The 105342-nt window shown below is 38.4% G+C and overlaps 2 protein-coding genes across 2 annotated transcripts; one reads left to right on the top strand and one right to left on the bottom strand.

Moving 5' to 3' along the window:
• Positions 1 to 8688: 8688 nt before the first annotated feature.
• Positions 8689 to 20063, bottom strand: LOC139735857 (zinc finger MYND domain-containing protein 12-like). The gene is made up of 7 exons (XM_071646603.1): positions 19893 to 20063; positions 15257 to 15401; positions 13006 to 13177; positions 11892 to 12061; positions 11028 to 11274; positions 10125 to 10270; positions 8689 to 8838 (listed from the first exon to the last, which is right to left on the bottom strand). The coding sequence occupies exons 1-7, from the start codon at positions 19997 to 19999 to the stop codon at positions 8689 to 8691; spliced, it is 1137 nt and encodes a 378-aa protein (XP_071502704.1). The 5' UTR covers positions 20000 to 20063.
• A 15190-nt stretch (positions 20064 to 35253) lies between these two features.
• On the top strand, positions 35254 to 100515 carry LOC139735880 (guanine nucleotide-binding protein subunit beta). The gene is made up of 10 exons (XM_071646629.1): positions 35254 to 35384; positions 57595 to 57650; positions 70587 to 70670; positions 85682 to 85827; positions 88857 to 88920; positions 89961 to 90123; positions 91071 to 91137; positions 91571 to 91772; positions 95953 to 96169; positions 96929 to 100515. Exons 3-10 carry the CDS (start codon positions 70611 to 70613, stop codon positions 97033 to 97035), a joined length of 1026 nt encoding a protein of 341 aa, XP_071502730.1. The 5' UTR covers positions 35254 to 35384; positions 57595 to 57650; positions 70587 to 70610; the 3' UTR covers positions 97036 to 100515.
• The last annotated feature ends 4827 nt before the right edge of the window (positions 100516 to 105342 follow it).

Here is a 105342-nt window from a genome sequence, read left to right as displayed (position 1 = left end):
TATATACATATATATGCCTGTGTGTGTTACCCATCCATGGTGTTAGGTAGAGTTATGATGAGTTCAGTGATGACACATGTTCTTCGAGAATTGTATGAATATTGCATAGATGAAATACTAAAAGATAGTATAAGTCATGGGGTAAAGGTGTGATATTACAGTTAGGCAACTCAACAGTACACAAAATCAATCTTTTGTTGCTCTTAGGAATGAAAGGTTATTAGTCATATATCGAGAAATAATCCCATCTGATAATTTTTGGTACATATTAAAGAAAAAAAACACTTTTTGACATTGATTATTGCTGATTATGAAGATATTTACTAATGTAGGGATTCTGAGCAATTTAAAATAAATCATCCAATTGGATGTATTTTGGGAGACGATCAGCCGTCAGTTTGTTGGCAGAGAAAAGTAACAGTCAAATCTGGATTTTTGTTATTTTGAAATCAAGTGTGACGTTCTACTAGAAATCGTTTTGTTTTAGTTAAGAACCAATTTCCATCACAATGTCAATGGGAATCTTCCCGCTTTACACTCTGTACTTCATATAACTTACTATTTTAACATGTGTATATATGCTCTTATATGTAGCTGCTTGAAATTTTCCACTCAGCTGATGGCTCATGCTTCCTAAGTCTTTCACTTGCTTCACCTTATCCCTTGACCTTTGGTCTTCAGAGATGACAATCTCAAAATCCAATCTGTGGTCGTTCATGTGTCGCACCTCCTAAGAGATAGTAAGTCTAGTCCTTGTTTCTGGCAGTTTCTTATGAATCACGTAACTTTCAAATTTAATGTTGGCCTTTGATCCTGACCATATCAAGCTCAAAATCAAGAGATATCTGCCACGTCATATGAAGTCTTATTGAATATCCATGTTGAATATCCCTAAAAGTTGGTATAAGTCATGGGGTAAAGGTATAATATTACAGCTAGGCAGCTCAACAATACACCAAGTCAATAATTTCCCATCAACTTGCTCTCAGGAATGGAAGGTTATCATCTATATATCTAGAAATAATCTCATCTAATAATCTTTGGTACATATTACTGGGGAAAAAAATTTTTGACATTGATTATCGCTGATTATGAAGATATATACTAGTGTACTGATTCTGAACAATTTGAAATAAATCATCAAATTGGATGCATTATGGGAGATGATGTGGTTGTCAGTTTGCCGGGGAGAAAAATAACTGTCAAATCTGGAGTTTTGTTGATTTGAGTCTTATTGAATATCCATGGTGATTACATATATTCAAGGATCACCACGTAAAAGGGTAAATTTCATTGACTTCTCTCTCTCTCTTCAACTTGGTATGATCATAGTGATCTTTACAAAGTGTTATTCAGCTGCTTCAAGTCATTGTAAAGTTGTGATGGTAGCAAGAAATACTCCGCATTTATATAAAAAAGTAAACGCTAAATATCTTCAACATTACTGTGTGGAAAAGGCATAAATATAATACATCCATCTCATTCCTTTTTCCTTTTTTTTTTTGCATGCAGTATGGAAGATAAAGGTCAATATAAGTAGATGGAAGTACTAGTGTAATATGTATGTTACTTTTGTCATGGGAATTATTTTTGCAGAATTTGTTTTTGATTTTCAAAATGCTTTCCAGAGACAACCAAAACAAGAATGAAGAATGCTTTAAAGTGCCTTGTGTCACATGTGAATGTGTATTAATCTGCAGGTAAGGTAGTGATCTGAGGTGCTTTAGAGCACAAGGGCATTGTTTGTGCATGAGGCGCAGCAAGGTGTAATAGGTTGGCAGATAAGCTTAGTGGTCAATTCATTTTCATGGATAGATTTTTCTTTGAAAATGTGAAAAAAAAAATCAATGTTATATGGTGGTTCCTTCTCATCCAGCTCACATATTAATTTTTATGCTGGAAAAGCATGTGTTCTTGCTTTATTTAGCAGTTGGTTTATTTTATATAATGCCTTAATAGACAGCCAACATAGACATAATTTTGTAGCTTCATCCTTTGGATGTACAAATCCAAAGTACCTGTACATGTTTGTGTAGCATATTTGTTTTACAGAAGAGTTGTACATATGAAGATTCTTTCCTATGACATTCAGTCCATGTCTTGCAAAGACCTTGTAGTCGTAAAGTGATAAATTTAGTAGAGATTTTGATGTGTTCTTTATTGTAAATAGCAAAATAATTGAAATCTTTTATCAAAATAAAAAGAAGGAACTACAACTGTACTATGCAAGCAGAGGTGCAGTTGCACCCATTCCCTGCTTCGCAAGGAATGTCTAGCATTCGATCAATTTAGAAATACATGTACTATGGCAACAACATGCCTTCTACAGCTGCCACAAAATTTACCATTTACAGTCAGTATTAAAGTCATCATGCAGAGAGAGAATGTATTTTGTAGAATCAAACTTGGAATAAGCTGCCTCAACATGACAGACACACACAGGGCATTCAGACGCAAAAAATAAAAAATTATACTAGAATGGTATAGCTATACCAAAACGGTATAGCTATACGATGAATTTATACGTCTGAATGCTGACTAACGAAACGACGTATAACGAAACGACGTATAGCAAAACGATGGTTAGAGCATCGTTTCGAACTAGAATTCGATAACGAATCAGCATTCCAACGTGTCCATTGTGCGTCTGAACGTATGGTGAGCATAGAACGGTATAAATGGGCGGGGCTAAATGGGAGCGAGAACGAAAGGTGACCTTGTACCTGTCACTCATGACCATAACAACATGCGCCGTGAGAAACTGCACATCTATACGACGTTTTTCCGGAATGGTCGAAATTAGCGTCTGAATGGTCTGTCGGCTATACGATGATTCTTTATACGTCGTTTCTTTATTGAGTTTTGGTATAAACTGGCTTGCGTCTGAACAGGGGGACACTCTCTCTGCATAACTATCGCAGACAACACTGAACATCTGGTAAATGTGGCAGTAGAAAATTAGAAATCTCAATACATTGTACTGAGTTTTGTGCAATTATAATGGCAAAAGTATTTTTGTAATTGAGTTAAATGTATTTTTTTTTTCCAATGTAAGACTCCATTATCTACCTCTCTGATGATCTTGATTGTCAAAGAATTTTGGGAAAAGGTCAATGCTTTGTTCACTGCATTTCCCATTTAATTACATTATTGTGCATTTATGTCCCATTCCAATTTTATTTAAATCATGATAATACTTCATTGCTTCAAGCTCATAGCATATGTTAATGTCTATGCATGTCAATACCTAAAGGTAGGTGTAAATGATATGAGGTATTATGTATACCTAGTTTAGCAGATAACATCACATTACAAGTGGAGAAACTGACTGGGTTTTGTTTGTTTGGGTTTTTTTTCTCTCTCTCATGGTTAACACAAAGTTCTCATGTCCCTCTTTCATGATGTAGATCAAGTGCTTTAAAAAAATGCTACAAAGGTTCACCAACATGATCTTAGGAAATGCTTGATTGATTACAGGTATTTTTCATTAACATATGAATGTGTTCGTACCTTGATTGTCAAAATTCGGGTCTCAGTTTTTTCACGTCAAGACTGTACTTGCACACATTGCATTGTACATTTCTTCACATGACCAAGGAGACCATTATTGTGCCAAACATTCCTGGCTGTTTGCCAAAACAATATTCGACTTAGTAGGTCTTGATCACTTTCTTTTACTGTTGATTTTCTTTTTATTCTATTGTTGTTTTTGTTTTGGCTTCAGTTCCTTCTTTTTGTGTAGCTGTTGTGCAGAAGGCATGACACTTTCGTAGGACCAAAAATGCATTACTGACAGAATGCCGATGTTTTTGGTTTATCAATCCACGCATGGGTTCATTTGCCATAGTTCTCGTTATACAGTGGAAACTCAGTATAACAAGAGCCTTGGGACCAAGACAATTTGTTCTTTATATTAGATATTTTGTTATATCAGTAGTCAATAAACAATACAAAACAAAGGAAATAGGAATTCATTGGAACTGGAGAATTTAGTTTGTTATATCAGGCATTTTGTTAAATCAGATCTCTTTATATCGAGTTTCCATTGTAAATAATGTTCTCATGGTACTTGAGGTGCTCGTCGTACTGGGGGGGGGGGGGGGGGGGATGAAATCCCTCGTGGTGAAGGTCCAAGCTCACTGAACATTTAAATAAGAATGTCAATTTCCAGCCATAACTTCAGCTATGGATATCCACTGATAGGGTAATTTGCTGGAATGGATGAAATTAATGAATTGACAATAATGGTAGAGTGAAATATTCAAGGTCACAAGTTACTGTACTTTCCCCTTTCCAGGCATAACCTCACGTAGGAACATTCAGTTATGGTGTAATTACAGTGCACTCCTGTCATAACAAACATGGTTATGGCGGAATTCTTATCACAACTAAGTCATAATTCATGTCATTATATTATCATCTCCAAATATATCTTTTAATGCTTTATTGTTTGGCTATGTAGTGAAATTACTTTGTGACGAAAGAAAACTGCCAATCCTGAGGACTTTGTTTTCATGGGAGTCCCCTTTATGTTGTTAGCAAGGACAAAAATAAATGGACATTAAATAATTTATGGAGTTAAAGATTGCGCCATTACGGCTAAGAATGCCATTTTCAGCCATAGTGTCAGCCAGGAGAGTCAAGTTAAAAGAACCAGATTGGAAGATATATCCAAGTGTGCCAAGGGGTGAAAGTGTCATTCTGCAGGTCAATGGTCAAGATCATCGAGTTTTATCTGAATGTAAATGAAGAGAAACACTTGTAATGGAATCTAGTGATCATGTGTGAAGATGGAGGCATCCCAATCCACTGCTTGCTGCTACCAAAATGCTCTTATTCATTTATTGCTATACGCATTCCATTTAACTTGTAGGTGTTGGCGGTTGTATTCAGAAATATACGAGGATATGAAGATACAGTGTACATCATCGTATTACCAAAATGAATTGTTGATAATATGCATAATGTCCAGTATGTGTGGTCTGTTATATTTTGTACAGCATCTTATCTACCTACAGAAATTTGGTGTGTATGGAGAAAGGGCAGCACAGTCTGGCTTATGCCGACAAGAGCTTCGTTTTAAAAAGTCTGATAATTGACAAGCAAGTTTGATCTATATTCTGTCACAAAAAAGAACACACACACACACACACACACACACACACATCACAGTACATGTATCTGAGACCAGGGAAGGATGATATCTTGTCCAAACTATGATTTCGTACCTATTCATAACTTCCAAGAGAAAATGGTGCATTATGTGATTCAATCAAGAAAGACTGTTGAGAGAATACTTATGTTACTTCTCTGGGCTTTTGTCATGCTATTAGTGCAATCAATAAAAGTAACAACACAAACACACTCTCAATGTCTAATAAATTATATATTTTTTTCTTTATTGGGCTATAGGGTTTTGCTAAATTTACAATTGTTATTTTGCTTTTAGCAACGTTAAGAAAAGTATATTTACATATGTGCAAAATTGATTTATAACTCATGTTACATACAAATATTTGTGTACAATAAAGACTAACAAGTAAAGAAAAAAACATGTCTTGTGATTTTATTGGTCTATTTCTTCATTTTGCCTCCTTAAAAAGCATCCATGTTTGTGTAGAATATGATAGCACTATTGCAAATGAATACATGTATTTTCAAATTTGATTTGAAAATCACACAATGAATTCAGTGATGATATCCTGTCTAGTTATACACTGTCCAATCCCGTAAGAGTTTGTGACATGATAAATGCTCCTCAATATAATATTCATTCTAATTACCAGGTAACCACCTTTTCAGATATTTCATATAGGCACTGTCGCTTAAACCATGTACTAGTTTTAGTTTACTTAGTGTTTTGTTTAACACATTTGTGAAAGGAAAACTGCCGCTGAAGAACCACCCATTTTGAAATTTTCTAATTTTTGCATCTTAAATCCTTATCCTGGTGTCATATTTTTTCCTCAGATCAACAAGAATCTCTTTTTGCCTTGAATAGCTCATTAGTAGTCATACACTAAAAACCAAGATTGCTAGATTTATAATGTAGACATCAAATACATAAGCAGTGCATGAAAGTACAGTTACAGTGGACTCCCGTTATAACGAAGTCCTCGGGACCGGCAGTTTACTTTCGTTATATCAAAATTTCGTTATAACCGAACAAATAAACAATAAGAAGACATAGAGTGGATAATGTTGCGACCTGAATTTTTACTTCGTTGTAACCGTAATATCGTTATAACCGTGTTCATTATAATGGGAGTGCACTGTACTTTTACCACATTTACAACCAATGTTACCAGAAAAGTTAATCACAGCTTTTTAATGAGGTGCATTTAATTAATTTTTGTACTGGTTATGTAACCTTGTTTCCATTGTGTGTCAGTTTTTTTTTTCTTTCTTTTGCAATGAAAGCTTCATATCTTAGGTTGCAATTTTGAAATTTTTAGTTGCATTGGTACATGGGTCTGTAACATCTGTACTATCTGTAGAAAACTGTTTACCATCACAAATAAGGTTGGTTGATCATCTTCATTGACAAACCAGACTCTAAGATAAAGATAAATCATATTCAAGTATCATGCTCTGTGAAAACACATTGATATGTGTAAAGATTCCTGGCAAAAGCCCTGGGCAGAGCAATAGACAATGCCTAATCCTCCCCCACACTTGCATAAAACCAGGAAGCTAACAGTGATGAATACTGGTGTGTGCACTATTGTGCACACCGGTATGCCCAAACAATACAATAGTAGGAAACATTGTGTGTGTCTGTGTCTGTATGAGCCTGTGTTTTGTGCTCACATGAGAGAGCAATGTGTGTTGTTCTTCTGTCTGATAGAGTTACCATTGATGACTGTGTGTTTTCTTTTTTGCTTGTTTGGGTTTGTCTGGCTTCTTTGTCCCACCTAAGTGATTGGACTTAATTATTAAAGTACATAGGTTTGCCATTGAAATGGCCATTAAGTGATAAAAGAACACTGTACATGTATGTCCCCCAAAAAAATTACAACGGGGCCCTCTGCAATGATATCTTTAAAAATAGTGAATCAATCTAAATACAAATTCAGGGTATGAAACTATAACTCATTGCCCACATCTTACAGAAAACCCCATTCAATTTGCTTCAGTGGTCAAAGAGAAATGCAGAATTTTGTAGAGGATGCCAGGAATCTCTTCTGTCCAAATTCTGTCTATTATTCATACACAAGAGCATTGAATTACTAAAATTGGAAGAATCAGACTCATGACATGCTTTACAACAATCCACATTTCTCTGTGACCGCTTAACCAAATTGAATGGGGTTTTCTGCAAAATAGAGCTAAGATGTTATATTTTAAGACCCTGAAGTAGCACTTAGACAGGTTGATCATATGAGATGTTATCAATTCGAAAATCTGGTTGTGATTTTTGGGGCGACTTACTGCAGTATATCCAAAAAAAAATTACAATCAGATTTTCGCATTGATAATGCCCAATATGATTAAATTTTTTTAATGCTACTTCAGGGTCTTAAAATATAAAATTTTAGCTCTATTTTGCAGAAATCCCCATTCGATTTGGTTAAGCGGTCACAGAGAAATGTGGATTATTGTAAAGCATATCATGAATCGGATTCTTCCGAGTTTAGCATTTTGATGATCTTGTGTATGAATAATAGACAGAACTTGGACAGAAGAGATTCCCGACATCCTCTACAAAATTACGTATTTCTCTATGACCACTGAAGCAAATCGAGTGGGGTTTTCTGTAGGATGTGGGCAATGAGTTATAGTTTCATACCCTGAATTTGTATTTAGATTGATTCACTATCTTTAAAGATATCATTGCGGAGGGCCCCGTTGTAATTTTTGGGGGGACATATTTATATGCATTTATAGGTTGGAACTACTTTAAAGGCTCACTTACAAGCCCATACACTGATGCATGTGATTCAAATTTTTGCACATTCACATTTGTTGGTAATTGTTTCATGCATGCAGGGACTTTCTTGGTATAATATTCCAGATATCCAGAAAATATGGAAAGTATTGTTCCATCACTCACAAGTAGCACACTGAAAATACGTTTTCACACTATTTCTGTGAAGAAAAAAAAAATGTGCTGTTTTAAGAGCACAAAGTTAGACTGATACACAGGTCACTTTTGTGAATTCCAAAAATGATACTGCTTAGCCACCTTGAGTCATGGGAGCATTCATACAACTATCAAACAATTTTTTTTTTATCATAATTTTTTTTTATAGAACCAGACCCCCCCCCCCAAAAAAAAAAAAAAAGTCAAAACTGATAGACAGGCTCCCAAATCTCAACAAAATTCAGCAACATCATCTCTGCTTTATACAAAAACCATTGAATGGATTTTGCCATTACTTTTTCATTATTCATAACATAGTGCCTTTATGAACATAAGAGGCTGCAGAATTTGTGCTGAAAGGCTAAAACATGAAATGATGTTGTATTTTGAAGTAGAAATGACAAAAGATGTCAATGTGTCCTTCCCAAACAGCACCCAGCAAACAAGTGTGAGTCTTCAATTCTTTTATCCTTTATTCATATGGCGATGAAAATTTCAAATATGGATTACGCGCTTTTGACTTCACACAGCCAGTGTAAGTGCCAACAAGACTTCCGTTGCGAACACTAGTCCAAACGAACAGACATCTTTGGGCTGTAGTTTGTCTAGTAGGCACTACCCAGAATGCTGCGGTCCTTCTTGCTGGGAAGGGTGTCAAGTGCGTTGCTGAAGTCAGCAATTTGTCCATTCAGCTCACTCTCCTCGTCTCCAGAAGATGACATGAGTGACTGACACTTGTCGGTGAGATCCCTGGCCTATCAGAGAGAAGGGAAAATAGAAATCAAGATCCATGTTTGAAGATGGCAATCATGATTCACAGAGAAGAGATCTTTTCAGCACATACTGCACAGGTCGGCATGTTTGTATCATAGGCATGCTGTGATAAGTCAACCCAATGGACTGTCACTCCAAGCTACAACAACAATTCTGTTCAATGCTTATGACCTCCCAAGTGATGTACTCTTACGAAAGCTACTTTATGTTCGCTTCACTCTTGAACACAAAATACTGCAGATTACAAATACTCCATTGGGCCCTCAAGGTGATGTAAGACAGAAAAGTGTATGAGGTCTCCTAATTGATGAAATCTCAAGGTTTTGATTGTTTATACCACAACATAGTTTTTGTGTTGTCTGAAAGTTTGCATAGTGATGTAAATGAGGAAGAGGGGTTTGGGATAACACCACGTGTATGTAGTCCTTGACAAGATTTTTGTTTGGCAAAAGAAGACCTGAGAAAGAGGAGAATGGAGGAGGGAAGGGACACAGGGAGAATGTGAGGAAAGCAAATAGTGACTGTCAATGGGCAGCAGTGAGCTGAAAGTGGAGGTTGTACTGATGCATCATAAAACCAACAAAAAGTCGCACACCTTGATTTTACGTGATGACTCAAAAAAGGTGAAATGGGTCATCCGAGTCAATCTGGAGTTATTCATGCTTTCTAAAAGAGCTATCCTTATTCTACATTATTCTTCAGCTTGGGATCATAACATGAATGGGAAAGTGTGTTTTCAGCAGTTTTTCTGCAACGCTTTTTAGGGGGAGAGTAGAATGATCAGGTATGTCTTAGAGGCACCTTTTCATTTCTTGAAATACACTCTTCACTTTCAAGTCTAATAACTTTTGAAAGGATAACGCCACTGCTTTGAAAGTTGGCATTAATCATGGACAGAATGTGTTAATAGAACATGCTCAATTTCAGCTAAATCTGATAATCCCTTCATTGTTGTTGCTCCGGTGGTTTACATCCTGTGTTTTGTCACATTCATCGCACAGCTAGCATGGCTTGGTAAAGATTAAGTGCTTGAATAAGCCCTGTACTTCAGAGCCTCTTTTCTCAGTTCACACTTTTCCAGAGTGTGTGCTTTCTTTCTAGTATTTAGATAGGTTAGGGGAGTCCATTTGAATTGATTTATACATCATTTTAAAGCTTAGAGTCTGTCCTTTCAGAATCTGACCTCGATTAAAAATCCACGTCTGGTGACTTTTTGTTGGTTTTGTGCTGCAGGGTCACAAATATAGATACCATCATCTTCTCTCACCTTTGTGATGTCCTCCAGGAGAAAGTGAAGCATGCCTAGGGCATGGCAGACGAGTGCTGTGGTCACAGGATTCTGGCTGCTGGACTGCTCTCTAATGTCATGGATGGAATGCAACACTTGTTTGGCCTCGGCTTCCTGTGCTTCATCTAAAGGGAGACAGCAACAAACACATACTAGTAGTAAATGAGGGTTCAAAGTAGCAGCCATCCTCTCCCCTGCCAAATCTCTGGTGAAACACTTCAAGTTGCCAAACGATACCCTAATACCACAATATAAACTTTACGGGGGGGGGGGGGGGGGGGGGGGGGGGGGGGGGGGGGGGGGGGGGGGAGGGGTGCCAATACGCTATAAACAAACTTGAAAGAGAAATTTCCAATGTATTTACTCACAACACTAACTTAGCTCTATCATTTTTGGTACTCGAGAAAAAGATTTTCGAAGATTCTTATTATTAAACCCGTTGAGGACAAGTCCCAAGTATACTTCAGGCAAGTATCTACTGAAAATGCGTATTGTAGCAAAATCAGTCCGTCCTCAACAGGTTATCAGGGGGCTTTGGGGTCCCCTGGGGGTCCCTCCAGGGTTGCAAGGTGCCCATTTGAACAAATTGAGATCCTATCCCTCTAGGGATGCTACCTGCCTAGTTTGGTGAAATCCATCACAGGGTTATCAAAATCACGGGTTGTCAAAAAGCTGAAAATGTGAAAAGTCAACACAAGATGCACAACTGACACTGGACGACGCATGATTGCAATTGCTCACTTGAGCCTTTGGTTCAGGCAAGCTAAAAACAACTTCAAAGACTCATCTATAGCATTGTTTACATCTGGCAACATAGCAAGGAAGCAGAAGACAAGAATTGAATGGTTTCTCTCATCTGTCAGAGCCAGGTTAAATACAAACCTAGAGATTCTGGTTTCTCCTTTTTCAGTTCCACAGCAACAGCTCCCACACCAGCAGGTGTCTCCGCCCGATGGGTGCGGGCGGAGACCAGCCGCAGGAGGTGCTTGTGCCAGATATCTGTCACTCGTGCATAGAGTGAGTCGGCAACATCCATCTGGTTCTGGCGGAAGAAGACATTGGCCATATGGAAGTAGCCACCTGCTGTGCTGATGTCATCGGTGCCATACTGCTCTGATGCATGGAAAATCTACAATTACCAAGCACACAAAGAGACACATAATGCATAAGAGAATATTTTCAAAATTTATAATAAATCACAGTGAACAAGGCCGATGACACAGCAGCTTCACATAAGAATGCATAATTGGGTGCTCACGGAAGCAAAACAAAAGAAGAAAGTATGCACAAATTCTACACAGCTGACTCTGTTAAGCAAGTGGTATGGTAATGGAATTTCATTGCTACAGTACTGGAATATGTGGACCTTCCATGTCACCCTTGTTCAGTGTAACCTGTTTTGGGTTTTTAAGAGTATTGGTTTATCTGCTTAAAAAACATAATTCCACAAATCTATACATAGCACTAACAATTTATTTACATGATGTGAAATTATGATAATCATCTGGAATTCCCCTTTAATAATGTGTCAGTTAAACTTAGGAAGTAATAGTTTGGTTGAAATTCTTGTGCTGTGAAGTTAGTATTAAACTCTAGATAGATCAGATTTGGGATGTACAAACTAGGGTGAGTGCACAGGTAAAGCGCTGCTTTGGGCCAACCTGACACAATGATACAACATGCATTTAAAAAGAAGATAGTCACGGCAATCACTCAGGGAGATAGGTCCATGGAATCAAGTCTTACGTCATCTGCTAAGTTTCGCAGCGCCTCATCAAAGTTGCCCTCGGCAGCATAGAGCAGACCCCAGTTCCTGTACAGCTTTGACTTAATGGCATGGCTGGAGTCTGGTGTCTTTAGGACAGTCCACTGGGCTTGGGCCAGGTACTCTTCTGCCTGCTGCAACTTGTGAAGGCCTGAGGATATAGTTTTAATCAAACATGTATATCATGTCTGGGGAACATTCTGCAAATGATGCATCAGTAACATACTCTCAACAGCACACTTAACTGGACACAGGGCTGAAACTTTTGGTATAAGTCTGTCCATAAAACTTTTCACACATGTAGGCCAAGCCTTATCCCAATGATGTTCATTAAACCTCGGTTGCCTATTTCAGGGGTTCATTAGACATACAACCTTTAGAACTTGGTAAACAGTAGTTTGTGCCTCACGCTACTTAGTACTCATACGATGCTGGAGGGAAATGAACATTCACAACTGCTTTGTCGCATAATCACTTAATTTCTGTAAAGATGCTTTGAGACTTCACAGTATACATGGATTTACTCATTCCATCCTTTGCATTTATGATAGTAGTCAGCGCAAGAAGAAAAGGATTAAAATTAGCTGTCTTTCTTTTCATGTGAAAATAAAACAGATAATTAGAATTAATCAAAGTTTTGATCAGCATATCTGCACCTCATGTAGCATACCTGGGCCATGCTCAAGGAAAATACATTTATGCAGTTTTTCTTAAATTGTGAAAATGAGATGTGGAATGTACAGATAGACAGACAATCGTAACAAACAGCATGCCTCAAGCACCCTTTGGGGCCGAGGCATGAAAGCTACATTCACTTCCACTAATGCTTGCAAAGATCAGATTTACATGGAAAGCTAATTCCTTCAGAAAACACCAAAAACTAAAAGAATCAAAACACATCGTTGACTCAAATAACATGTACATTTACATTGTATCTACTACCAAACTTTGAATTGTAGGACTTGTGAGTTTCTGATGCAGTCACATATATACACGAAAAAAAAAAATCATACATATTCAAAAGTTATTATGTATGGAAATTGTATCAGATGCATGTAACATCAATTGATGGATAGTTATTTTAACAGAACTTACCAATACTAGCTTCAGCTAGGATGAGGTAGGATGGTACAAGCTCTATGCTGTCTAGCCCATGTACATCAATGCTGAACCTAAGTGTCTGCATTGCTGCTGGCACAGCCTGCTCATGCTTGCCTTCAAAGAGGAGTTTCTGTCCAGTGGTCCTCGTTAGCTCAATCATGTTTATCTAGTACGTGACAAAGACCATTGAATGGAAATCAGAGATATAAATAGATCACTATATGCTACAGTCAAGAACACTTTTCTCCTCAAAAGAAGCCATTTTCTTTACATAAGAACCTTTTTTCTTACTGTTCTCCACAAGAGTTTATTTCATGAGTCAAGGAATGATTGCATACATATAATTTCTCAGAACTTGTTCATACTGTAAGACTGTTTTATCACAAATTATCAAAAGTGCAACTTTTACTGTTTAAAAGGCCAGATGAATGAAGTTCTACAGTATGTTTTGCTGAAGTTTTTGAATTCGGTGAAAGTGCAAAACTACCCTGGTAAGACAATGCCTATTACAAAAGTGTTCTCTTCTTTCTATCTTCATTTACTGGAGAACTATCATACACAGTGTATTCAACAAAGTTCAAAATGTTCCCATATGAATACATACACATCTTATACTTACTTACATACTTATCTTATGAAAGCTTAATAAAATCAACTATTGGACCACTCTTGGATCACTTTCAACCACATAATAAAAACAATTGAGCAATTCCCTTTTGGCATGGAGTGAGGGAAAAGTATTAGGAGCTTGCAGCATTTACAAGTGATTTTACAATGAATTCCACAGCTGTGTTTGGAGTATTGTGGCCTTTCTTGTCTTCTCCATCTAAATATACATTTTCATTTTTTTGTTAACAGCCATGTATAAATCCATACATGTTCCCTCTTTTCTTTCTGAGAGTTGCAAATCCTGTTCTATAGGGCATTTTGAAGGAACTAATCTCAGAAATAATGAACCATCAATTGATAAAAAAATATATATATTTTCTGTCATTTCATTTATAATGGCATGGGAAACCCATTACACATTGTTCATTACCTCCGCCAAGGGAGGAGGTTATGTTTTTGTTACCGTTTGTTTGTTTGTTTGTTTGTTAGTTAGTTAGTTAGTTTGTCCGTGTGCAAAATAACTTAAAAAGTAGTTTTCAAAAACAGATTTGGATGAAACTTGCAGGAAAGGTTTAGATACCTTACATACTTACATACTTACATACTTACATACTTACGTAGTGATCCGAGAATTTTGGGGAAATTTATGAAGGATTTGTGATATTTTGGCAGGTAGGGTCAATGAACTTGGGAGTTCAGGCTGCGCATATTTGAGGTTTGCATGTGCGCACTAAAGTGCATGCTCTAGTTTCTGCTAGGGCGAGGCGCGTCGTGCAGCTGAGGGTTTATGACATATTATAAAATGGGTTCAAGAATGTAGCCAATTGGAAGCGCTGAAATGAGTCACGTGTGCGTGTATTAATTTCTCACTAACATGCATGGCCTGACGTCACAATGTTTACACTAGCAGTGCGCACTCAATCAGTTGTTACAAGTGCGTCGCGCGCTACTATACGCGCTGTCAATCCTGTAAACAACTTCTAGTTCGGGCTGCCTGCCGGCCTTTCTTATGTGCATTACATGTACGTATACCCTTATACGTACAGTAATTATATGTGCGGGATTTCCGAGTGCGACGTGCGTAAATGTTTGGGACGAACATCTTCGGACATCTTGACTCTTGAGCGAGTGCTACATGTAGCTGACTGGTATTGACCCACAATGGTACATGAAAAATGCTGTTAGTTTTCGACCCATTTTATAAAACAAATGATGCACAGGATTATTTCATGGCGTTATTGGAGATGTAGCGCACTCGAGGGTATTTACAATTGTGAAACATGCACAACGCACTCTATCCTGTGCATCATTTGTATAACAAAGGCTTTCAGCACACAATGCTATAAGTACGTGGGTGGAAATCACTGATATCTCTACGGAAGAACAAGATCAGTGGTGGAAATGAGCTGCATGCTTGGCGGAGGTCTGCGCTCTCAGAGTGCTTTTCTAGTTATTAATTATTTTGGTATTGCTCTTTTTTTGAAAAGTACTTTGGCATCTGTACAGTGATTACAAGTAAGATTACAAGTAAACTGTTCATTATTGATTATTTTGGTAATGCTCTTTTTTTTCTTTCTTTTTTTGAAAAGTACTGTGGCATCTGTACAGTGATTACAAGTAAGGCAAATACGCTTACCCTCCTCTCCAGCATATCTGCCTCCTGCTTCCGGCGCTGCTCTTCTGAAGACAGAAAGGAGACTTGTGTGGTTCTAAGTGGGATCAACAGCTGGCAGATCTTCTCATGGATGCCAACCCAGTCAGCCTGCTGGTGTTCCACCCCACTGCCGACAAACACATACATATCACATAAAACAAAACAAAAAAGAAATATAATCATGTGCCACAACAAAAATTATGAAAAAAAAAAGAATTTTTAATACCCTTCCAATTTAAAGCAAAGAGAAAATCACAGATTCTTCATGACAAGCTGTATGTTGGTAAATTAGTCAATGTTGATGTAGAAGATAACCAGATCGTCCATGTGGTTTTAAACACGTACACTCCTCGAGCAGTTTATACACATATAAAAGACTTGATGGGAATGACTTCCTCTGTGACTTGCTTTGAGGACATATGGTCATCAAGGACATGTTGCTAATCTATGACTTGACCCAGGCCAGGATAATGAAGAAAATGACAAAACATTGCTTCTTGTCACATCTCCAACAAATGTTAACAAAGGGAAACTAACCATAAAGATATATTTATATTATAGATAGTTTAACATGTCCAACCAGGCGAGAAATTGGTAAATTTGCTTATTGCAAAGGGAAAGAACCTAAAGTACTAAAAAACTAATTCTATGTCTCATTGTATCACTGCAATCAGCAAATTTATCAAGTTGTCAATTAATTTGACATACAAGTGTTGAAATTACTCAGACTGTTTGACATGTAGTTGCAAAAACAGTAGACAACCCTACAGCAGTAAATTTAGTAGTTTTGTGTTTGTTTTGTGTGTGCTTTTTTTTTTTTTTTTGGTCATAGTCTCTACAGATAGGTTTTTCTACTTGCGACTGTGTTCAACTCAGATTTAGAAATTCACCCTCTAGTCAGTAAGTCTAATATTACTTATGTAGAAGGTTCTAATCACTACAGTAGTAAGCAGACCTCGGAACCTAGCCCTATATACATACGGACATATTAACAGAAATTGCATCGCAAGAACGTACAGACTATGTACATATAACTAAAACTAAATTTCTCAATCAACGGGGAAAAAAAGAATTGTTGCTATGTGACTGGCATGCCTGCGCCATATTGCATGGTTCTCCCAACAGGTCAAGACTACACCTTGACAATGTGAAATGGTAGTTTCACATAACGGGTAAAAAATCTAAATGACAAGTGTTGCCACAGGCACAAATGTCTTGAGTGTTTATTTTCCTTGAATAAGTTTCAATTGGATCAATGAATTTGTAATTGTTTAAGAGAGCAAGTATTCAGGAATATGAGCATATTCACTTGCCCTTTGACCCTTAACCTTTGACCCCATGACCCCCAAATTCCTCAGAGAATCACTGTCAGGCAGTACTAGCGTATGTACCAAGTTTCACAAAGATACCTAGAACCATTTCCAAGATATGATGACATAAATGGTATCCCGGGGTACCAAATAAAAATCAGCCATTTTGTTGAATTATTTATCGTTTTAAAAAGGTTGTACCCTGGGTTGCCAAAAAGTGGAAATTATTTTAGTGCTGGAGCTAGCGCACGTTAGCCACTGCACTGCATTGCACTGAAGCACACGCTATTGCTAGCACAGCGTGCCATGCATGCATAGTATAACATGCAGCGGCATGGGAATGACTATGTACCGGTACATGCACACACAGCTAGTGCATGCATTTCTCTGCGGCTGTCCTCGAGTGGACGTGAGGTGGCGCTACACAACGTGGTATTCCGGGGTACTACGGTACCCCGGGGTAACGCGTGACGCATTATATGAAGAAAAAAGTGAAATTTCAGCATTTTTACTTAACCTTTGACCTTTGGCCCCACAGCCCAAAACTTTCACTGGAGAGTCTTTATCTCATAATACATGTATACACTCCGTTTCAAGAAAATGTAGAAATATCGTGGGGAAATAAAGAAGTTTAAAACTTTAACTTTGACCTTTGAGCATGTGCCTGTACACAGGTATCACTTCTCACGGCATCTGGTCTGGCTAATAGTTCCTAGACCTAGGTCCAGGTGTCTATGCCAAGTTTCATTCACATTAATTTTTTAGGCAGGGCTGGCTGCACACTAACCCATTTCTTTTACTGGTCCAACCTGTCAGTCCAGTAGGTACCCAGATTTTCCATTTTTCACTGGTAAATTCCTGAAAAAGTTACTGGTCCGACAGTGATTTTTACTGGTCAGGGACCGTCGGACCAGTGCTAATGGGCAACCTTGCATTAGGAATAGGATAACTCAAATGTTATAGGTGCTGTCCACAAAATTGATTATGGATGGACGGAAGGATGGACGGATCATCCAAAAGCATAATGCCTCCAGCGCGTCGGCACTTCGTGGTGGAGGCATAAAAAGAAACAAATCACATGCAGTGTGGTTGCAGTATTTATTGTTTCTTTACTTATAGAGTCTAGACATTAACAATGTATACACTGTAAAGTCTACTACCGGTACTCATTGACCACCTACTTTTATCATCAGGGGCCCCGTTTCATAGAACTTGTCATCAGTGACAAGTTGTTATAGATGTGACAAGCTACTGAAATCCTTGCATCTGATTGGCTGAGAGCAGATTTGTCATAGAAATGTGGCAGTTGTCACTGATGACAAGTTTTATGAAACGGAACCCAGCTAACCACCTTCGCAATACCCTTCTTGCATCACAGTGGACTCCCGTTATAACGAAGTTCTCCGGACCGGCTGTTTTCTTTCAATATATTGAAAATTCATTATTTATAACTGAACAAATACACAATAAAAAACAAAGAGCCGGTAACGTTGCAGCCTTTATTTTTATTTCGTCGTAACCGGAATTTCATTATAACCGTGTTTGTTATAACGGGAGTGCATTGTATTATAAAATCAAAAGCATGCATGGGACAGGGCGCAATACGCTAGAATATTCAAATGGAATCAAACCCCACGGGGGAGTACGGCTAACACAATTCAAGAGAAATGAGAAAGGAATAGGTAAATAACCTGAGGAAACATGAGGAAAAAGAATTGAAGAAAATCCTCATTAGTTATACACATAACTGACATTAACACATCTTTGCCATTCATTGGGGCTTTCTAATGTTAGATTTTTTTTTTTTAAGTCTACATCACGCTGACATGCTTTAAATATCAATGGAGAACAGGCGGTCGGTCGAAATGATCAGCTTGCACCGGTGCACAGTAAAAACATGTCATTTGCATTTGTCACCCAGTATACTTGGGTGACCCGCACCTCGTCATAGTTAATGTGTGCGCATACTTGAATCACATTTCGCCACTGAAATTCTTTTGAAATCCAACTCACATACAGGAAAAATGCTGAAAATTCCAATGGAATCACAAGTTCACTGATTGATATCGAAAATTTGCTGCTACCATCGTCAAACGCGAATGATGCGAAAAAGTTGCGCGCTAAGGAAGGGGCCCGCAACTCGTCACCCGCACTCCCATAGACAAAGCACGTAAAAGACGTGTGCGGGTGACCGTGATGCTCCCATAGACATACACGTAAAAGATGCGTGCGGGGACAGTGGTGATACTTATAACACGTATTCTGATTAAATTTCAGATTTTCGTGAAAAACTGTTCGGTTTTCGCCACAATTTGCTTGGTTGTGGTAGCCCTGCCAAGTTTCAAGCGTACTGAACACAGTCCCGGGCATAAATTTTTGTTTAGGGCGCTTAAAACAATTTTAAGCGGGGTGACGGTATTCGGGCCCCTGACGAGGTGCGGGCACCTCACTGCACTATACACCATGACTTCTGAGCCGACCATCGTGGCCAAGAGAGTCTGGCCAACTGCTAATTTGGACACCATGTCGTTACCGCGCATATTACGCGGCACAGGATTAGCGTGTACGCTCAGACGTAACAAAATAACCAAGCCAAATAAGGGGCAGTTAACAATGGGCATTGCGTATGAGCGCACTTCAGTAACGACATGGCGCCTGTAGATCACGGACCGGCTTTTGACCAATCACAGGCTTCAAAACACATAAGCCAAAAACCAAGTTGGCCAGACTATCTTAATATACGGCACTGATCGTGGCCATCTGAGCCCGGGGTATGAATCTGCAGTATTTTCTACCATGTTGAAATGAAATTAAGGTGAAACTGAGCAATACTTTCTAAGATACAAGGTGTTTAATGAAAAAGTGGTTGATGAGTCGTAGCCAGGTACCGGTACTGTAACGTTAACTGTTTAGATCTAACATTACTGATCATTTCTCCTTCTTGCTACAAGTAAATTTTACATGTGTTGTTGTTGTTTCTTCTTCTTCTTCTTCTTCTTCTTCTTCTTCATCATCATCATCTACCTCCTTCACTCTTGAAGGTTCTACTCTAGACTATGTCTACTCTCTAACGTTAGTCGTGATCTCAACTCGCAAGTCGACGACATCAACGCAACGTCTCATGACAATGAAGTGACACACGTGTAAACATGCTGTGTGTCTGAATATGGGACTAGCAGTAGCGGTCCGCAGTAGCATACCACAGCACGATTGTGCAGCGGCGTCAATCTGTAAACTGTAAACTACGTGCAACTAGTATGACCGCTATGTTACTACGACTCTCTACTACAAGTTCTTGTTTAACTCACCAGTAATATGTAACTCTGCACCTTGTACATTGTACAAATGCTGGTTTCTGACACAATTCACACAGTAATTTAACACCCTTTGGGTTTGCCAGAGGATTTAGAGTCATCTTGCTGTATATTTCTGAAAATGTGAAGTGTTTACTTCGCCTTTCAGATGTTCGGCGGTGGCGGCTTAGCGTAGTCCGTTGCTAGCCACTGAAGTTGCCAATTTAGCAAACACAAGCGCAAGGTGTGTACGTACCCCCACTGTACCTTCCCCCCCCCCCCCCCCCCCCCCCCCCCCCGTCACACACACTATGCACTGACGACGTCAGACACCAGCGAAGCACTCGCGATCGCGGATCACATCGTGAACAGCAGGCCTATGATACCACTGACACTGTACAACTTACTGCCCCTTATTATCCCATATTCTCTGCTGCTGTCAGAGAATGAAATTCGAAGTACCGGTATATTTTCCTCTATATTATAGATCTAGTCTCTATGAAATAGTAATATGCTTTTCGTATACAGTTTATTATACACGGTATCTAATGTATTTTCTTTTCATCAAATCAATCGTACTCTCCTGATGGTGGATTCCCTCAAAACACGTCCCCTCCCCCTCAATGTCCCTTCTCCTCCCCTCCCTATCTTCCTCTCTCCATCTATCTATCATAATACTAGTATCTCATGGGCCATAGAACTACATTGACATGACTGACACTGACATTTTGAAACCAATCTTTTGCTTTAGATCGGGATAAAAGAAAACGGAATAAAAAATCACGCATGCAGACATAAAAAAAGTGATAAGTTATTCTATTTCCTGTGTTTGTTCATTACATTCCTCGTCATCCTAGTGTGACACACGGCATCGTCGTGATATCTGTCACCAATCTATTTACTGCCGTTTTACTTTATAGACTTAGTACACAGTGAAGATACAAACGCGGAACAAGACGTGACAGATTCCACGATTTTATAGCAAAACAATTTTTTCTCAGTATTTTTTTTTTACTTCACTGACTGAAAACTTTCTTAAAATTCCACCGACAGTTCCAGCATTTTCGTATACTTTCCAGCATTTCCGTATTGTTCCAGCATTTTCACCATTTCGAGTATTTCCGTATACTTGTAATATTCTGTACAATATTCTGTAAACCTATCCTTTATCAAGTATTGTGATGAAATTTATGTATTCAACTTCTGTAAATATTCATATGTTTCTGTTGGAAATGGAAAATTAAATGAATGAATGAATGAATGAATGAATGAATGAATGAATGAATGAATTAATTAATTAATTAATTAATTAATTGATTAATTAATTAATTGATTAATTAATTAATGAATGAAAAGTGTTCACCAGATCGTTGAATTTCAATTCTGAAAATGCAAAAACCCTTGTCTGGGAGGGGGAACTTCTGTCCATCTTCGTAGACTTACCAGTATTTAATACGCCTACACGGTGAAGACGCATCCAGACACGGAAAAAGAGGTGATAGATTCGACATAAGCTAGTTTATACATTGTTCCGAAATCAACTTTTCTTACTTTATGATTGACAATATTCCAAATTCTTATACCAAAGAATGTGCACCAGATTGTTGGATTTCACATCTAGAATTGTAAAATCTCCCTATTGTGTGCCACACCCTCACCCTTTGGTCAATCTACCCCATCAAAACTCTATGCAGGTACATCATAGACTTGGTACACACTCATACTAGCTATAGAGTGAAAACTATATACGCGGGGAAAAAAGAGGTCGACAGATATTCAGTGTACATAGTACCACAATCATTAGCCAGTCACAAAATGCCGTAAGTATTATTGTGTGTGTGGTTTTTTTTTTTCATTTCCATCTGAGAAGATGGCTATATAGCCCATATTCAGCTGCAATACAGCTGGTCTTCCATGGGGTCCAGTTGGATGTACTGTAAGGCGGGACCACTTCACCGGGTTAAACCAGCACCCTGCTCTTTAATTTACGATGAATAAATGAAGCGGGATTTTTTTTACGTGCATGAGTTGTGACTCTCTCATTTTATGTCCTATCCGAGGGACAGTATTTTTGCCGCTCACTATGGAGAGGACGGTATGATTACACACAACATTGCTCATACAATGGGACCCGGAAATCGACCGGGGTCCTTTGGATTGTAAGACATACACGGAAAAAGAGGTGATGGACTCCACATTAGCTATTTACATTGTCCTTGGACATTATTTTTTTTCTGATACACTTAATTAACAATATTTCAAATATTCCACCAAAAGTGTGCTCTGGATTATTGAATATCCCTCGTGTGTGTGTGTGTGGGGGGGGGGGGGGTCCCTTCAAACATTTAACATATAGGGCCTACTCTTGCCCCTAAAGAATCCAGTTTGCATGCCTCACATGTTGCAATCGTTATAATGTGTGAAATTCCTTTAATAAGCAGTCATTCTGAATATTAAGGATTATATACAGTATATGAATGCATGAATGTGAATATTTTGATTATCACTACTGGTCCATTCAGACCGCTATTTTCAAATTCAAACGAGGCAATTAACATTCAAGGAAAGCAAAGTTAGGATTAGGACATACACTGTATTATATCAGGCATACAAGTGTAAAGCACTTTCAGATTGGTTCCTGACCTAATCTTACCGATTTGCGTGTCCTTCATTCAATATTGATAATTCACAATGTAAGAGAATAATAACAGCTTGATGATTTTTGTGGAAGCAATATGAAATCATGAATGGTCCCACTCATTCTTAATGGGCCGGTTTACCAATTATTCAATTTTAAGGATGGTGAATTTCCCTGAATACAATCTAGATGCCAGCAGCTTTTCACAATACATGCATCTGTTTCAGTTTTATACGTTTCACTATCTGAATCCAGGTGTGCCTGTAAGAGTCGTTGCTACGTCGAGCAATCCCTGCTCAATCTTTGAGTAAGCCTTGAGTAAACTTTCAAGTTGACAATGAAAACGAAACTTGTTTTTTCATATAGAAATAAATGAATTGATATGCCAGTAAATCGCTCTATCTAGTGTGTGAGGCATGTCCGCTATATTGATCATTTATACATGATTAGTAATGAGTTTTAGGAAAAACATCCTGACATCTTCGATTTAACTTTTCTGACCAGGGGGATGGTTCATAAAGCTGAAAGTTACGAACGACTTACGAACGACTGGTGATCAGTTCTGATGTGCTATACTTATCAGAATTTCAATGATTCAGCACAAGAACTGATCACCAGTCGTTCTTAAGTCGTTCGTAACTTTAACAGCTTATAAGAACAGCTTTATGAAACACCCGCCAGGACATTAAAGTTGAGCGGTTACTATGAGGTTTCCTGTATCTTTCTCACGGGGCTTCCAGCAATCGCACGAAATTCTAACTTCTTGTCATTTTACATTATGGCGGTTATACTGTCATAATCCATTCAGAATCAAGTTTCACGGTATCTTTTCCACACTCTGAAAATACGCATAAGGTTTTCGGCAACTATATACAATTAAACGAATTTCTGAAATTATACATGGAACGTGAACGGCAGATGATAGCTTTTACGTCATTTTCAATATTTTTGAAAACTATGCAAACACCGTAATATTTTATCTGGAGTCTTTCAAAACTTGGGAGCAATACTAGTAATGTTCCCTTCCCATGCTGTCGCCGTTGATGGCAGCAAGCATCTATCACTCTCGAGATCGGAATTCTCAGTAGAAAGGCGATTCAGCCTCGCATCAGACCAATTTGACTACACAGTGGACCTCTACACGGAGAGACTGCCTCCTGTTTGAAGCATGATTTTAATTATTCATGAGCAGAAGGGATTACATGCAACCCGTGTATGACGTCAATATAGCGACAACGCCTCGCCCAGATATGCACTTTTGTCAAGGCGTTTCTGGTGGAGAATAAGAGCGTGCTTTATTTTTTTTTTTAAATCTGCCCCACTTTCGACGTCATGCCTCCGTCTTCTCTTTGTCTACTCGCCTCTCTCTCTCTCTCTCCCTCTTCCTCAACCCCCTTTTTTCTGTCTTTGCCATCATGTCCACCTCTCTCCATCTCGCGCAGGCCCCACCCCCTCCACCGTCTCCCATTTCCCGCTCTCCAATATTTTCATACCTTCACTATATTTCTCTCATGTTAGAAAACATGTATCATAAGTTATTTTGTCGGTTCATGGGGAAAGAAACAACATTGACAATAATGACTAAAGGATTATGATACTGATTCTAATGATAACGATAACGATGATGATGATTATGATGATGGCTACTATTCTTCTGATAATGGCAAGTTATTTTCTTCCATTTCATCGTTTTTATGATTACATCATTATTATGAATTGTTAAGATTTGTTATATTATTATCATTATCATCATCACCATGATTATTATTATCATTAGACGAAGTATTGGTAATACTTTACTGATTGATCATCATTATTATTATTATCGCAGTCATTGATTGATCATCATTATTATTATCATCGCTGTCATTATTGTTATTGCTATTATTGCTATTTTAATCATTATTTTTATTAACAAGAAAGTTAAGAGAAATTAAGGAGATAACCATATCCCATCCACATTGAAGGAGGACAGACCATAGAGGCAGCGTCCCTCGCCATCAAACCCGCTCATCATCATACGTGGCCCAGATGCAAGGTCAAATGAGAAAGGAAATCCACCAGGAGGACTAGATTTTAAATCCAGCTGTTTCGTTATGATTTAAGTACATCTGAAACTGGTCGAGACAGCTGTACGTTTTCTGACTCGTCTGGAAGGGAGATTCATAAGAGAAAGCGGTATGTGGGAATCATCGGTAGATAGAGGTTCCTTGATTTTTATATCGTTTCCAGATCTAATAGAAAAGTGATGGGTTGGTAGCAAGTTAGGACCAAGTCGGCAGTAAGGATAGGGGAGCTATATATGCATATTTCCTCGTAGTTGTAACCTCTAACAACAATTACAACAACAACAACAACAAAACCAACAACAACAACGGAGGAATACCACAACGTGGATTTACTATACATGCATTATGCACTGTTAACCCATTCTGTGCCAGGACTTGGGACAAAGTGAACAATGTTATGGGTTTTGTTTTGTTTGTTTTGTTTTGTTTTGTTTTGTTTTTACCAAACGTCACTCAAAGCACACAAAGAGTTATTATGAGGTACAGGAATTGTTTTTGCCCCGTGAAATTTGGGTGCACAATGTGTATGCCTATCATATGCATATATAATAGGCATACACAACTGCGCTGGTTGGAACTCATCGAGTATACTAAAAAATAAATGGTGGGGTTCTTCAAAAGTCGATATCTCTCTTATTCTATCTACCTTGTGTCCACGACATGTCAATCGTTTTTAGCATATCACTCTTGTGATATATTTCCATGCAATTCACTGCACATGAATGTATTTTCGCTTCCCATGTAAAAGTGCGACCATTAAAGGTCATATTTACCTTTGGGAACAGTGATTTAAAGAATATTCAAGATATCACATTTGATCAGTGCATATGTGTAGGTCTGTTGTTGTATCACAAAACATCCTACCATATATATATATATATTTTTTTTTTTTGCAATAAGGCCTAAAATATAAGGAGATATCAGTATTTTCCTCATTATATATAACTGTAGACGGTTTAGTCTGGCAACATTTTTATCATAACTATTGTTCATATTTTGTGTATTTTAACAATACTTAACATTGATGATACGGATTCAAATTTCTACAGTGGTTGTTTTTATCCGAAACTCACATTTTGGAACTATTTTAAAGCACTAATGCTGGGTTTTTGTTTCATCTGCAAATGGTAAATTATGCCTTTGAGACTGCATGGATCATGAGCTAGATAGCGTATTTACACATTTCAAACTCTCTGTCCAATAATTCATAAACGTACAAAGATAGCCAAACAGTTATTATAATTATTATACAAACTCTCCATTTTGTGATATGGCAGGTTATTAAAGGAGCTCTGCACACCACGAGTGAAAAAAAAAATCAAAATCATGACTCTACTTTCTCAAGGCTGTGTACAACGTTGCAATTATAAAATAATCCTGTTTCATAGAGGCATTTTGATAACTATGAGTTTACATAAAAATTGCTACTACCATTAAAAAAAAACCTGAAATACTCACAGCTGATTGTTTGTTGCAGCGCTGGTGCCATAGTAGTGATATTACTGTGTTGCCATAAGAGCTTGATAACACGAGGTTCGAGAGGATGTGGTCTGTATTCAGCAACCCACCAGCTGTGCGCGCGCAGTTTGTTGCCATGGCAGCTGCAATTATCGAGATGTGTGTGCATTCATTGTTAAGGCTCTGTGTTGAATGAAGTCCAATATTTTATCATCATGTCGGCTTGTCTCCATTTCCTTTAAGTGCTGAAATAAACACATTAGATGTATCCAGTCAAAATATGGAAGACCTTCCTTTTCCGCTCGGATAACCGAATGTGACAGCTTGTTTTACTGTATTGTCCGTTTGATGTACTCTGATGTTATGCTATATCTTACGACGAAACATAACAGGCACATATAATGCCTTCATGAGCTTGGACAGAGCTAATGTTGTCATCAAGCTCAAATCATTGCTGGTAACCTTCCTTACACTTTTGTCATCTTCGCCGGCGGAGTAGTGTTTTGTCGGCATTTCCTTGTTTGTCTGTGTATGTCATCGATATCACCTTTAAAGCTATGAACAGATTTCTATTAAATTTTCATTAGGTTCCATGTATAGTGAAAGGAATGAGAGTAGTTAAATAGTTTATTTTTTGATATTGATTTTAATTATACTACCCTGAATCAATATTCTAAAGAACTTCTCACTACAACGGGATAAGGGCATTTTCAGGATTTGTGCATGTCGTAACAGCAAACTGCGATGAAATGCATAGGATCATGCAGTATAGCCATCGGCAAGTTCACGGTTGCAACATCCCCACAGCCACAGTCATTAATAAATTGCAAGAACAATGTGATGTTCGTTGCTGTTGCCGAGATTTGTGCATGGTCATACTCACAGGTCTCTCTTTGTTAAGCTGAAGTCTTTGTTCCCAGTCACTTTTAAACAAAACTACTCCGAAGACACAGGAGGTGAAACAACCAGGAAACTATAGAATGAGTAAAAAAAGACGAATCGACATTGTGATAATTGCCTGTACATGTAGGCCTACTTAAGACATTAAGGTCCAAAGATCCTGTAAGATAAGGTCCTAAGATCTTGCTACAGTTTATTAATCTGAAGGTTCGTTATTCCGAAGGTTTGCTAATCCGAAAACTGAATAAGGTTCGTTATTCCGAATTTTCGTCAATCCGAAGGCCGAAATCCGAGCAAGGTTCATTCAATTCCGACGGTTCGTCACAAATACGTTTTTGTTTTTGTTTTGTTTTGTTTTGTTTTTCATTTTCGGAGTACTTATATATCACGAAATTACGAACTTTATTTCATTTTGGAATTACGAACAATCGGATTAACGAACCTTTGGAATAACGTCACAAATGTTCGGATTAACGAACCCATTTTCATTTTCGGATTAACGAACATCTGTAGGTATACGGAATTTATGTGTTTTGGAATAAAGAACCTTCGGAATAACGAACATCACCTGTTTTAGACTATATGTTGACGGAAAAAACTCTGAAAGTTTGTGTTTACAAAAATAGTTCAAGTATCCGCAAAGGGGAATCCCTTGATCGTTTGTATTTTGTGTTTGTGTGCATGTGTGTGTGTTATGTGTGAGTGTGTATGTAAGCTGTGAAAGTGTGTCAAATGGGTGGATCTACGAATTCCGTAAAGGGGGGTGGGCTCAAAGCAGTTTATATTTCTGGTTCCACTTCCGGGTTCAATCAGCTGACAAGCAAAAAAAAAACAACAAAAAACAAAACAAAACAACAACAATAACAAATAAACAAACAAACCAACAAACAAAAAAGGCCTTAAAGGGACATTCCAGACGATTTTCATAATTTCACGTCTAGTACATAAATCGACAACTCCCTGTATAGATTTGTGGAATTTATTGTGGTTCTTGAGCAGAGAAACAATACTTTGAAAAACCTTAAACAAATTACACTGAACAAGGATGATGACATAGAAGGTTCACATAATTATTTTAGAAATGATAGCAGTGTAATTCCATAACAATACCGCTTGCTTGCGAGTTCACCTGTCTATAATCTATGCATGCCTTCTTCTTTTGTTCTGCTTCCTTGAGCCCCAACTCATGCATTCTTATGGTGACTCTGCCATGTCATCATCCTTGTTCATTGCAATTTGTTCTATTTTTTGAAAATATTCTTATTCTTCATCCCAATTATCACAAATTCTGAAACTCTGTCCTCAGTATAACTGATTTATAGTTGTACAAAATGTAAAAATCTGAGAATCACCCGGAGGTCTCCTTTAACAGGAATTTTTTCGTACCACTTCCGGGGTTAATCGGCCGATAAGCAAAGACTGGAACAGATAGATCTAGCTGTTGGTATCGAAGCTTTTCGAAGGCTATAGGCTTTGACATTATAGGCCAACTTCCCAAGCCTGGAGAGTTCTTCATGATCTTGCTCGTGAGGGGTTTATCATAGGCCATTGCCATCTGTATTTTGTATTAAGTATAATCGTTGAAATCTTATACATTTTCTTAGTTTGTCAAAACAATACACAATATATTGATAGATTATACTAATTTCAATCGTTTTGTCATTTTGTGCGATTCCTTCTGGTCTGAAGTGTGCATGTCGTAACAATAAAACACAGTTTTTATTTGTTGAATCAAGCGTTACCTTTCCAAGTAGCGAGAAGATGACAAAGGACGGGAAGGATGATGTAGTGCATGATATTTAATATGATAGCTCAGAGGTTAATGAACAGCCAAAAAATGTGTGTGTGTGTGTGTGTGTGTGTGTGTGTGTGTGTAAATGCGCTCTACCTTACAAGAGATAAATTGTGCAATAACTTGTATACAATATTGTATGCTTGTCGAAAATATAAAGTGATTTTGTAGAAGATTATAAGCTCAAAAATGGTGTCTGACATTTTAAACGTTAGAATCACTGGAAATTTGGTATGGTACACATTGCTTTGAGAGAAATTGAATGACAGGAGAGAGAGAGGGGGGGTAGGATCGGATGATGTGGTAAAAATAGACAATGAAAATGAATATAGATATACGGTGGGAAAATATATACTTAGTAGAGTTTTTGCATAGATAAATATGCACTTTACAAAAAAAAAGAGAACATCATAAAACATGACACATTCACAGGCGTAACCCACAACCATCAATGCTATTATACAAATATACTTTGCCGTGAGAGCTTCTGGTTAAAACTGTGGGTACAGGTGAATCCAAAATAGTACACTATTCACTGAGGGCGCAGCCCTGAAGTAATCAAATAGTATTTTTGGAGGTATCGAGACCTATAGTTTTAACCAGAATCTCGAAATTAGGCAGAGTAAATTTGTTTAAATTTCAAATAAAAAAAAATTGGATAAAAAAATGTAGACAAAAGAATGCGTGTGGTGGCGTGGATGCGACGTTGTGGAGGGATCTTATACACTGACCGTGGCGAAGCAGCGCACGATGTCAGAATTGCATTGTGATGCTTTGTTAGAAATATTGTTGCATTCTACAGAGTGACGGTACGAAGCAGTGCGCAATGTCAGAATTGCTTTATGATGTCACAATTGTTTTGATAGAAATTGTTACATTCCACAGAGTGACGGTACGAAGCAGTGCGCGATGTCAGAATTGCTTTATGATGTCACAATTGTTCTGTTAGTATTGTTACATTTCACGGAGTGACGGTACGAAGCAGTGCGCGATGTCAGATTTGCTTTATGATGTCACAATTGTTCTGTTAGAAATTGTTACATTTTACAGAGTGACCGTACGAAGCAGTGCGCGATGTGAGAATTGCTTTATGATGTCACAATTATTCTGTTAGAAATTATTAGATTTCACAGAGTGACGGTAAGAAGCAGTGCGCGATGTCAGAATTGCTTTATGATGTCACAATTGTTCTGTTTGAAATTGTTACATTTCACGAAGTGACGACGACGGTAAGAAACAGTGCGCGATTTCATATAAAATTCCTTGGTATCACAGTGGACGATAAACTTTCGTGGAGGCCGCATATTACAAACATTTGTACAATAATTTCACGCAATATTGGTGTTATTAATAGACTAAAGTTTCATATTCCATTGTCTTCTTTGTTGACGTTGTATTTTTCTCTAATTTTACCTTATCTTAATTACGGACTCCTAGCATGGGGAAGTGCCCATCAAACTTTACTAGATAAACTACTGTTATGGCTCTTCGTATCATTTGTGGCGTCCCGCCACGACCCCGTACAGAGCCATTATTTACCAAATATAAGATTTTGAAAATCAAAGATTTATATTTTTTTCAACTTGGTCAGTTTATGTTTACATACAATGTAAATGCAATTCCCAGTATTTTTAATTCAATGTTCCCACGGAACCAGTCTTTTCATAATTATCCTACTAGACAATCTAATGAGTTTCATTTACCCCTCCTGAGAACTTTATTGGCTCAGAATACATTTATATACATCGGTCCTAGATTTTGGAACTCACTAAGCTGTGACTTAAAAAAATTCCCCATCTTTGCTTTTAAGCGCAAGTTGAATTTTTTTTCTATTAAATCCTCTCTGATATGCTTTTTTTTTGTCAACCTCAGGGTTCATCATCCATCCACCAATATTTCAATCACTGATTTCATTATTACGTAATGAAGTAGTCATCACAATCCTTACACAGCTGCATGCAGCGCCAACTATAGGCGTTTTCACATCAGCCCGATAAAATCCAAGCTCGAGATATTTTTCGCAGAAAATAGTCAGCAAAATAGCGCGCTATTTTCTGACTTGGGAAATTAACCCGATCACGAAATAGCGCGCTATTTGATAATGTGAACAAAAATTAGCGCGCTAATTGTATCGCTCTGATCGAGAAAATGTCTCGAGTCCAACTCGGGAAATTTCTGAAATAGCGGGATAATTGGCGAACTAGCGCTCTATTTGATAATGTGAAAACGACTCAAGAAATTAGCGCGATGCATCCCATCATGCCTAGCGTGTATGACCCGATCGATCGAGGAAAAATGCACACAAATCACGAGGAATTTTTGAAAGTGCACACATTACTGATGCTGTTTGCACATGCTCAGCTGTCGAATTAGCTCGAAAAAATTTCGGGCTATGTGAATAGGAAATGAAATAGCGCGCTAATTCGCAATCGCGAAAAATATTTCGAGCTTGGATTTTTATCGGGCTGATGTGAAAACGCCTAAAATGAAGCACACATTCTCTACCATCCCCTGTTCCATTTCCCTTGTTCAGTGTGTAGGCATTCTCTCATTCTCTCTTTTTCTTTCTTTCCCTCCATTTTTTTCATCTATTCTGGCAAGTTGTGTCATGTTGTTGTGTTTCCCCTGTTTTGTCCGTCCTGTCGTATATCATATTTGTAACAAGTGTTCGTAAATAAGTAATTCATATGAGTGGTTCACATTATACAAGCTTTGCTTTTTAGTGGACCTCTCAATTCTTCTTTTTTTTTTCAACTGAAGCATGACTTTGTATTATTTTTTTGCCAGTATGCGCTCATATGTTCATCGGTGTCATTTATCTATTGCAAAGGCAATCCAATATATCTATATATTCAATATTAATCCAATATATATATATATATATATATATATATATATAACTCTATATTTTGCCTTAAGGGTTTTTGGTTAAAACTATGGGCAGAAGTGACTCCAAACAGTACTACTGAGTATTCACTGAGGAGCCCAGCCCCGATGTGAATAGTACATTTGAAGGAACCGAGGCCCATAGTTTTAACCAGAAACTCGAAATAAAGGAGAGCATATCTATTTCATATTGGGGGGGGGGGGGATAACATATAAGAAGGGGAAATGTGAGTAGAAAGTTGTGTGGTGGATGCGATGTTGTGGGGGATCCTACACAGAGACCGTTCGGAACAGGGCGCTATGTTAACAATTGTTTTTATTTGTGCTATTTCACAAAGTAATCGTACGAAGCAGCGCGCGATGCCAGGATCGCTTTGTGATGTCACAGTTCCACAGTTGCTTTGCTAGAAAATTGTTACATTTTACAGAGTGACCGTACGAAGTAGGATAAGATGTCAGAATTCCTTTGTGATGTCACAATCTCTTCGTGACATCATTTCACAAATAGCATGCCATGATGTGTCAAACAGGACAACATTCTGAAATAGTTAAATATACATGAATATCAAAATATTCCAAAATATAAATATTGATATACGCACATGCATTCGAGCGCCCATCTTTTAAAGACCAATTTTAATGTTGTCGCTATTATCGTTATTCTTTGTTCCGATTTCGACCTAAAGTTGTGTGAAATGAATAGACATATATATTATGATCTTTACACCTTGAAATGAACACTGAATAATACCACATGCTTGTCAACCTAGATAAACAAGATAAACAATTGAAATTAAGCAGATACAGAATTACAGAATATTGATTGAATCAAAAATTGTATAAAAATATAGCTACGGATATTCTGTCAATTTGAAGACAAACAGTGCATTTAGTCTTCTTTTCACCTCGATTCCTGGTTATCTTCAGCATAATCGACTGCAGATCTAGCTGGGTGTTTTATTAGTGTTATCGTTACGTGGAATCGTGAATACTACAAACACTATCACTCGCCTGTTGCACGGACGCTACCAAAAGAAACACGCAGCATGATGAAAAGCATTTTTGTTATACCAAAAGCAAAATGAGAAAAGCGGGGGAGTGGTATTTAACATTCGTCATGGAATTGCACAAAACGCATGACAAGTACTAGTATGCGTCGAGGTTCCGACCGTAAGACACTGAAGCAAAATTAGTCTGTGAGAACATGCGTCTATTCGGCAATCGATGTAGAAATGCGCAGTCCCATTCTGTTTATATAGCAAACCGTTATTAGCTCACCTATAAACCATATACACGGGCCTTGGAAATCTGATGACATTTTGCCAAAGCTAAAATACGACTTTTCTTCTCAATCATAGACCATGACTTCTTATGGGTTACAGTGTGAGCAAGGCAACTTGGATGAGATTCTGTGTGAAGACGTAAATGTGACAAAATATAGTCTGCCATGTCAGACTATCAGCCGGGAGTCGGGGACAACGTAAGGCGAGCGTTCCACTGAGCGCTATCCTCTGGGTATGGGATTCCTTGTTTAGGGGCAATTCAAAGTCTTTGCCTTTATCTTCATCATCACATATTTGATGATAACCGTGCGAGAGCTACAGATACACTTCACTATCATTGAAGAACAAGTAAATTAATCTATACCAAACTGAGAAATTCTATGGCATTTTCTGAGGAAAAACTTTTAAAGTGACGAAACTTCGATGATTGTCATTCACGGGTTGTGCGTTACGGCGATTACTGTGGTGATCATAATTATTCATTTATTTATTTACTTTTTGAGGGTATTTGGGGGATTTTTTTTTTCTTCAACGAAGATCATATTTTGATTGTTGTGAACTGAAGACGGACTCTTGGGATACATTATTACCTTCGTTCCTCCTACATCTACCATGCCTTATGATAATTCCAAGGTAAACAGTGACCTCAGATATACATCGTTTACTTCCTGGAGCATCTTCTAGACTCTCTTTAACCCTCGACCTCGTTTGTATATGCTGGAATAAGTCAAAGCTTCATTTCAGACTAATATACTTCGTAGTATCATGAAGCATTCCCTTACCTTCCCAGGACACATGCGGTCTCCTCAGGAGCCCCAATCAAGCTAAACCCATCATCAGAGGACATATGCGAGGACAGCACAAGATGCAGTAGTCATATGATAGGAACTCATCTGACGTCTTGGACCTTGATTGACTGGTGTGCGTGTGTGTGTATGTGGACATGTGTGTAGTGCGAGTGCTCCAGCAGGAGGCATAAGTTTCCAGGGATAAACTGCTTTTCAGGGTATTGTTATTGCCCCTCCCCGCCCGAGGGATCTCAACTCCATGCTACTATGCTTAGATTATGACCCGAGGAGCTTCCTCCGAGGGCGGTAACACACGATTTAGATCCCGAGGAGCAATGATAGCTATCAACAAATCCCCGAATAAAAACGAAGCCTATTTGTTTTATACACCAAATAAAATGAAAAGAAATCTTAGTATAAGTCGATCGCCATCGCATGTAGGGTCATTTCACCAGTCGCGCTATGAAAGTCAAGTGTTCGCGTACCAAGCCTACGTACCTGTGTACTTAAAGGGCAGTTTAGTGCTATGGGGCTGTTACATACTATGTGGGGCAGTTTTGGAGAGACTAAGGGCTGCATGCAATTGTTAGATTTATGTCCCATATCAACCCAATCATAATTGACCGTTCATCAAATGAGGTATATGAAATAATGCATAGTCAGACACACACTCAAAAAAGGGAGAAAAAACAAGAGCATAGATGTGAAATAATGCAGAAAGTGGGAGAGCAAACGATAGGACTGGATATCACGAATATTCGTAATGCTTATAACATTTCAAATAAAATAGTGTTATTTTTTAATCTTGATTGCTGTAACAAAGTCCTTTTTGTTCCTGTTGTTACCATCATAATCAACAAATGATAAAATGTCGTGTTTCGTCAAATCGATAGGGCCTAGTGTTAAGTGGGAAATAACATGCGCTAAAACGGAAAATAGGTGTAGTACATGGTATTTGGAGTAAGCTTCGATTTACTTTTCAATCATGCATATACTGTAACCATGTAAGTGAAGATTTACGTGTAGAAGATATAGGCTCCTATCTATCACTATTTCCTGCATGTGCACTCAAGAAATCATCAATCATAACAAGGCAAAGCCAGCAGAACTACATACTAGTTATCTTTCTATTCTTTACATATTTAAAGAGTTGTCTGATACTTAGAATGTGTGTTAGGCATTCCAAATGGCAGCATACTGTAATAATGCTATCAATTGTGGTCAAAAACAGCGCATCCCGGCCAAGCAGTTCTCGTTATGGCTTTGGGAAGTAGTGCGGGCGTGTTACAAAGCGACAAATAAGATTGTCATAGGCAGTAGTTACTGCACTGTTCGTGAAAGACAATCATGTAATTCGTTATTTGGAGGTGCTTTCTGTTTGTATTGTTTTGTGCGAAATATTCGGCAGATATATATCTTTCTCGCTCATTTCACGGAAAGTTACACAAACTATATAGGGTAGTACTTTTACATCGGCTTGTACGCATGCGCAAACTGCATTACATTCGAGGGTATACGGATCCTGACGGGTTTCACGCGATAGACGACAAGGGCGTAGATGTACCACTCCCTATGTTTCGGCCTTATAACCAAAATTTGGATTACATTTTCGTGGAGAAATCTTCGATTATTCGCATGAATTCGGCCGGTATAGCACTAGGGAAGCTACGGTGTATATAACAACTATATACAGGTAAGTGCCATCCTTTCAATTTTCATTTAGTTCCTCATAACATGAATTTTTAGGGTATCTTTTGAGCTATAGACAATGTCAATTGATACACACATTATCCTGTGGGAAGTGTATATTGAGTATGTGAAGGTGCACTGTCACTATGCTGTGCGATGTACACTCGCCGCATAGCCCGCCAGCTAACCGTAGTCTCGTAGACAAGGAAAGGGAGGGTAGCGGTGAGCCCGTGTTTTGGAAGTCATCGGCTTGCTGTGGGTGCTGTTAACCGACTTCCGTACATATCTAAAGGTGGTAAGAGCTCCAATTTGATGCTCAGCTTAGCTGTTTGATGACTCTACGGATATTTTCAACGTATATGTCAATATTCAGGTAAAATCCAAGGCGAATGATTCAATACATGCGTAGCCGTACATTGTAGGTGCATGAAGATCGTTGAATGTTGCTGTGAGTAGGCCTACTGCAGTGGGTAGTGTGCATACCGACTGCAATGACATTATACTGGGTTGCAGCTACAGCACCAGTGCACTCGTCGCAAGCAAACGAGAGTATGAATGTGAATCTTCATGCATTGCTGACTCAGACCACTGGCCATAGGTGTATAAAGTACCCCATTTGGAGTGTTAAATATGTAGTTGCACTAGTATGCATGCATAATTCTGTGGCTATAATGTACATGTAGAAATGTATACGCCATGCAATATCTGAATTGTCCTGGGCTGTGCAAACCACATGAAATGGATGTGCTGTAGTTGACATCTACACTACCATTGCAGGCACACACAGCAGCAGGTCAGGGTCCAAAATGGCTGCCATCCATGAACAAAACATTGAGTTGATGTGGTAATTATGATATGGATGTGTTTATATCATCTGTTTATGGGTTTTTTAGGAAAAGAATGACTGAGTATTGATTATTGATGATTCATTGCAACATCAATTGAGTCCCGGCTTGTAGCCAGACCTGCTTTGTGCCTTGTGCCTTATCTGCGGTCCAATAATGGATGATACTGTGATAATGGAGTCATGGCAATGGGTGTATTTCATAGACTTACCAGTAATGCAGTATTGGGAGCATTAGTTAAACATGCATGCTGTCCCTTATTATTCAGCTCTGCCCATCATCCCTTCTTTCGTGGGAATAAAAGAACAAACCCCACACAGATTCAATGTAGGTTCTACCTAGTCTTTACTCTTAGTACTAGAAACAGTTGTAAATAGAGTTCTGTGCACTACACTGTAAAATAAGACAGAGTAAGTGGCCCGGTTTGCGGCCGCATAAGGGTTTTTCCACTCTGAAACGCAAACTTGCGAATTGCTTTAACTCGGGGTTATATCATAGAGGTTGACCACTTCAAATTCACGTTATTGTCACCATCGCAAGACCAATGTCCATCGCGATAGTAAAAAAAAAACACGGCCGCGACCTAGTACAGCGTCCGCCGGTTCGCGGCCTGATGTACAATTCCTATGCGATACGCACGTGCTCCGAGATCTTCTGCTGAACACCTTCATTTGGCTCGCGTTACGTTGCGTAAGCGCCAAGTCGGATTGCAAAAGCACGTGAAAAGGGCTGGCACGCGTGGACTGACCACGAACAGGGATTGCAGTTGTGGCGGTGTTACTGTTGTCTTTCTCATGTTTTTTGTATTTTTTCGATCGTAACATCCACTTCCTGAAAAAATGGCGGCCCACATCGACTGGCGAAAGTTCTATTTCTTTGTGAGGTCATGTATTCAAAATCCATGAACATCGGGAAAATGACCAAAAAAAGTCCAGTTTCTTAGACACCTTGTTCCTTAACTGTGATGTTAAAAAGTACCGAAAATGAAATTTTGGATGCGAGATGTCGTCATTTACTGTCGGTGAGAATATTTCACTTTGGTTGGAGATTTTGCCCATGTCATCGGTTATTTTTTGTAGATTAGCAGTGTGTTAGTGAATGTGTGGTATACATGTACGGAGTGTGTCACTGTGTTCAGCGTTATTTTACCAAATATGCTGTAATGGCTGCGAACAGGCGCCTGGCCGCGAACTGGGACATTTACTCTATAGTGGTACGCATTACTCATTAGGCATAGTAAAAAAAAAATAATGCAGTTTCTAGCAATTTCTCCTTGTCGCGCGCATCTGATTTTGGAGCCGTATCTTTTTTTTTTTCACTATTTACTGTTTTTTTAAATGCAGATGAAAATATCAAGAATTGGTGTGTCAAGTCCTTGTTCACATCTTTTTTGAGTTGACACATCAATTCTTTTGATATTTAGGCCTACTACTGTACTTTCGGGTGGTCGAAAAACACATCGGAAATTCACCTACCGATCATGATGTCATGCATGCATTGCACTAAAATCTCTGATAGTGCGTACTCACTGTAGTGCCGCATACTGCAAGCCAAGAATCCTACAAACCTTCCAGCCGTTATGTAATACTGCAAGCTTGTATCGTTTGATGGTGCACTGTTGAGAATATCATGTACAATGTACGTTGTGACTGGGCAAGTTTTTAGCACATCACACACTGACAGGGTGCTACATAACTTTTTTTTTCAACCACTTGTTGCAAAACACTTCCCTGAACATGAACTTTAATTGCCCGTAAATGCAAAACAAAAAAGATTTTAAAAATATAAAAAATGAGAAAATGATGTTGAAAATCACTTGTAAGTCAAGGCCTTAATAAAACACAATCGGTTGAATAAACAGCACATGTTGATTTGCAGGCTTAAATACATTGGAATGACAGACTTGGTGTGATCATGTGTTGGTGTTGCATTGCATTGGGGTTTTTTCACATGACTGTAAAGTTGCTGAAATGAAATTCATGTGGTTGCATCACTAAACTACAGTTATCATATTCATAGGGCTTTTGTATGGTTGATTTTGTAGGTTTTGGGGAGGAAATGTGAAAAAAAAAAAGTTTTTAAATGGTGGCTTCAAAACCTGTTGCTTGCCCAATTCGGTCAAGCATTTTTTCTTGTTTCAAAATACTCTGGGTAAAAGTGGATATTTTCGCGTGAGGAATTTTTTGTGTCCTCGACTGAGTAAGATGAATTTCGTGTGTTTTTTATTCCAATCCATGGAATTATTACATTAACTTCTGGAACATACAGCATCCAAAAATATTTGCGTGCTATAAATTTTGCGCTAGCTTCAGATTGCACGAAATGTGCAAAAATTTCCTCGTTTACAGTATTGTAAAAGTGGAAATTTTCTCAACCAGAAACTAGCGCAAAAATAAATGCATGCAAATATTTTTGCTAACAATACATGCTCCAATAGTTGATGTCTTGATTCCGCGGAATTAAAAACACGCGAAACTCATCTTACCCTTCCGAGCGAGAAAAACTAGTCGTGCGAAAATATCCACTTTTACAGTAACTGATTTTAATGTTCACTTGCCCCAGGCAATCTGGCTAGTGCCTATGTTGCACCTTGCACAGTATTTCATGAGCCTGGTTTCAGGGGCTACAAACTTATGTACCCTGGTTTGGTTTCATACATGTGTAGGTTATGTACCCTGGGCTATGTACTCTTGCGCTGTTATCGGATGCTAGGAGAAGCTAGGATGTTAGTGCTGTTGGCACCACAAATGACTTTAATTTAAAACATGTACAAACTCACCCTGATTATTTCACAATCTAAACACACTTGCATTTGAGTCTCCAATGTCTGGTAGAAGACACTCCAGACACCTTTACACATCAGGACGTAACTCCATCCCTTGATTGAAGCTCTGTGCTGGACTCAAGCAGTCAGTAGTCAGTCGCGGTAATACGATACCTTTTATATAGGAGTGCAGCTGTCAGTATGATACATACACGCATACAGCAGAATTATGACGTAATTCCGAAATGTGTAGAAAGTGTCAAAATCCATTAATGGTAAATATTCAACTTTTACCTGATTTTGGAGACTGAGATGCAAGTACTATAGGTTGTGAAATGTTTAGGGTTAGTTTGTGCTTGTCTAAAAATCATTATACGAGACCCTTGCGCTAACTTGCAATTGCCAACGTGTGCAGCAGCTTGAGATTGAAATAATAGTAAGATTTATTAAAGGACAAGTTCACCTTCATAAACATAAGGATTGAGAGAATGTAGCAATATTAGTAGAACACATCATTGAAAGTTTGAGGAAAATCAGACAATCCGTTCAAAAGTTATGAATTTTTGAAGTTTTTGTGCAGTACCCGCTGGATGAGAAGACTACTGCAGTGTATGAATAACTTAGATGTCACATGCGTACAACAATATAAGGAAAATATAAAGAGAATTTCATAAAATTCCATCTTTTGAAAAAAGTACACATTCCCCTGACTCGTTACCGACAAATGTTATGGGTAATATTATTCCCCCTGCCTTTAGAAAGAGGCAAGTCAAGTGCTCTTTTATTATGCGAAAAAAAGTGAAAATATGTTGAATTTTCTTTTACATTTTCTTTATACTGTTGTACGCATATGACTCACAAGCTGTAGTAGTCTCCTCATCCAGCGGTTCCAACACAAAAATTTTAAAAATTCATAACTTCTGCATCAATTGTCCAATTTTCCTCAAACTTTCACTGATGTGTTCTACTAATATTGTTGCATTTTCTCAATCCTTATGTTTATGAAGGTGAACTTGTCCTTTAAGTACAATGTAGTAATAGAGGTGGGCTATAGAGGGTCAATTTTAGGTCATATTTTCAGAACATGCTCATCACACCTTAGTTTGATGACTTTTTGCCTACTGACACCATTTTTGAAAAAAAGAACGAAAAAAATGCAAAATCCGGGGTGCCCCGGCCGAAATCGTAAAAAATCCAAGATGGACGCCGTTTTGGCTTTAAAAAGACATTTTTGGCCATAACTCGGCTATTTTTTGGTCTATTGTGATGGTTTTGGTGTCTAACCCCATGTTTTAGGGGTCAAGGAAATGGATTATCATGATAATTTTAGTGGAAAACCTAAGCTTCTACATGAAACTAACCTTTTTCCCATATTTCGGGTTGAATTTCCTTCTCCTTTACCCCTACCCCAACCGCCATTTTTTTTTGCCTTTTTTTCCGCATTTTTTTTTCAAGTCATGTTCACTATCATACTTTTGATAACAAGTTCTAGCAATCTGTTCTTTTTTTTTCTACCAACAATACAGCAAGAAATAATATATACAAATAACTTACGGTATACATGTATGTGTCATGCCAATACTGGTATGTGGCTGGTGCATTCAGAATGCATGGTAACTGTGGAACCAGTATTGTACTGTATCTGCTTTATAGTGTCCATTAACATTTTGGTCCTAAGACCTTTAACAATATAAATAAATAAACATAATAATGAATAATAACAAATAACTTACATTATACATGGTTTACCATGCACATATCGGTACAGTGTGGCTTGTGCATTCAGGATGTATGGTACATTGTAACAGAAGCCAGGAGTGCTTATACTGTATCTGCTTTGTAGTGCTGATAAACATTTGGTATTCAGATCTGTAGTGCATGACACATATGTAAACCATGTACATGTATAATGTAAGTTATTTGTATATTTCTTGCTGTATTGTTGCAAGAAAACACCACACTGATAGCTAAAACTTGTTATTAAAAGTATGGTACAATGTAGTTAATATGACTTGAAAAAAATACGGAAAAAAGTGCAAAAATTAGCGGTTGGGGTAGGGGTAAAGTAGAAGGAATATTTATTATTTATTTATATTGTTAAAGGTCTTAGGACCAAAATGTTAATGGACACTATAAAGCAAATACAGTACAATACCGGTTCCACAGTTACCATGCATTCTGAATGCACCAGCCACATACCAGTATTGGCATGACACATGTATACCGTAAGTTATTTTGTATATTTCTTGCTGTATTGTCGGTAGTAAAAAAAAGACCAGATTGCTAGAACTTGTTATTTAGAGTATGGTAGTTAACATGACTTGAAAAATATACAGAAAAAAATGAAAAAAATGGCGGCTGGGGTAGGGGTAAAGGAGAAGGAAATTTAACCCTAAATACGGGGAAAAGGTTAGTTTCATGTAGAAGCTTAGGTTTTACACTAAAATTATCATGATAATCCATTTCCTTGACCCCTAAAACATGGGGTTAGACACCAAAATCATCACAATAGACCAAAAAATAGCCGAGTTATGGCTAAAAATATCTTTTTAAAGCCAAAACGGCGGCCATCTTGGATTTTTTACGATTTCGGCCGGGGCACCCCGGATTTTGCATTTTTTTCGCTCTTTTTTTCAAAAATGGTGTCAGTAGGCAAAAAGTCATCAAACTAAGGTGTGATGAGCATGTTCTGAAAATGTCACCCTCTATAGCCCACCTCTAGTAGTAAGGACCTCCTGCATCACATCTCTCCAAGAATCCAGACAAGAAAATACTTGCTTTTTTTATAGTTGGCCTTATCTGGCAAGCATGATGAAGAGATTGTATCGATTGACAGTAGTTTCAGTGTGAATGCTAAGTGTTGCACTAAATACGCAAAAGATTGTATTTGATTTATTGCTTATGTCCTGTTTAACCCTTTGAACCCGAATGGCTGGTTTTCCGGCCTCACCGAGAAAGTAAAATAACCCGAAAGGCCAGTTTACCGGCCTCAAGTCTGTGACTTCATTTCAGCTTGATATGACCTCCTGCATCACCCCATTTTTGATAGGTGATCAGTTACGGCATTGTACGGGACTAGTGATGTTGCAAGCTTAGTTTTTTTTTTGCATTTTGATCAGAGAAAAAGTGAATAAATGCAGGGAAAATGGCAAGAAAAACATACACAGCCGAGGAGGCTCTTGCAAGGGAATACTGGGAGAATCCATGTAAGATTTAGATTCCAGAATGCAGTGCAGAGCAAAGATCCCAACAAATGGGATAATTTCTCAACTATTCCTGATTGCAGTGTAGAATTGTATATACTTTTTGGAATATCCCAAAAAAGTGTGCTAATTTCAGTGTAGAGAGACAAGTGGTAAAGAGTTAGGGTACAACTGTACATGTATATCTATTGTCTCAATAATTGCATTCGCATGGACCATTAATGAAGGTGGTTTAAATTTAGACCACTGTTCATGCAAATTTCTTCTGCGTAAATATGATTGACAGATTATGTACGTCGACATACGTCCAGTTACAAACACATGTTGAAGTGAAAACATAGTTCTGGTAAGGGTTTGAGAACCTGTCTGGCACCATTTCATATAATTTGCTTGCAATATATCGAAAGAGTCTACCAAGAAACTTACCTGGCTGACGCGATTTGCCGGGATGAGGAGTTGTTTTGGAGTATTTTGAGATCAAAAATAAGAGTCGGTATACCAACTTTTATTCCAGAAGGATCCAGACTAGCTCGGTCTCAGGGAAAACTCGGCCCCATTTCAGACAATTTACACGCAGTTCGTGATCGCCATACTGAAAAGACAATCAAAGACGCTTGATAAACAACAAAACAACTTCAAAGACAGTGTGTCTCAGGTGATGTGTGTAATACGCTTGAGGACCGCGCGCTGTCCATTTGTTTTGTTCAGGATTAGCGCGCACTTTCCTGTCTTTTCAGTGAACCGTCTTTGATATCGACTCGAACCATAACTGTGACCAGCCAGAACGCAAAGCGCTACAGGCCCTCCCATAGTACAACGTTGTACAATCCAGAGGGACAACTCGTCCCGCCGTCAAAGCGAGGCCGATTTGTCCTCGAGTCCGAGTTTAGCCTGACCTCGATCGGGTAAGTTCTGAGACTGCGACTCCGGCGAACCTTTTTGGTTATTTCGCATTTTCATCGTTTGCCATCGAATATCGTGTTATTACAGCGTTATTCCACACATTTCTTAGGCATACGTGCACATTTGGGAGTGAAATTTGACAACTTTTGCAGGCGTACCAGAACTATGTTTTGGCTTTAATACTACATGTAGCACATGTCAAAGGTACACATATGTCAGGGAATAATTTTCCTGGTATCGCATCACAGTTTGCTATGCATTTTTACACCACTGCCACACAAACTAACTTTTGTGTACGCCTGTGGCAACTCAGAAAAGATGCGGACAAGGGCGAGGAACACAAATTTGTGACAGTTTTATCGCCATTTTGAAAAATCATAGTTTAAAAAAAAAAATTGATGTGGCATCAAAGGCTGCAGTTATCATCTTTTCCCTGTTAAAACGGCTTTCAAAAGCCGTTTCCAAAGCCCTTTAGAAATGGCTTCCAAAATAGTTGCGTTTATCAACTCTTCGCGAACATGATAACTGGCCTGTCACTGCACAGCTGCATTGCGCAATTCAACCTGAGGAGAAGAGGTCTTAAGGCGTGCATGGTTCGTAACTGCAGTACAAAGCCGTTTCAAAACAGCTTTGCGTTTGCGTTTATCATCTCGTAAAAATTCCCTGAAAGCCGTTTGGAAAACCTGTTTCTGCCGAGAAAAAGAGTTGATAAACGCACCCAAAATTGGATATGCGCAAGGATGAGAGACTACTGTTAATTTTTTACTTGGCCTAAAATCATGGAAGTTTGATGGAAAACTGTATTTGGCTCCCATTTTATATACACTAATTGTCCCTCTAGTGTCTGCAGATCCTAACGCATGCTGGCTCTGGCAATTTTCAGTTCATTATTCAGTTGTACCAGCAGAATATGAAGAATAAATATCTGGTTCTATTCATGCATTGTTGTCTTGCCCATTACATTTTGCTGCTGAATGTCTTATGCTGCGTTTATTTAACTTGAGAGAGAATCATGTTTCAAAATGCTTTTCAAATGGCATTTACGAACGTGGTTTTGAACACGATTCTTGGGGTACCGTTTTTATCTAACCATCATAATTGCTATTCAAGTGTTGTCACTTTGCAGCTGCTTTGCAGCGTTTAACCCGGGAGGTAGAGGTCAACTGCGTAGCCACCAAATATGCCTTCATCATTCACGCACAAATAACGAGTAGAACACATAAATGGGGCCCGTCTTTCTCCGCAACAGCTGGAAGTTGACCATGGCAGCTCAGAGATATAAATGTGTTTCATGATGACATTTCATTTATCTACTGGCAGAAAGGTGATCATGGTCTGAAATTTTTCAAATCACCCTCTGAGTGGCATTTCAAATCAGCATTTCGAAACGTGTGAAAACACGGTTGCATTTTATCTATCACCTGAAAATGCGTCAAACACGTTAAGGATGGTGATTATGCCTCAGAAAATTTTTCGATATATTATGCACCCTTACATAGATGTGGAAAGTGTCATGAATTGCATACGGCTGAGATGTGCATTTGGTAGTTTTAATTCCTCTGCTGTGCATCGTCATGGGTAGTAGAATTGATATAAATACTTAAAAAATGAAAGAGAGTAAAAAAAATTGTGGATCCTGATTACTAAGCATCTGTTCCTTTTGTCATTATCAGCTTTCCCTGTAAGTTTCATCCAAAGCTGTACACAGCTTTGTGAGTTATTTTGCAAATAGACAAACAAATAATCAAATGCTGACAAAAACATAACTTCCTTTGGCAGATGTAATAAAAACAACTTGAGTTACAGGGTGGTCCACAACTTGAAATTTAGCATGTTGCAGGGGGAAAAAGTGATCTTGCGCGTGAAAGTATGTGCGCGAAGCGCACATCACGAGCGCGAAGCGCGAAGTCCCTTGCGGCCGGGGTCCAGGGCCCGCTTAAGGGCCCTGGAAGCTCTGGGGTTCTAGATGCTCTCTGGTGCTATCTTAGCCTTATTTTGAACACTTTGATCACCATGATCACTCTGCAATGCCAGGATAAAAATCATTAATATTTGAAAAATTATGTTAATTGTTTGATTATGACATAAGATTTAAAATTGTTCTTGAAATGTTAATATATCGTCCTACTCCTTACTTATAAGACCTTTTGAATATATTTTAAATAGATATACTCCTCAATGGGGATGCTATGATAAATGACAAGGACATCTTGAACTTGTACTACAGTACAGCACACTGACTTTTTTAATATTATTTACTTTCAGTTTCACATTGAAATGCCAAGATAACTGTGTAGATGAGATGAGTGTAGAAAAGTGAGAACTGCACTTTTGCAGCCTACTGGTAAACAGACGTTTAGTTAACTTGAATGACATTTAACAAAAACTCAGATCTGGGTAATTCTATCCACAATAAGCCTTTCATCAATATTTCACTTAATTTTCTTTCTTGAAAGGTGTACATTGTGTCAGAGAGAAATTGAATTTCCTAAGTACAGAGCTGCCAACCTTTGGAAGCACAAAATAGTACTCAGTAGCTCCAAAATTCGTATTTTTCCATCAGAATTCGTATTTTTTCAATCTTCCTTTTTTTTTTTTTTTTTTGCTATTTTGAATTAAACTCGTCGACTTAGGAGGCTGTTACGACCAAAATCACTCTGAGAATGATCGCACAAAAGAAACAATCAACTGATGTTCAGGCGGTTTATTAACAGTGATATTGTGGGTACAGACTGGTAATCGGCGTCACATCAATACAACAATGATCAATAGAAACAGTTATAAATCGATAGTGGAATCACTTACACGTATTAAATAATCCTTTGAAAGTGTCCAAATACGATGTTCGATGCACAGACGAATGATCCGTGACGCACCGATGAATGATTCCTCCGACGTAACTCCAGAGGCGCAGGTTACGACAGTCCACGGTATAGATCCGGGGTAAAATCCACGAAATATGTCCACGGCGAAACGTGCAGAGTCCAAACGTTGTGACGACCACGTCCAGTTGATGCGTTGAATGATGATTCACTTAATAATGTTCAGCTAAGAATCCAGCCCATCACAGCTTTGCCATAGCAATGTCCATTGACATAAAAACATGGAGTCTATCTCCAATGAAGGCAAATTCATTCTCTGCAGGCAAAATGTCTCCCCGGCCTTATCTCCACAAACATAACAGGTCAGCAGGTAACACAGGACTGACTATAACAAGTCGCTTCAGAGCCAGAAGTGACGTAACTCTCAGAGCAGAGGTGTTGGGTACTCTGCCTACTGCAGAATTTCTCTAGCTTATATACTATCTATTCACCCCTTCTAGCACATTCTATAACTCTCTCCAACCTACTAGCCAGTCCAAGTTCCAGGAATCCTGGATGACTCACTGCCTATCTATGTACAAAACATCATTGCCAAGAATAACTACCAATCACATTGGGCTACAGGGACAGTGCCTCACTCAGCCAAATATGTAAGCACTTCCCAGAAAATTCTGGAAAGGGTGAAATCATTCTAGATTGAGTGAGTTATAATGTATTTCCTCTTACATGCATGTACTGTGTAGTTACATTGTATACCACCTAGAAAATTCTCCACTGATCTGGTCAGCCTGTATGTACTATATCTATACCACATAGAATGTTCTCCATTAATCTGGTCCACCTGTGTACATACACATTAAAACAGCCCGGCATACAGTACATCATACATGTACGTGTACATAACTACTAGTGTGTACATTTGTGACACCATCCCCCATGGGAAAAAGAAAGCCTTGCTGTAGCAAGGGTTTCTTTTACCTTCACAATTTCTCATTGTTATTTGCAACGAATGTGAGGTAAAGTCCAAGTCAAGCAACAATAATCACATACTATCACATGCCTTTTGGATAGCTGTATTAATTCCATGTTCTCTTTTCATGGATACTATTTACAATGATATTGCTTAGATTCTCGGAGCTTATACAATCATATCAAACTGTTTTGCACACATTAATGAATATGCTAAACACATACACTGGAAATGATACGCGGTGAAAACTTTTCACCTTTGATACTCTCTTCAAGTTACACTCTTGACAGAGCGTCGGCAATTACATTGTTTTTGCCTGCCACATGTTTGATTTTGAGTGCATATGGCTGCGTCATCATGCTCCATCTGAACAACCTGTTGTTCTTCATTTTGAACCGGTCTAAAAAGACCAAGGGGTTGTGGTCAGTATAGACCGTGATCTCCCCTTTGCTATTTGTCAAGTACACTTCGTATTGCTGGAGGGCAAGGATGAGACTGAGAGCCTCCTTCTCAATTGTGGAGTACTTCTTCTGGTATGTGTTCAATTTTTTGGAGAAGTAGCTAACTGGTCGTTCAGTGCCTTCTTCATCTTCTTGGAGCAAAACCGCTCCCACTCCTACATCGCTAGCATCTATTGCCACCTTGAATGGCTTTGCGAAGTCAGGAGCTGCCAAAACAGGCTCATTAGCAAGGACTGCCTTTAGTTTCTCGAAGGCTCTTTGACACTCATCAGTCCACGTGTACTTCGCCTTGCCCTTCAGCAGGTTTGTTAGGGGGGTGACTACAGTGCTGAAATTCGGTACAAATTTCCTGTAGAAACCAGCCATGCCCAGAAATCTGAGCAACTCCTTCTTGGATTGGGGGATGGGAAAGCCTAGTATAGCCTCTACCTTGGCTTCTCTTGGCAATACTTGTCCCTGACCGACTACATGCCCGAGATACACCACTTTGGCCTTTGCAAATTCACTCTTTGCCAGATTAATCACCAATCCGGCCTCCTTGAGTCGATCAAAAAGTTGCCGCAAGTGTGTAATGTGCTCCTCCCACGTGTCACTATACACCAGGATGTCATCAATGTATACTACACAATTGTCAAGTCCGGCAATGATTTGGTTTGTCAGCCGTTGGAAGGTGGCTGGAGCATTTTTCATGCCGAATGGCATTACTTTGCATTGGAACAAGCCATCTGGTGTAGCAAAGGCAGAAATCTCTCTGGCTTTGTCGGTCAAGGGCACCTGCCAGTATCCCTTTAGAAGGTCTATTTTACTGACATATGCAGAATTTCCGACCCTGTCAATGCAGTCTTCTAGTCTGGGAATGGGGAAAGAGTCTGTTTTCGTCACGGCATTCACCTTTCTGTAATCTATACAGAATCTTTGAGACCCATCCGGTTTGGGCACCATGACGATTGGGGAGCTCCAACTGCTTTTGCTCGGTTCTATTATGTCATTGTCTAGCATGTATTGAACCTCTTCCCTTACTTTTTGCAATTTGCTCGGGTTTAACCTGTAAGGGTTCTGCTTGATAGGGTCAACATCTCCTACATCAACATCATGTACAGCCAGAGGGGTGCAGCCTGGTTTGTCTTTACACAATTCTTTGTACTCATGTAACAGACTAGTCACATCTTTCCTCTGATTATCAGGTAGGTAGTTCAGTGCCTCATCTACTTTCCCTAACATCTCTGAGTTAGACAACCTGGCACTAGAGGGCTCACTTCCATTCTCATCTTGAGCTTGATCTCCCCCTTCATCTACTTCTTCTTCTACCACCTGAGCTACGCCTACCGGCTGACTAGCCTTTCTCTCATAGTACTCTTTCAGCATGTTTACATGACACACCCTCTGATCTTTGCGTCTGTCTGGCGTACTGATCACATAGTTCACATCATTGAGTTTCTTTTTGACAGAGTACGGGCCACTGAACTTGGCTTTCAGTGGTTCACCTTGTATGGGCAGCAGTACAAGAACTTTGTCACCTGGGTTGAAAGTTCGGGCTTTGGCATTTTTGTCTGCCTTTCTCTTCATAGAGTCTTGTGACACTTTCAAGTGTTCCCTAGCTACCTCACAAGCCTTTGAAAGCCTTTCACGAAACTTTGACACATAGTCAAGTAGGTGGACCTCATCATCCTCAGTCATGAATTTCTCTTTGATGAGCTTCAGTGGGCCCCTAACTTCATGACCGTACACCAACTCAAATGGGCTGAAACCCGTCGACTCATTTGGGGAGTCTCTCGTTGCAAACAGCAGGAAAGGGATGCCCTTATCCCAATCCTCGGGATACTCCTCACAAAATGCCCTAATCATTGTCTTTAGGGTCTGGTGGTAGCGCTCCAACGCACCTTGGGATTGGGGATGATAAGCTGACGACTTCAGCTGCTTCACACCCAAACGATACATCACCTCTTGAAATATGCCTGACATGAAATTTGACCCTTGGTCAGACTGCACTTCCTTGGGCAACCCATACCTAGTGAAAAACTGCACTAGAGCATCTACCACAGTCTTAGCAGTGATATTTCTCAATGGGATAGCCTCTGGAAACCGTGTAGACATATCCATGATTGTCAAGAGGTACTTGTGACCCGACCTAGTCCTAGGCAAAGGTCCAACACAGTCAACTAGAACCCGACTGAATGGTTCTTCAAACGCAGGTATCGGAATCAATGGCGCCGGCTTCACCGAATGCTGTGGTTTACCAGCCACCTGACATGTGTGACAAGTTTTGCAAAACTCAGCCACATCCACATTCAACCCCGGCCAATAAAAATGCCTCATGATCCGATCCTTTGTCTTTCTGACGCCTAAATGGCCGCCAACAGGTAACTCGTGAGCAATCCTCAAGATCTCACCGCGGTAACTGGGAGGGACAACAACTTGACGGACCACCGTCCAATCCTCATCAGCTGGCCTATGGGGAGGTCTCCACTTCCTCATCAAAATGCCATCTTTGACATAATAGCACTCAGGGACCTTTTCAGCCTCAGCCTCAGAACACGCCGTCTGAGACAAGCCTTTCAACTCAGAGTCTGCCTGCTGTGCTTCAACCAAGGAAGACTTGCTAAACAGCCCATCACTGTTAGCCTCGGAGCCTAATACAGCAACCCCATCATTCAAATCCTTGAAAAAGGTTTCTGCCAACCAAACACCGGAATTTTCCTCCACATCAACAGAATCCGCATCATCTTGAATAGCTCTACGAGCCTGAGACCTAGTCACAACACAATCTGGGAAAATCCCAGGAAACTCCTCCTGCAACTGCTCAGTTTCAGCAACCACCACTGGTTTCTCCGAAACAACTGGAGACGCAACCACCTTGTCCCCAGCCAAGTCATTCCCCAACAAAAAGTCAATGCCTACCATGGGCAACTCAGGAACAACTCCAACAGTAACAGGACCAGAAACTAGGTCACACTTCAAGTCCACTCTATACAGTGGCACTGACATATAACTGCCATCAACAGTCTGAATCAAGACTTTTGCATTAACTGCACTATCTGGTGGAAAAGTCATACCACCATCCACCATCAATGACTGAGAGGCCCCCGTATCCCGCAGGATGACCACTGGCTTACCTGCCTCACCAGAAGTACATGGGGTCACCTCACCATCAAACAAAAAGCTACGATAGCTCTCATCCACCTGCTTCAGCCTATCTTTGAATTTGGGAGATTGATTTTCAATGGCCTGTGTTTCACTGAACGGGACACTGTTTTCGGGTAGGACACTTTTTGACATAACAAATCCCAAATCCTTCTTTGTTTTGTTTTGCAACTTCCAACACTGTGACTTTACATGCCCTGTCTTGTTACAGTGAAAACATTTGATGACATTTCCACTTGTACTGGACCCTTTGTCAGATTGAGGCTTTGGTGCCGATGAAGTTTCAGAACTCGTGCCTTTTTCAGAACCAGCATTCTTTGGACTGCTCGACTGATTTTTGTCTCTCTTATTTCCAGAGAAATTCCTGAAAGGTGGTCTGTTGTCATTTCTGTGGGTCAGCTCATACTCATCAGCCATCAAGGCTGCTTTATGCAAACTTGTCACTTTGTGATCATCCAAATGTGACCTCACACTGAAAGCAACACTCTTTTTGAATTCTTCCAAGAGAACAACCTCACGTAGGTTATCAAAGTCCTGATCCACTTTCAGGGATCTGTACCACCTATCAAACATCATTTCTTTTTCACGAGCAAACTCAACATGTGTCTGGCCTGGTTTGCGGTACGAATTTCTGAACTTGTGTCTGTACGCCTCTGGCACCAACTCATAAGCATTCAACACTGCTTTCTTGACTGTAGCATAGTCACGTGATTGCTCTTCAGAGAGAGATGAGTACACATCAGCTGCTTTGCCGACAAACACACTTTGAAGGAGCAAGGGCCAAAATTCCTGTGGCCAGTTCAAACTGTTAGCCACCTTCTCAAATGACACAAAATATGCATCAACTCTGTTTTCTTCAAACTTTGGCACCAATCGAATGTTCTTGGCCAAATCAAATTCAGAGGGAGCCCTTTCCTGAGTTCTTACAGTCTGTGCATGAGCCAATTCCATCTCACGCAATTTCAATTGTTGCTCAAGTTTCTTCATTTCAATTTCTCTTTCAATTTCTAATCTCATCTTCTCTTTCTCCATTTCCAATTTAGCAAGCTCAAGCCTCGTTTGATCTGAAATTTGAGCTCGATCTTGAGTGTCAATTTCTTCTTTGAGCTCCATGTGACCAGCCACTAAGTCAAGAATTTCTGCTTTTCTTACACCTTGTGGAACATCAACATTTAAATGCTGTGCAACAGCGGTCAAATCACATTTGCGTAACCTTTGCAAATCTTTGAGGGACAAATCTGTCCTCTGAACAAATGCCTGAACATCCATTGTACTGATTGACATTGTCACACTGTATTACACACAATATACAATTGAACAATCAACTCAACTCGTATTTTGTCTGTACCAATGTTCTGGATTCCGGAACGTTCCAAATTCTAAGTTTTGGCTTAAATTCACTTCTCGGACACAAGCCCCCAATTTTGTTACGACCAAAATCACTCTGAGAATGATCGCACAAAAGAAACAATCAACTGATGTTCAGGCGGTTTATTAACAGTGATATTGTGGGTACAGACTGGTAATCGGCGTCACATCAATACAACAATGATCAATAGAAACAGTTATAAATCGATAGTGGAATCACTTACACGTATTAAATAATCCTTTGAAAGTGTCCAAATACGATGTTCGATGCACAGACGAATGATCCGTGACGCACCGATGAATGATTCCTCCGACGTAACTCCAGAGGCGCAGGTTACGACAGTCCACGGTATAGATCCGGGGTAAAATCCACGAAATATGTCCACGGCGAAACGTGCAGAGTCCAAACGTTGTGACGACCACGTCCAGTTGATGCGTTGAATGATGATTCACTTAATAATGTTCAGCTAAGAATCCAGCCCATCACAGCTTTGCCATAGCAATGTCCATTGACATAAAAACATGGAGTCTATCTCCAATGAAGGCAAATTCATTCTCTGCAGGCAAAATGTCTCCCCGGCCTTATCTCCACAAACATAACAGGTCAGCAGGTAACACAGGACTGACTATAACAAGTCGCTTCAGAGCCAGAAGTGACGTAACTCTCAGAGCAGAGGTGTTGGGTACTCTGCCTACTGCAGAATTTCTCTAGCTTATATACTATCTATTCACCCCTTCTAGCACATTCTATAACTCTCTCCAACCTACTAGCCAGTCCAAGTTCCAGGAATCCTGGATGACTCACTGCCTATCTATGTACAAAACATCATTGCCAAGAATAACTACCAATCACATTGGGCTACAGGGACAGTGCCTCACTCAGCCAAATATGTAAGCACTTCCCAGAAAATTCTGGAAAGGGTGAAATCATTCTAGATTGAGTGAGTTATAATGTATTTCCTCTTACATGCATGTACTGTGTAGTTACATTGTATACCACCTAGAAAATTCTCCACTGATCTGGTCAGCCTGTATGTACTATATCTATACCACATAGAATGTTCTCCATTAATCTGGTCCACCTGTGTACATACACATTAAAACAGCCCGGCATACAGTACATCATACATGTACGTGTACATAACTACTAGTGTGTACATTTGTGACAAGGCCTACAGGCTCTAAACATAACGTTATGACACATGCCGAAGCATCGAGCTGGTCACCAGCACGATAAAGATGCCAAACTACGCAATGTTCAGCGTTGATTGATTGCTTTCTCGCAATGAATGTGTACAAGTGCAAGTATGTACCTCCAAAAACTTGCTGGGCTGATTATGGAAGCTTCCACTATCTAGCAGGGGACGGGGAATGCTTTCATCTTCTCAAGAGAGCTTCTGTGTGAGCGGATGCAAAACTTTGTTCTGTGTTTCCAATTATTGTTTACTATTTAAACATAATCATGCGTTGTTTTCCGGCTTTTTTTATTTTATTGGATTTTAAATATCAGTATTTTCCGAAGTATTCCAATTCCTTTTCCCCTGACTGGAATCGGAAATTCTGCTATAACGATGATCGCAAAATGCCGCGCTGTGTGTGGAAGCGCCGATGCAAACACGTGGCTTCACTTTCAAGTATAAAGGAATGCGCCATGTGCTCGATCCTGCCTGTAAGAGGTTACTGCAAGTTTGATGGATCGAATGCGCCATAGCTGAGCTGAGCTGAATGGCTTGTTTACGGTAAACATGCAGTTTACGTTCGATACGAAAAAATCATTACGCCTTTCATAAGGGAACAACACACAAAACAAACAAACAAACAAAATACACCCAGGAACGAATGTTGATAGCCAAAACTTTGAAAAGTAATAAGCAGTTTTGATGAGCGTGAACTGGAATTAATTGTCATTACACGTTGTATTTTACTGTCTAACCAGGTGGTGACTGCATCTCATTGGACCTACTCGTAGTGAATTTGTCTGGGCATACGAGACCTTTAATTCATGTATTTCTGTGATTGCATTTTTAATTGACTGAATAATCAATCCATTTTTTATTGTTCAGGGAACATTAGATATTCGATCAAGTACACTCTAATCGACTGTTCGATGTTTCCTACTATGCGCCAAAAGAAAGGCTATAGAAATGGAATCATGATATCTTTGCAATGATTCCTTTAATTCAACTAATGAGCTGGTTCTTCGATCGATATTTCCAGGATATAAAAACACGCTGTTTATTCCAGTGCGCGCATTCTTTCGTCTGGCACGCACCTGGGTGTGGCACCTGCTTTTGTGGAAATTTCCACAAGGGAGAGGGGTGGGGTGTCAAGTTTCTTGGAGCCGAAGAGACTGCATACACGATCTCTTCGCTTTTATTTATTGTCATTCGTGCTTTCCCCTTATTCTTTGCTGATATTGAACATTTAGATTTAACTTTACGAAGGTTGCTATAGCACGTGGTTCTTTTTGTTGTGAGGTGTATGTAATTTCTTTTTTTTATCATTCTTGAGAGGGCAAAGAAGAGTAAGGGGGAAAGAAGAGTAAGAGGGAAAGGGAAATAAACAAACGTCACGTAAGCTCAGCATTCACAGGAAGCCGTCTTTTTACACCAGTCACCAGCATAGTTATCATCATCACCATCAGACATCACTCAAGATCATTTTAGCCTTTTCCTATCAACATTAAGAAACACGCATAATCCCTCGAGATAGATACCGGTACCTAGGAAAATAAATAACAAATACAAAGTATGAACACCTCCCAACAACACAAACATTTAGAAAAGACAACAGAACTCAAGCAGAACCAGAACCAGAAAATGCAACAAACAGCACATCGAAGCGGCTGCTGGGATCAAACTCCGAGCTCCGTCGCTTCGATTCGAAGAAGTATTGCAGCGAAGCGGAGAGATCGCCGTTACAAAAATAACAGTGCGAGACACTTAAGAGAATTACGTTTAAATACTTCAAAGTATAAAGGGAACGGATAAAGTGATATAAAATGGAAGAAATCGTACCAAACGAGGTGTGAGAACGACAGAATCAGTTTAGTAGTAAGCTTAGGCCCTAGCAAAATTTTGCAGCACCGAAAGCTACGCGAAAATAAATACACATTGGAAACTCGGTATTGCGACGAGATCCTTGGGATAAATTGAACTTCGGCGCTCGAGTAAAATCTAACTTACTAAAGGTTCAAATGGAACGCATGGCTTTTTAGATAAAAAATAACCCGCTGAATCTACAAAAAAAAAAAAAAAGATTAAACAATTTGCATTTGCTTACTCCATCGTTCGTTTTGTTTTTGATTTTTTTTTGAACGAAAGAAGGAGGTAATTTTCTCTCTGCGGCAATGCTTTGAACGCATCTAATTTTGCGTAATTGCTATTGCCGATGGCAAGCTTCCTAAAGAATTGATACGAATCCTCTCAAATATACGAAACAAAGTCTAAGAAAAAATCCTGGATATCCTGACGGTGAATTCCAGTGGTATCATAAATCCTTCTCACTACCAAAATTTAATCATCTGTTCCTTGCGCCATTTTACCAACCAACTCTTCCTGAAATTTCATCTTAATCTGTTCCCAACTTTTGACTTATTTTGCGAATAGAGAGACAGACAGGCAGACAAACGAACAAACAAACAAACAAACCAAAGCAGCAAAAAAAAAAAAAAAAAAATAATAATAATATATATATATATATATATATATATATATATATATATATACACAACCTTTGGCGGAGGGGGCGTGCATTTCATATCGTTTGTTTTTGCGTAACCCGACAACAAGCGTGACAACAAGCGAGCACGTGTCAGCCTTCCTCAGCCTCCCTCGGCCTCCGACCCTCTCTTTCCGTCCTCTCTCTCCCTCTCACATGCATACAGGCGGCTGTCTGTGCCGCTGCACCGGCTAGGTGTTACTTCACACAAATTGCTGTGTGTGTGGATCCCGAATCAGAGTGCAATCCCATGGCATGTACATGTGAGCAGGGAGGTGAGACATGAGTGAGCAAGTGTGTGATGTGGTGTTGTGCGAGTACTGTAGCTTGTTGTTGAGCCGTGTTGTGTCGTGATCGGTGCGGTGACTGTGGATAAACTTTTGGCGCATGTAAACTGCTGCTCCTTTCAACAAGGAGCACCCTATAAGTCATTTGCGAGTTAGTTACTTTTAGCATGTCGCAGTTTTTTTGGCATGGCGCTTAGAATGTCGCACGTTTTGAAGGATGTCGCGCAAAAATTTTAGCATGTCGCAGCGACATGCTAAAACCCCTCGTGGACCTCACTGAGTTAGTATGATTATGTCTAAATAAACTTACAGACTAAGCATTGTATGATATGTAATGGAATTTTGAATAATTAGTGACATACTATGTTATCATTTAGAAAGGTGGTACCATAGACTACTGTGCTTTCATGATAGTACTAGTAGTACTAGGTGTTTCAAAAAACATTTCCCACTTTTGATTCTTAATAATTCAAAAACTATATATCAGATAACACTGTAATTGATATGAATGATAGCTGAATAGTGTACAATTTGGTTGAAGGTAGTTTAAATATGAAAGCATAAATGAGTTTCATGAAATCCATGATTAATTTCACAGTTAGGTTCCAGACTTTGCTCTATTTTCAACCCTCTGTACAAAATTTCACTTTGCACAGGGGTCAATGGGTGTGTATGGGAGTGTGTGGTTAACACCCTGACAATGGTCCTGAACAATGGCCAAGGTTTGAATGCTTCATTATTAATTCATGAGAAATTCCACTATCACAGCTAGTCTTTATTCAGCCTCTGGCAGTATCTGTGTAAAGTCAAACGCCTGTCGATACTGTCGTTGAGTCGCGTCAGTGCTCTCCCTACTTCTGAAAAACAAAATTACAATGAATACCTTCTGTTCTATTGTAAACGTGGTGACAGGAAGTAAAGAAAATTAGAGTATACACTTGTGTATATGGAGCTTTGAATAAATCTACTCTGAAACAAATCGCCCCAATGATAAATGCTGCTGAACTCTTTACCAAAAATGATCTCTTTTTATTGAAAAAGCGACAAATTTGTCAGACTATTTAATTATTAGACAGTTGTATTAAAATGAGGAATTTTAGATCATTTATGCTTATTTATATCCCAAATTTAGTGATATGTCAGAAGCAAAATTTGAAAATGATTTCCAGCTGGAATGAAATGTGGTGTTTGCAAGCACTTTACCGTGCATGAATTCAGACTAGCAGTGCCCAGGGTAATCCACATGAATTATTGATTAAGCATTCATGTGCCAGGGAGTGCCAGACTGACGCCTAGTCAACAGGTGGTTCAGGCATGTTCATTGTTCAGGACCATTGTCAGCACACACTCACATACACATCATTGGTTCCTGTGCGAAGTTCAATTTTTGTACAGAGGGTTAAAATTTGACCAAAATGTGAAACCTTGCTTCAAAATCAATCTTAGATTTAATGAAACTGATTTATGTTTTCACGTGCAAATCACCTTCAACCAAATTGTACACTATCCAGCTATTACTCATATCAATGACAATTTTATCGAATGAATAGTTTTTGAAATATTTATGATCAAAAGTGGGAAATGTTTTTTGAAACACCTAGTATACTGAACTGAATATCTGATATCAGCTTTTGTACTAGGCTGTCACACTGTAAATGTTATTTCACATAATGTCATCAATGTTTACTTTTGATAAAAAAATGTATATTTTTTTTCTCCCTTTGCTCCAGGTCCGGGTTGGTTTTGTGCCAAGGCCATCCTGTTGATCATTTCTTTTTTTTATTAGGTAAGTAGTGAAAGGGTAAAACCCCAAGTGATCCTGAATTGATGTGCACACATTTTATTATGTATGGCGTACGTTATTTATGCATCTGGTTACAAGGTTATTGTGATTGAGTACAAACCAAATCATGTCATTTTAGCACAAACTGATAATGTAATGTATGTAAAATGCTCTTTAACCTATAGGCGCACAAATCCCATGTTATTGGATTCATTTTGTATGTGAAAACCACATCAAGGATATCCCAAGGCCTCAGACTCCCCAAGAGCTGTAGAAATAATCAAAGAACTCTTGTACCTTCATGTAAAGGTCGCTTGACATCCAGTGATGAGCGTGCAGTGTTGTGCACTGATCATGATATTGTTTGTCTGCTCCCTGTGCTTGACTCTGTGTGTAACGAAAGTGTTACTTTGGGTGCGTTCGAGCGCTCTAAAGTAAACCAAAGCGAACTAACTAAAGCGTGCCGTACTGTACTAAGCCAGATTTGGAGCGTTCGAGCGCTCTGATGAAAAAGCGTACCTGGTGAGTTATTTTGAGAGGGGCTCATGCATTTTGTAGCAAAAGGGTCATTCACCTGGCGCACTTGAACTACTTACAGCTGTCCCAAACAAAGAAAATGAACTCTTTGCATTATGACGTGTGTGCATGATACCGCTCATTCTCATATATGAGAACTGTTGGTACGCTTTTGGTGCACATCGCGAAGTGATCCACTTTTTGCTTGGTACAGTACAGTACGGTACACTTTAGGAGCGTTTGAACGCTCCTCTGGTGCGGGTACGGTACCGTACGGTACAGTTTGCTTTAGGAGAGCTCTCGAACGCACCCTTTGAGTTGGCACACATAGTGTCCCATCATCCAATTTTGCGGGGGGGGGGGGGGGGTTCTGTCCGTTGCTTCTGTATCATCTTCCTCTTTTGCTTTACCAGGTATGAGTATACTTGTGAGAGTGTTGGTATTTTTAGGCCTCTGCCATGAAGTGTTGCCGGAGGCATTATGTTTTCAGATTGTCCGTCCGTCCGTCCATCCTTCCGTCTGTAATCAGTTTTGTGGATTGCTTAACTAAAAAACTGTTTGAGGTATCCTTATGAAATTTGGCATGTATACGTATGAGTGGGTGAAGTTGTGCCTGTCAACTTTTGGGTGCACATGCTCAAGGTCGAAAGGTCATGGTCAAATGCTCAAAATTTCACTAATTCATCCATATCTATGCAATGCCTGAAGGTATTTTCTTGAAACTTAGTGTATACATGAGCTACCATTGAATAAAGATTCTCCAGAGAGAGTTTTGGGTCATGAGGTCAAAGGTCAAGTGAAAATTGTTAAAATTTCTCTTTTTTTCCGTATCTCACAAATGGTTAAAGGTATCTTCATGGAGCTTAGTATATGTGCATGTACTGACTGACTAGTGATCATCTAGGGAATTTAGCGGTCATGGGTCAAAGGTCAAGGTCAACTCCTCAAAATGTCACTATTTCCCTCTTATCTATGCAATGCCTGCAGGATTTTTTTTTTTAAACTTAGTGTATGCATGTATTACCCAATACATTATTCTCTTGGAAGTTTCTTGCAAAAAGGTCATAGGTCAGAAGGTCAGAGGTCAAGTGAAAGTGCTAAATTTCACTTCTTCCTTAAACTTATAAAAGGGTCAAAAGTCAGTAAAAATCCTCAAATCCCCCAAACCCTGCACCCTTAGACAATATAGCCATTCATCCAATTAAACCTAGTTCAAGGAAAGTGAACATTCAACACATTTGTGACAAACCTGTCATGTTAATGTGAAACTGTCATCACACATTGTCAAGACATTGTACTATAGACCTATTAGGAGAACCATGCATTATGGTGGAGGCATACCAGTCGCCATAGCAACATTTCTAGTTTTATTTTTGTTTTTTTTACGAGACTGCGTAATTTTGCTTGAATTGAGAGATAAGTTTCTGTGCATGTATTGCATGATTTGTGTGACAATTTGTATATATGTGAAAAACATTCAAACCATGTTTCCAATGCATTTGTTTTTGCACTAGAGTTCGCTGCGAACTTTGTTTACTCTCTTTGCGAACTTTTGGTATGAATTTTCTCTTTTCATGTCACTTTGTTTCCCTTTTCATATTAAAGGTGAAGTAGTTCTTTCAAGTGTGTTGTGTTTATTTTCATATTGGTAATTTGTCCAATTTGCTGCATTACCTAAGCTCTTATCGCTTCAAGCTATTTATAGTTATGTCTTTGTCTTGCAGCCTTCAGATAATGTTGGCACTGTACTTGATTTGTATGCTGAGGTATTTAGCTGGAATGATGGTGATGGTAGTGTTTCTGAGTGTGCAGCAAAGGGCCAAGTGATTTGATTAGTGATGGTGGTGATAATTAATAGTGCTGGTGTAAAACACTGCTTGCTGAGCAGATGTTTCCTTCTTTTGATTTCCCTTTTTGCCTGTCACTCCTCCCCCATCCCCTACCCATCAATAATGAACAAAAAGACCCTTATATCTGTACTTCTTGCAAATGAGGAACATGTGCTAACAACCAATGTCTCGTGAAACAAAATGTTTGTCATGACAAATTAGAAAAAAAACCAAACATTTATCACTAGAAAGTAAACCCTCGCTTGACAAAAATTTCCACATCAGACAACAACAGACTTTAGGGAGAGGGGGAAAGACCTTCGAACAAAAGAATGCTGCACACCCACATTACTTGATGCAATCATGGACCTAATATACATGGACTGTTCATGACAGTCTTTCTTTGATGTAATCATCGTCGCCGACACATGATTATGTGCATCTTAATGAGTACATTCAGGTGTCTGGACAATAACGTTTGTGTGATCATGTATCGTCGCTAACAAAAGAATCGTTTCCCTCATTTCAATCTTGTTTCGCTGATGTGCCTTTTTCAGACGGAAATGTCTTTGAATAAATACAGATGATGAGGAGCAGCAAAGCTGAGATCATGACAAATTTTGTGTCAAAAGATGGGTAATTGCTGATTCGCACATTTTGGCATTTACACATAAGACCTTGCCTAATGGCAAGATATACATGTACCTGTTCTCTACCATTACCGTCCCTTTTTGCTCTGGAATAAGCTGCGGAAAAGTGAAATATTGAGATCTCAAATGACAATCATTCTGCCAAAATGTTATCTTTCTTTTAATTACTGCCTGCTTCTCCCAAGCGGCATTGTTTGAGGCATGATTTCCTAGCATACAACTGCACATTCACTTTACTTGATTTTGTGAGTCATTTTCTTCTGCGCATAAAGTTTTAGATTTCTCGAATCTCCGTCTTGTTCTTCTCCTGGTTTGCTGGCGGTTACGATCATGGGATCAAGGCAGTGAAACATGCTAAAAATGTCTTTGTGGCGCTTTCGAGATGTACAGGTGCATGAATTAATTAACCATATGATGAATGTCCTTGTATATTAGGTCCATGATGCAATAAACCAGAAAGGAACAGTGAGAAATGTCTACAAATCTCAAGGCAGCTCAACCATATAGGCGTTATTGCAATTGTTATTCTATTTTTAGCTCCTCTGAGCCGAAGGCTCAAGTGAGCTATTGCGATCGCTCTTCGTCCGGCGTCCGTCGTGCGTCGTCCGTAAACTTTTTACATTTTCATCTTCTTCTTGAGAAACCCATGACCGATTTTCACCAAACTTGGCAGGTAGCATCCCTAGGGGGGATAGGATCTCAATTTGTTCAAATGGGCACCATGGCCCACCTGGGGGGCCCCAGGGGGGGGGGGCCCAAACCCCCTAAAATTAAGGAATCTTTAAAAATCTTCTTCTCTAGAACCAGAAGTGATAGGGCTTAGTTAATACTAGGTGTTTCAAAAAACATTTTCCACTTTTGATCATTAATAGATCAAAAAATATTCATTCGATAAAACTGTCATTGATATGAGGAATAGCTGAATAGTGTACAATTTTGTTGGGGGTGATTTGAATGTGAAAGCATAAATCAGTTTTATTAAATTTAACATTGATTTTGAAGTAAGGTTACAGATTTTGGCCAAATTTTAACCCTCTGACATACAAAAATTGAACTTTGCACAGGAACCAATGATGTGTATGTGAGTTTGTGCTGACAATGACCCTAAACAATGGACATGCCTGAACCACCTGTTGACTAGGCGTCAGTCTCGCACTCCCAGGCACATGAATGCTTAATCAATAATTAATGTGGATTGCCCTGGGCACTGCTAGTCTGAATTCATGCACGGTAAAGAGTAAAATGCATGCACATGGAAAAAGTACGCACATTGTCTCAGTGAAGTGACTTTACACAGATACTGCCAGAGGCTGAATAAAGACTAGTTGTGATAGTGGAATTTCTCATTAATAAACAATGAAGCATTCAAACCCTGGCCATTGTTCAGGACCATTGTCAGGGTGTTAACCACACACTCCCATACACACCCATTGACCCCTGTGCAAAGTGAAAGTTTTGTACAGAGGGTTGAAAATAGAGCAATATCTGGAACCTAACTGTGAAATTAATCATGGATTTAATGAAACTGATTTATGCTTTCATATTTAAACCACCTACAACAAAATTGTACACTATTCAGCTATCACTCATATCAATGACAGTGTTATCTGATATATAGTTTTTGAATTATCAAGAATCAAAAGTGGTAAATGATTTTTGAAACACCTAGTACTATGAGTTAATACATTGATGACTGTAGTTTCAAGTTTGTTCATGGGGGAATCAGACGTGCCCCCCTTGAGACCCAGGGGAGGGGGTGGGGAGGGGGATGGGGGAGGGGTCCTAATGGGGCCTATATTGTAAATTTTCATCTTTACTTTGAGATCCCCATGTCTGATTTTCACCAAACTTGGTAGCTAGCATCCTGAGGGGGATAGGATCTCAATTTGTTCAAGTGGGCACCATGGCCCACCTAAGATTGAGGAATCTTTAAAAAATCTTCTCTAGAACCAGAAGTGATAGAACTAAGATAATACTATGAGTTAGTACATTGATGAATGTAGTTTCAAGTTTGTTCATGGGATTGGCGGAATCAGGGGTGCCCCCCCCCCCCCCCCCCCCCCCCCCCGGGACCCAGGAGAGGGGATGGGGATGGGTCCTAATGGGGCCTGAATTGTACATGTTCATCTTCTTTTTGAAAACCTCATGATGAATTTTGACCAAACTTAGCAGGTAGCATCCCTAGGGGGATAGAATCTCCATTCCTTCAAATGGGCACCATGTCCCTCTTGGGGGCCCCAAGGGGCCCACCCCCCCCCCCCCCCCCCCCATGAAGGAATATTTAAAATCTTCTACTCTAGAACCAGAAATGATAAAGCAAAGTTGATACCATGAGTTTGTACATTGATGACTTTAGTTCCAAGTTTGTTCATTGCAGATCCAGGGCTGCCCCCTCCACCCTGGAGTTGAGGGGGGGGGGGGATCCATATATATGCAGACCTGAGTTTCCAATGTTCTCAGGTAAGCGTGTGCAAGAATGCATGGAAGGTGAAATTGCGATATTGTGAAATTGCGATACTCAGGTGAGCGCGTGACCCCCGGGTCTCTTGTTCTTTCTTTTGGCCTAAAATAAATGCAGTGAACTGTCAATTTTTTTTTTAATCTGAAAGGTTCATTTTACGCTGCAAAGTGATTGATTTATCACTGTGAGAAATGAAATCACATGTCCAGAGAAAAATATGAAGTGTATGCCTAGCCATGACAGATATTGCTAAGCGGCGCTGCATTCTTGAGCAGCTAGTAATGTCAGAGCTACCTATTTGCACAGCAAGATCATGACAATAAAACTCCTAGCAATCTTATGCTTAGCGAAACTAACAGTGTAATGCTCAAAATTTGAAGGGACTTAGCTCTGAAATCTAAAGTTCCTCTGAACATTACCTTTGAAGATTCAGTGATGAACAGTTATTCTTTTTCTGCTTATAAATGGCATGTGAGGATTTCATCATCAAATGTACATTATTTACTGTGACCATGCCAGAAACACATGACACATCATGTTGTACTTGAAAGTGCAGTGTGTGTTGCGCCCATTGGCCTTCAGCAGTTACCATTGTGCAGACTTCTTGATTTTGGTAAAAGGCAGTGGAAACTAGAGTTTGTACAAATCTGTGGAAAATGACAAAGTTCCAGTACAACACAGGACTAAATAGTGTATTTTGGTCAGAAATAATTCAAATACCTACATGTAACAAAGTTCATCATTCACTTAAATACACAAGCATTTTACAGAAGATGAAAGTAGTCCCCGTAAGGTATGAAGATTCCATAGCCATCCCAACAGACTTTAGACACATTTATTTGCTCATAAACGTGTAATGACATCTCAAATGATGAGGCAACGCTATACATTACATATTTACAGTATCATGCCAGTGGCCAGCCTTACATATACAGGATGTTGCAATGATTGTTTAGTACCCCCGAACATTGATGAGTTATGCTAAGGTGAAGTAGCTTTTCAACTGAAATGCTAAATCTGAAATATTTCATATGCACTCTGTTTTAAATTGTTGAATACACAGTGATGAGTATTTTATAGCATTGCTGAGCTCTTGTCTTTATTTGTTTGTCATGTACATGTATAGTGGTCCTGGTATATATATACAGATACTACAAATGATATTCCTCCCATTTGTGCTTTACACTCCTTGATGGGCAGTACAAATTCATTGTACTTGGACAATGAGAGTTGATTTGCTAGCAAACAACCAGGTATGCAGACAAGTGGGTTTGTGGCAACTGTGATTAATTATTTGAAATGCATACAGCCATGGCACTGTGTGCTGGCTGTGTGCTGGCTGAAGCAGCCAGGGAGCTGTCAGTTGCTATACAACTACACAACTACACGTAGTAATCATTTAGACCCTGTTTACAACAGACAAAAGGCCGTCCTTCATTTTGGTGTACAGGTAAACACATGAAAATCGAAATGCGGTACTGAAAGTGAGGGCGGCCCAAGGCCCACCTTTTGTTGATGTAAAGGCAAGTAGACCCAAATGTGCAGCCAGACCCACTCAATTGAATCGTCTGTACTGAAGAGATTGCTGAAAAAAAAAAGAATACATGTGTGAGGAGCGCCACAATAACACCAAAAAAAAAAAGAAAAAGGGGGGGGGGGGAGGAAAATTCACTTGCTGGGTGTAGCTCGACGAGGCAGTGTAAATGCACAAAAATGCAAAGCCCAGTACCACAACATAGGCAGGCCTTGGGCCAGCCAGCCACTGTAAATGGGGTCATAGGTTTGTTTGTTTGTTTGTTTGTTTGTTTGTTTGTTTGTTTGTTTGTCCCATTGGAGTTGCTTACTTGGTACAGGTAGGTATACCACCTACCTATACATGTTGATGACATTGAATGTCATGGGGACAATGATACACAATACTTACTGAAGGTACAACGTGTTAACGAGAAAATGAATTTTCAGCGCATCGAATGAGACAACAGAATTGATTTGTGTTATATGTCCTTGTTAGGGTGTTGGTCATTGACTTGCGTAGTACTACAGTACATGTACTTAATACACTGTAAGGTATTGTTTGTGAAGCTGGGAATGGTGATAGGAAGACAGGTACAGTACAAAAGAATGAGTCATAATACACTATTTTGATTATGTTTGTAGGCCAAATAATGCATGGCAAATATAGAGCTGATAATGTGAAGTTGGTTCTTCAAGGTTTAGTAATGATGTGCTTCTAAGTTTCAGTTTTCAGAATTTCTACCTCATATTATCCAATGTACAAGCAATTTGCATTCTGCTCTACAAATGTATGTTTGCTTGTGTGAAATATGTTTGCATGTATGAAATATAACAATTATGAAATTTTATTGAAAGCCAGAAGAGCTTTGCATTATTTTATTTTTTTTCTTTTGTTTTTGAATCCTGAGTCCTATGACTTCATTTCAATTTTCAGCAGTCGTATAACGGGTATCAGGGCAATTACCCCCCCCCCCCCCCCCCCCCCCTCCCCGGCTAAATACTGGTTAGTGGTAAGGTTAGAGTAAAGATTAGGGTTAGGGTTAGAGTTTGGAGTTTTGGTTAGGATTAGGTTCAGGGTTAGGATTAGGATAAGGGCCAGGGGAAGGGTCTGGGGTAATTGCCCTAGACCCCACATATAACATTTGTAGCTATTGATGTATGAATTGTGACATTTTACAAAGAATATTGAAATTTTATGTTACTACTTACTGGGAACTTAGTTGGATTGACATGATTTCTTTATTGCATTTCAGCGGAAATAGAAAACAAGCATTCTTTCCCCCTGGAATGATATGTGATCGTTTTAGAGAAATTTCCCCAAAGTCACTTCATTCTTCCTGCAAAAGGATAATCTTACATACTGTCCTGAAACTCTACAGGTCCTTATAAAGAATTCAAGCAATATTTACACTTTTGTACACAGTTTACAACAAAGGTACAGTGTATGGCAGGGTGTCCATTTCATCTACACGTAGCCTTGATATTCATTGTGTATTGTCACCAATTGAACCCTTGATTTACCTCATAGGCAGATGTTGTCAGTGAAATCTATGTGAAAAGTTAAAGGCCATTTGTTATCAAAGCAATATGTATGCTGTGTTTATTAATAATCTAATTGTGGCAATGTATTTGCTTCAATGTTGGTGCACTGTGAAACATGTTTAATAAAGTGGTTATAGATATCATCATGCAGGAGTTAGGTCAGTCATTCCTTAGGGATGGAATTCTGTGATGTTTTGTTGTTGTTGTTGGTAGTTTCTGTCTTTTTTTTCTGTCTTTTTTTTTTATTATTGACTGCCAAGCAGTCTTCTCAAGGTTTCATCATTTTGTATGTTCATTGAATGATTGAAAATCCAAAAATATATCACAGAAAACATAATATTGAAAGATTGTCATTTGTGTATTTCATCAGAGTTGTCTAGTATTTCTTTTTTTTTTAAAGCTTCGAATAAGCTAATTTGTAATAAGCTTATTATGTGTACATTGGTACAAATGACCTTTTTTCTTAGTTCTAGGCACTTCACTTTTTCTGGAAGTGTAATGCTTGAGCTTGCCTGACGTAACAATGGATGTCATGATCAAACAAAGAATAGATTTGCACAGAGCAGGTGACCAGAATAATCTGTCGGTTAACACTTCAGAAGCATGTATATTTCATTGTTTTGCCCTGAATGTATGAAGATTTTTTTTTTTTTTTTTTCTGTTAGTGCTGCCAAATACCAGGCTTACTGTCTGGTGGATTTTGCTGGAAAGCATTATTTGTAAGGAGCACATGAATAATCATCACATCACAGATGCTTTAATATTTCAGTGAAATTACAAACCAACATGCCTGTTGGTGCAAATGACCTTTTTCTGTTCATTATACGCAAAGTGGAATTAGGAACTAGTCTATTTGTGACTGTCGAATAGAGGTAATACATATGTGGTACATGTTGTATGCCAAGCTATTCTAGACAAAGTACTAGGGTAACAAGTGATAACAAGTGTTCTACTAATGGTCAGCTGATGCTGAAAGTTGAGCTATTACTGCCATGTCTTCCTCTTTTCAGACAAGATGGGTATTTTCCTTGTGCAAAGCCACAAAATTAGGCTGGCAGGCTGTTGTTACAGTACTTACAGGACACCCATTTGATGTTGACAAGGAATGATACATTTTGTGTGGATCATGGATCTTTGAAGAGACAAACTGATCTGTTCAATATTCAATATTCAATATATCAAATTACATGGCAACAGTTTTAATGCACCTTCAAACCCTGAGATAACAGTAGTAGACAAATTATACCAAATGTTTCGAGGTCCGTTAGGTCATGTGGTAGGCGTGTGTGTATCTTTTTTTTTTAATGAATTGCAACATATTTTCTTTATTAACAGCAACTGCCTTCCAGGGCAGTAAAAGGAAAGGCATGGCTTTAATGTTGTTCAGTCTATGGTGTGTATTGATTTGTTATAAAATTATAAAAGCAAAGATATGAAAAAACAATAGTTTGCCATATGAACAGTGCGGTCAGTCAGATCAGAGGTAACAAGTGAAAGCCAAAGTCTAAACTTTCTTACATTGTAATCTGAAGAAAAGTTCAAGGAGTAACATATTTTATACAGTGGTGTTTTGACCGAGCATTTATAGTATTTGGTTGGGTAGTTGTGAAAATGTTGTTGAGGTACATGCTTACATGTGTACATGTACATAGGTGGGCCGCGAGTCTTAATTTTATCACTGAGAAAATATAACTGGGATTTCAGGCTATCAAAGACAGCATGAACAGGAGAGTTACAGGTATTTTAGATAAAATCAAAATATGTTCAAATTATTAAAGTAAACAAAAGGCTTCTTACAATGTTACATTTCTTTTTTAGCACAACATTGCCGAGACAAAGTTGAAATGATATAAAAGTAAAAATTACCGGATTACATGATTAGTAGAAATTTCCCCAGTTACTCAAAATCATTGTGACCTGCAGTATTTCCTGATGTCAATCTTCTGTCTCTCCTGCGTAGCAGAGGCAAGACATACGCATACACATACAATGTACACGTAGGTGTCACTTTTCCATCATCATCTGCATCATCATCAATTTGGTGTACTCTCAGATTAAAGGCATTGTTTACCATTTGCAGATGAAACAAAAACCCAGCTTTAGCGCTTCAAAATAGTTCTAAAATGGGAGTTAGGGATAGAAAGAACCAGGGTAAAAAAGTTAATCAGTATGATCAATGCTAAGTATTGTTAAATACAAAAAATGCGAACAATAGTTATAATAGAATTGTTTCTAGACTAAACTTTCTACAGTTATGATTTAGTGAGAAAATTAGTAAAATCTCCCTATATTCTGGGCTTTATTGCAAAATTTTTATATGGTAGGATGTTTTGTAATACAACTGACCTACACATACATGTATGCATCAGTGTGATATTTTTAAATCACTGCTCTCAGTCGTAAACAGTACATTTAACTTTCTACAGCTTTGAGCTACTTGTATGACCACCAAACTCTCACCACAGGTACATTTATAACCTAAAAATGCTGGTCCAGTTCGAATATGGGTGAAGTTAAAGAAGTTCAAAGGTCACATTGAGGGTCAATGAACTTTCACTGATTTACAGTAGTAAGCACTGTACTCACAGTATTGTGGTGTGTTCTCAATAACTTTTCACAGCTTTGAGCTATGACCATGAAACTCACACCACGGGTGCATCGCCTAGCGAAGCCAGTCAAGTTTGAATATTGGTGAAGTCTTAACAAGTTCAAAGGTCAAATAGTCAATGAACTTTACCTGATAAGCATTCTACTCCAGTATTGTTGCATACTCTCAGTAACTCTCCACAGCTTTGAGCTACATTGTATGACTACCAAATTCACACTACATGTACATCATCTGAAGGTGCCAGTTACATGTAAGTTTGAATATTGGTCAAGCTCGACGAGGTCAAAGGTAAAAAGGTCTTATGCCACCTGATTATGTGCATCTTGATGAGCACATTCAGGACAATGGACAATTGTTGAATCGTTCATCGTCACTGACAAAAGAACTGTTTGCCTCATTTCAGTTTTATTTCGCTGATGTGCCTTTTCAGACATAGACCCCGTTTACAGTGCGAGGCTTGGCCGTGGTTCGGCCGCCTTCATTTCAGTGTAAACGCGCAAAAGTGCCTCACATATTTCTGTATTTACTGTGTCATTTATTGATTTATCTTTAAATACTATTCTCTGTTGATGGAAGAAAGATAAACTCATAATGTACATTTGTATATACTTACGCAGAAACAAGTGAAATCAAATTAAAGGAAGCAATTTCTCATATGTTAGAGGGAGCAGAGGAAACTTGTCATTCTTTGTGATCTGTTGTGAGTGTTATAGAACATGTTTGAAAAGATGGATATCAATGTGATAATACAAGATAAAGATGAATACAGCTCAAAACACTCTTCAATAGTGTGACCAAGATGGTTGTATTTTGTAGAAATTATCCATAGACTGCTGACTTCACTAAAAATAAAAAATAAAAAACTTTTAAGGAAAATCTAAAACTCCACTAATTGTCACTATACCCCTCCCCATTTCACTTTTTTTTTTCAGTATTTGGATGGAGGTTGAGGACACTTTCATCTCATTTAGAATACACCATGCTTATTTTAACCTTGGTTCTACATGACAAATTTATTGTGTTGTAGACGGCATACTGAATCTTGCATACATTGTATGTGTCAGATGTGTGCTGTGTGCGTATGTCTGAATGAAGTGGAGCGTCTGCTGGGCTGTGTACAGAGTACAGTATGCATGAAGTACATTATAGTGTATTTGCCTTGTAGGCAGCTAAGCTCATCTGTGCATTGCTCTGCATTATTTTGTGTGCAATTTGGTGGCAGTGAGTGTAATACATGCATCTTTTGTCAAGTAGTTCAGGATGATAGCAGAAGGCAAGTACAGAAACTGTATACCAGCCAGAGCAAACTGAAGTGGTGTGTACTTGTACATGTTAGCTGTTCACGCAGCACTGTGAATATTCATTGTACAAATTGATCTTTCAGAATATTTGATACTTTTCTTCTTTTTCTTCTCTTTACGTTTTGCGTACATGTCATATAAAATATATAGTTGCTCTGTGTATTTGCATGAAATACAATTTGGAAATGATCTTCTGCAATTGATAGAGCTCTGAAGGAAATGTTTTTTTTTTGGAAAGCTGATCGAAATGTAGTTAAACCGAATATTATTACTGAACTTGCATTTTCCTCACATTGAGAACTTTTCCTCTTACTGTCTATATATATTTGGCTGTTCAACATTGCACTTCATTCAGTGTAGTAGAAAGTGTTAACTGCAATCTGGATTATATACATGTTGTATATTTATTTACTGATTTTTATTCATTTATTTATTTATTTTTTATTTTTATTTTTGGCTGCTCATGTTCGAAACTAATTAGTCTTTCATTTTCTCTGTGTTCTCTTTGCTGATACAGGTTTGTGTTTTAATTAGGTAAACAATGGCAAGTGAATTAGACTCTCTACGGCAAGAAGCCGAAACCTTAAAAAATCACATCAGGGTGAGTATATGCATTTTTACTTTATTTTTGTAAGCATGTGAATATATGTGTTTCTGTTTTGTACAACATGTCTTGTATGCTTAACCTTTAAAATAAAAAGTGAATGGGATGTCATAAAACCATGAAAATATTGAATCTGTAATGTGCTCTAAGACTGATATTTATGAGAGCATTCTTTTGTTTGGTAAGTTTGCCCCATCGTAACCCCAATCCACTTTCAACATACGTACTTTTAATATTTTGGCTTAATGCATTAAATGCAGATATTAGAATATAGCATTTTATTTTATTTTTTATATCAACAGGGTTTTTCTTTTAGCTCACCTGGCTCAAATGAGCTATTGCGATCACTCATTGTCCAGCATGTGTCGTGCATAAACTTTTTACATTTTCTTCATCTTCTTGAAAACCCCATTACAGATTTTCACCAAACATGGCAGGTAGCATCCCTAGGGGGATAGGATCTCAGTTTGTTAGAATGGGCATCATGCCCTGCAAGGAGGGGGGGGGGGGGGGGGGGGCAAAAAAAAAAGAATCTTTAAAAATCTTCTTCTGTAGAACCAGAAGTGATGGAGCTAAATTAATACTATGAGTTAGTTTCACATTTATTCATGGCGGATCCAGGGATGTAAAGCCCCCAAATTGAAGAAACCCTTTTATGAATCTTCTATCGAGAACCAGAAGAGATAAGCTAAGTTAGTGCCTCGATTGGCTACTGTCAAGATTGGTTACTAGTTTCTACTTTGGTCATGGCAGATCTAGTGATTTTCTTTTTTTTTTTTTTTGGGGGGGGGGGGGGAGTAGACAAACACATGGTCAAATTTGTCACCAAACCCAGTGCCTTGTCACAAGGGTGACAATTTATGTTCTTAACACATTGATCCCACAACCCCCTATTTAAAAAAACAAAAACAAAAACAAAAAAAATGTTGTTTCAAAGTTTTTCCTGGTAGCGTCATGGGTTGGGCAGGATTGAATGGGGGGGGGGGGGGGAGCAGTTTTTTACATTTAAGTCTGAAAAAAAAAAATGCATAGTCAAACTGTCTAAGTACGGTGTACTTGGCAGGTATTTTTTACCAGTGCGATGGAATATGCAAATGGATACCATTCCCCCACAGAAGCAATCAAAGCTGTCCCCCACCCAAAAGTTTGCAATGATCTCAGGTAAGAGTCTGCAAGGATGCGTGAAAGGTGAACATGCGATACTCAGTGCGAGACCTCTGGGTCTTATGTTTACATCGTTTCTGTGAAGGGATTCATTTCAAGAGAGAACCAATAGTCACATTCAGACAATGATCCTTAACTTTGAGGATAAGCTCATAGTTACAGGACAAGTTCACCTTCATAAACATAAGGATTGAGAAAATGCAACAATATTAGTAGAACACATCAGTGAAAGTTTGAGGAAAATTGCACAATCGATGCAAAAGTTATGAATTTTTTAAAATTTTTGTGTTGGAACCGCTGGATGAGGAGACTACTACAGCTTGTGAGTCATATGCGTACAACAGTATAAAGAAAATGTAAAAGAAAATTCAACATATTTTCACTTTTTTCGCATAATAAAAGTGAACTTGACTTGCCTCTTTCTAAATGCAGGGGGAATAATATTACCCATAACATTTGTCAGTAACAACTCAGGGGAATGTGTACTTTTTTCAAAAGATGGAATTTTGTGAAATTCTCTTTATATTTTCCTTATATTGTTGTACGCATGTGACATCTAAGTTATTCATACACTGCAGTAGTCTTCTCATCCAGCGGGTACTGCACAAAAACTTCAAAAATTCATAACTTTTGAACGGATTGTCTGATTTTCCTCAAATTTTCAATGATGTGTTCTACTAATATTGCTACATTCTCTCAATCCTTATGTTTATGAAGGTGAACTTGTCCTTTAAGTATGGGGTGTCAAGTGTCGCATGGTCTCTTTAAAAAAAAAAGAAAATGTCTTCTGTTGATAAGTGACAATGTCAATTTCCTTGATGAAATTACAATTTCGTCATTATGTGACAATTTTGTAAACAAAATACCAATTTCATCATGAAATTGTAATTTTGTTTACAAAATCGACGTCACTTGTCAACAAGACAAATTCATCACGAAATTATCATTTCACGCATCCTTGCAGACTCTTACCTGAGATCATTGCAAACTTTTGGGTGGGGGACAGCTTTGATTGCTTCTGTGGGGGCATGGTACCGTTTGCACGTAAATATAGTTGGCGGATTAAAGGAAAACATTTCTTGCTTCCACTTATATGATTCCTGGACAATGAACATGAATATTTAAAGCAAAATGAATACAACTTGCCTTTCGAGTAGGGCAGTATTTCTATTGAGCTCAGCTGTACTACTTGCTATTTTATTAAAATGTTAGTATGAATTCTTCCATAACTGTCTAATCTCCATTTTGTGTTGTCCCCCACAAAGTTATGTACTGGCTTCCAAACATGCTACGTTTATTTTGCAAAGCATGCACGCTACACTTGTACAACTGAAGCTCCACTGCCAGGCCTCTATATGCAACAGTTGGTCAAAGATACTTGTGGGGGGCGACTTTCATCAGAATCTGTGTAGTGTGCGCTTTGTTTGGTATAAAACTTGCATGAAGATGTACATAGCGATCAAAGCTGAGCTCAGTAGATTTTTGCTTTCGCTGACCCCATTCAGGTGCCTCGTTTGTGTATTACAAATTAGTTTGTGAGCCCATCAGCGCTCACTTTATTCATACCTCGCGCCCGATCGATATTTTCTTTGTTCGATGGCACATGTATGTAGTTGACCTTGGAAAGGGAATACATGTATTGCTTGACTGCTTTTGCACAGGTTGATTACCAACTTGTCTGTTCTCTGTGGACCTGTAAAAATAATCTTGTGAAGGGGCATTATAGGCTCTCGGAGAATTGTGGGGGAAACAGGTTAATATGGTTTATATAATTTCGCAAGTAAATGTGAGAACCTCTGTTGAAAATATCATTTACTAAAATACTTGGCGGTTAGACCAGCGGGCTAGAATTATGTAGCAGGCGTAAGTATTATACCCAATCAGCAATTACAAGTCACTGATGATTATCTTTGCATTTCAACTTAAATGAGAGGATTTATCTACCATTTCAGCTTCTAATATTTGTATAATAAGTTTGAATTTCCAACAAAGTGCATAACTGATGATACATTTTTATACTTCAAAATTGATGACTTCTAAAATGATTTTAAAAGCGTAGGAGAGCAACCTTTAGTACAGGGAACAGTACTTACTGTGACCAGTGGTGGAACAATTTGACAGTGTTCAGGGAGATGAAATGGGAATATGGATAGAGATCTCCTCAGTAAACTTTTTGAATTGAATCAGGAAATGGATCTAAGCAATACCCAGTACTCTCTTGACCACAAACAAACAAACAAACAAACAAACAAACAAACAAACAAAATATATATATGTTCTATGGCAATTTGATGTTAATAAACTAAGGGCAAGTCCAAGATAATGCGCGCGTTACGTATGGGACATTCAGAGACTTTTATGACCTGAAAAATAGTGTTAATGGCCTTTGATCATATTGAACTTCATCATGGTGATTGATATCTAGGAGAAGTATAAACATGTAAAAAATTGAGAAAAATGACCATGACAATTATATCCTAGAAGAGAAAATATGTGCCGTTACGTATGGGACCAGAAAACTTTTGTTTTTTTGAACATTTTTTTCAACCTCAAAACTCTCTGAAAGTATTTCATTCTACAACTTGTAACTCACTGTGATGAAAGTCACAACACTCAAGATTATCACAGGTGAGTTTCATGTCATTAGGCAAAAAGCTCTAATTACAGGTTCTAATTAAAGACAGACATGACGTGTTACGTATGGGACAGTTACGTATGGGACAGTTTGTCCCCCATTCATTTAGTGTGTGAAGAACCATGTTTATGGGTATTTTGCATAATTATTGTAGTAAAATCAGTTGAAACTACTCAAATACTGATCCAGATTGTCAAGGAAACATTATTCCCCGAATATTCACCATCATTTAATCATATTCAATCATATTTTTATATATTTATGACCAACCTGAGTATACATGCCCTTTGTCCCCCATTCGTTTAGTGTGTAGAGAACCAAGTTTATATGGGTATTTTGCAAAATAATATATAAACAAATTTTTGCATAATCATTGAGTTAGAATCAGTTGAAATTACTCAAATGCTGTTCCAGATTGACAAGGGAACAATATTCCCCATACCATCATAATCATATCTAATCATATTCTGTATTTTGTATGACCAACCTGAGTATGTATGCCCTATTTTTATCAGGATAGTTACTACTGAAAAATTGAAAAGTTCAAAGTGTTTACTTCCATTGATGAAGGGCAGTTGCCATTTAGTTTCAATAAAAAATGACTTGACACAAGAAATATTAATTTCAATAAATAAGCAATACCTGCTGCATGGAACCCCAGTGATCGAGTAGATGATGTCTGTCTAGCAGTCAGGTCATTGATTCGAGTCACACCTCAGTATGTATACCCATGAATTTTGTCGTGGCTAACTATTGAAACTGAATAAGGACAATTTGTGTATCACTTGCAATAAAAAGGAATCATTTTACTTTATATATTTTTTGTATATATCACAACCATTTCAAATTGGATCTCCGTCACATAAACTTTGAATTCCTCTAGTCTTAGGATTGTATGCTCTTTAGTAATTCATATAATTTGTTTCCAATCATCTCATTAAATGTTGAAAACTGAATCCCCATATCTACAAAAACCATACCATCCCTTTAATGCTGATTTTTCATTGTGTATTTTGCCATTTTCCCCTCCCCCTTTCTGAAAATTGTTCAGTCAAGTACATGCATTGTTTCAAGTGTCTAAAACTCAAAAAGTAGCTACAATGTTGGGATGCTTTCTTCAGGATGATTGACCATTTGTGTACTGAGAGACCGTCCCAGCTAGCTACATGCATTCACATGCAATATGTATGAGGATGTCCCATACGTAACGCATTTGTCCCATACGTAACATTATTTCAATGCCTAATAGAATATATTTCTTTTACTGTTTTTTCTTTTTTCTATGGTATTTAATTTCTCTAAACAATAAATTAGAACTTTCCAAAAGGGCATTAAAATATCCTTAGCAATTTCAGAAAAAACCTAAAAAAATGACCTCAATTTGTTACGTATGGGACATCTCATGATAGGACATGAGCTAATTCGCATAATCATTTGCATAATCCCTAAATTTTTATACCAAGTTAAACTATTTGATGAACTTCTTATGTCCACATATTAATCAAATATCATTTGCTTTCCTTTGAATTAATATGAATTTTTATAAATGTCCCATACGTAACGCTGTGTTTCACATTTATGCAAATGAGCCCTTGAAATTTGCATAAACTTACATAATATCATTTTTTCCTCCATGGAAATCAAAACTTCAACTCATAAGCTTCAAAATGATACCAAACATGTCAATATTGAGCAAAGATGAAATTTTGCCTTCTGAGGGGACCTTATCTTGGACTTGCCCCTAATTGATGTAATTATGTTGTTTTTACCACACACAAAAAATAGTTAGTTTACCACAAATGCATATAATGCATAGTTTGTTTAGAAAGCACACATCAACCTGATGGGCTGTGAAAAATTCACTATACAATATGTTTAGTTTTGATATTGTTTTGAAGGTTCAACTTTGTCCGTACTGTGGACTGGGTCTGTTGTAGTCAGCCCTTCTGTTAATCTCGTGAAATAAGTTTTTACTGTTCCAGCTAACATGTGCCAGAGCACATGCAGAGAAGCTTAGGTTAGTCATGCCACTTTATTTTAATATGTTTGAAATAAACTTTATAAGGAAAAAGTTCATTTCTACCGTTTGATCAATGTTAACCATTCAAGGCATGCTGAATTAGGGCTAGTTTCAGCTAGTTTTATTCCATGACATTTATGTTTCATGTGTTTGGTAATCCTGCTCAGATATCTTTAAATAACTGCAGACACATGTGAAAAGTACATGCTTGTGTACATTGTAATGGAAGCCTTCCAATTTTTAATTCCCATGTACTGTTGCAATGCTGTTCCCAAAGTCGTCTGCTACATTGTGTGGATTGTGGCATGCATGAACCTAAGCACTGTCAATGAAGGTTAAAAACTTTGTGTGATGATGGCTCACTTTGAGACCGTGCTATTTGGGCAATTGGTTGACTGAAGCCATGTTTTAACAGACCTTGCTGCTGCAACATCATGACAACATCTGCAGAACAAAATTCCTCTGAAATTCCAATAAAACCACAGGAGAGAGCGAGGAGTAGTACCGTTTGAACAGACACGCTCTGAAAACCTAACCCAGGTAGGTTTCTGTGAAGGGGGTGTGTCCACCAATGTGACTACTCCGCCAACTGGCCAGCGTCACATGTCTGTAAACAAAACATGTTCACAATCACTGACCTCAACTACATAGTCCCCCTGTTCAGACGCAAGCCAGTTTATGCCAAAACTTCATAAAGAAACGATGTATAAACAATCATCGTTTAGCGGACAGACTGTTCAGACGCTAATCTCAACCATTCTGGAAAACGTATCGTATAGATGTGCAGTTTCCCACTGCGCATACTGTTATGGTCATGAGTGACAGCTATGGGGTCACCTTTCGTGCGCACTCCCATTAAGCCCCGCCCAGTTATACCGTTCTATGGTCGCCATACGTTCAGAAGCACAATGGACATGATGGAATGCTGATTCGTTATTGAGTTCTAGTTCAAAACGATGCTCTGACCGTCGTTTCGTTATATGTCGTTTCATTAGCGTTCAAACGTATAAATACATTGTATAGCTATACTGTCTAGTATAATTTTTTTGCGTCTGAACACCCTGAGAGATCAGTGGTCACAATCCATGTATGTGATCAGTGTGCGGTGTGTCAGTCATTCTCTGTCTTCACTATTGCGCATGCGTGTTGAGTGTATCAAAGGACGCGTTTACTGCAGTTGCGTTCTAGTAGGAGAGATGCCAGGGTGTCGCATTAACGTCAGGGTAGTGTCGTAGCAATTACCCTGCTGGCTAGGATAGAATGTAGCATAAGTTACTGCAGCTATGTCCGAGCAACATTTTGCGGGAATTGTTCTAACAGGCAGTGTAAAAAGATTATCATGGTATTACCTGGATGTTGCTGCAGTAACTCTACGTTTGAAAGGCTCTGTTAGAACGGGGATTGACATAGATTTTCAAGTGCGCTGGACAAATACGTATTGGGGGAAGGCTGATACATAGATTTCTGATGTATAGAGATTGGCAAAAGAAATACAGAAGACAGAAGCTGACCTCTTAATTTTCCATTCAGAAAAGCTGAATAAAGCATGGGGGAAGTATCAGTCCAGTAATGCTGCTAGTGAGGGTGCTGGAGCCAACCAAAATAGCTCTTAGAATATCAACATGCCTTTACTCAGGCAGAGACAAGCTATTTCAAGCGCTACATTACCAGCGTGGTAACTTGTGCAGTGATGATGTATGTATCCATGCATCACTGAGGCCCTCGAGAAGGGGTTGTTTGAGCAGACATGAATCAATTGCTCTATCATTGCTATTCATTTGGTGTGTATGGTAGTGCATATTTTATTATGGTGTTGATAAGGGGATTGCCTTTTGCATGCATGCACAGTTGCAGCAAGGAGTTTCAAGAATTGGAGTTCCAACTTGCTTAAATTGTTCAGAGAGCTGCCAGTTTTCTATGGATGGACTAAAGAATTTCACAGGTGCATGTGTGCCTTTGAGGATCAAGGTTTGAAGCCGCTGTCTTTTGGAGCAGTCTGAAGATATATTTTGAACTCTTTACATATTGTTAGGTGGACTGAACACATGTTTTCATTAAGCACTGACATGAAATTTAACTAGTGATAAAACATAAGACAAAAGTCATATCATCGAAAATATGTGCAAAATAATAAATCAGAGCTGTGTCATGTGAAAGTGTTTAAAGCTATACCCTCCTGGAAAGCTGGTTTTATCACTTTTCCACTTAATATTCTCGCAAATCAAACTGGTACGGGATATTCTTCAAGTATACTGGTAGTTCATTATTAATTGATATATCAGATTAGTTCCACTGCATGCCCAGTCAAGTAATTTTCCTTTTTATTTCATCATTTTTTGCACAATTTCTATTTGTGTATCCCTGTGTCTTTACCATTATATATCACCTATCTTTTATAAGTAGGGATGGCAAAAAGTAATTACCATCACAGAGACATATCTTCCTTAGAAAGTGGCTGGTGATTTTGCAATTAGACACAAGTCAGTTGTCTTCCTATCTATGCAGCAGATCTATTTTTTTACATACTTCAAATATATGAGTGCCGGCTTCGAACATGGGTTCAAAGGAAGTAAGACAGTTGTGACACCATTCTCCTGAACCTCCTTGATTAAATCTGTGCAGGTGGAATTGTTTATGACAAGTGCATGTAGTATGCAGGCATAGATGTTTTCAGTTATATAATCAGTGAAATTAGATGGGCCAAGTATTATGCATTGCGATTGTTTAGATTGCATCACGTCATTGTGCAAAAATTTCGGTATAGTGCACAGTCGTGCCGAAACCAAAATACTTATAGAGCATGCTTACACTTACAATTTCTATGCAACGATACGCAGCAGGTAGGTTGAACGTTGTACTTTGCGGGCATGAAATCAGTAAAAAAAAATTAAGATCCAGTAGGGCCTAGACCTACTGTAAAAGTGGTTTCTTTCGCGGTGGTTTTATTTTCGCGCTTTTCACGCTTTGAGGTTGAACCGCGAATTTAACATCACGAGAAAATGTTTTGAAAGGTCGCGTGAAATTAACCACGCAAGGAAATGTTTTGAACTCGCCGCTTGTAATTGCGCACATGCACACACGAAGATTCCGCACATTGAGTGTATTGATGATCAACACACACACACAGCGATACCACGCAATGTAGGTCAACTCCTGTGTGCGTGCCCCACGCGTGCGGTCCGTATATTATAAAGTACTCAAGAGACGGGATTTCAGGTAAGCCTGCATTTAATTTTAATTTCTATGTAATGAATAAAAGAATAATTGGATTATAGTTTGGGTTTTCATGTGCAAAATAAAACAGTTTTTGCCGACTGTGAATTCACAGATTTTGCTGACCGCGAATTTAAACACACGCGAAAAGGTCGGCACCGATGGAAACCGCGAAAGTATCTGTACGCGAAAGAAACCACTTTTACAGTACGCAAAATGCATAACGTAGATCGAGGGGTCTATTAACCAAAACAATTCAGTGCATGTTCTATTGATACACCATTACTGGACTGTAGAACACCAAATACTAATTTATCCCTCGTGCAGTTCATTTCACTTCAGCCTGCAGTCTCAGTGAAACAAAACGGCACTCAGGGTAATTTATTGTTTGTCGTTCTATAATCTAGTATGGTGCATGATAGAGCATGCACTATTTGTATAATGTTCTTAGGAAGTTATTGGCAACAAGATAAATCAAAGATTCACCTAATGAACTGTAAAACCAGAAATATTCACGGCATGAAATTTTCGGAAATTGGAGCCGATAACCCTTTTCGTTGCATGAAATTTCTGTGTATTGCTACTGGCATTCAGTGGATGAAGTGTACTATATGAACTTTTGCATACATTTCTATTTTGCGAATCTTGGCTTCTCGCAAAATGTTCAAAAAATTCATGCATGCAAAAATTTCTGCTTTTACAGCATATAATAGACTATACCATACATGCCTTCACAGATGTGGCCAACAGTTGACCATTGGTTCACAATTTTACATTTGTGCTTTTGATTCCATTTTGAAAGAAAAAAAGTAATAATCCTGCACATTTCATGTTCAGGGATTTAGAATATGAGCATTAATACAAAGTGATTCATAAAAGAAATGTCAAGAAACATTGCTGGAATAGTGAGAGACCACAAAGAACAGGTGGGCATTCCCCAACAGATGCTCCCCCCCCCCCCCCCCCCCTGCATATCAGAAATTACAGGCAGATGGCAGATACATGTTATATGTCTGATGCTACATAAAGTTACTAGCATAAATCTTGTTGCTGCTGCAGTGTCTCAACAGATAGAACAGTAACTCTATACAAAACAGTCTCTCTTATACTTTCAGAACACCTCGCTTAATAGTAAATATGTCCAACCTTTCATAACAAACATATGTGACTCGCCACGACAAAAGGATCTGAAAGTCGCTGATGGTTGAGCCAAGAAAAGCGAGTTTGAAGTCAGGTCATCAAAATCGGTCAAAACCATAAAATTTTTGTTTTTGACATTATTTTGTAGTACGGTATCATGTTTTTCTATCATCTGCTGAAATTTCGAAGCTAAATGATTAAAAGAAAGGCAAGAAATTAGTTTCTTCCAGGCTATGATTTTCTGACTTTTAGCGGAACAGAAATGTGTCCAAAGATTTGGATTTAACTCCGCAGATAGACTCCTCCCCTAGCAACGAGGGAGTGATGTTATTGGTCAGTGCATGGCATCCTGGTTACTGATTTGTCATGCATAAACCAGGGGCGCTAAACTTGAATGAACGTCGCTGAAGTTGCCAAGAGCATACCTTCTATTGTCAAGAGGTGAAGACTGTGCTACCTCCCCTTGAGCACGATTGCGTCACTTGTACAATATTTTTGTCGTCTGTGTAAAGATACTAAAGTTCACGCGAGTTAGCCTTTTTGGTTGCAATATGCTTACTTTGTAGACTTTCCATATATTCATGTATTTTACAAATTGCTAGGGGCACACACAACAGTTTCCAGGTTATCAGGTATCTGTAAAGCATGTACTTTCCGTAATTGACTTACAGATAGGACATTTCCACAAAACTTGCCTCATAATATGGTAGGCTTCAGCTAAATTTGTAGACTTTGTCATGAGAGACCTTATTTTACATCCCTTCTCACTGATTGAAATACACTTATATTGTATGAAGTATGTTTTTTGAAGAAAGATATTGATGCCAAGTAGTCCAGGACTTTTGGCAAACACATGCACCACATAACTTTAATTTATTGTCCTTACACCACACTCCCACACACGCCCACAGCTACAGACCGAGAGCTTGGCATGTCGGAACCACGCTGAGCATGCACCACATTCACAAGCAAGCAACACAACAATCCATGATTGCTCGGCATTCCAACTGCATTCACAACACACACACACACACACACACACACACACTGTATAGACATTTCTGATGCATGTATGTTTGCAGCACAAACACGCTTAAATGCTACACACACAATTATGACAAATACACAACTTGCATGTACTGTAGTGTATATGCCAAATATTTCTTGAGATTTTCATATTCACGAATTTAAAAACGTGAAAATATTAACGATGATCCTGACATGAATGTGCATGTGCATGCATGTACATTTCTCTGCTCAATACTGTACTCCACGATCGCGAACTTAACCACCCGCAAAATTGTATATTTAGTCCCAATTCGCCAAAAAAAATTAGACTCACTAAATATATGGCGTATACAGTAGTTTGACTTGTTTGGCTTTTGCAAGCATAGAGCAACATACATTTGTAATTTATAAGGCAATTTTAAAGCTAATGGTGTCAGCATTTGTCAAAAGAAAAGCAAAAACCTTGACACTATCTTGTTTTCTGAAATAATTATTGGTGTATTAATGCTGATGTAGATATGAGCTTTATTAGGCATCATTGGTGAGGATCAGGGTAATCTGTCACAGATGCTGGGTCCAGCAACTTGCATGTGTGATGGGTGTCCTGAGCATTTACATACATGTATCACATATATTGTGTGTAATGTGTGTAAAGTTGTTCATGATTATGTGTGACTTGCTGATGAGACATGCTTTCTGTGTACTGGTAATCAGGCGCACCGCGTAATCGGGTAGAAATAAGCTGCCTCGCCCAAAGCAATATCAAGAGACTGTTTTAGTCTGGTGCTTTTGATAGCAGCATGGTTTGTTTGTTTGTTTGTTCATTTTCCATCTGTGAAGATGGCTGGTACCTGTTTTAATAATATATTTTGATTTGGGTATGACTTGTTCATACATGTGTCATAAGATTTGCACACAGACTCTTTCATTCTTTAGCAATATCAAACTGCAAAAGCATAGTTTAAAATGTCACTTCCAAAGTAATTCCTTTGTAGCCTTTACCTAAATTCTTCGGGCATGTAGCAGACCTGATTTTTTTTTTTTTTTTTTTTTTTTTTTAGTCAGAGTTCTGTCACCATAATGAGGTAGGGGACTATGTGTGTGTTGAAAGTGAGTGTGTGAGGGTAGGCCAGGCAAATATATAAAACAAATAGTGGAAAAACAAGACCCCAACAGCTTTGGGTTTCTGCATGCAAAATCAAATTGTAATTATGGGGAACTATCAGTATCAGAAGAATTCTCATTTAAAAAGAAGATGTAAGAATACATGACAATGCTTATTTGGCATGTGTAAAAGCATAAAGAGTTGCATATATATTATTTTTCTAATAATTGTATTTGATTTTTCTAATTGAGCTTTCCATTGGTAATTCATCTTTGATTTAAAAGAAGAAGAAGAAGAAGAAGAAGAAAAGAAGCAGTGGGGATAATCAGCAACCAGATAAACAAAGTTTTGTTTCAGAAATTAGCTCTGAAATGCAGATACAGTCAGCCAACCGGTCGGGTTGAAATATCATGTTTTCCATGTGATGCACTTCACATATTAAAAAAAAAATCTCCAATGAAACAGCCTTCTTTTTGTTCATTCCTGGGTAAAATAATCCAATCTAATAGTGATATATCTCATGCTCACATGAAGAGTCTGCTTTATTTCATACAAAAAATCATATTCTTCAGAGTTAGCTCTGTAGTGCCCATTATTCAAATTACAGCATGTAGATAGTCTGAAAAGATGTGCACAACCAAGAGAAGGGAAAAGGGGATTTGGGAAGCACAAATACACACATTTTCTCTACCTCAGTATTCCTAAGAAGAGGTCCATTTTGTGCATAAACCATAACAAAATGTACTGTAAACTTACAAGAGCATGAAAGTATGTGATAAAAATGTTTTCCTATTACACGATGTGACACAATTCATTGGATACTTATGTGCATGCATGCACAACCCAAGGCTTTACCAGGTACACATCATACACATGTGGAATGGTACAGTTGTGTACATCCATGTGGGTGTGCACAGTGCACTGCTCACAGAGCGCTGCCGCTAGAGCGTAGAACATGCATAGCAGCCCCTCAACAGCCATAGCTGCTGTGTGAGCTTAAAAGGGAGGTGTTCCCTGCATACATAATTAGCTGCATTACACTGTGCACTGAGCGGTTAGTCATCCCAGCATGCATTGTAGAGCAAGTGCTCCTCAGCCTTTGTTGCTAAGTAACACCGTTTCCACATACATTTAGTAGACTCTCTCTCTTTATCTCTATCTTTCTCTCTTTTCTCCTGTCTTTTTTTGTTTGGTGTGTCTGTAATATTTGTTGCTATCATTTGTGCATTCAGCAGCAAGAATGAATCATGATTTTTTTTTTTTTTTTTTAGTAAAGTGGCAAAATACCTAGGGCATTCTCTAAGATTTCCATGTAATTCACACCCATAATCTGTAGTAAATCCACTACAAACAGGGGATATATGCATCTTTGTTCTTTATGATTAGAACTGCAGTTAACAGAGTAACCTCTAATGTGCTTCCCACACTCTCTTGTTTCTCTTGTCTCTTTTGGCGCCATGTTGATTTGTTTCCTGGTTGCTATATATCTCATCTCGGCATAGAAACAGGCGCTGCTGTTGCCTATTACTGCTGCAGCAAAGTATTATGGTCTGTGGCTTTTATTGTAATTGATATTGCTTAACTGGCAAGGACATTGTGTTTGCCTGGCTTAGGTGTACATTAGCATTGCCAGCAGGTTCAGGGTGATGCATGTCTGCTGTTGGGCATAATTAACCACCCACACAGCCAAATGAATGCATTCACTAAAACATAATAACCTGTTTAAAGAACAACAAAACATTTTTGTAATGAACTGGGGAAAAAATTATTATAAAATGAGTGGTATTGTTAATGTCATATTTAGCTTAATATATATTCATGGATAATGTGCATTGGCATAGGTGTCTTTAGGTACGACAGGCACCACACCTTTCAAAGTATCACCTGTATGTCCTTTATGATTTTAAATAGAACACTCTTTTTGTCTTGATATCAAAGCTGGTACCTAGTTTGATAGTAAATATTAAAAAAAAATGTGTGAGAATATTCTTCTGATAAAGTGAAACATTCAAGCAGAAAAAAAAAATTATAATAACAATGATCAAAAAAGAAAGAAAGAAAATGAAAGATGGCTTCCAATATCCAGTCTGAGTAAATCTAATCTAAATACTGTATATAAATGAAGGAATTGACTTTCACAAATATTTGCAAATGTATTTTGGATAATGGAACTACTCATGAACACTGATGTGGAATATTTATGCTAAGTAGAAGAACTGCTATTTTTTGTTGCATTTGTTTTATTTGTTTTGGTGTTTTTTTTCTCTCCCTCCCTTTCATGATCATCACATATCTGGAATAAACTATATCCAGAGATTTTTTTTAATATAAGTGAGCCAGGAAAGAAACATATTTTTGTTCTTTATGTGTGTGTGTGTGTGTGTGTGTGTGTGTGTGTGTGTGTGTGTGTGTGTGTGTGCGTGTATGGAACAGGGACACATTTGTTTTCGGACGTAAATCACAGACCCATTTGTGTCTTCTGGAATACTGTAAAAGTGGATATTTTTCACGCTGGGGTGGGTAAGATGAAGTTTGCATGTTTTTAATTCCGCGGAATGAAGTCATCCAATAGTGGCACATATAGCAAAACAAAGATATTTGCGTGCATTTATTTTTGCACTAGCTTCTGGTTGCATGAAAATTTCATTTCCTTAGAGAAATCAGTGATTTTCATTTCTCACTGATATTTAACTTTTAAATATTTACTTTTCAATGTCTTACAGGATGCTAGGAAGGCAGTACAAGATACCACACTGATGCAAGTCACACAGACAATGGATCAAATTGGAAGAATTCAGATGAGAACTCGTCGCACACTCCGAGGTCATTTGGCAAAAATATATGCGATGCATTGGGGTACAGATTCAAGGTATGTTTTTTTGTTTGTTTGTTTGTTTTTTTATGCCTCTGCCAGAAAGTGTCACTGGAGGTATTATGTTTTCGGGTTGTCTGTCCGTCCGTCCTTCTGACCATCCATCCTTCTGTCTTTCCATCTGTAATCAATTTTGTGGACAGCATAACTTCAAATCATTTGAGGTATCCTAATGAAACTTGGGTCAAAGGGAAGGTTACAATGCTAAAATTCTACCATGTAATGCTGAAATTATACCTTTTTTTCCATTCCTTTATGATTACTCAATATATCAACCTAATCACATAAGGTACATGCCTTACTGCACAGTGATGCTTTAGGGAAAGATTTTGGCCATAGGGTCAAATAGTCTTAGTGAAAATGCTCAAATTCCCAAATACTTGCTCTCTTAATCAATTTAGTCGTCCATCCAAATGAAACCTACTTCAAGGAAAGTAGACACTCGGTGCATTTGTTACAAACATGCCATTTCTTTTTTATTTTGGAACTCATCTCACATTGTCCAGACATACTCTAGATCTACTTGGGAGAAGCATGCGATATGGCGGAGCATACCATATTCCTACAACTGTTTATATTTTGAGCAACATCTTGAATTTCCTGTGATTTCACACCTTTTCTCAGACATGTATGATTAGCTATAATGCACCTTTTGTAATCCCATTAACCCACACACTAGTGTAAAGGCTTTACTTGTGACTTCGTGAAAACAAATCATAAACTTACACAATCATACCAGTTCACCAGTTATGCTACATTTACACCATGTTCTGGTGGCCATAGCAGCCCAGTTTGCCCGAAGCGTAGTGTGCTGTGGGTAGGTGGGATATTCTCCGCCTTTTTTTTTTTTTTTATTGTAGTTTCAAGTTTGATTATGACATTGATTGTACTTTCTAAAATTATCTTTCTTGGTTGCATTACCATGACTTTAAATGTTATATATTTCAAAATGCAAAATCAAAACTTTCAATGAGCCCACTTCTGTTGAAATTCCCTCAGAGGTTTAAGATTAGAGGCCCCTCACAGTCAGCAAGAACAATGTATTTTGAGACTTTCAGAGACATGATTTCATTGTAACAGAAAATCATGCTTTAAAAGAAATCCTTTACCATTTCATGGGATTATAAGAGGATGAGAGGAATAAATAGTATACAATGATTGTTGATATCTGGATGACACATGCATGGACATGTGGAATGCTACCTCCTATGGTTGCTCATTTTCTAGGTATACATGTATCTACAATTTATGTGAACTGTTATGTTGGGTGCTAAATACAACCGGGCTGTAATGACTGTGATTGTGGGAGCATGAAATTTGTGGGTCACAAGTGACCTGTTGTATCAGCAAAAGTATAGCTTCAAGCTATGCATTTTCATTGAAGTAAAAGAAACAAATCAACAATATCTCAGCATGCACAAATCTGGATAATTCCTGTTATATGCATACTGTACATTAAAAATTATCATAAATCTTATAAGAACTCTCTTTGGGCCAGACTTGTACACACAATTATAAGGGAAATTGTTGAGAAAAATAGAAACTTTTCTTTTCTGCTAACAGCTTCATGTGAGAACTGGAGAAAAAGAGTAATTGAAATAATGATGAAAAAAAAAAACATGACAACAAAGTGCACTCCGGTCCTTGTTCTTCACAAATGGACATTGAGAGTGATTATTTTGTCTGTCTGTCTGTCTGTCTATCTGTCTGTCTATCTGTGTGTCTATGTATGTGTTTGCATTTTTTTTTTTTTTTCTGTACTGGTAAATTATGAGACACAACAAAATCCCTCTATAGTAGTCAAATGAATGTGTAAATGAGCAGAAAATCAAAAGCTACAAGTACCAGGATGCTACATGTACATTGTACATGTATCTTTGCATAGCGAGCCCTCATGACTGAGTATTATGAATTGTTCCTCTGGACTTCAGTGTCAGTCTGTATCTGTCTGCTTGCCAGATGTTGCAGTGATTGTGATGTTTGTGTTTGACTACTCCCTAAGTCAATACAGAACTGCAGAGAATATAATCCAGAATGAAAGAAATATATTGCTGTTTCCTTGTTTAGTTCATCAGTCAACAGAATCAGTTTTGTGTCTATTTCCTGGTAGTTTACTGGATGCTTATGCTGGCATGATAGCATTACTTAGATTACAGGCAGTGTATTTATAATGCATATTGTATGTCCCTGGAGGATGCTACAAGCATTGTTGTTTTGGATTGTCTGTCAGTACACTGCCTATCTCATTTACAAAACACAATGGGGGAAAAACAACTTTGATATATTTTCTTGTTACATGGTCAAGGTGATCTACATGATTATATGGAGTTGTGTGCTGATTAAATATGATAGATCCTCAAGGTCACATATCTGGCTGAAGATTCTCTTTGCAGACATAAGTTTATGCAGGAACATGGCAATATCATGTCAGAAGTAGAATGAATTGAAAAAAAATATATATACAGAAATGGTACGGGGACTTCCGATAATACTTTAAAGTCACAGGTAATTTACTTCAGCTTCAGCTTATAACAGCAGCTGGAAATGTACACTGGCAATATACATGTAGCTTGGGAGGACAGATGGGAATAAAGAGATAAATGATTGGGTTAGAGTTAGATTATTTGTCTTTTTGTTACAACATCAGTTAGGAATGCTCAGTATGGAGTTTTAGAGGAAGGGTTGAAATGCAATGAAGGAGATGAAAGGTCAAAGGTCAATTTAGATGATAGCATAGCAAGATATTTTCTAGCCACAACTGCAGCTAGTAAAGTACAGTCTATACTAGAAATTGTTCACAAGCTAGCAAGATAGCCAGCAATTAATTGGAATATTTGTGAGTGTACAAAGGATCTAGAAGTCAGTCTTCAAGGTCAAGATAATTTAATTGTGAGATAATGGGTGATGCTGGTGGCTGAATACAGAGATCCAAAAGGCTAAAGTATCCTCATGGAATGCATGCAGATGTCACATTTGCTTTAGTTTATTATATCTTTTCTATATATCCATGTCTGATCTTTATGCAGAAACCTAGTGAGTGCATCACAGGATGGTAAATTGATAGTCTGGGATTCATACACAACTAATAAGGTAAGCCTTTGTGACAGTCACTTTTGTTTGTGTAGTTGAGAATAACCAAAATGATATGAAATGATGGAGCAGGAGTTTAAATTTTTGTATTACGAACAAACATGTCCTGTTTCAGTCATCCACTTTTTGTCCTCAAGTCCAAGTTGAAATGCTGCTTGAACTGCTTACCCCAACTTCGATATGAACTATGCTTTACATGTTTTAAAAGTAGAATGTCTGTCATTGTATGCACTTAGCAAATGGTGAGCCTCAGTCCTAGATGCTGAGGTTATGTACAAAAGTAATCAGAGGAGTTTGAAAAGCAACCAGACCTTTCTTGCTGAATTGTATGCTTTGGAATCATTAAAAAAAGGGTGCTTTCCAAATGCAGAAAGTTGAAAATATTCAGAGCAATTAAATATTCAGTTATGTACCAACTGAGTGCTCTTCATGAGAGCAGTTAGTTCTTGTTAGAAAGGAAAGTGTTGGTAGAAAGGAAAGTATATCTAAAGGGCACAGTCTAAAACAAGAGCAACAAATGATGTATATGCATGCATGTTTTCAGCATGCATTCACAGTGATTTTTTTTTTTTTTCATTTTAATTGATGGAAAAAGTAAAGACTTCAAATATTTGCTTCAATAAAAAGTAGCTAGAACATGCTTCCTCATAAATTCTTCAAATTACTTTCTTCAAATAAATAAACAAACAATATTTTGAAATTACAGATGCCAAAACAATGCTCAAGAGAGGTATCAGAATAAAGTTTTGAAATCAGTTAACTAGGTCGAAGCTGTAGGTTTAATTTATCATTTGACCTATTAAAGTTACCAGAATGTTACGGTACTTTCCTTTTGGTGTCAGAATGTGACCACTGGTGCCAAATCATTATGACATATGTGCAAGAATGATATGTAGATTTGTTGTGACCAAAGAGATGCTTGAAGTTTACATTGGAGGTATTTACCCTGTGCATATGCTGGTTCTTCCCATAGTTTATGCATCTATTCATTTTAATACTGCTCATGTGATATGCATTTTTGCCTCCTTCCTACCATCCAGGTGCATGCAATTCCTCTGCGGTCCAGCTGGGTGATGACCTGTGCCTATGCTCCTACTGGTAGTTTTGTGGCCTGCGGCGGTCTCGACAACATATGTTCTATCTATAGCCTCAAGACCAGAGAAGGCAATGTTCGTGTAAGCAGAGAACTCCCAGGACATACCGGTAAGTGATTCTATTAACAGAGAAGTTTTTCTTGTAATATTTGGTAGGTCCAAGCTATTGTCTTTTAGAGTACATAGGTTTTCTTGCCCAATTTCATCAGATTTGCATTCGAATGAATGAAAAGGCGTTCAAATTCAAGCGATTTCGGTCACTGCTCTATTCTCAAGGTTCGTTTTAATTTCTTGAGTACAGGGATAAAGGTGTGACATGTAAAGTGAAATCTGTTTAGCACCTTATCAGATGTCATTGTCTGCATGCCTAATTCTTTGATTTTTTGTGTGTGTGGAAAGACAGAACCTTTGATGACACGTTACTGCTGGTGAATTGAGAGGGCAGACTGTAATATTAACTTGACTGAGCAAAATCGCAATAATCTGCTATTAAAATGTTAGACACAGCACATGCAGATTGATATATAAAGTCATTTGTGTTCACTGTATTTTGTAAATTGGGAGGAAGTTCAAATACATTGCATCTAGACAAAATGCATGCTTATTTAGTGACAACAGGAGAGTGACATTCCTATATAATAGTTACAATATACACAGGCAACTACGTTATAGCGGAGTTCTTGTGTCTGGCCGTTTCCTTTCATAATATCTCAGTAGCGGAACAAATAAAGTGTATGAAGATGTGTAGATTATGATTTTGGGACCTGAAGTTTACTTTGGTGTGTCCAATATTTTGTTATAACCGTGTCTGTTAGTGCAGTATACACAAATGTGTAACTTGACTCTCGCAACCATTGAATATTGCATTACTCTAGACACTTTCTCTGCTCCAGCGGATTTTGACTCGTGCAAAGTGTCTTTTATGTCTTGCCTATTAACATACAAACTGAAATCTACACAAATGCAGTTTACGTCTGCCAACTAAAGAAGTATGTTTTGGGGAATGTTACCGTATTACTGACGATCTCTGTGCCAACTGCTTTCTGATTTCTTCAGGTTACCTATCATGCTGCCGATTCATCGATGACACTCAAATAGTAACTAGTTCAGGAGACATGTCATGGTAAGCATGTTCGTTCTTGCTCAGGTGTTCACACATTGCCTTATGTGGTAAGGTCTTAATTCTGAGCACTCCCATCTGGTTATTGGCTTTCACTGTACTGTGTTACTTCTGTTGATTCACTGGGAACTTACTATTTATGTGCAGTCCAGTATAACATTCTGTGGTCTAGCCATGATATGTAGATGCAGTGGTGCCCCCACCCCCAAAAGGGGGGGGGGGGGGGGGGAATCATAAATAGAAAATTAAATAAAAGTATAGGTTGTTGCATCAAATATTTCATGCTATATATGATTGACTTATAGATGCATCCACAGCATGTTTCAAAGATATGGTCAATCAGTCTTGAATTTCTTTATCTCTGAATAAGTGTTTGGTATGTTTAATTAGTTCGAATAACAACTGTCGTCATTGTATCCTCACACTCGCTCTACAGTGGCCTTTGGGACATAGAAACCGGACAGCAGACCACAGGCTTCACGGGACACACAGGTGATGTCATGAGCCTCTCCCTCTCGCCCGACAACCGGACCTTTGTCTCCGGCGCCTGCGATGCCTCGGCCAAGCTGTGGGACATCCGGGAAGGAATGTGCAAACAAACATTCACTGGCCATGAGTCAGATATCAATGCTGTAACAGTGAGTATTGTCATTTTTCTTGTCCATCATTGCACCTTTTTGCTTATTGATGACAAGGAAAAGGGAGCTGATACAAGGAAGATGGCACTAAAATAGTAAAGGGGAAATAGAAATACTGGTCACTGATTGATATCCATGGTAGTCCTTTTACAGACAGTCTTTAACCCTATCTCTGTCACGGGCCGATTAAATCGGCCCAAAAACTGCAATAGAAATGCTTCGGCCGATATTATCGGCCCTATTTTGATTGACAGATTACTTGAAAGGCTATGACACTACCACTCTATAAACTCATTTGTAATTGGCCGACAGTGTAAGGAAACGATTTCCAGCGTGAAAAAAGCTTCCTCACCTTTAACCAATCAGGAAAGCTTTCTCAAAGTCCAAGAAATTGTGGTGGCCCCGCCCATGTTCATTTGCATTCAGACTGCAATGTATTGTGTACAGTTTTGCCATGTGTGGAGAACTTACACGAATCTGTATATGTGGGACTGTAATAGAGATCGCCGCGAGCGATGAAAAGATCGTACACGTGGGTCAATTTTCATCTATTTTATCTAAGTCAAAATAGTAAAACATGAAGTGAAAACATTCAGATTAGGGATTTCAACATCTCTGAATTCTGTGAAGGGGTATAGTTTCAGTAATATCGGCCTCATAAATGATCTGAAGAATAGTTGAACACTGCACATTCGGTGCAGCAGTTGCAACTGTTCACTCAGCACTACCAGCAGTGCAATGGGTCTCTAGTTACCCGGGGCCAGCGGGGCAGGTGTAAGGAGCAATAGGGTTACAGTAGCTTCCTGCTGGCGGCCTGAAGCTGTACAGCTATGTTTGACTGTTTATTATTATTACCGGTACATGATGAAACCGTCACTATGCGAAACTTCAGTTCAATGCAGGTTTATCACAAAGAAAATGACTGCTGTGATAGTTAATTCTGTTTTAATAAGGAAAGTGCAGAAAGTCGTAGACTAGCATATGATGATTAACTGGAATGCATGGACACTCCAACGTCGATATTTTCAATAACATTTTTTATCCTTAGATTATCTTATCATTATGGCATTATCATAGGACAAGATTAATATAAATTTGAAAGAAAAAAGCACAATTCAATTTATATTTTCAGCTTGACAAGATACAAACATGCTTTGTCTACTTTCAGGCCAACATCACTCACAAAATCAGAAATTACACAAAACGTGTGATATCTAGGTTGTAATTGCCACAGACTTTTGTTCATAAAATGAAAAGTACTGATGCTATTGATGAAAAAATCATACCATCTGAAAGCTGAATAAATTCTCTACAACATCTATGAGACCTTTTTGTGATGCAAGCTCATGTTGTGTGGAAAAATGAGGTGGTAACATGTAGAAATAAGTCTGCATTGATAATTATGTGACATAAGAGGGCGTCCTACTTAAAATTGAAGTGTGCCCTCACTCAGATTATTATGGAAAATGAAAGTTTAGACCATAAGCTTTCAAATGATGTATAACATGACACATTAATGTTAATAATAATAATCAGAAATGGCCATCAACAATCTTGTGTCTGTGCACTGCAAAATGTCTGAGCAGTCTAGCTACGGCGTATGTGACAGATATAGGGTTAATTTCAGTGGAAAATGTGAAACTTCCCACTTCATAAGTAGAGCTTTATTCTAAGCAAACTTGAAAAATGCAGCATTGGCATTCAAAATGACAACGTGGTTATTTTGTAAACTGTTTGCGCTAAAATTAGGACAACCTCTAATCATTCAGTTTTCCTGATCAAAATTTGTGCTGATGATGTAATGCAGAAAGGTGCAATGATGATGTTCCATTTGTAAAGGTGCAAAGCTTTACGTAGATATCAAAAAGTGTTTGCCCCCTCGATCATAGCAAATTCAAAATAAATGCAATTTGTTTGCCTAATCCGAAAGATACTTGGCCCCTAACTAACACCTCTTTTTGATGAAGATGAAACATAATAGTTTAAATTATGAAATCCAGAATCTGGCAGAGAAAGTTAAAATGTTGTCTAAACAACATGTTTTTTATTCACCTATTACTTTGACATATGTTTGAAGAGAAAATCTTCGCAGGTGGTAATTAAGAGACAAGTTTGAAAACAAAAAACAACAGAAAGCAAGAAGTAAACAACGTTCATTGAGCAATTACACTGCGATGTGTTCCATGTTAAGAGACAATTTTGGAAAGGAGCATTGTACTATCAGTGACTTGCTGAAGAGTTGATATATAGCCTTATTGCAAGCTCTCACTCTCCGTGTTACATCCCTGTGCTTTGCTGAGGCAAGAGTCAACATGTGTAGCACTCACCATATGTAATAGTTATAGTGACCATGCACTGTGTGCATGATTCATATATAGATAGTGTACTTCAGTGACCTTGTGTGGGGCTGTAGCATTGAATGGCCTAGAGAATGGGAAACTTGGGGTGAATTCTGCCAGCTTCCTTCCTGATTGATTGTAAAGAGTTTGTGGTTTCCTGGTGAGAAGTTAGAATTCCTGGTTTGCCACGGAGCCTTGTGTATTGGCACAAGTTGAGCATACAAGGCAGGCGTATTGATAGCCACCTGATCAGTAACATCACTCCAATGCTATTTGCATTGTTTGTTTTTAGCATAGATGATTCATGTTGCTTTACATTTCCTGGCTGTCACATTCGGATGATATTTATATAAAACAAAACAAAAAACACCAAAAAAACCCTCAAGGTTGTTGAATGAATGTTCGCTGTTGCCAAATGATAGAAGGTTCTAGCTACACATGAAGCCATAGCAAAGGAGCGGGGGGGGGGGGGGGGGGGGGGGGGGGGGGGGGGGCAACTAAAAATGCAAGGTGGTAGCTTCTTTAGTGACCATAACAAGGTTTTGCATTATTCAGAAGGGTTCACATGTTTATTAGTATTGCTCTTCCACTGTGCTATGTTGTCATTCAGTGGCAAGTGCTGGCTGGTTGGGGAGATGGCGTCAGTATTGGAGTTGATTGTAGTAACAGTAATGATGTTCAAAGAGCAGGCGTTCTATTCACAACAAACAGGATGTGATAGTTTTTTTTTTCTTTCTCTCCATAATGATGACTTCAAGTTTTATATTTATGAGTAATTATAAATGCCCATCCCCTTTTGATTTTGCTTTCAAATATAATTCTGTGCAGAATTTTATATCAGTAGAGAACCTCAAGCTTACATTGAAGGTCTCGTGTCTTAAATACACAGTCATTACACAGAGAGGAGAGATGAATGTGACCTCTTGTTAGGGTTTGGGTTCTCCATCTATGATTTTACCTGATTCTCACTCTTCTCACTCGGGCAGAATTATGCAGGGTCAGTGCTATATATAGCTTGTGAGAGAGAGACAGTTGGCCTCGACTAGGGTGAACCATTAGTGATGCAAGAACTAATGTAGGTCAGGGTTTTCAGATGTTTTCTATTGGATGCACAGTTGGTGGGAAAAGGAAGAGACTTATTACAGTAGGGGGTTAGAAGAGACCCCCACTCATCCAGTGACAGTTGTTGAGAGCTGTTGAAAGTCAAAGACAAACCTTGAGAAGTCATAGATGACATTGTGTCTCCATGGAGCTACGAAGCAGTTCTAGATTGTATGACCCATGCTCTGTTAAAGGAACACCTGGTTAAAATTTCATGTTCTTGCAGCAAAGCTGTTTGTGGTGATTTGCACAAGGTCAGATGTAAGTAAGATATGCCCAACTGTAGTCATTCTGGTTTTGATGCTGTTACAAAAGATTATGTACTATGACGTGTTATCCTAAATCTAGTACCCTCATTTTCTGCTATGCAGAGAACTTGCATTGAAATTTATTTAAACAGATGTGGCAATATTTTAATGCCTATAATTCTGTTTGGAGTGATAGAAGTCCGATGGTATGACTAAGGACATAGTCTGTGTAGGAATGAAAACAATGGAATAAAAATTTATGCACATAGACCTGTGATATTCTGCAGTCTGATTGATACATTTCATTACAGACACATGCACATGCAGCTCCTTGTGTTCACACCGTGTAAAAACTATCGCAGGGAATTACTTGAAAAAGAAAAGCTCTTCTTTTTTTTTTTCTTTTTTTTTCACGGGACTCATATATCTGAAATGTGCATGCTCTTAACTTGTTCCAAATGTCATGAAAGACTTCCTCTGTTTCTTCTTCAGTTTTTCCCCAATGGATATGCATTTGCCACGGGATCAGACGATGCTACCTGCCGCCTCTTTGACATCCGTGCTGACCAAGAACTCATGCTGTACTCACATGACAACATCATCTGTGGCATCACATCGGTTGCATTCTCAAAGAGTGGCAGGCTGCTGCTAGCCGGCTATGATGACTTCAACTGCAATGTGTGGGATGCCATGAAGGGCGAGCGAGCTGGTGAGCTTCTGAAACTTGTATTGCTCTGTTTGAACCCTTGATGGAGTGTTTTATCTCCCCAGGAGGTGTAGATTTGTTGATTGGATTGGGGGCGGGTGGTTAAGAGTCAAAGCTTTGTCAATGAATGTTGATGGTTAAAATTTAGATTGTAGCTGTCACCTTCATCTAGGAATGTCAGGTGATAATATGAGAGTAGTAATAGATAGATAATACACTTATTTCTGTGAATCAGTGTTTTCCATGTCTTTTATCCAAGGATGTTTTTGAAGATTTTTCGGCTTATTATCATATATTTGACCAGTGCACAGCAGCTTCATGTGATGATCAGTGGCTCTAATGGCTGCAAATCAGTCAAAGTGAAAAGCGGAACAACCTTTTTAAGCTAAATTCAAGCCAAGGAAAAGGATGGCAATGAATGACATGCATGCATTGATTGCATGTGTACGGGTAGATGCGCGGTAAGCAACCGAAAGCGACAGTACCGCCAAGATAACCACTGTGCATCTTTGACATTGCTGTACAACAGTGTTCTGTGCACTGGCGATACAGAAAATTAGACGTTGATAGTTTGAGTGAAATGTTGGTAGTGAGGTATCCTGATACAGTTGCTTTTTCTAGATTCTATGGTGTAAACAACCCTGATAGACCATCATTGTTCAGTTTGCATGTAAATCAAGAGATCACTGCATATGGATTTCATGTCTGTTCACAAGGAACCTTTATGAATTCCACTGACATTCTATACTGTCTTTGTTCCAGGTGTACTCGCTGGCCACGACAACAGAGTCAGCTGCTTGGGTGTGACGGAAGATGGTATGGCAGTAGCAACAGGATCTTGGGACAGTTTCCTGAAGGTCTGGAACTGAGGTTGGACCCGTGGTGGGGTAACAGAACACGTGCAGGACTCCACCGCCACTAGCACCAAGCAAACCCTAGGAGATTATTGTGAGAATATAAAGCAAAAATGATGAAAAAAAAAATCAACACTTTTTAAAGAAAGTAATGTTGGAATGCTATGTATCACCACCTTCAAAGGAATTTAGTTTCTCTCCTGCAGGCTTCTGAATTTCATGATCCAAACACCTATGTGTAGTGTCAAACAGGTGATGTGAAAATTGGAAGAAAATAAAGAAAGCACTGTAATCTTGATTTGGTAGTCAATCATAATCTTGATGAGGTACCTGTGAGAGATGACAGGTACCCATTCCTTGCAGTTTTGCATCTCATTTGTTTTTCCCCAAGATCTTAAACAAGACACTTGTTTCTTCTTTTGTTAGATTGTTTTCGATATAAATGTAGTAGATAATAGACATGTTACATGTGACGTCAGCTAAGGGGAACACACACACACACAAAGAAATGTATTGTGATGGATTCTCCCTTCTCACCTCAGCAGCTAGCTGTCGATAGAGCGCATTGTTTCCAATGTGGTGTGTGACGCATCTGTGGTCTAGCATCTGTGCTAGGGACTGATGTCCAGATGACTCCTCTCATATGTCTTGATTGGTTTAGACTGAAGCAAGGGATGGGCTGTATTATGCTCTTGAAAAACATAACGTGGGTGTGTTGTTTGGCATAACATAGATGTTGACAATATATCTCTTTCTTATTTCTAGCATGCATGTGTGGTGTGTGCGCGAATGTGAGAGCGTGTGTGAATGTGTGGGTGTGTATGAAACTTGCATAAAATGAAATTGAGTATGATCGGAAGTTTTAACATACAGTGGAGAAGCCTGTTGTTTATATAAGTTTCCCATCCTGCCACTACATTTTTCATTTCTGTTTTCCCTTTTGTATAAAGAAGAAAAAAAGGAACCCACTAACTTTATGATGCACTGTTCGTAGCTGTCAGCTGTATTTAAACAAAAACAAAAAAACAAGGAAGGCAAAAATGGAGAAAAAAATGCTAAAAAAAAAACAACTTCTGGAGGCATGGCCCTTGTCTTGTATGCAGTCTCTCTTGTGAGATTAGCATATCCAAAGCCATTGCCACCCTGTGTATAGACAGTGTATATTCTGACCTGTTACAAGTAAATATTTGAATTCTTACAATGATTAAAGAGAAGAGCGAGAGAGAGGGGAAAAAAAAAAACTGTATGTGCCTAATATGTGCACATGCCAGTACTGCAAAGTAGACTAGTTCTTATTAACTGTAAGAATTAAAAAGGAGAAAAAAAAATCAAATCATGTTTGTCAGCTGGTATGAATTATTATCCAGCCAAGTAGCATTGATTTGTATGTTGTATCTTGCTATTGATATTGCCTCCTCACCATACAGGAAGAAGAAAACAGAAAGAAATAGATTGTTTTTGTTCTTTGTAACTCTTTCTGTCTCTCCAAGTTTGCACAATAGCCATGTTTCAAATGTGCTGCATAGCTACAAAGCTATGGAAAGGATGTGTTTGTACAGACCACCTAGGTATAGTATTTGTACGTGAACTGGTGACTTTTCCTCTTTTTTTTCTCCTTAAGTAGGCATGTGTATAATGAACCAATATAATGCAAGTGTCATTCATTTCTAGGTGGCTACGTCGAAAGTTTCTGTGCTCATTTTCTTTCTCTCCTGTGGTTTCAGTTTTATATTTGTGTATGGAATAGTGCAATGATTTGGGGTCCAACATTTTAAAGAAAAGAAAAAAAATAACCAAGATGTTTGTGAGACTATAAATGCCAAATACGTTATGTTGGAGTTCCCGTCACTGTAACGCTTGTACATTGTTTTAAGAGGGAGCTACCAGCAGACGTTTTGTGGCCTGTTCCTCTAAAGCAAACTGATAGAGACAAAATCAAAAAGCAAGAGCTACAGCTAGAGCTGTATTTTTTGTTTCATGTATATATTAATCTATTCTGTGTCAATCTTTGCATCGAGTGTCCAGCAGGAGGTCATTGCAAGATCAAATTACTAGAAAGTGCATGTATAGAGTTTTCGCACAGCGTGTTGGCCATGTTGCTCTGGTGTTTGGGATGGGTGTATTTTATTGGTATGATAGTTATCTATTGAACTCTTCAGCTAAGTCCTCCAAGAGGGCTGGCGGCCACCTGCAGAGTTATGCATTTGCATGCAGTGCTTGTGCAGAGGTTTGTTGGAAGCTGGTAGTTGCTCACCAGAGCAAGACCTCGTGGTGTTGGCTAAAAATGTATGGAATAAGTATGAAAGGAGCCTTTGCTAGCTTTTACCACCAACAAGTCCAGTACAGCACAAACTGTGCAGACACCAGGAAGAGCTGAATGTTCCGTATGCTGTCGGTGCACAGTGGGCTCTGTGTCAATTCACAGTGGGTTACAATGCCTACAAGTGAGATGAATAAATAGCTCTGGGTATTGTGATAAAATGATGTACTCCCAGCAACTATGTAGGATCCACCTTGCGACATGATTGCCACTGGGTTACAATTCTGCATCTTTTTGACATGCCGTGTCTTCTGAATGTACATCCTGCGCCACAGGTGTGCGCGTTGTACCTGCAGCTGCATGTGTCTTGTTTCATAGCATTCAGTTTCCTCCTTGTACTTTTTTTTCTTTTGAAAGTGATGAATATCAAACTTGTGCGTAAGACAGCTAATTTGTCCTTGGTGTTTTAGTGTTATGTGCACTCTCACCTTAAATAACAATACCCATTGCATATGAGATATTTGAAAACCTTCATCTCTCAAACTTTATCCAGGAGTTAATTCAAAAAAAAAAAAGACTAATTTCTTTCTACTAACTATCAGGCATATATCGCAGTGATATTGATTGTATTTCATGCCTCAAATCCCGAGTGTGTATTTCTTTTGCTAAGTGAGGTAGGAAGCAAAAGATACTTCATTGGTTTATATAGTCAAACCTACTTCATGTCTTAACAAAAGCATCCATCTTGCAACCTGACTTGTGGAGTTGTTATTTTCTTTTTTCCAGCAATTTGCAATGGAAATAATCTAGAGTAATTTGAGACTTGTGGCTGCTTTCCAGTTATGTTGAGATCTGATCATGTATGCGTCATTTAATAATGCATTGAATCATGTTTTGAGTAGTCATTCATTAGGTCCACCCTGTGTATGTTTTGTACTAATGAAGTAACAAAAGAAAAGGGGTTCCTCTAGTGCTCAGTCTTTATGGGAAGGGCTGAAGGAGTGACTCCCCACCCCCACTGACAAATCTGAAGTGATTTAACTTCAGTTTCAGATGAAATTAACTAGAGAATGTCCATTCCTTCTGATTCTAAAATGAGAAATTGTCTTATCACACAAGTTACCGGCACAGAAAATGTGCGCAGTATTTGTGACTAGTGCCGATTTAGCCTTGGGAGTAAAAATAAAATAACAACAACTTTAGAAAAATCCTGTTAGCAAAACCTGATGACAGACTCCCCCCCCCCCCCAAAAAAAAAAAAAAAAAAAAAAAAAAGGTAAGGAAAGAAGGGAAGATGATAAGTGCTTCATGGCAACAAGACTGTGAGTTGATCCTCATTAGAAATGTCAATTATGTGTCTAAATTGACCAAATTTCCTCTCATAGTATGTTTGACTGTGGGAAAGCAGTTGTAACCTGAGCAGATCAAGGTATATTGTGGTCGTATTTATTTATTTTGCTAGTAAGTTAACTTTTGATGTGCTCTGTTTCCAATTTAAAGAAGTGTTTGTTAGGCTTCAAACTGGGGCTTGATGGCATCCTGTCATCTACCATTGCTCATCAAGCCAGTCAGGTTTTTACGTAAGGCCATTGCTTTAGTTGTCATCATTCTTGCTGTGAGCAGAATGTACATGTACCCTGTACTCCTAAGTCACTGTATCACCAACAGGAAGTAAGAACCAGCATAAAACGGTTCAGTTATTCAAACATGCTTGTACCTCTGTGTGCACTATAAGCATCATCTCTGAAAAGTTAGTAACTTTATACAGGAGCTCAAGTTGTGTTCTTGTCAGCAGTTTTGTTTTTCCCCCACCACATCAAAAGTAGGCATTGCAATCTTTCATTTGTTCTGGCCTTTGTCCTCACTGGATTTTGTTAGTTTTTACTTTGAAGTCAGCCCTTGTGTATTGATGAATGTTCAAAAGAAACTGAATTTAAAAAGTATAATATATTTGTACAGTTGTTTGCTATATAGGTACTATACGACCTGGGGGTTTTCCATTCCTTTTTCATTGTATACTCGGCTAGGAATGTACAGTTTTTCTTGCTAATGTATACCATTTTTGCCAACAAAAATACTAGAAAAAAAATACAAAAAAAAAATGTTGGCTACTTAGCTATTTGTAGTTTGCTAGATTTGTCGTTATATTTGAGCACCAATAAGCTGGAAATGAATTCGAAATGAATTCGAAAGGAAAGTAAAACAAAGTAATGAATTTTTTTCCCCATGTATTGGTAGCATTTCACAATGTGTGATGCGGAGGAAATCACCATGCCTTGGAATTCTGTATGCAGAAGGTTGGAGATGTGACTTTATACATTTCCCAATTCTTTCTGACTGGTTCTTGCAGTGGCACTTAACAAAAATGAAAAGAAGAAAAAAAAAAAAGATTTACATGAACACTTGGAGCTGTGTCTCCGTATGTAGGATACATGCCATGGCATAATTACGTGGCAAGATTTCAATCTTTCTAGTATATATAGACAAATGTGGGACTTTTTTAATATTATTGTATAATTAGCCTATTGTAAAATTATTGAATTATGTCAAGTAAGTGATGCTCTCACCCTAGCATGGGCAACTGAGAAAAAAAAAATACAAACTTCACTGTTTTCTCTCTTTACACAGAAAGATAGTTATTGTTGTATGTGTTTGATGCCAACTATAGAAGACTCAAGTTTGGATAATGTCAAGAAGAGATCGAACTATTAACGCAGAGCTCAATTTCTAAAGATCATTTTTGAGCATATCAACAAGTCCTGAGGGGCTGCTTGGGTGGAATTTTAAACAAACTTGAAGTACAGTATGTTAGGATTTAAGAAGAAAAAAAAAAATCACGATTTGAGTAGGTAGAAAGGAGATTACTATTCAAGCGTCTTATTCGTTTGCAGCCTGATGTGTGAAAAAGTAGTGAATGTGTTTTGTGTATTAAAAAAAAAAAGAAAATGTTTGTTGGTCATACTTGTATATTGTACCCCCTCATTTCTGTAACTGTAAGATCGTGGGTTGAGCATATTGAATAAACCTGTTGTCTTTATCATACGCAGTGTTTAAATGTGTGTTTTTTTCCCTGTTTGCCAAGCATTACTACAGTATTTTATGATGTTTTGCAATGTTTGTTTGATAGAGAGTGTGGAAAGAAATGATTCAGTCAACATTATCTTTTTATGCCTCATTCAAGAAGTCCCAGGACAGCCCCAAGTTGATGGTTTCACATTTGATTCAATTTTGGCAGCTGGTTCAGTAGATGAAAATCAAAAGAAACTGAATGCTACTGTATTGTTCTTTGTGTGCCATCTGGTAAACTTTTTGTTTTGGCATCTTCTTTACCTCCTGTGATCTAAGAAATGAAACCTAAAGGAATCGTTCATAGACCAAGGGGACAAGGGGATGTTGAAATGGGTGGCCCAAATGCAGTGGAAATACCGAAATTAGTCTTCTCTGGGTCCAGAAGCTTGCATTTGTTGGCATGCAGTGTTAGCAATTTTGTAAGGGAATGATTGGATCAGATCTGAAAATATCACCTAGTTATATCTGAACAAATGGAAATGCTTTCTTTTATTCTTGAATCACTCAACTCGACCTTGCTGTAAGCGGGACTTTGTTATGATCAAATTCTTTGTCATAGAATGACATACAGAAAATCGAGACGGCCAAATTTGCCCCATTAAAGTGGTACCTCACTCGATATAATGGGGTTTCCTTGTACATACAATGTGCAGTGCACTCCCGTTATAATGAACACGGTTAAAACAAATTAAAATTCAGGTTGCAAAAATATCAGCTTTATGTTTTTTTATGTTTATTTGTTCGGTTATAACGAAATTTCAATATTACAAAAGAAAACTGCCGGTCCCAAGGACTTCATTATAATGGGAGTCCACTGTACAAGAGTTGTAAGCATTCTTTGGCACATTATTCAAAATGTTCCAAGTGGTGCACATGGCTGCAAGAGGGGCCCCCTAAGCTATATGATGTGTCCCAACAAAAATTACAACAGTAACCTTTGCAAGAATAACTTTTAAAATAGTGAATTAATCCAAAACAATTTCAGGGTATGAAACTATAACTTATTACCCACATCTTACAGAAAACCCCATCCAATTTGCTTCAGTGGTCAAAGAGAAATGAGGATTTTTGAAGAGCGTGTCAGGAATCCCTTCCCTCCAAGATCTGTCCATTGTGTTCACACATTATGCAGTTCCAAGAGCATCCAAGTGCTAAACTTGGAAGAATCAGACCCATGACATGCTTTACAACAATCCTCATTTCTCTGTAATGGGGTTTTCTGCAAAATATAGCTAGACCCTAAAGTAATATTTAGACGGTTTAATCATATTGATAGTTTTCAATGCGAAAATCCGATTGTAATTTTTTTGGGGACATACTGTATTGTGTCGCTTTGTAACTACATGTACCGGTACATATTAAACAGAACTGTAGAATATAATTTTTTTTTTTAAATGATGGCGACACTGATGGCCCATTTGGAGCCCTGTGTAATCTTTTGCAAAGGCAGCTCGCAATAATTTGTGGATGTGTATGTACAGTCTCAGCGACTGGTTCTGCTGTGTCCGTGCAGCCGCGAGTCCACTGCAAGCTTTGTGCCAGTCCATTGCGAGCTGCCTTTGCAAAAGGCTAAGCCCCTGTGGGGGTAGCTAGTGTGGGTAGGGAGGCTGGCATATTATCAAACTGGGACAGTTCAGCTTCATTGATCCATACCTGGTAGCCAATATTTGCACCTTTGGTAGTAGTGTTTGTATTTCCACATGTATAAGTATGTTTCACAATGGAAGAGATGAGCTTGTGTGAACTGCAGTGCATCAGCCTGTAGAACAAAACAAAGGAATTCCCTTAATGCCCTTTTACAATAAGATGTCGGCATTGATATCCACTCCCTCAAATTTCCCAAGGGCTTTATTACTATTAAAAGGATGGTGCAGTATTGGTGGAGATTAAAATTGGGTTTTAACTTTTTTGATGAGATACCAAGAAAACACTTATGAAATATTACAGAGCATACCATTCTAGAGAAGCACTCTGAGAGCGCAGACCTCCGCCAAGCATGCAGCTCATTTCCACCACTGATCTTGTTCTTCCATAGAGATTTCAGTGATTTCTACCCTTACTTATAGCATTGTGTGCTGAAAGTCGCCCGATTTCCCAATATAGAAGCCTTTGTTACGTCATAAACCCTCAGCTGCACGGCGCGCCTCGCCCTAGTAGAAACTAGAGCACGCATGCAAACCTCAAATACGCGCAGCCCAAGTTCCCATGTTCATTGACCCTACCTCCCAAAATATCAAAAATCCTTCATAAATTCCCCCAAAATTCTCAGATCACTACCAAAATTTGTTCATCTGTTACTTGTATCATTCAAAACCTTTCCTGCCAGTTTCATCCAAATCTGTAAACTACTTTTTGAGTTATTTTGCACGAGGAAAACAAACATACAAACACACAAACCAATGGTAATGAAAACATAACCTCCTCCCTTGGTGGAGGTAACAAAATGATCGTAATAAAAGGTGAGTCCCACACTTTAGGGTCACTCTTTTTGGATATCTCGGCCATTTCAAAACCAATTTTCATCAAATAAACATTGAATTCCTCTTGGAATTACATGCTCTTTCATATTTAATAAAATGTTTCTCACTATCTAACCAAAAAATGATAAAAACCTGAAGTTAAGTCTCAACCAAAACTATATGATCCCTTTAAGGCTGAAAGAAAAATGTAGAAACAAACAGTACAGATGCTCCATAAAAAACAAAACACACACATGTACTCATAATGCACATAACAGAAAAAGCACATTTATTATTTTCTATAAACACAAAACTTACTGTCAGATGAGTAAGTTTGAGTCATGTTTCTCAACAGTCTCTAAAATAGTATGATGCAGTTCCTTCTAAGAAAGACTTATTCTCATATATCACTAATACTGCTGAATTACATTCTAACATTTTAAGTTTACAGTGACACTGTATACTGTACTGCCTGCTGTAGTAGCCCTTATATGCAGGCTGAGCATGGAAGTTCTGTGACCTGTGACAGACTTG

This window comes from Diadema antillarum, unplaced genomic scaffold, assembly GCF_040938485.1.
Source record: "Diadema antillarum isolate AM-2024a unplaced genomic scaffold, OU_Dant_1.0 seq00000604_RagTag, whole genome shotgun sequence".
In the NCBI taxonomy this organism is placed as follows: Eukaryota; Metazoa; Echinodermata; class Echinoidea; order Diadematoida; family Diadematidae; genus Diadema; species Diadema antillarum.
Note: the sequence above shows the minus strand (reverse complement) of the source record. Positions and strands in the feature narration are given on the sequence as shown.

Excerpts from the sequence above, each read along its gene's own strand:
- LOC139735857 (XM_071646603.1), bottom strand. The coding sequence starts at position 19,999 with ATGACTCTAAATCCTCTGGCAAACCCAAAGGGTGTTAAATTACTGTGT. Across the intron at positions 13,178-15,256 it reads CAGATATGCTGGAGAGGAGG|ATAAACATGATTGAGCTAAC; the intron begins GTAAGCGTATTT and ends GTCACGTACTAG. Across the intron at positions 8,839-10,124 it reads TCCTGGAGGACATCACAAAG|GCCAGGGATCTCACCGACAA; the intron begins GTGAGAGAAGAT and ends TCTCTCTGATAG.
- LOC139735880 (XM_071646629.1), top strand. The coding sequence starts at position 70,611 with ATGGCAAGTGAATTAGACTCTCTACGGCAAGAAGCCGAAACCTTAAAA. Across the intron at positions 70,671-85,681 it reads CCTTAAAAAATCACATCAGG|GATGCTAGGAAGGCAGTACA; the intron begins GTGAGTATATGC and ends AATGTCTTACAG. Across the intron at positions 90,124-91,070 it reads AGAACTCCCAGGACATACCG|GTTACCTATCATGCTGCCGA; the intron begins GTAAGTGATTCT and ends TGATTTCTTCAG.